This window comes from Mesoplodon bidens (genome assembly GCF_964165515.1).
Source record: "Mesoplodon bidens genome assembly, chromosome: 1".
Classification (NCBI taxonomy): domain Eukaryota; kingdom Metazoa; phylum Chordata; class Mammalia; order Artiodactyla; family Ziphiidae; genus Mesoplodon; species Mesoplodon bidens.
The window spans coordinates 49,548,413-49,692,591 of NC_138176.1; the positions used below are offsets into that span (position 1 = coordinate 49,548,413).

At 42.9% G+C, this 144,179-nt stretch overlaps 1 protein-coding gene across 1 annotated transcript; it reads left to right on the forward strand.

Annotated features, from left to right (window-relative positions):
• Positions 1-18,141: 18,141 nt before the first annotated feature.
• On the forward strand, positions 18,142-84,417 carry PTPN20 (protein tyrosine phosphatase non-receptor type 20; the record flags this gene model as incomplete). The annotated part of the gene is given in 8 exon segments (XM_081248506.1): positions 18,142-18,186; positions 43,639-43,739; positions 43,987-44,041; positions 52,063-52,221; positions 52,223-52,279; positions 60,819-60,881; positions 61,733-61,794; positions 84,150-84,417. Coding segments are annotated over 8 exon segments (810 nt in total).
• Between the last annotated feature and the right edge of the window lie 59,762 nt (positions 84,418-144,179).

A 144,179-nucleotide genomic window follows, 5' to 3' on the forward strand; every position in this document is an offset into this window, starting at 1 on the left:
ATACAGCTTGATAATTGGGTATGTTTGCTAAAAAGAGACAAACTATAGCAAATAGAGCTTTCCATTTTCAGACTAACTCATAGACTAGAGGGGCTGGGGGTTTGTCACAGTGGCAGTTCTTATAAGTTTTCATGAATATCTTTTATTACTGCCTGTCTTATCGGATCTGATGTAATGGCAATCTACAGAATCTATGGATCTCAGATCACCAGGGGAAATTTTCAGTTTCATAGGTTGTAATTTCTCCGTGACCACTTGGGCTGTTTTATGATACAAATAATAAAAATGGCTGACATTGACAGGTCTTCAAAGTGCCAGGCACTGTTATAAGCACATTATATGCATAATCTTGTTTAACTGTCATCTCAACTCAGTGAGGCAGGTACTATTATTGTCTCTATTTTTCAGATGCAGAAATAGGCTCCGAGGGGTTAAGTAACTTGCCCAAGGTACACATGGTCTGATCTCCAGTTTCTGCTGCATACTTCAACTTTTTTTTTTTAAAGACCTTGGCCATCACTCATCTACACTGTAGTGGAGTAGGCAAGATAATGGACTGAAGCAGATTGCCTGGATTGAAAAACTGCCGCATACTAGCTCTGTGACTTTGGACAAATTATTTAACCTCTGTGTGCCTTTGTTTCTTTATCCATGAAATGGGAATAATAATCGTACCTGATGATAGGGTTCTTGTGAGGATCACATGAATTAATATACTTAATAAGCCTAAATTAATGCCTGGTTATGTAAATGCTGCACTACCACCTACCTGGTAGTGCAGCCATGGTGGTATGTGTACTGATTGATTGACTCCCCTAAAATCATTCTCTAAGGTTCCTACTACTGGTCTAGGTTGAGTTTGGTAATACTCCTAACTCGGGGATCATCTTTGTTTCCTCTGATTTTATTATCTCTCTGAGGGAAGCAAACATACCAGTTTGCTTCTAGGTGCAGAAAACAACTTGGATTTCACTCAGATTCATCTGACCAGTGATGTTCATTTAATTTGTCCTGGCATTGCAGTACCACTTAAAGGGAAATAAGGCTTGGGGAGTAATGTGATTCCATTTTGCCCTTCCCAGGTCAGTAGTCTATTAGAGGGATTTGGTTAGAAAGGCCAATGGGCTATATAACCAGTGCTGGGCACAGTGTATGGTAAATGATGTGGGTCAAGGGGCTGCACATGAATGTGTTCTGAAACGATCTGTAAAATTGAGACCTGCTGTGATGTGTTCCTTCAGTTACTAAAAGCAACTGAGCAGCCTTGGCATGGGAGGCCAGTGAAAGTTCTAAAAGATGTTTTCTGGTAGACAGCACGTAGACTAAATGCATGGTATAAAGTAATGGTTCCCAGTGGGTCTGCATCAGGATAATCAGGAGAGTTTTATGAAGCTTTGCAAAATGATTGGCTTCACATCCACAGATTCTGAATCAGTAAGTCATGATGGGGTTCTGGAATCAATCTATTTTTTAAGAGCTCCCTGAATGACTCAGATGTGTACTTAGCATGGGATATCATTAATGCAAATCAGTGCTTTTCAGTCCTGTGTTTTAAAATCACTGTTCAATTAGCTTTTTAAAAAATACTGATGCTCTGGACTCACCCCAGGGTTTCTGAGTCAATTGGCTTGGGCAAAGTCTGGACATTTGGTATTGGTATTTTAAAAAAATCTTCTTAGGTGATTAACCTGCAGCCAGGTTTGAGAATCACTGGTGTAAATAATCAGCTAGATTTCCCTCCATAGTTTAGTTACTCCTAGATTTAACATAGACATAACTTCAGGTATCATCTTATCAGGAGAGTGAAAAAATTAGTATTTCTAAACTTTCCCAATGAAGATGTTCAATTTAATAATCAGACAACAAAGAAAGATATGAATTGATGATTGAATTAGCATTTATCACTGGGCAATGAAGATTTCATCAGGTTTTCCCTGGGGAGGAGAATTAACATTTACTGAGACCTTTGTGTTTAATCTCAATCTTACAACAACTCTGGGAGGTGTGTATTATTCCCATTTTGTAGGTGAGAATTTGGGGGCTAAGGGAGGTTAAGTAACTTACCCAAGACTTACACCCGGATATGTACAGCTCCATAGTCTAGGTTCCATTTCCTCAATGATTCTTAACTTTACACAATTGGATTACCTGGGTAACTTTAATGATCAATTCTTGGATCCCATACTCAGAGATTCTGATTTCATTGATTTGGTATAGCCAGGAATCGGGATTTTGCAAAGCTGTCTATCCAGATAATTCTAATGTGCAGCTGAAATTGATAGTCTCTGCGTTACACCATGTAGCCTTCTGGTGGTCTAATCATTTTCCTTTACACCAGTAGGTTGTCCCTCTGTAGAGCGCTGTGACTGGGTTCCTTGCCTACATACATTCACATATCTTAGTGTCCTTTCTGCTCCTTCCTGCCTCTTAATAAATACGTATTGAGTGCCCAGTTTGTGCCATTTTTCTTGGTGCTGAGATGACACAGTGGTAACAAGACAGACCAAGTCACCAACCTCATGGTACTTATACTGAGGGAGATACACAGTAAACATATGAGCAGATAAATTTTGACTTACATACGTAAGCAAACTTTAAGGTAATGCAAAGTGCTTTTAAGAAAAATAAAACAAAGTAACAAGTAGAGTGATCCTAACAGCAATTATGAGCATTCCAGTTGCTTCACATCGTTGCCAGAACTACTTTGTATTGTTTTGTGTGTGTATGTTTTATTTTAGACATTCTAATAGGTGTGAAGTGGTATTTTATTATTGGTTTTTTTTTGCATTTTTCTGTTGACCAGTGGTGTTGAACATCTTTTCATATGTTTATGTACCATCTGTATTTTTTCTTTGTAAAGTGTCTGTTGAAATTTTTTGCCCGTTAAAAAAAATTGGGTTTATTTCTTCTTTTTGAGTTGTAAAGGTCTTTATATGTTTGGGATATAAGTCCTTTTTCAGATATGTGTTTTCTCCAAGTCATGATTTTTCTTTGTATTATTTTTTAATGATATCTTTTGAGGAGCAGAAGTTTTTAATGTTTATGAGTCCAGTTAGCAAGTTTTCTTTTGTGGTTTATGCTCTTAATGTCCTGAGACATATATTCTCTCACTGTTTGGGAAGCTGGAAGTACAAAATCAAGGTGTCAGCAGGGCCATGCTCTCTCTCTGAGGGTTCTTGGGGAGCACCTTTTTTTCCTCTCCCTCTATTTTGATGGTTGCTGCCAATCCTTGGCAGCACAATTCAGTTGGTTGACACCATTCAAATCAGAGCAGTCTTCCCTCCACCCCCAAAAGTCATGTCCTTACCATATACAAAATCCATTTGCTCCATCTCAACATCCTCAAGAGGCTTGACCTATTACAGCATCAACTCTGAGTCTAAAGTCTCATCAAAATTTCATCAACTCAGAATGTCCCAAATCTTATCTTATAAATCATCCAAATCAGATATTTGTGAGTCTCTGAGTATGGTCTATACTGGGGCAGAATTCATCTCCATTTGCTTATCTTGAAACCTAGAAGACAATGGTGTTTTAGGCATAGGATGGACATTCTCATTCCAGAAGAGAGAAAGTGGAAGGGGAAAAATGGTTCACAGGTCCCAAGTGAGTCCACACAGCAGGGCCAATTTCATTAGGTTTCCAGGCCTGGGCATAATTCTCTGGCTTGATCCATCCTCTGGGCCCATGGAGGCCCTGTGGGCCTCTGAGCTGCCCTCAGTGAAGTCGACCTAACTGACCTTGGCCTGCAGCAGCAGATGAGATGCACCCTCTGGATGGCCTGTTTCCTGATTGTAGAATACAAAAAGTCTGACAGCCTTCCTATATTTCATTCTAGCTCTGTCCTCTTTGTTCCAGGCTAGCAGTGTTTCTGCTGGGAAGGATGGCTGGATCCATGAGTCTTACACCTAATCTCTCTGGTGAAAGGTTGTCCAACTGATTCTTTAGTCCTGTTTCCAGAGCATGATATCTTGGACAGGTTGAGAATTTTACAGATCATCAAGTGTTGGTTCCTTTTTGCTTAATAATTTCTTCCTCAATTTATATCTTTCCTCTTGCATTTTACTATAAGCCACAAGGAGAAACCATGGTCACATCTTTCACACTTGGCTTAGGAATCTCCTCAGCTAAATATCCAAGTCATTATTTACAAGTTTTACCTTCCACCCAATAGCAGAACACAATTTAGCCAAGTTTCTGTCACTTAGTAACAAGGATCACTTTTCTTCCAGTGTCCAATAATATGTTCACCATTTCCTTTTAAAGACTTCACCAAAAGAACCTTTTCAAGTTTGCATTTCTAGCAACAGTCTGTTCTTGACGATACATGTATTCTCTAAGACTGTAGATGCTTTTTCTAAAATTCCCCTCTTTTCTTTCTGACCGCTCACCAGAATTGCCTTTAACATTTGTATTTATACCAACAGTTTTTTTAAGGCAATCTAAGCTTTTTCTATTATGTCCCTCAAAACTCTTCCAGCTTCTACCCATTACCTGATTCCAAAGCCACTTCCACATTTTTTAGATAATTAGTACAACAGCACCACACTTTTTGGTACCAGAATATGTATTAGTTTCCTAGGTTTGCCATAACAAAGTACTACAAACTGGATGACTTTTAAAAAAGAGAAATGTATTCTTTCACATTTCTGGAGGCAAAATTCTGAAATTAAGGTGCCAGCAAGGCCATACTGTCTTTGAAGTCTCTATGGATGGATCTTTCCTTGCCTCTCTCTAACTTTTAGTGGTTGCTAGTAATCTTTGGTGTTCCTTGGCTTATAGACATATGACTCCAATTTTTGCCTCTGTTAACACATGGATTTCTTCCTCTGTGTCTGTGTCCAAATTTCCCTTGTCTTATAAGGACATCAGTCATTGGCTTAGGAACTCATCTTCACTTGATTATACCTGGAAATACCCTATAAATTTACATTCACAGGTACTGGGGGTTAGGACTTTAAAATATTTTTTGGGGGGATGCAGTCACATAGGAGAAAATCTAGGTGGTCTTGGTTTTGGCAATGAATTTTTAGATACAAAACCAAAAGAAAGAAAAAATATAAATTGGACTTTATTAAAATTAAAAACTTCTGTGAAAGATGCTGTTAAGAAAATAAAGACAGGGCTTCCCTGGTGGTGCAGTGGTTGAGAGTCTGCCTGCCGATGCAGGGGACACGCGTTCGTGCCCCGGTCCTGGAGGATCCCACGTGCCGCAGAGCAGCTGGGCCCGTGAGCCATGGCCGCTGAGCCTGCGCGTCCGGAGCCTGTGCTCCACAAAGGGAGAGCCCACAACAGTGAGAGGCCCGCATACCGAAAAAAAAGAAAATAAAGACAAATTGTACACTGGGAGAAAATGTTTGCAAAACACATATCTGATAAAGGACTTGTCATAGAGTTGGAATCGTACAGTATATAGCCTTTCCAGATTGGCTTTTTTCCCTTAGCAGCATTCACTTAAGATTCCTCCATATCTATTTCTGGCTAGATAGCTTATTTCTTTTTAATCACTGAATAATATTCCATTGTATGGATATACCACAGTTTATCCATTCAACTATTGAAGTACATCTTGATTGCTTCCAGTTTTTGTTGATTGTGAATAAGCCAACTATAAACATTTGAATGCATGTTTTTGTGTGGACATAAGTTTCAGATCAATTGGATAAATATCTGGGAATACAATTGCTGGATCATATGGCAATACTAAGTTAAGCTTTGTAAGGATCTGCTGAACAGTCTTCTAGAGTGACTGTACCATTTTGTATTCTCAGCAATGAATCCACATCCTTAACAGCATTTAGTATTGTCACTTTTTGAATTTTAGCCATTCTGATAGTTAGGTTGTAACATCTTATTGTTGTTTTAATATACAATTCTCTAATGACGTATGATGTTGAGCATCTTTTCTTTTGCTTATTTGCCATCTGTACATTTTTTGGGGGGGCAGTGCCGCACGCCATGTGGGATCTTAGTTCCCTGACCAGGGATTGAACTCATGCCCCCTGCAATAGAAGCATGGAGTCCTAACCACTGGACCACCAGGGAATTCTCTGACATCTGTACATATTCTTGGGTGAGGTGTCATTTTAGCTTTTTTGCCTATTTTTAAATTGGGTTGTTTTCTTGTTGAACTTTGAGTTCTTTTCTTCTAAGCCACCCAGTTTGTGGTACTTTGTTACGGTAGCCTTTGGGCACCAATACAGTTATCTTCTAGAAGTTATTTATAGTTTTTTGTTTTACATTTAGGCCGATGATCCATTTTGACTTAATTTTCATGAAAGTATAAGGTCTATGTTTAGATTCTTTTTTTTTTTTTTTGCATTGGGGTGTCCAGTTGTTTTAATACCATTTGTCAAAAAGAATATTCTTTCTCCATTTAATTGCTTTTGCTCCTTTGTCGAAGATCAGTTGACTGAATTTGTGTGGGTCTGTGTCTGGGCTTTCTATTCTGTTTCACTTATCAATTTGTCTGTTCCTTTACCAGTACCATACTATCTTGATTACTGTAGCTTTATAGTAAGTCTTTTTTTTTTTTTTTTTTGTGATATGCAGGTCTCTCACTGTTGTGGCCTCTCCCATTGCGGAGCACAGGCTCTGGATGCGCAGGCTCAGCGGCCATGGCTCACGGGCCTAGCCGCTCCGTGGCATGTGGGATCTTCCCGGACCAGGGCACGAACCCGTGTCCCCTGCATCGGCAGGCGGACTCTTAACCACTGCGCCACCAGGGAAGCCCACTTCTGTGTTCTTGAAATGGTTATGCAGATTGCCTGGTGATGCATACACATTTTTTACAGTATTAACTAATTAGTTAATCCATCAGACACTTCTTGAGTGTGTAAAATATCTTGTCACAGAAAATACAAAAATAAAAAAGTTACAGTTCCTGCTCTCAAATGCTCATGGTCCAACCTGGGGAGATGTGTCCAAGAAATCATTATAAACAGAAATATAGTAGAAGCACAGAATGGGCTTACTTAGCCAAAACATGGGGGGAAGTGGGTAATACAGTAGAAGCTTTCAACTATATTTCCTGAAAAGTTTTCTTTTGCTTTATAAGAAAATGAAGATTCTGTTTTTATTGTATAATTTACTTTTGTAGACTTTATTGACTGCCTAGGCATCAGTACACATTTGTTGGTGGTGAATTCTATAGTCTTACACTATTACTGATTTACTACAGTGGTTGTAACTCAGAAACTGAAATAAATGTTAATCAGCTTAATATTGATATTATTTTGTTTATTTCTTCTATGATATACTATGTAAAATATAAGAAGAGAAATTCATCCAGTTTGGTTCTTGTGTTTCTATAGGGTTATCTGAAACTCACCGCACTATCAGACACCAGAAATGGGCATGTGTTTCTGATCAAAGCTGATTGTTCTGGAAATACTGCTGACTCTTATGGAAGATTTGAAATTGGTGACCGTTGGTATAGATTGATATGGATTTCAGTCTACTCATCTCTGTGCAAGAGAGATCTTACTAATTTGTGTGTATGTTGTGTGTATGTGCATCTATATAAAGAGGATAAGATGTTTGGTTGCCATTCACATGTTTATTTGGTGGAATGCAGTGGATAGCATATTTAAACACTGGTATTTAAATAATAAGAGTATCTCCAGTTATCAAGGAGCATCTTAAAATTATCTGACATTTCTGAAGGAAATTCATTTTAACTGTCTTTAATTAAGATTGTATCATTTAATGGGCAGAAGACCAAAATATGTCTCCAAAGAAGACATACAGATGGCCAATAGGCACATGAAGAGATGCTCAACATCACTAATTATTAGAGAAGTGCAAATCAAACCACATTGAGATATTACCGCAGGCTGGTCAGAATGGCCATCATTTAAAAGTCTGGTATAACAAATGCTGGAGAGGGTGTGGAGAAAAGGGAACCCTCCTACACTGTTGGTGGAAATGTAAATTGGTGCAGCCACTATGGAAAACAGTACAGAGGTTGCTTAAAAAACTAAAAATAGAATTGCCATATGATCCAGCAATCCCACTCCTGGCCATATATCTGGAGAAAACTCTAATTTCAAAAGACACATGCACCCCAATGTTCATTGCAGCATTATTTACAATAGCCAAGACACAGAAGCAACCTAAATGTTCATTGACAGACGAATGGATAAAGAAGATGTGGTATATATAAATAATGGAATACTATTCAGCCATAAAAAGGATGACATAATACCATTTGCAGCAACATGCATGGACCTAGACATTATCACATTACGTGAAGTAAGTCAGACAGGGAAAGAGAAATATCATATGATATCCCTTATATGTGGAATCTAAAATATGATACAAATGAACTTATTTACAAAACAGAAACAGACTCACAGACATAGAAAACAAATTTATGGTTACCAAAGGGGAAAGGGGGTGGGAGAGGGATAAATTAGGAGTTTGGGATTAGCAGATACAAACTACTATATATAAAATAGATAAAGCCGCTGAGCGGCTAGGCCTGTGAGCCATGGCCGCTGAGCCTGCACATCCGGAGCCTGTGCTCCGCAACAGGAGAGGCCACAACAGTGAGAGGCCCACGTACCGCAAAAAAAAAAAAAAAAAAGATAAACAACAAGGTCCTACTGTATAGCACAGGAAACTATATTCAATGTCCTGTAATAAACCGTAATGGAAAAGAATGTGTGTGTGTGTGCACGCACGTGCGCGCGCGTATTTATGTATATATAATTGAACCACTTTGCTGTATACTGGAAACTAACACAACATTGTAAATCAACTATACTTCAATAAAAAATTTATTTTAAAGATTATATCATTTAAAATATTTTCAATCATGTATTTGGGAGGTAGAAGCTTGGACAACATTCTTTTTTTTTTTTTTCATTTATTTATTTATTTATTTATTTATTTATTTATTTATTTTTTTAATTAGTTTCTGCTTTATAACAAAGTGAATCAGTCATACATATACATCTGTTCCCACATCCCTTCCCCCATGCATCTCCCTCCCTCCCACCCTCCCCATCCCACCCCTCCAGGCAGTCACAAAGCACCGAGCTGATCTCCCCGCGCTCTGTGGCTGCTTCCCACCACCTATCTACCCCACGTTTGGTAGTGTATATATGTCCATGCCTCTCCTTCGCTTTGTCACAGCTTACCCTCCCCCCTTCCCACATCCTCAAGTCCACTCTCAAGCAGGTCTGTGTCTTCATTCCCGTTCTACCCCTAGGTCCTTCATGACATTCCTTTTTTTTAAAATTCCGTATATATGTGTTAGCATACGGTATTTGTCTTTCTCTTTCTGACTAACTTCACTCTGTATGACAGACTCTAGGTCTATCCACCTCATTACAAATAGCTCAGTTTCGTTTCTTTTTATGGCTGAGTAATATTCCATTGTATATATGTGCCACATCTTCTTTATCCATTCATCCGATGATGGACACTTAGGTTGTTTCCAGCTCCGGGCTATTGTGAATAGAGCTGCAATGAACATTTTGGTACATGTCTCTTTTTGAATTATGGTTTTCTCAGGGTATATGCCCAGTAGTGGGATTGCTGGGTCATATGGTAGTTCTATTTGTAGTTTTTTAAGGAACCTCCATACTGTTCTCCATAGTGGCTGTACCATTTCACATTCCCACCAGCAGTGCAAGAGTGTTCCCTTTTCTCCACACCCTCTCCAGCATTTATTGTTTCCAGATTTCTTGATGATGGCCATTCTGACTGGTGTGAGATGATATCTCATTGTAGTTTTGATTTGCATTTCTCTAATGGTTAATGATGTTGAGCATTCTTTCATGTGTTTGTTGGCAGTCTGTATATCTTCTTTGGAGAAATGCCTATTTAAGTCTTCTGCCCATTTTTGGATTGGGTTGTCTGTTTTTTTGCTATTGAGCTGCATGAGCTGTTTATAAATTTTGGAGATTAATCCTTTGTCAGTTGCTTCATTTGCAAATATTTTCTCCCATTCTGAGGGTTGTCTTTTGGTCTTCTTTATGGTTTCCTTTGCTGTGCAAAAGCTTTGAAGTTTCATTAGGTCCCATTTGTTTATCTTTGTTTTTATTTCCATTTCTCTAGGAGGTGGGTCCAAAAGGATCTTGCTGTGATTTATGTCATAGAGTGTTCTACCTATGTTTTCCTCTAAGAGTTTGATAGTCTCTGGCCTTACATTTAAGTCTTTAATCCATTTTGAGCTTATTTTTGTGTATGGTGCTAGGGAATGATCTAATCTCAAACTTTTACATGTCCCTGTCCAGTTTTCCCAGCACCACTTATTGAAGAGGCTGTCCTTTCTCCACTGTACATTCCTGCCTCCTTTATCAAAGATAAGTTGGCCATATGTGCGTGGGTTTATCTCTGGGCTTTCTATCCTGATCCACTGATCTATCTTTCTGTTTTTATGCCAGTACCAGACTGTCTTAATTACTGTAGCTTTGTAGTATAGTCTGAAGTCAGGGAGCCTGATTCCTCCAGCTCCGTTTTTCGTTCTCAAGAGAGGCATGGACGTGTATACACTACCAAACGTAAGGTAGATAGATAGTGGGAAGCAGCCGCAGAGCACAGGGAGATCAGCTCGGTGCTTTGTGACCGCCTGGAGGGGTGGGATGGGGAGGGTGGGAGGGAGGGAGATGCATGAGGGAAGGGATGTGGGAACAGATGTATATGTATGACTGATTCACTTTGTTATAAAGCAGAAACTAATTAAAAAAAATAAATAAATAAACTTAAAAAAATAAAATAAAATAAAATAAAATAAAATATTCCTACACCATGAAAAAAAAAAAAAAGATTGCTTTAGCTATTCGGGGCCTTTTGTTTTTCCAAACAAATTTTGAAATTTTTTGTTCTAGTTCTGTGAAAAATGCCATTGGTAGTTTGATAGGGATTGCATTGAATCTGTAGATTGCTTTGGGTAGTAGAGTCATTTTCACAATATTGATTCTTCCAATCCAGGAGCATGGTATATCTCTCCATCTATTTGTATCATCTTTAATTTCTTTCATCAGTGTCTTATAGTTTTCTGCATACAGGTCTTTTGTCTCCTTAGGTAGGTTTATTCCTAGATATTTTATTCTTTTTGTTGCGATGGTAAATGGGAGTGTTTTCTTGATTTCATTTTCAGATTTTTCATCATTAGTGTACAGGAATGCCAGAGATTTCTGTACATTAATTTTATATCCTGCTACTTTACCAAATTCACTGATTAGCTCTAGTAGTTTTTCGGTCGCATCTTTAGGATTCTCTATGTATAGTATCATGTCATCTGCAAACAGTGACAGCTTTACTTCTTCTTTTCCAATTTGGATTCCTTTTATTTCCTTTTCTTCTCTGATTGCTGTGGCTAAAACTTCCAAAACTATGTTGAATAAGAGTGGTGAGAGTGGGCAGCCTTGTCTTGTTCCTGATCTTAGTGGAAATGGTTTCAGTTTTTCACCATTGAGGACAATGTTGGCTGTGGGTTTGTCATATATGGCCTTTATTATGTTGAGGAAAGATCCCTCTATACCTACTTTCTGCAGGGTTTTTATCATAAATGGGTGTTGAATTTTGTCGAAAGCTTTCTCTGCATCTATTGAGATGATCATATGTTTTTTTCTCCTTCAACTTGTTAATATGGTGTATTACATTGATTGATTTGAGTATATTGAAGAATCCTTGCATTCCTGGGATAAACCCCACTTGATCATGGTGTATGATCCTTTTAATGTGCTGTTGGATTCTGTTTGCTAGTATTTTTTTTTTTTTTTTTTTTTTTTTTTTTGCGGTATGTGGGCCTCTCATTGTTGTGGTCTCTCCCGTTGCGAAGCACAGGCTCCGGACGCGCAGGCTCAGCAGCCATGGCTCACGGGCCCAGCCGCTCCGCGGCATGTGGGATCTTCCCGGACTGGGGCACGAACCCGTGTCCCCTGCATCGGCAGGCGGACTCTCAACCACTGCGCCACCAGGGAAGCCCTGTTTGCTAGTATTTTGTTGAGGATTTTTGCATCTATGTTCATCAGTGATATTGGCCTGTAGTTTTCTTTCTTTGTGACATCCTTGCCTGGTTTTGGTATCAAGGTGATGTCGGCCTCGTAGAATGAGTTTGGGAGTGTTTCTCCCTCTGCTATATTTTGGAAGAGTTTGAGAAGGATAGGTGTTAGCTTTTCTCTAAATGTTTGATAGAATTCACCTGTGAAGCCATCTGGTCCTGGGCTTTTGTTTGATGGAAGATTTTTAATCACAGTTTCAATTTCAGTGCTTGTGATTGGTCTATTCATATTTTCTCTTTCTTCCTGAGTCAGTCTTGGCAGGCTGTGCATTTCTAAGAATGTGTCCATTTCTTCCAGGTTGTCCATTTTATTGGAATAGAGTTGCTTATAGTAATCTCTCATAATCTTTTGTATTTCTGCAGTGTCAGTTGTTACTTCTCCTTTTTCATTTCTAATTCTATTGATTTGAGTCTTCTCCCTTTTTTTCTTGATGAGTCTGGCTAATGGTTTGTCAATTTTGTTTATCTTCTCAAAGAACCAGCTTTTAGTTTGGTTGATCTTTGCTATCGTTTCCTTCATTTCTTTTTCATTTATTTCTGATCGGATCTTTATGATTTCTTTCCTTCTGCTAGCTTTGGGGTATTTTTGTTCTTCTTTCTCTAATTGCTTTAGGTGCAGGGTCAGGTTGTTTACTCGAAATGCTTCCTGTTTCTTAAGGTGGGATTGTATTGCTATAAACTTCCCCCTTAGAACTGCTTTTGCTGCGTCCCATAGGTTTTGGGTCGTCGTGTCTCCATTGTCATTTGTTTCTAGGTATTTTTTAATTTCCTCTTTGATTTCTTCAGTGATCACTTCGTTATTGAGTAGTGTATTGTTTAGCCTCCATGTGTTTGTATTTTTTACACATCTTTTCCTGTAATTGATGTCTAGTCTCATAGCATTGTGGTCGGAGAAGATACTTGATACAATTTCAATTTTCTTAAAATTACCGAGGCTTGATTTGTGACCCAAGATATGATCTATCCTGGAGAATGTTCCATGAGCACTTGAGAAAAATGTGTATTCTGTTGTTTTTGGATGGAATGTCCTATAAATATCAACTAAGTCCATCTCGTTTAATGTATCATTTAAAGCTTGTGTTTCCTTATTTATTTTCATTTTGGATGATCTGTCCATTGGTGAAAGTGGGGTGTTAAAGTCCCCTACTATGATTGTGTTACTGTCGATTTCTCCTTTTATGGCTGTTAGTATTTGCCTTATGTATTGAGGTGCTCCTATGTTGGGTGCATAAATATTTACAATTGTTATATCTTCTTCTTGGATCGATCCCTTTATCGTTATGTAGTGTCCTTCCTTGTCTCTTCTAATAGTCTTTATTTTAAAGTCTATTTTGTCTGATATAAGAATTGCTACTCCAGCTTTCTTTTGATTTCCATTTGCATGGAATATCTTTTTCCATCCCCTTACTTTCAGTCTGTATGTGTCTCTAGGTCTGAAGTGGGTCTCTTGTAGACAGCATATATATGGGTCTTGTTTTTGTATCCATTCAGCCACTCTGTGTCTTTTGGTGGGAGCATTTAGTCCATTTACATTTAAGGTAATTATTGATATGTATGTTCCTATTCCCATTTCCTTAATTGCTTTGGGTTCGTTATTGTAGGTATATTCCTTCTGTTGTGTTTCTTGCCTAGAGAAGTTCCTTTAGCATTTGTTGTAAAGCTGGTTTGGTGGTGCTGAACTCTCTCAGCTTTTGCTTGTCTGTAAAGGTTTTAATTTCTCCATCAAATCTGAATGAGATCCTTGCTGGGTAGAGTAATCTAGGTTGCAGGTTTCTCTCCTTCATCACTTTAATTATGTCCTGCCACTCCCTTCTGGCTTGTAGGGTTTCTGCTGAGAGATCAGCTGTTAACCTGATGGGGATTCCCTTGTGTGTTATTTGTTGTTTTTGCCTTGCTGCTTTTAATATGATTTCTTTGTGTTTAATTTTTGACAGTTTGATTAATATGTGTCTTGGTGTATTTCTCCTTGGATTTATTCTGTATGGGACTCTCTGTGCCTCCTGGACTTGATTAACTATTTCCTTTCCCATATTGGGGAAGTTTTCAACTATAATCTCTTCAAATATTTTCTCAGTTCCTTTCTTTTTCTCTTCTTCTTCTGGAACCCCTATAATTCGAATGTTGGTGCGTTTAATGTTGTCCCAGAGGTCTCTGAGACTGTCCTCTGTTCTTTTCATTCTTTTTTCTTTATTTTGCTCTGCATCAGTTATTTCCACTATTTTATCTTCCACCTCACTTATCCGTTCTTCTGCCTCAGTTATTCTGCTATTGATCCCATCTAGAGTATTTTTCATTTCATTTATTGTGTTTTTAATCGATGCTTGATTCATCTTTAGTTCTTCTAGGTCCTTGTTAACTGTTTCTTGCATGTTGTCTATTCTATTTCCAAGATTATGGATCTTGGAAATAGAATCTTGGATCAGCTTTACTATCATTATTCTGAATTCTTTTTCAGGTAGACTGCCTATTACCTCTTCATTTGTTAGGTCTGGTAGGTGTTTATCTTGCTCCTTCACCTGCTGTGTGTTTTTCTGCCTTCTCATTTTGCTTATGTTACTGTGTTTGGGGTCTCCTTTTTGCCGGCTGCAGATTCGTAGTTCCCGTCGTTTTTGGTGTCTGACCCCAGTGGCTAAGGTTGTTTCAGTAGGTTGTGTAGGCTTCCTGGTGGGGGGGACTAATTCCTGTGCTCTGGTGGTTGAGGCTCGATCTTGTCTTTCTGGTGGACAGGTCCACGTCTGGTGGTGTGTTTTGGGGTGCCTATGGCCTTATTATGTTTTTAGGTAGCCTCTCTGCTAATGGGTGGGGTTGTGTTCCTGCCTTGCTAGTTGCTTGGCCTAGGGTGACCCGCACTGTAGCTTGCTGGTCGTTGACTGAAGCTGGGTGCTGGTGTTGGGATGGAGATCTCTGGGAGATTTTCGCTGCTTGATATTATGTGGAGCTGGGAGGTCTCTTGTGGACCCGTGTCCTGAAGTTGGCTCTCCCACTTCAGAGGCACAGCACTGGCTCCTGGCTGCAGCACCAAGAGCCTTTCATCCACCCGGCTCAGAATAACAGGGAGAAAAAGTAGAAAGAAAGAATTAGTAGAAGAAAGAAAGAGAGAGGGAAAGAAAGGAAGAAGGGAAGAAAGGAAGGAAGGAAGGAAGAAAGAAAGGAGGGAGGGAGGGAGGAAGGATGGAAAGAAAGAAGGAAAGAAAGGAGGGATGGAGGGAGGAAGGAAAGGAAGAAAGACAGGAGGGAGGGAGGAAGGAAAGAAAAAGAAAGTGGAAAGAAGAAGGGTGGGAGGGAGGAAAGAGAAAGAAGGAAAGGAGGAGCGGAGGGAGGGAGGGAGGAAGGGAGAGTAGGAAAAAAAGAAAGAGCAGGTAAAGTAAAATAGAATAAAGTATGAAATATAGTAGCGTTATTAAAATTAGAAAGTAATTATTGAAAAAAAAAAAAACCGGACCGATAGAACCCTGGGACATATGGTGGAAGCAAAGCTATACAGAGAGAATCTTACACAGAAGATTACACATACACATTCACAAAAAGAGAGCAGGGGGGAAAAATCAAAAATCTTGCTCTCCAAGTCCACCTCCTCAATTTGGGATAATTCTTTGTAAAAAGAGGAAAAGGGCGAGAAGTCTGAAATCTTGCTCTCTAAGTCCACCTCCTTAATTTGGAATAATTCGTTGTAAAAAGAGGAAAAGGGGGGAAAGTCTTAAATCTTGTCCTCAAAGTCCACTTCCTCAATTTGGGATGATTCGCTGTCCATTCATGCACTCCACAGACGCAGGGCACATCAAATGGACCGTGGAGCTTTAATCCGCTGCCTCCGAGGCTGCACAGAGAGATTTCCCTGTCTCTGCTCTCACAGCTCCCGGGTCTCAGCCTTGGACCTGGCCCCGCCTCTGCGCGTAGGTCGCCGGAGGGCGTCCGTTCTTCGCTCAGACAGGACGGGTTTAAAGGAGCCGCTGATTCGGGGGCTCTGGCTCACTCAGGCAGAGGGGAGGGAGGGGCGCGCAGTGTGGGGCGGGCCTGCGGCGGCAGAGGCCGGCGTGACGTTGCAGCAGCCCGTGGCGCTCCGTGCGCTTTCCCGGGAAAGCCGTCCCCGGGTCTCGGGGACCCCGGCAGTGGCGGGGTGCACAGGCCCCCCGGAAGGCGGGGCGGACAGTGACCCGCGCTCGCACACAGGCCCCGCGGCGGCGGCGGCAGCGGCGGCGGCGGCGGGCCGCGGCGGGCGGCGGCGGCGGCGGCCCACGCCCGTCTCCGAGGTCCGTGCCTTACCCGCGGCTCGTGCCTGTCTCCGGCGCTTCCCCAAGCAGCCCTCTTAATGCCCTCTCCTCGCGCACCAGGAAACAAAAGGGAAAAAAGTCTCTTGCCTCTTCAGCTCCAGACCCTTTCCCCGGACTCCCTCCGGGCTAGCCGTGGTGCACTAACCCCTTCAGGCTCTCTTCCTGCCGCCAGCCCCAGTCCTCTCCCTGCGCTCCGACTGAAAGCCGATACCCGAGCCTCAGCTCCCAGCCCCACCCGCCACGGCGGCCGAGCAGACAAGCCTCTCGGGCTGGTGTGTGCCTGAGGGCACCGGTCCTCTGTGCCAGAATCTCTCCGCTTTGCCCTCCGCACCCCTGTTGCTGTGCTCTTCTCCGCTACTCCGAAGCTTTCCCCCTCCGCCACCTGCAGTCTCCGCCCGCGAAGGGGCTTGTAGTGTGTAGAAACCTTCCCCCCTTCACGGCTCCCTCCCACTGGTGCAGGTCCCGTCCCTATCCTATTGTCTCTGTTTATTCTTTTTTTCTTTTGCCCTACCCAGGTATGTGGGGAGCTTCTTGCCTTTTGGGGGGTCTGAGGTCTTCTGTCAGCGTTCAGTAGGTGTTCTGTAGGAGTTGTTCCACATGTAGATGGTTTTCTGATGTATCTGTGGGGAGGAAGGTGATCTCCGCGTCTTACTCTTCCGCCATCTTCCTCCGGGCCCCCTGGACATCATTCTTGGTGATTTTTATTTAACAATGAGGTCTTTGACTTTTCAGTTTTATTTCCAGAGGAGGCCTATCACTTAAGTCCATTATCTCAGTACCAGTCACAAGGCCACTGCTGTCCTTGTAAAAAGAGATTTTTTTTTCCCCTTTGTCAAAGTAGAATTTTCAAAAATTAAAAATGTGACTCATTAAAATATGAAATGAAACCATGTTAAGGATTTTATTCAATTTATTTATTAATGAAGCAACCAGGAAGGTGGCCAAGGTAGTTCAGAGAACATTTTGAGGATCTAGGCTTTTATATGTATTTTGAACGAAGGTTAGAGTAAGAATGCTAGGTTAGATTTTAAAAGCCTGGTTAATGTCTGACAGGGCGATAAATTATAATCTTTGGTATCATCTTTTCTCTCAGAAATTATTTGTATTCCAACTGGCTGAAAATCTATAGGTTAATGTAATTTTACTAAGTCTAGGACTTTTAATCAACAGTAAACAATGAGTTGTACAAAGTACAATTTCTTTATATAATTAAATAATCCTTGGGAGGGCCTTTTAAACATCATCCTCATATAACATTGAAAGGATATGCCCCCTATGTTTTTGCTTTACCTCCATGTTTTAAATCATCTTTCTTAACATACTATATCAAAGTTTTAAAATATATGTTTCCAAACATTAACTTTTAGATTAAGATTATAGTAATCTTATTTCATTTGCAGGTAAACTAATTGAAAGAGTCACCAGACCAAAAAAACCTCTAGATTTCAACCAATGGGAGCAATGTAACATCATCTTACAGGCCTATTATGGCAAAGATTAGAAGAGAAAAAAAAGTTTATCCTGTGTGAGGACTTTTTATAGATTGAACATGACCTCCTTGGAGATAAGCTTTGAAGTTAATTCTTACCCTCCAATATTGAATCTCCAGCACCTAATTCAGAATAAGTTTGGCATTAAAAGAATTAACTCGCTGAGTTACAGTGACTAAATAAATGAGTAATAATATGTCAAAACTGTGAGAACTCGAGTTGTCTAAAATTCCTTTACATTGTATGTTTGACCAGGTGAACAGCCATTGTGTGCTGGCCCCAGGATACTAATTCGACCTTCTGTCTGACTCTGAGAGCACAAGGCTCAGTACCTGCAGAAACCTTTTACCCATCTCAACCGGGAATGGGGACAACATGTCTTCATCGGAGAACACTACAGCAGAGTCTGGTAGGTTCTTATGCGTTGTGCACTGTGGTGGACATGGGGAGCAGGGGGAGCCAGAGCAGTGCTTCTCAGACGGTAAGTACGCACGAACCACCTGTGCATTTGTTAACCTGCACGTTCTGATTCACTGGGTCTGTGGTGGGGCCCAAGATTCTGCATCTCTAACAAGCCACCATGCTTAGAATGGCAAGAATTAGACTCTTACATGAGTTTTATTTTACTCTGATCAAATAATGCTTATTTCTGATTATAGATATAATATATATTTATTGCAGAAATTCTTATGTACTTTGGAAAGTACATAAAAGCACACAAAAAAGGAGGATTTTGGTATATAATACTAAGGCAGTGTTTCAATTAGATGTTAACTGTCTCCCAGCTGACTCATGGTGTCATTGTCGTGCCTCACTCATTAGTAGCTTGCCGTCAGTTCTCAACATTTTTTTAATGTCTTTTCTCTTCTCTTCCATGTACAGCTCAGCTCTTGGTTCCTCTTCTACCCTGCCTCCCTGTAATCAGTGTTGTTCCCTTGCCCTAGAGGCTTAAGCCAGAGGTCTACATAGGGCATTCCCTGCCAGGCTGCTGCTCTAGCCTTACAGGTCTGATTTCAGAAGTACTTCTGGTCCGGTTTACACTCTGAAAGGCCTGAAGGCAGCTTTCTTTCTCATCATGATATTATCCATAGCACGTATGTTGTTTCCAGTTTTTTTTTCCTTCAGTTATAGATATTATTATTGACATGTTAATATTTATAGATTTTATTTTTTGGTTGAATTCTTTCTTTAGGATAAATTCTCCAGATTGGGATCCTTGAGCTAATGAATCTTAATTTTGTATTACTTTTACTACCTATTGTGATATTATTTTTAGAAAAGGTTAAGCACGTTACCAGCAATATATCAGTTATACTGTAACCTCACCACATTTGGTGTTATCACAGCAAAAAGAAATGTGGTTAACTTGTTAATTTACTTGTTATGAAATGATGCCTTGAGCTTCCTTTAATTTACGTTGCTGTGATTACTGTCCAGGATTATTTATTTCCTTTTGTGTAACCTGATTTAAAAAAAATCTGCTTGATACTTTTTCCATTTTGAGCTAACTGTGCATTAACAGTTCTATCAATTATCTTCTGATCTTCTATTCAAGAATCTGATGAAATTTAAATTTTATGGGAGTCTTTTAAAATATAATTTTGACTCGGCTTCTTTCTGTTACATCCTAAGCACTCCATGCCTTTGTTTTAGCTTCTGTGAAAAGGACAATAACAGCATACAAAAAAATAGTTGAGGCATTAATTTTCTTAAGACACTTGCAAATTAATATGCAAGTGGCCAAACTGGGTGGGCTTCCTTAAAAGAAATTAAAATAAAATTAGCAATTCTCATATTTTGTCATCAGAACTTTGCATGAATATATTTTTCTATATTCAAAAGTACTACATTATATTGTAGTAATTTATAGTTTTATTCTTTATTGCCACCTAGCAAATTTTCTCTTTTCTCAAGGAAAGAGAATGCTTAGCAAAACTGAAAAGTTAAACATATAGATGGATTTAAAGTCCACAATAAGAGAGTGACAGAGCAAGAATCAAGTTACTTTATTATTATTTTTAAAAAAATTTTTATTGGAGCATAGTTGATTTATAATGTTGTGTAGTTTCAGGTGTACATCAAAGTGAATCAATTATGCATATATCCACTCTATTTAGATTCTTTTCCCATATAGGTCATTACAGAGTATTGAGTAGAGTTACCTATGCTATACGGTAGGTCCTTATTAGTTGCCTATTTTATATATAGTAGTGTGTATATGTCAATCCCAACCTTCCAATTTATCCCTCCCCCCGCCCCTTACCCCCTGGTAACCATAAGTTTGTTTTCTACATCTGTAACTCTACTTCTGTTTTGTAGATAAGTTCATTTGTACCTTTTTTTAAGATTCCATATATAAGCGATATCATATGATATTTGTCTTTCTCTGTCTGACTTACTTCACTCTGTATGACAATCTCTAGGTCCATCCATGTTGCTGCAAATGGCATTATTTTGTTCTTTGTATGGCTGAGTAGTATTCTATAGTATATATGTACCACATCTTCTTTGTCCATTCCTCTGTTGCTGGACATTTAGGTTGCTCCCATGTCCTGGCTATTGTAAACAGTGCTTCAGTGAACATTGGGGTGCACGTACCTTTCCAAATTATGGTTTTCTCTGGATATATGCCCAGGAGTGGGATTGCTGGATCATATGGTAGCTCTATTTTTAGTTTTTTAAGGAACCTCCATACTGTTCTCCATAGTGGCTGTACCAGTTTACACTCCCACCAACAGTGTAGAAGAGCTCCCTTTTTTCCACACCCTCTCCAGCATGTGTTGTTTATAGATTTTTTGGTGATGGCCATTCTCACTGGTGTAAGGTGATACTGCATTGTAGCTTTGATTTGCATTTCTCTAATAATTAATGATGTTGAGCATCTTCTCATGTGCTTTTTAGCCATCTGTATGTCTTCTTTGGAGAAATGTCTGTTTAGATCTTGTGCCCATTTTTTTTTTTTTTTTTTTTTTTTTTTTTTTTTTTTTGCGGTAGGCGGGCCTCTCACTGTTGTGGCCTCTCCCCTTGCAGAGCACAGGCTCCGGATGCGCAGGCTCAGCAGCCATGGCTCACGGGCCTAGCCGCTCTGCGGCATGTGGGATCTTCCCAGACCGGGGCACGAACCCGTGTCCCCTGCATCGGCAGGCGGACTCTCAACCACTGCGCCACCAGGGAAGCCCCTTGTGCCCATTTTTTGATTGGGTTGTTTGTTTTTTTGATATTGAGCTGCATGAGCTGTTTGTATATTTTGGAAATTAATCCCTTGTTGGTTGCTTCATTTGCATATATTTTCTCCCATTCTGAGGGCTGTCTTTTTGTTTTGTTTATAATTTCCTTTGCTGTGCAAAAGCTTTGAAGTTTCATTAGGTCCCATTTGTTTATTTTTGTTTTTATTTTCATTACTCTAGGAGGTGGATCGAAAAGGGTCTTGCTGTGATTTATGTCAAAGAGGGTTCTGCCTACCAGGTTCCTTTAAATGGATCAAAATCTTTAGTCACAGACACAGTCCCCAAATCACTCATTATCCCTTATTGAAATTTATAGTTTTTATGGAATTCCAGCTGGAATTTGTGTTCTCTTTTCTTGGTTCCCATATGCCTTTATTTATATCCTTATTGGAGTGTATGTTTTATCGCCTCATTCATTTTTATATTTTCTTATTGAACTGCAAACTCCTTGAGGATGGAGATTGAGTCTTTTTCCTCTTTCCTTAAGCAAGCTCAGTACTTTGTGTACTATAGATGTTTAATACGTGTTTGTTGGTTTGAACATGATCTCAGAGCTGCTCTTAGTGTTGAAAGGAAACAGAGAACAGAGGAGGTACTAACCTGTAGTTTCTGCAATATGCTGTCCTTCAACAAATGACAGGTTAGCAGTTTTGACTTACAGTAAATTTCTATTACCAAACAGATGTTTGTAATAGAAAGAATGAAGTGATCTTCCAGCCCTTAGGAAAGAATGAAGTGATCTTTAAGAACTGACTGAGTTTCACTAAGAGCAAGATAGGTTAAACCAGCCTCTAATTAGAGTTGTCTAGAGCAGCCCTGGATCAAGAGGAAGCTCTCCTTATCCTAATGGAGTAGGCATTCTTCTTCCTGGTCACCCTAAGATTAGAATGACTCAAACCACCAAATCCCCGGAAATGCTTTGCTTGGAACACCTGGTGGCCCTAAAGCCTCCCTTGGAACCCTATTGCAATGTCAAATAGTTGCTTGAGCCTAGCAATGCATGCTGAAATTAGAAATCATCCTTTTATAATTGTGAAAAATTGTGGAATACTCAGGAGATTCATTTACTAGTTGAACTAGTATACTAGTCACTTAGATGTCCCATTGGCAAAGTCTATGTGAAGATCCTTGGCCTTCTTCACGTTTCAGGCACCTTTAAAACTTAACCACAGTGACCTGAAATTTCTGGTTATCTTACTGCATCAGGTCCAAAATCTGAATTATGTGGTACCATGTAGGACCTGAGCTAGCTAGCCCAGGGTTTATGCTACTCTCTGTCAATTCCTGAGTATCCTGGAGGAGAACACAATTCTCATTATAGTAAATATCTATGCCAAAACAGACCACTAGTTTCTTTGTGCTGGTTCATCTTTAGTTTTTCCAGTCAACCCTACTTTTCTTGAGATAATTTTTTTCTAACCTTCCCACTCATGTGTCTGAGAGAGGGCCACATTTGTAACTTGTAATTTTTAAGACCTTATAAGTTCATGTCCATCTATCAATAAGCCAAGTGGGGTATTTAAAGGAGTCACTGGGAAGTACTGTTGATACTGTGCCTTTAATATGGGTAAAATGACAGGTTATGTAGCTCCCAAATGCAGCGTTAATGAACAACAGGTAGTTAAATCAGTCCACACACATTTCATGGTAATTATGTCCTTAACTCTTAGTTCTGTACTGTATCTAGAGCCATCCTGACTCTGGCCATTGGTCAAGGAATTTCAGTTCACAAGAAGGATTTATAGGATACCACATGAGGGGCTGCTAGTAGGCCTCAATTGACATAGCATTGCTCACCGGTAGATAGCATCCCATAGGCAACCTAGACTCACTCAACTCCAGTATAATCTCTATCACCTGACCCTTCAAGAACATTGAAGACTGCATTCTGAACTCTTCCTGAGTCACTGAAGTTATAAAGGTTGCTACCTTTCTACTACCACTACTTCATCTGTTCATGTTCTCTCTGTCTTTCACTGGTCCTTACCATCCCTTTATGACCATACCCAGTCCATGGGGCATTACCATGCTGCCAGGACTTTCAGGATGTGCTCCACAAATAGCCTCCACCAGGGCTTGTTCCAGTGCCGAGCCAAGGAGAAAGGCTGGACACCATAGGGGTTCATAGGAACATGAGGTCAAACAAGCTTTCTTAGGGGCAGGATCTCAGTCCGGCCAAAAAAGGGACACCCCTTGCCTTATCCCAAGGTTAAGGAATCTAGGAATGAGTAGGAAGGGAGGAGGGGGTGTTCTGTGCAGCCTTGTGCTTTTAAACTCTCATAGCTGCCCCTAAGCCACACATGAGCACACATAAAAATGGCTCTCTGATGTCTTTTCATTTTTCATGGGCCCCATTAATTTATGGCCTTCTAGTCTTCTAGCTTTCCACTTCATATTTCATTCCTTGAACTGATGCTTAGCATCCCTTCTCCAGCTTTGACCTGTTACTTTCCTTATTTGATTCTGATTTGGACTCTTATTCTGGCCAAGTGATTATCATGATTTTGAGAAAATACCTTGTTTATTCTAGTCTACTAATCTAGAATCCATGATGGAAGGGCACATCCCTTACTACCATAACAGAAAAGCTTTTTCTGTTGCCTAACATCTTGCATTTGTCCAAACCTGGGAAAAATACTCTTATTGCTAGAGAAACATATAATAAGATTGATTACACAATGACAATTGCTAACAAAATTCATTATTCCATGGACATTTTTCTACTGCATGTTCTGGCCTGGGCACTGTATTCTAGGTTGGAAATAGAGAAGTGTAAGCAGAAATGAAAAAATTCAAGAGAGTAAGATAAAGTTGGATATATCTTTCAGAAAATAAAACAAAAAGATAAAGAGATAGAAAATAGAAAAAAGGTAAAGTTAGAGCATGAATCTAAGAGCCTGCATTTAACTAACAGGAATTCAGAAAAAAAGTGGAGACTGAGGAGCTAATTATTAAAGAAAAGCTCCTAGACTAAGATGAGTTTCCAGGTTGAGAGTAAGTTCCATTACCCAGCAAAATGAAAGGAAAAAGAGCACACCAAGGCACATTATTGTGAAACCTCCAAACATGGAAAAGATCCTAAAAGCTTCCAGTGGTGGAGAATAAAACAAGTTACATATAAAAGAATGTGCTCTAGAGTGAAATTAGCATCAGATTGTCAATTTTTCAAATTATATCACTGGAAGCTAGAATAAAGGGTTTCTCAGACATGAAGTAAGTGTCTTCACGTTTATTTTCCATGTAGAATAAGTAAAAAATCTAAAGGAGTGATATAAGGAACTAAAGATGTTTACCCTGGAGAAGAGAACCTAACAGTAGGAATTACACCAGTGTGCAAAGATGCCAGGAGCTATGGCGGGAGGACCCACTCTGTAGTGCTCCAGAGTGAGGAAGCCAGAACAAGGATTACAGAGTGAGACTCTGCCTTAACATGTAAATGGCCTGTGATATTCATTGATGAAATCATGATCATCTAACACAAACCTATGCAACATTGAATAGAATTATATAAGGGAATCTTCTTGAGGGATTGCTAGACTATTTAATGTAAAATCTAACTAGACAATAATATGCCATTACGACAATAAATACCATTTTATTCTTTAAATTAGTAGACAGGAAGCTGTCTGGCATAGGCAAAAAAAGTGGGTCAGAAATCTAGAAGCTTTTTGTTTTAGTTAAAAAAAAATCTTAACAGAGCCCTGCATTCCTTTAGAGAAGGTAGGTTACTTAAAAAGTATGTACAAGGTCTGGCAAACTTGAGGGCTCTTCATTTATTCAAATCAAAATTTGAAAGCTCAAAATTTGACAAAATTCTCAAAAGCATCATAGACAAGTAGACACAATCTTTTTTTCCTAAAGGTTAAAATCATATATGCTTGAAAAAAATCGCTCTGCACTTAAGTGTCAGTTCATTTAGCTACCTTATATTAGAGGAAAACCCATACAAATAAATATAGGAAGATACCTGTCTTAAATAATTTAATTCAACTCATTAAATAATCAAGGAATAGTGAGAGGATAAAAGCTGGTTGAAAGAGCATTTTTTAGAACAGGGTATGTTTGATCCACTAGGAAGGGAATTTTGAAATAACTTTGCTGAATTAGAAATAAAATTGATTAATGTTCTACAGGGTATTGAAACTATAACCTTTTCTGTCAGACAGACATCTTAACAAAATGATATTATTAAATTATTAACTTACACATATATTACCCGTAACTTTAGTTTTTCTTTTTTTTTTTAACATCTTTATTGGAGTATAACTGCTTTATATTGGTGTGTTAGTTTCTGCTTTATAACAAAGTGAATCAGTTATACATACACATATATCCCCATATCTTTTCCCTCTTGCGTCTCCCTCCCTCCCACCCTCCCTATCCCACCCCTCTAGGTGGTCACAAAGCACCGAGCTGATCTCCCTGTGCTATGCGGCTGCTTCCCACTAGCTATCTATTTTAAGTTTGATAGTGTATATGTGTCCATGCCACTCTCTCACTTTGTCCCAGCTTACCCTTCCCCCTCTCTGTGTCCTCAAGTCCATTCTCTAGTAGGTCTGTGTCTTTATTCCCATCTTGCCCCTAGGTTCTTCCTGACCTTTTTTTTTTTTTTTTAGATTCCATATATATGTGTTAGCCATTGTATATATGTGCCACATCTTCTTTATCCATTCATCTGTCGATGGACACTTAGGTTGCTTCCATGTCCTGGCTATTGTAAATAGAGCAGCAATGAACGTTGTGGTACATGACTCTTTTCGAATTGTGGCTTTCTCAGGGTATATGCCCAGTAGTGGGATTGCTGGGTCGTATGGTAGTTCTATTTTTAGTTTTTTAAGGAACCTCCATACTGTTCTCCATAGTGGCTGTATCAATTTACATTCCCACCAACAGTGCAAGTGAGTTTTCTTTTCTCCACACTCTCTCCAGCATTTATTGTTTGTAGATTTTTTGATGATGGCCATTCTCACTGGTGTGAGATGATATCTCATTGTAGTTTTGATTTGCATTTCTCTAATGATTAATGATGTTGAGCATTCTTTCATATGTTTGTTGGCAATCTGTATATCTTCTTTGGAGAAATGTCTATTTAGGTCTTCTGTCCATTTTTGGATTGGGTTGTTTGTTATTTTGATATTGAGCTGCATGAGCTGCTTGTAAATTTTGGAGATTAATCCTTTGTCAGTTGCTTCATTTGCAAATATTTTCTCCCATTCTGAGGGTTGTCTTTTCATCTTGTTTATGGTGTCCTTTGCTGTGCAAAAGCTTTGAAGTTTCATTAGGTCCCATTTGTTTATGTTTGTTTTTATTTCTATTTCTCTAGGAGGTGGGTCAAAAAGGATCTTGCTGTGATTTATGTCATAGAGTATTCTGCCTATGTTTTCCTCTAAGAGTTTTATAGTGTCTGGCCTTACATTTAGGTCTTTAATCCATTTTGAGTTTATTTTTGTGTATGGTGTTCTAATTTCATTCTTTTACATGTAGCTGTCCAGTTTTCCTAGCACCACTTATTGAAGAGGTTGTCTTTTCTCCATTGTATATTCTTTCCTCCTTTATCAAAGATAAGGTGACCATACATGCCTAGGTTTATCTCTGGGCTTTCTATCCTGTTCCATTCATCTATAGTTCTGTTTTTGTGCCAGTACCATACTGTCTTGATTACTGTAGCTTTATAGTATAGTCTGAAGTCCAGGAGCCTGATTCCTCCAGCTCTGTTTTTCTTTCTCAAGATTGTTTTGGCCATTCTGGGTCTTTTGTGTTCCCATACAAATTGTGAAATTTTTTGTTCTAATTCTGTGAAAAATGCCAGTGGTTGTTTGATAGGGATTGCATTGCATCTTTAGATTGCTTTGGGTAGTATAGTCATTTTCACAATGTTGATTCTTCCAATCCAAGAACATGGTATATCTCTCCATCTATTTGTATCATCTTTAATTTCTTTCATCAATGTCTTATAATTTTCTGCATACAGGTCTTTTGTCTCCTTAGGTAGTAGTTCTTTACTTTAGTTATTATTTATAACTAATTGTGCTGTACCTCCCAAACTGTTTTGACACTGTAGAGCTTCATCAGGTTTGAAAGCCTTTGAAAGGGCAGTGGGATTGAAATTAGGGGAATTTAGGATAGTCTCTGAAAATCCACAACAGGACTCAGTGGTGGATACAGTCAGAGATGAATTGGTTGCAAAGACAGGAGACTTTTTGGGAAGCTCCTTAGAATTCCATTTTATGGATGCATCTTAACTTATCAACTGTCCTATAATTGAAGGACATTTTTCCCCTCAATTTTTATTGCCACAGATGGTACTAAAAGAAATATCCTTGTTCTTTGATCAGTTTTTACACGTGTGAGTATTTCTGTATGAGAAATCTAGATGAGGAATTTCTGGTTAAAATTAATGCACATTTAAAGCAAGTTAATAATATTTCAATTTACATTCCCTTTAATCTATTACCCTTAACCCTCATCAGCAGTGAATTTTATCCATTTTAATAATTTTTCCCAACTAATTAGTCAAAGTGATATCATACTGTTTTAATGTACATTTTCCTGAATGCTAGCAAGGTTGTCATCTTTTTTGTTTATTGGTTATTTCCATTTCATATGAATTTTCTGTTCATATCTTCTTTTTTTTTCTACTAGGTTGTTTGCTGTTTTTTTTTTTTTTTTGCTCTTGAGATTTTTTTTAATTTATTTTTTTTATTGGAGTATAATTGCTTTACATTGTTGTGTTAGTTTCTGCTGTACAACAAAGTGAATCAGCCATATGTATACATATATCCCCACCTTCTTGGACCTCCCTTGCATCCCCCCCACTCTGCCCATCTAGGTCATCACAGAGCACCGAGCTGAGCTTCCTGTGCTATACTGCAGGTTCCCACTAGCTATCTATTTTACACATGGTAGTGTATTAATGCCAAACCTAATCTCCCAAGTCATCCCACCCTCCCTTCCCCCCATATGTCTGCACATCCATTCTCTACATCTATATCTCTATTCCTGCTCTGGAAATAGGTTCATCTGTACTATTTTTCTAGATTCCACATATATGCATTAATATACAATATTTGTTTTTCTCTTTCTAACTTACTTCACTCTGTATGACAGACTCTAGGTTCATCCACATCTCTATAAATGACCCAATTTCATTCCTTTTTATGGATGAGTAATATTCCATTGTATATATGTACCACATCATCTTTATCCATTCATCTGTCAATGGACATCTAGGTTGTTTCCATGACCTGGCTATTGTAGATAGTGCTGCAGTGAACATTGGGGTACATGTGTCTTTTTGAATTATTGTTTTCTCAGGGTATATGCCCAGTAGTGGGATTGCTGTGTCATATGGTAGTTCTATTTTTAGTTTTTAAGGAACCTTTCTACTGTTCTCCACAGTGGCTGTATCAATTTACGTTCCCACCAACAGTGTAAGAGGGTTCCCTTTTCTCCACACCCTCTGCAGCATTTATTGTTTGCAGATTTTTGATGATGGCCTTTCTGACCAGTGTGAGGTGATACCTCATTGTAGTTTTGATTTGCATTTCTCTAATGATTAGTGATGTTGAGCATCTTTTCATGTGCCTCTTGGCCATCTGTATGTCTTCTTTGGAGAAATGTCTATTTAGATCTTCTGCCCATTTTTTGACTGGGTTTTTTCTTTTTTTGATATTGAGCTGCATGAACTGTTTGTATATTTTGGAGATTAATCCCTTGTCGGTTGCTTCATCTCCAAATATTTTCTCCCATTCTGAGGGCTGTCTTTTTGTTTTGTTTATGGTTTCCTTTGCTGTGCAAAAGCTTTTAAGTTTAATTAGGTCCCATTTGTTTATTTTTGTTTTTATTTTCTTTACTCAAGGAGGTGGTCAAAAAATATCTTGCTGGGCTTCCCTGGTGGCGCAGTGGTTGCAAGTCTGCCTGCCGATGCAGGGGACGCGGGTTCGTGCCCCCGGTCTGGGAGGATCCCACATGCCGCGGAGCGGCTGGGCCCGTGGGCCATGGCCACTGAGCCTGCGTGCCCACAGCCTGTGCTCCGCAACAGGAAAGGCCACAGCAGTGAGAGGCCCGTGTACCGCAAAAAACAAAAAAAACAAAAAAAAACAAAAAAGATCTTGCTGTGATTTATGTCAGAGTGTTCTTCCTATGTTTTCCTCTAATAGTTTTTAGAGTGTCTGGTCCTGCATTTAGATCTTTAATCCATTTTGCATTTATTTTTGTGTATGGTGTTAGGTAGTGCTCTAATTTCATTCTTTTACATGTAGCTGTTCAGTTGTCCCAGCACCACTTATTGAAGAGGCTATCTTTTCTCCATTGTATATTCTTGCCTCCTTTGTCATAGATTAGGTGACCATAGGTGTATGGGTTTATCTCTGGGCTTTCTATCCTGGGTTGCATTTTTTTTTTTTTTTTTTTTTAGTTTGTAGGTTTTATTTTTTTATTTTATTATAGCTAATCTTATCTTTAGTATGTAAGTCAAAGATCTTCTCCCAGGCTCTAGATTGTCTTTTTTTTTTTTTGTATTTTTATTGAAATGTTTCTTCTGACTTTGTTTTCAGTTAATTAATATTCTGTTTAGCTGTATGCAATCTGCTGTTAAATTCACCACTGATGTCTTAGTTTCAGTATTAGTCTTTCTATTGTGTTCCTTTCAAACCATAGAAGTCTTTCTTCAGCTTCTTTCCTAGATTTTCATTCGTCTTTTATGCCTTAAACATAGAACATTTAAAGTCTGTATTTGTTAATGCCAGTATCTAGAACTCCTATCTGTCTGTTTCTATTATCTGTTATTTCTCTGGCTTCAGTGTTGAGGATGTATTGGATGGATAGTAAGAGTGAAAACAGCAGGCTTGTTAAGAGGCTGTGGCAGTAATTAAGACACATGGTGACAAATTGGACAATGGTTGTGGCATTAGAAAAGGAGAGTAACATTCAAGAGGTCAAAACAACAAGGCTGCTCTCATAGGTGGGGAAGGGAGGTAGCTCTGCTTCCTAGACAAGGGAGTAATATATGTACATTATTTGGGATTGCCCTATAAAGAAGATTTGTTTCTACTCCCCTACTTATTTATTTATTCAGTCATTTGTTTACATCAGTATGGACTCAGTATATGTATTTTGTACTTTATATTATAATCTAATTGTTATATTATTTACTTTGTTCAAATTGTTCTAGTCCGGGTCCTTGGGAGTTCTTTCAGGTTGACTCTTGGGTCCCTTTGACATAACCCATCCTTTTGTTTTTTGAGCACTTTATTGCATTACAAGATACTCCAGGCTTATCTTACATTTCCTCCTATGCCAGCCCTAGGTGCAGCCATTTCTCCTAAGAGCTTAGTTTTCTCTTATTGGATAATAGCATTTAGAAACCAAGATATGGGCACTGGGCATGTTTGTTGCTGATGTAGTATCATTGTTTCTAAGCTCTGGATATTTTTTTTAATAAACTGGAAAATAATCACATGGTTTAATGGAATAAATATTTCTTGAAAAATGTAAATGAAGAAAATTAATCCTGGAAACTCAAATAGTAGTAACCAACTTACTAAATGCTGACCCTGTGTCAAATGCTGTGCTGAGCACTTCATGTATATCTTGTTTAATCATTGTGACATCCTTGTGACATAGGTACTGTTAGTATTTCTATTCTGTAGATAAGGAAACTGAGGAATAGAGAGCATAGGGAACTTGGCCTAGATCATACCAAGTGGCAGAACTGGGATCAAAGCAGACGCAACAGGAGGGAGGCCATCTACATGCCAAGGAGAGATGGCTTGGAAGAAACCAAACCTGCTGGAACCTTGATTTTGTACTTCCAATCTCCAGGACTGTGAGAAAATAAATTTCTATTGTTTAAGCCACCCAGTCTGTGGTATTTTTTTATGACGGCCCTAACAAACTAATACAGTAGTGTTTACCTCATAAAATGAGGTGAGGAGTGTTTCCTTCTTTTCAATTTTTTTGAAAGTTGGTGTAGAATTGGTATTTTTTTCCATAAATGTTTTGGATTTGACAGTGAAATTCTTTGGGCCTGGTGTTTTCTTTGTGGGAGAGTTTTAAATTATGAATTCAGTTTCTTTACTAGCTATAGGGCTATTCAGATTATGTGTTTCTTTTTGGGTGAGCTATGGTAGATTGTGACTTTCAAATTATTTGTTCATTTCATCTAAGTTGTCAAACTTACTAACTTAAAGTTATTCATAATATTTCTTTAATATCCTTTAAATTTCTATTGAAAGTATTACGAGGTCTTCCCTTTCATTCCTGAGATTGCTAGTTTGTTTCTTCATCTGTCAAGATACTTACCAATTTTATTGATCTTTTCAATGAACCAGATGTTTGTTCCATTTTCTTTTTCTCCTTATTTAATTGATTTCTGTTCTTACCAACATATCCATTTTTCTGCTTCTTTGAATTTAATTTTTTCTTCTTTTTCTAACTCCTTAAGGTGGAAGTTTAGATCATGGATTTTAGGCCTTTCTATTTTTTTTCATAAAGTATCCAGTGCTGTACATTTACAAAAACATTACTTTTTTTTTTTTTTTGCGGTACGTGGGCCTTTCACTGTTGTGGCCTCTCCCGTTGCGGAGCACAGGCTCTGGACACGCAGGCTCAGCAGCCATGGCTCACGGGCCCAGCCGCTCCGCATGTGCGACCTTCCCAGACCGGGGCACGAACCCGTGTCCCCTGCATCGGCAGGCGGACTCTCAACCACTGCGCCACCAGGGAAGCCCCCAAAACATTACTTTTGCTCACAAACCTCTTTAAAATTTCAATGTGCTGTTTTATTCATCTTCATGAAGTTTAAGATATTTTCTAGATTCCCTGTGATTTCTTCTTTGACTCATTGGTTAAATAGAAATTTGTTGTTTAGTCTCCGAATATTTGGAGATTTACCATATATCTTATTATTACTGGTTTCTAATTCCATTGTGATTTGAGGATATTTACATGATATATTTTATAATTTATATGATAAACTCTGTATTATTTAATAGCTTAGAAATTTATTAAAAATTGTTTTATGACCCAGTATGTGATCTTTGAGAATGTTCCATGTGTGCTTGAATGGGTATTCTGTTGTTTTAGGGTGAAGTGTCTATTCTTTAAAATTAGGACAATGTGAATTACAGACTTCTTCCATGTCTTTACTAATATTTTTTTCTATTTGTTATGTCAGTTGCTGAAAGAGAATTTGGTGGATATGTGTCTTTCTCCTTTCAATTCTGTTGGTATTTACTTCATGTAATTTGAAGTTTTGTTATTAGTTATATACATATTTTGAATTGTTATATTTCTAATGAATTAACTTCTTTATCATTATGTTATGTCCCTCTTTATCCCTGGTAACATTCTTTGTTCTGAAGTCTATTTTTATAATAATCTAGCCATTCCAACTTTCTTACTATTGTTAACATGGTATCTCTTTCCCCTTTTTCTTCTTTAAAAGTTTGCTGAATCTCTGTTCAGTCTCCTCCCCGCACTGGCCTCCCATGCTTCATTTTTGGATAGTTTCTATTGCTATCTGTTGGTATACACTTATCTTTTCTTCTCTGCTTATCTGCTATTAATTCCATTTGGTTCATATATTGTTCATTTCATTTCTAGAAGTTCCATTTGGATCTCATTTTTACACTTTACATTTCTCTTCTCATTACATGATGCTTTCTTTACTTCCTTGAACACCTTTATAAAAGTTATAATAGCTTGTTAAAGGTTCTTGTTTACAAATTTCATCATCTGTTATTTCTAAGTGTATTTCTATTAATTGACTTATCTGGTTATGGGCCATATTTTCCTGTTTCTTTACATGCCTGTTAACTGTTGACAAGATGATGGACATTGTGAATTGTACAATTTGGGGTTCTGAATTTTTTTTTTGTATTCCTATAAAAAAGTTAAGTATTTTCTGCCTTGCAGTTATGTTACTTGAAGTTTGGGTAACTTGATCCTTTTTGAGGCTTGCTGTTAAACTTTTTGTAGGTGGTCCAGAGTAACTTTTATTCTGAGGATAAATTAGTTTTACTACTAGGAGGTATCTTTTTTGTGCACTCTCTCCAGTGCCCCATGTTTTACAAGTTCTTATTCTGGCTGTGAGAACATACACTGCTCCTAGCCCTTACTAATCTCTAGGAATTGTCTGGCTTGCTGCTTTCCAGTGACTCTTCCTGGGTGTCAGGGATTGTCCTGTACATAAAAGCAGATCCATATTCTGTAAAGGACATGAGAGGATCTCTTTGCCAATATTCAGACTTCTCTTGTTCTGTACAGCTAGCTCCCTTCTCTCTGATATTCTGTCCTACAAATTCTGCCTGCCCTAATCTTCTGAAGTTTGACCTCTTTCTTCTCAACTCAGTGAAAGAAAGATCAGACTCTCAAGGTTTCTTTCCCTGATCTCTCGCCTGGAAACTCCTTGGGGCCTTAATCTGCGGTAATCATAAGACTCACATCATTTGTTTTCCCTCTTTCAGAGATCAAAGTCTGTTGTACAACATCTGAAAATTGTCATCACATGTATTTTGTCCTATTTTCTGGTTGTGAATAAATTTTGCAACAGTTAATCCCTCATGGGCAGAAGTGAAAGTCAGTGGTAGGTTATTCTAATTTTCATTTCTTTGTTTATTAGGTGATGGTGGACATTTTCTTCATACCTTTATTGGCCTTTAAGTTTTCTTCTTCTATGAGTTGCTTGTTTATAGTTCTTCTAGACATTTTTTTCCCCTTGTAACTGGCCTCCCTAGAATTTGAAGCTCCTTCTTAGGTTTGGAGAGCTCCCTGGCCTTTAAATCTTGGTATGAGGCAATATTGGCAGTGATATCCAAAGTCAAGGACTTTAGGAAGATATGGTGCAGTTTTAGCATTCAGCATCAGGAGTGTTAGATGTGCACCCCACAGCATTCAGAGGACAATATCTTATCACTCAGCTTTTTTGGTGGTTAAAGGAGTTTCCCAGAGGACATGTGGTAAATTTTCATTATTCTTCACTCAGAGATAGTTGGTTGCTTTTCATATTGAATTTTAAGAATTCTCTATATATCCTAGATAAATTCTGTCATCCTTTGTATCACTTTTCCCTGGTAAATGCTTATTTTTTGTTGATAGTGTCTTTTAATTGAATATTCAAACTTATCAATATTTTATTATACCATAAATTGTGCTTTCATAATTCCAGAATCCATCCCAAACCTGAGATAACAAAAATAGCCTCTTTTATTTTGCATATTTTGGTCTTTGATCTTATGCTGTGAGAAAGGGATATGATCTTTTTTTTCTGGTAGGAAAGCCAATTGTCCCAACCCCACTTATTTTAGTACTTTCCTCACTCTGATCTGCATTGCCATCATTATCAAATGGCAGGTGCTCTTATGTGCTTGATTGAGACAGTTTTTGAATCCCAGTTCTCTCTTTTTTTTTTTTTTTTTTTGTGGTACGCGGGCCTCTCACTGCTGTGGCCTTTCCCGTTGCGGAGCACAGGCTCCGGACGCGCAGGCTCAGCAGCCATGGCTCACGGGCCCAGCTGCTTCGCGGCATGTGGGATCTTCCTGGACCAGGGCACAAACCCACGTCCCCTGCATCGGCAGGCGGACTCTCAACCGCTGTGCCACCAGGGAAGCCCCCAGTTCTCTTTTATTGATCTGCTTTTCCATCCCTACACCAATTCACACTGTTTTGATTACTCTAACTTATAATAAGTATTGATATCTTATAGGGCAAATGCCCCCTCTCTGTTCTACTCTTCCAGAGTTGTCTTTCCTGTTCTTAGATTTCTGTTTTCTAGTTTTCTACACACATACATACATACACACAAATACACCCACACATCCTGCTTGAATTTTGAGTAGATTTTCTTTGAATCTATGGATTAATTTAGAAGATACTTACCATTATTATGATAGGAGTTTTTGCCTATATGAATATAGGTTATTTATTCTATTTTTTGTAGCTTTCACCAAAATTTTGCAATTTTCAGTATATATTTTTGGTTCGACTTATTTCTAGTTACCTTATATTTTTATTTCTATTGTGAATGACATATTTTCTTTTGTTGCAGTGTCTGGCTGGTTATTGTTGGCTTATGGAATGTTTCTAATTTATTGATCTTGTGTCATCTCTTCTGTCAGACTTTTTTATTATTTCTAGTGTTTGACCATGGAGTCTCTTTAATTTTCTATGTAGACAATTACAATATTTGCAAATAACAGTTAACTTGCTTTTTTTCCAATCCTTATGGCTTTTATTTTTCTTTCTTCTTTCTTTTCATTGCTTGGGCCCTGTATCTTATACAATGTTAAATAAGTAGTAGGCTTTCCTGTATTTTCTTTAAAACAGTGAGAATGTTTCTAAAGTTTTACCATTAAGGATAATGTTGGCTCAATATTTTGATTAGATAACCTTGTCTATAAGTTAAAGAAGTTTTTTTTCTATTTCTACCTTGAAAGGTTATTGAATTTTTCAGATGATTTTTCTTTATATGTTCAGATGATAATATGATTTGTCTCTTATTCTGTTAACATTTGTTAATATGCCAATTTACATTGATAGATTTTTATGAAACTGAGTATACTTTGAATTCTTGAGATAAATCTTATCTACACATTTTTTCCACTGCACCATTTAGTAATATTTTATTTAGGACTTTTGCATCTGGTCATTTTTGAGTTTGGCTTACAATTTCTCTTACTCGTATTTTACATGTTTGGTTTTCATGTGAGGATTTACTAACCTTTTAATATAAATTAAATACCTTTACTTAAAAAAATTCTCTAAAACAGTTTGCATAAGGAAGAGATTTTTGTTCGGTGGAAGTTTGGTAAAATCTCATCTGGAAGTCTGTTTGGGTCCAGATGCCTTTTTCCTGCTTGGTGTGAGATTTTGATTACTGGCTTAACCTTTTAAATAGTTATTATACTATTCAGGCTTTCTGTATATTCCTGAGTAGATTTTGATAATTTATAATTCTATAAAAGTTTCCATTTTATCAAATTTGTCTAATTGTAATTCCTTATTAGTTCTTAAAATGATAGTTGGATTTGTGGTTGTGCCTTTTTTTCATTTTGATATTATTGAGTAGTGAAAGAGTTTTGTATATTTTTAAGTCTTTGATTTCAAAGAACCAGTCTTTGATTTTGTTGATTATTCTATTGTTTTATCTTATTTTCTATTTGCTGTTTTTCTTTATGATATCTTTCTTTCTATTTTGGGGGGTTTCCTCAGTTATTCTTGGCCTTTGTGATTGAACACGAAACTAATTTTTGTCATTTTTTTTTTTTTTTTTTTTTGCGGTACACGGGCCTCTCACTGTTGTGGCCTCTCCCATTGCGGAGCACAGGCTCTGGATGCGCAGGCTCAATGGCCGTGGCTCACGGGCCTAGCTGCTCTGCAGCATGTGGGATCTTCCCAGACCAGGGCACAAACCTGTGTCCCCTGCATTGGCAGGTGGACTCTCAACCATGGCGCCACCAGGGAAGCCCTTTTTTTTGTCTTTTTAAAAATGTTTTTAAAACTATACATTTCCTCTTTAAACACTGCTTTAGCTACTTCACGTTAGTTTTGATATGTTGTCCTTTCATTGATATTTCTTACTATATACTTAGAAAATTAATTCATATGTTGTAATAGTTCATAATTTCTATTTGATTTCCTTTTTGGCAGATTAAGAAATGCAGTTTTTAGTTTCTTAAGTACTTGTTTACTATATTTTTAGTATACTTTTTATTGTTGATTTTTTAATATGCTATGTCATAAATTTCTAAATCATAATATTTAAGGCTGCTATGATATAAGAAACAGTACACTGAGTGCTCAATTCTAAGATCAGAGAAAAATATCTCCCTTGGTTACCATATGAAACATTCTGTGCAGTGAAATTAACAGAGTAATTAACAAAAATCTTAAAATAAAACCAACAAAGAGTTTCCTAGGGATGATTTCATATTACATTCTTCAATAAAGTCTAAAACAACTTTCTATGTACATTAACATATTACTAATTTATTTATTATTAACAATGCAAGATGTAAAAATGAGACACATAACATACTATTCTTTATCCAAGAAGGAGACTCCGAAATACAGAAGAATTGAATTCTTTAGATCCCAATGCATAGGTTCTGTAGGTGGTACATATTTAGAATTTACTTGAAGGATACTTTCTTTTTTTTTTAAATAAATTTATTTTATTTATTTATTTATTTTTGGCTGCATTGGGGTCTTCGTTGCTGCGCGTGGGCTTTCTCTAGTTGCGGGAGTGGAGGCTACTCTTCGTTGCGGTACGCAGGCTTCTCATTGCGGTGGCTTCTCTTGTTGCGGAGCATGGGCTCTAGGTGCATAGGCTGCAGTAGTTGTGACTTGCGGGCTCTAGAGCACAGGCTCAGTAGTTGTGGTGCATGGGCTTAGTTGCTCCACAGCATGTGGGATCTTCCCGGACTAGGGCTTGAACCCATGTCCCCTGCATTGGCAGGCGGATTCTTAACCACTGCGCCACCAGGGAAGCCCAAGGGTACTTTCTTGAATAATATGGAAGTAGGAACAAACGGACTGCTAAAAAGTCTACTTTCTGAGGATGATCCTAGAAGAAGGATCATGTTTTCTATGTTATTTTTTCAAAGCAGGGAGAACAATGATTAATATAGGAGATAAAGATGAGATGACTAAAACAGGAAAAGTAGGTGAAAATTCCCCTCGTGTAGCTTGACTCTTCTCACTAAGGCTCAAACTGTCCATCTCTGTCGCCCTTTGCATTTGATCAGTTCTTTCCTTTTCTTTGTTCAGGAAAGATCGGAAGGGAGAGGACTCTGATATGAAAAACCTGGATCTATGTTTGCCTACATCGTATCATGACAACTTGCCTTTATCAAGTCATGACAACTTGCCTTCATCAAGTCATGACAGCTTGCCTTCATCAAGTCAGGAAACGGCACCTATATCAGTGAATTGTGAGGTAAAACTAGAAGGAGAGGGATCTCTGCTAATTAACTATGGCTGATACCTAAATCACTGACTAAACTCTCTAAAGAATAGATGTCTAATTTATTCTCCTTACCGCAATGATTTCTCAATTCTGTGTCACTCTGATATTGAAGATGACCAAAACAGGGATTTGGAAGAGTGGGACTTTTGCAACTGAAGAAAATCCCTTTCACTGTTCTTTTGGAAATTTTACTTATTTTAGCATCTATTTTATTTTGTGCTACTAATAGAGACACAAAATAAATTTCACATAAAATTTGAAGCACCTTTAGATATATTGATGATAGAATTTTTAATTGATAGGGACAGCATGGTGCAGTGTCTCCAAACTATGGAATAGTAGATGGCTGTGAAAAAATCTGGGGCAAAATCCTCACCTTAATATATTACTTTCCTTGTGAAGATACTGCCAATACTAGAGCACAAAAAGGGAAATATATTTTCATCTTACGGGTGCCTTGCTTTTTTATTTTTTCTTATCTAATCTATTGGAGCTTTGGGACTTCCATCATGTTACTGTCCTCATACTCACTCTCTGTAGGTTCCAGCAATAATAGAGATCAAAATCAGTACCAAGAATAGGCACTGCCTCCCCTACTTTCCCAGTTTGGCTGCCACCACTACCCAAGGCTGACAGTTGTGCTGCTGCTTTGAAAAACAACATTGTAGTTTGGTTGTTCTCTCATGTAGGAGTCTGTCCATTCCTCCGTGACATGTAAGGTGGCCATATCAAGACCACCATCACATCTCTGGCTGGCAGTCTCTCTTAGTGTAATCCAGGGTTCTCAGCTCCACTGTTGATACTTTTCTCTGATCAGAATGATTTTCTACTTGGAGAGATATTTGGAAGTGAGAAACTTCACAGAACGTCTTGAGTAGATCCTTTATATAACCATACTGACTCCCTTCTAGAACTGAGTATATTTTATGCTTTGGGTGTTTTCCCCTATATTTTATGGCTTGACTTTTCTAGAATGAGTTTTGATATGCTTTAAAGTTTACTTTTAGAAAAGAGTATCTTAGAACATTCCTGGGTATTTTTTAGAATATGTTGTTTAGAATAAAATCGCTAGTTTTATTAGAATTTGCCTTGCTTATATTTAATGAATTAATTTGATGTTATAGTTGCTTGATGCCCTTTCAGTTATGATGCTGTCCCTAGGAATTGTCTAGACTTCATAGACTTGTATGTAGATGGCTAGATTTAGACGATAGATCAATTAATTTTTATTCCAACCCTCATTTTAAAGGTGAAGAAACTAATTCCCAGAGAGCTGAAATGATTTGTCTGTGATCATACAGCTCTTCAGTCACGGCGGAAAAACCAGGATCCAGGCTCCTATCTCTTAGTATTACTGTTTACACTTTGTCCTCATAAATCTTTGCATATGCAGTGCAGAAAAGTTAACTTAGGCTCCTTGGAAAATTTTATCCAGCCTTTTCTTTGACATTACTTTGATTCAGTGAGCACTCTCCAAAAAGACCCGGTATCTTGATAATTTAGAATATTTCTCTTTGTGCCTTCTTGACATCGTTAGCCAAGTCACATTTCATTCAATCAAAGACATGTTAGAGTCCTAAGTGAGCCTTATTTGAATTACAACTATCTAGAACAGTTTGCTTCTTTGATAAATATAATCAGGTTTGTTTGGAAGCATGACTTGAAATATGTCTCAGGTTTAAATTATGCTACGACTTCTCACTTGGGTGATGTCACTTTTTCTTAGTAAATGAATTGTGCACAAATGGCTTTTTAATGTCTTGTTGGAGATGGGAGGGATTGTGTCAGTGTATAAGCATTGCCCCATTTCTTTTCCTCTGTTCCATTTCATTCAGAATCTCCACATTCCTACCATAATTACCTGAAATTAATTTTTAGAGATTTGCTTTACCAATTAGTGTTGATAAACTATTTTTCAGGACTAGGTCAACTCTGTAGAACTCATTTCATTAAATTTATTAGTCATCCATGCAGTTTAATGAGAAGGAACCTTTGGGAACATTTTCCCTGGATATTTTAAAGTAGAAATTAAAATACACAGAACAACACTAACAAAAGAGAGCTGGTATAGCTATAGAGAGATCAGAAAGAAGAGACTTAAAAGCAAACAGCATTAGGCATTAAGAAGTCACTGTATAATACTAAAAGGTTTAGTTCACAAGGAAGATATAAAATTCTAAAATAAGCACCTAATAATAGCTTCAGAATATATAAGTCAGAATTACAAGTAGTTATTGATAAATTCACTATGATAGTGGGCCATTTAAAGATATCTCCTTTATTAATAGATTAGAAAATTAGTTAAGAGTATAAAAATTTTTTTAAAAAGTCAATTAGCAAGCTAGCTATAATAATATATATAGAATTGCATCCAAAAATTAGAGAACACAAATTTTTTTCAAGCATACATGGACCATATATAAAAATTTATCATGTACCAAATCAAAATATATCATAATAAATGTCAAATAATCTTTATAGTACTGATTGTGGTCTCTGATACAAAGAAATTCAGTTAGGAGTCAACCACAAAAAGATGAAGCATGCATTTGGAATTTAAAGTCACATACTTCTAACTCATGAGTCAAAGAAGAAGTCATAATGGAAGTTTAAAATTTTAGAATATAATAAAAACAAAAATACTATCTATAAAAACTTGTGGTTTACTCACTATGCAGTAGTTACCATATATAATTACATAATCTATACCAATACATTTATAATGATACCAGCTATAAAGTATGTAGGAGTAAATCTAAGAAAAGGTGTTAATTGCCTTTATCAAGAACATTATAAAATGTTTTGATGGCTAGCCATATAATATTAATGGATAATAAGACTTAATATAACAAAGATAACTTTTTTTCCTAATTTTAAACCACAAAATTAATTTAACTTAGTTTCAATACAAATTTCAAATTTTGTCTGTTTGTATGTGAGGGAGAGAAAGATTTAATCAGCTGATTCAAAAACGTACTTGGGAAAACAGAAGGCCAAGAATACTAGGACAGGAAGGTAAAGTGTATATGTGGTGGAAGGACAACTGGGATAACTGCAGGTTATCAAGACTTGTTATAAACCTATAGGAGTTGAGGAAATGTGGTACTAATATAGGAAGTGGCAAGTAAGACCAATGAAACTGCATAGAGATTCCAGAAGATGACCCATGTATATATGGGAACTTTTTCTGTGACCAGTGGCATTGTGGATAGAATGATCTATGCAATTAATGGTGCTGGTACAATTGATTATTCCAATAGGAAAAATAAAACTGAATTACTACCTGTGAGTAAAGTTTGATAGAACATTTTCTTCTTTACGATGAGAAAAATGATCTTGTGTTAGCCTTCTAGCACTCTGTTCCTCTGGAAGCCTGAAAAAGGTGGACTATCAGTTGTGTTACCAGGCAGCATTGATTATGGTAAAACTGACTCCTGGGCTAGAGGATTATGACTAGGACTATAACCGTCTTGCTGAAAGTATTGATACAAATGGGATGAATGTGGGAAGCTCCTTGCTGCAGTCTCTAGAGGTTAGGCTCATGGTTGTTACAAGAGGTCCTGCTTCTTGTGTAGCTTGAGGCTTCTAAGCCAGGGTAACTGGTACCCACCCATGTCATCTCACTTCCCTCCACTTGAGGTGACACTAGAATGCCATTAGAACTCCTGATGAGGGCAAGCCTTAGGCTATTCTGCTGACATGTATCTCCCTTCCTGTATCCTTCTGCAAAGCTCACCTAGTGTCAGGTGTGGCCTACTGGATCTTGTGAATGTCTTTTGAATGCAAGATCATTGTTGGTGGTTGAGCAGAATGGGCAAGGTACACTTTACACTGAAATTTATTCTAGGTGAATGAAATCCCCAAATATTAAAAGCAAAGCTTAAAAAAATTTAGAAAAATACATGAGAATTGATATATGTTTTTACCCGCATAAGGAAGGATTTTTTTTTTTTTTCTTTTTTTTTTTTTTGCGGTATGCGGGCCTCTCACTGTTGTGGCCTCTCCCGTTGCGGAGCACAGGCTCCGGATGCGCAGGCCCAGCGGCCATGGCTCACGGGCCCAGCCGCTCCGCGGCATATGGGATCCTCCCAGACCGGGGCACGAACCCGTATCCCCTGCATCGGCAGGCGGACTCTCAACCACTGCGCCACCAGGGAGGCCCAGGAAGGATTTTTTAAATTTATGTTTTATATGTTATTCAAAATGGCAATTAACCAATTCACTAGAATTTAATATATTCTAAAATGGTCAAGTTATTGCTAAAGTATAAATTAACTTTATATTTTAGGCAATGCTTATTTATGTTAGACTAAAAACTTAATAAGTTATATGTTTTGACTTGTCCAGCAAAACGAATATGCTTGATAAGAGTGCTAGGTAGTTGTTTACATCTTTCCATTAATATGCTTGCTTTTAAAATCGATTGTGCTTAGGTCCATATTTCCATATGATGGCTGTGTATATGCCCACAAGCATATATATGCCCACTAGGAAGTATTCCAAGTCTAGGAAATTTCATGGAATTAAGCAAAATATCTACATATGCATATACACTAAGAAGAAGGGAAAGGATTAATAAGTTTCACAAAATAAGGATCATCAAAAGATGCTTCAAAAAAGATGAAAAGACATAACACAGAGTGTGGAAAGACATAACACAGGGTGTGGCTAGAGATGCTGCATGAGAAACAGATGGGAGCTGAGGGTGGGAAATTAGGCAGAGACCAGACCATGGCAGGCCCCCCAGTCTTTGGACCTGTTGTTCCTTTTGCTTAGGATGCTTTTCTGTCTCTTTGCCTAGCCCTTCCTTCTGTCTTTTAGGTACATGGTGGTTAAGTATCACCATACTCTGTTACTGCATTAACATTTATCACAGCTGTAATTTTTCTACGCTTGCTTGTGTATTTTCTCTCTCCCCATCAGAATATATATATGCTCCACAAGGGCAGAACACATGCCTCTTATTCAGTGTTTTATCCATAACACTTAGAACAGTATCTGCATGTACTAGACCCCCAGAAAAGAACTGTCAAATGAATGGATTAATTGAAGCAGAATTGAGGGCTAAAATATTGGTAACTGAATCTTTATTTTAATGTGATTTTTCCCTTTAATTATATTCAATTTTGTTTACCAGTGGGCCAGGTACTGTATAGGATGGTGCAAAGGCAACAAAGTGGACTAAAGTCCATTGGGCAGAACAAAATCTTGTGGCAGAGACATACCTAGAATTACTGGATTAGGTTACAAGCGCTAAAATAAAGATAAATAAAGCGTTAGGAATTTTATTTTCACAATAAACTAAATGTGATAAGCATTCATTATAAGAATCTCTTCTGGGCTGCAGTAATAATCTGTTTATCTGTTTTTTTTTAAGAAAAATGAAGTTTATTTTTATGAACTTTTGGAAAATAACTTGGGTGATTCAGTAGAAATAATTTATATGTGCATAGTACTCTACACTCTGTTTTGACAGATTGGAAAATATTTAATAGGGAGATATACATTTCAAATGATTTTCTAGGAGTAGAAATCACACTATGATTGTGGTTTTAATTCTATTATTGAATACCTTATTGCTCTTCTTGAGAAGCTATAGAAATCATTTTCTTTAAACTATATATTCTTAAAATCATAGTCATAATTTTTTCCTTTCTTATGCCTGTAGGTTTTTGAAAATGAAGTTAACTCAGGGGAAGTAAAATTGTTTCTTCAGGATTTTCAACATAGTGATGATTTTGAGGATCAGTTTAAAAAGAAGACAGAAAGGTATAACTAATATGCTTATTTAGTGAGTTTTTTGCTTATTCATATTCATAGCTAGCCCTCTGAGTGGAGACAGTGAATAATGGCCCTCAAATGTTGGATTAGTTTTAAAAATATAGTTCTTTGTAGTAAGTACAACCTGATTTGTCTAAAAATAGGATGTATTTATGATCTCATAAATACGGTATTAAACACAAGAAAAGATATTCCTAAAGAATTAAATTTCTCTGTCATATCAACAATTACCCAGTTCCAAAGCCTTTGTAAATGTGTTTGGAGCTCTTGGAGGGGGCAGTGTACTTGAGGTAAGGTAAAGCTCAGTACACAACTAAATCTTGAGACATTATATGCTTCCAGAAAGAAAATAATGTACTAGAAATGGAATTATTAGCATGATGAATACTTGGTACTATAAATGAAAAAAATTTTAAAAACTGGGAGAAAAGTAAATTTCCATTAGAAAAACAAAAGAAACAGAAGCTTTCATAAAATGTTCAAATTTAGGTGTTACAGGCAAAAACATCAAATAAGGAAACATTTTTTTGAGCCGTATTTTCTTAGAGATTTATAAGTAATGTTAGCTACAGTCACTGGAAGAACACTGCATAATAATGTGTATAGTATGCAACTTGTATAAACAACTCTCACAAGTGCATTAAATGAACAAATAATATTAATTCAAAAGGCGTTTTGAGATAATATTATATGCTACTAATATATACTAATTAGTAGATACTAATTATATAGTAAGCACTGTATACAAATACAAAGTATTAATAGTTCTTGCTCTCTAGTTTATAGCTTAATTGGGGACACAGACATGTAAAAGACAAATTTAAATACAGTGTAGTAAATATTATTATAGAGTCAGAGTCCAAGGATTGTGGGTGCAGAAGACAGGACTATGCAAGGGGGAGAGTTCCCCACCACCTTCTTTGAAGAAAAGATATTTTGGTTGGATTTAGGATCGGATCTTAAATAAATAGAAATTCAGCAGGTGAAAAGGGAGGGAAGAAAGTTTCAAGCTGTGGGGAGAAGTTTGAACAAAGGTAAGGAGCTGTGAAAATATCTTATTAATGGTGAGAAATGTAATGTGTCAGGAGTTATAAGGTATATGTGAATTGGAATGCCAGGAAGCTTGAGAAGATGAGAGATGGAGCAAAAAATATGATGTGGGCCAGAGTGTGAAGGAACTCAATATATGTGAAACCAAGGAGTACACATTTTATTCAGTCTGTTAGAATGAAAATGAAGCACAGATGGAATCTTTTTTGCATTTTCCTATCTGTCAATCACCTATCTGGAAGGAGGATTGCTGGTAATGAGGTGAAAGATAGCTGGCAGGAAATGGAGAACAAGTTGATGTTTACAGTAACCCAAGAAAAGGTGGGAAGGAGGAAAGAGCAAGAAACTGAAATTACCCACAGAAACAAAAGGAAAAGGCATTTACTTTGTTAAGGCTGAGGCATAAAGGGCATAAAGGAAATTAATAGAGATAAGGATGAAAAAGTAGGCAGGGGCCAGACTACCAACATCCTCAACTTATGAGTCCAGAAAGGAGCCTGAGTTTATCCTGACATTGGTGAACAGGTATAACAATTAAATTTGAATTTTGGGGATAATTTTCTCTAGAAATTGGAGATTAGACCCAGAAATCAAATTAGGAGGCTTTTGCTAAGTGGAGTTGCAAATGAAAGCGCAAAGAGAGCCAAGCAGATAGCATAAGTGAGTAAGCTGAGTAGTGAGAAGTTGGAGAGGAAACAGAAAGGGAGTGCGGGCTCATAATTTGAGAAATCTGTTAGAGTATATAGAGCAGTTATTTAGACAGAGAAAGATTAAAGGGTCTTCTCTTTTTAAGGTGAGAGAGAATCAAGTATTATGATATTGTAGATAGAAAGAATTTGTAGATAGGGAGAAATTAGTTATACATAAGAAAAGATAATTTTAGAAAAATCTCTCAGAGGAGACAGAAGGCATAGAGTAGAGAACATGGAAGGATTAATTCTGAACATGGAGAAAGTAAGGAGTAATGAAGAATGTTGATGCATTTTTAAAGAGAGTAAGTTGAAAGAGTTCTTACTTTCTGGCTTACGTTTTATAGAAGGGACTACATTTTTACTAAAGCAGAGAATTGAGAAGGGGACTACATGAGGGTGGTAATACGGCAATTAGGAATGGTAGAGGAAATGGAATAGAGACGTACCAGTGTTTTCCAAATGGCTCTCTGCTGATACTAGAAAACCCAGGACTCCAGTACTCTTCTTCCACCACAGCCTGGATAAAGGAGGAAAGAAAGTGAATAGGTGGCTTGATCCTAGGTGGCTTGATCCAAGGCGGCTAGTTTGCAAGCCAGGTGAAAGGGAGAGGAGTTGGAGTTTGTGATCAGACATTCGAACTTTGGAATTATCTCTTTGAAAGTGGGCCAGTTCCAGGGGCTGACAATGGAAATGGGTGGCTGAGCTGAAATGGAGGTGAATGTCAATTGAATAATTAATATAGATTATCAGAGATTCTTTCTTAAATATATACATTCTCTGAAACCATGAACAAATATAAATTTCTTTTCTAGTGAGAGTGACCCCAGCTTGTGGACAACCAGTAACTTCTTTCTAAAAAAGAAGTCGAGCAGTGAGGATGAAGAGCTGGCAGGGCCTTCCCATACTGACACCCCTAAACTTCAGGGTATGACCTCATCCCATTTTATTAGCAGATTCTTGAAGAGGCTATATTTCAGAGGTATGCACAAAGAAATTTCTAATATAAATGCAGGTCCTGAGCTAGGAAAAACTTTTTCAAATGGAGAAAACATGGTTTTCTAGGATTTTCCTTTAAAAATGAAGAAAATGCTCCACACTTCACATTCATAAAGGGCACATTTCTACCCTTTCTTTAAATATTTTAGTATAGCAGACATGTCAATTTAATAAAATGATCTGTTTTTATTTCTTAATGATTTGTATAGCCTTGAATATGACCTGCTTCTTCATTTTCTTAATTTTAATTTGTTGCACAGTATATACTTTTAAGTAAAATAATAACTTTTTTTTGGATTATACATTATCACGTGTTGTGGGAAAAAGAAAATACAGGTATATATAATAAAATAAGTCATAATACTGAAGAATATACCAAATTTTTTCTGTGTATATGTATTTACATTTGTATATAATATAAATATAACCATGGAGAAAAATATACATATATAATTATTGTGTATAAGGTTGAAGAATCACATACATACCTCAGAAACCTTGGAGTCAGAGAAGATCTTAGAGGTCACATTTCAATCTCTCATCAAGTGCCAGAATCGTCTTCTCTGATGACTTTTTTTAATTTGAGGCATGTCGAATCTAATTAAGGCAACATCACACTATATAATTATTAAAGTACAGTTCTCACACAAAAATAGTTTACAAGAAAATACTTTTTAAATACTGAAGTATAACTTATATACTGTAAAATTCACCCTTCTAGCATACAGTTCTATAAGGTTAGACAAAGGTCTACCACTACTGTCAAGATACAGTACATTTCCTTCACCCCTCAAATTTCTCTTGTGCTCTTGTGTAGTCAGCTCCTAACTCCACCACCAACACCTGGCTACCTGTAATCTGTTTTCATTCTCTTTACTTTTGTCTTTTTCAAAGTGTCATGTGGATGGAATCATAAATATATTGCATTTTGAGTATTTTGCACTTAGTATAAAGCTATCCACACCATTGCATTTACCAGTATTTAATTTAAAAAAATTTGCTGAGTAGTATTCTATTATATGGCTACACCAGTTTGTTTAGCCATTTACAGTTTGAAGGACATTTGAGTTGTTTCCAGATTTGGCAGTTATGGATAAAAGCATTACAAATAGTCACACACCGGTTTTGTGTAAACCTAAGTTTCCATTTCTTTAAGGTAAATATCTAGGGGTGGGACTTCGGATTCATAAGTATATAAATGACAAACTATTTTCCAAAGAGGCTGTACCAATATGCTTTTTACTTTCTTTTCCTGCTACTCTTTTTCCTCTTCGTGTTTCAGTTTAGGCAATTTTTATTAACCTGTCTTCAAGCTTATTAACTCTTTCCTCAGCTGTGCTGACTCTACTAATGAACCCATTGAAAGCATTTTTTTTTTTTGCGGTACACGGGCCTCTCACTGTTGTGACCTCTCCCGTTGCAGAACACAGGCTCTGGATGCACAGGCTCAGTGGCCATGGCTCACGGGCCCAGCCGCTCCGCGGCATGTGGGACCTTCCCGGACCAGGGCACGAACCCGCGTCCCCTGCATCGGCAGGCGGACTCTCAACCACTGCGCCACCAGGGAAGGGAAGCCGCCAGGGGGGTACTTTTTAAAGTAACTTGTTTTTACTTATCCCTGGTACCAGAAACTAAGACAACACCACTTCTACTTCTGCCTAACCAAACTCTGACTGGAGAGATGAAAAAATTGAAAAGGGGAGTTGGGGCGGTTGAGAGTGAGTGTTGGAAGTTGCCTAATCCTGGGATGTACTTCGGCTGCTTCTGCTGAGAGTGACGGATATGTATGGAGTCCTTAAGATATCCTGATAATCACTGTGCCAGGCACTGTTGCTCCTTACTGAGTAGCAAAGAGTTCAGTGTGCTTACTGGTACCTCCAGTTACTGTGCTCAATGAATGTGGTAATATTGAGATTTGTATGGGGTGCTTTGGGAGCTCAGAAGGGAAGTATTTAGCTCTCCTTGGGCTTGGGGGGAAGATTTGCTAGAGGAGGTGACATCTGGATTGAGAATAACCCAAATGAGAAAGATGGAAAGAGGAAGTAGATGATCAAGGTATAAAATAGCATGGGATATGTATAGAGAGATACAAGTAGTTAAGTGTTTCTTGAATGTAAAAGTTCAATGCCAGGGAGTCATGAGAGGTGAGATGAGGCTATAGAAAATAAGTAGAGAAAGCCAGAACATGAAATGTATTGGAACGTGAACTTCATTATGAAGATAATTGGGAGACTGAACAATTTTAGTAAGAAGCGTCCATGATCAGCTACGGTAGTTAACAATTAGATAGAAAGCAGAGACTTTGGTGTTTTTCAGATAAAATTGGCAGACTTTATGTGACTTATGACTTGTGACTTATAAGGAGCGTTCAAAAATTATGCTGTCAAATGCGATAGCCACATTTGGCTCTTTTATATTTAAATTATTTAAACTTACATAAAATAACAAATTCAGTTTCTCATTTGTAGTATCCACACTTCTAATATTTAATCACATGTTACTAGTGGCTACCATTTGGGCAGCAAAGATATAGAACATCTGCATCATTGTAGAACGTTCTATTGGGAAGTATTGGTCTAGAATAACTCATAGAATAATTCATTTCTTGCTCTAACAGACTCAGAAAATAGAAAAGGAATGATTTATAGGAGAAAGTGATGTTACATTGCTCTAAGTGGATTTGATTAGCGGGTAGGTGATACATGTGTTCTATAGGAGTGAAGGGGATGGGAGTTAAACCGGAAACTTGAAAAGAGTGATGAGATTTGGAGTCATCATCAAAGAAGTTGATTGGAGCACAGGCAATGATCAGGAAAAGGGTTGCTGGAGGTGTGAGGTTGGAGCCCGTAATTTGCAATAACAATAAAATATGCAACTATGTGATTAATTTTTTCCTAACCATGGGATTCCTGACCACAGGTTATGAGACTTACCCAGGGAGGGATGTTGCTTAGCATATGTGGCAGGATTCAAAGGATGAAAGGAGTTGACAGTTTGGAAAGAGAATGATTTGGATGATCAGCCATGAAGTCTAAATTTAGGGAGATGGATGGAATCAGGGGCTATAGGAGGAAATGGAGGACAACAAGGACAGGAGAGCTCCATTGAGTCACATTGTTGGGGTTGAAGTGAAGCACAAATGAGGTGGTAGCATAACAGCTTCTGCTCAGAAAATGATGCTGGAATCTAAGAACTGGAAGATTTTTGATACTGGACATTATAGGTGATGGTGAGCCCAAGGAGGGATCACATTGTGAGGACTAGAAGAAAGAAGTGGTCTCCTCTGCAAGAGAGAAATAAAAATGTGAGGTTAGAGTGTCTGTGTGGCTGTTGAGATCCCAAATTTGCCTGGTCAGGATCTGTGGTAGGGTGATAGCAATGAGAAGGTGAAGCTAAGCGGTGTGAAACTCAAAAGGAAGAGAGGTTTCTGTTCAAAGAGAAGGAATAATGAATTGGAAAGAGCATTGGGCAGCAAGTGGTATGCAACCTAACCTCTAGGCTCTGTGGTACCTGGAGTACAGGAAAATACGTGGCCTTGATTAGAGAGGCCTGCAGAGTGCAGTGCCCATGGGAGGCAAGGCCAGGAAGTGGAAGAAGCATTTAGGGAAGTGGTGATAGTTTCCACGAGTTTACTGTGGGATGGGGGCCTGAGCGCAAAGGGAGATGTTGAAGAGGTAGAGAAGTGGGGAGGGAGGGGAAAAGATAGAATTGAAGAGCATGAGGGTCGGAGCATAGAGTGGTATGACAGAGGAGGCCAAGGATAGTAATAATGGCTGACATTGATGGAGAGCTTGCTGGCTGTGTGCTAGGCCCTGTGCTTGCTCTGTACACCTGAGGATTTGCCTGATCCTTCACTCTCCTAAGACTTGTTGATTCCCTCCTATTAACCAAGTATTGTGCCAGATGCTGGAGATAGAAAACAGAAACAGTCTCAACTCTTAGAGTGCTTACACTCTAGCGGGGAAGGAAAACACCAGTTCCAAATAACATGTGATACATGCTGTGGCAGGAGAAAGGACAGCATGCTTGGAGAATACAGGCCAGGTGGGAGGCCCAGAGGAATGATCTGTCTGCAAGGCTTCAAATGCTCGGTTCCACCTGTGCACCCTTGACAAGGGCATCTAGGATGGTGGCCTTTGGGCTGAGACCCACAAGCCTCAAAACCATGGGGTTGATGTTTGGAGAATCTGCATCATGGCACTGTGTCAGGAAACCAGCGAGGCCCACCTTCTTGCAGGTTCTCAGTGGTCAACAGTGCCTGAAAGATGTAATCCCTAAAATATGTGATGGAGTGAGAGCTATCCTCAATTTGGTGCCTTCACAAGATTTTCAAGTATCGTTTTCCTCATCCAATGTCACGTACCGATGATTCAAAATTGAGGTTTTATATTTGGAACTTAGGAAAATTGTATTTCTATTTGGAACGTAGAAAACAGTAGTACATTAGGGAGAAGCAGAGGAGCAGTGAGAAACCCTTCCTGAGTTTTTTCACGAAGGCGCCCAGTGGAGTAAAACGAGGGCCCCACACTGGGGAAAGGGCGAACCCGCTGGAAAGGATGATCGGTAAACCCAAAGTGCTTTATCTGTCAACCCTGAGTAGAGTTCCATGGCTCCACTTTCAGGGCGTTCAGCAAAAGAGTGGGGACCAGAGTCTACTCACATGGTCATTAACTGCCCTATTCGCATCACCGGAGGAGGTTGCCCCCCACCAAATCCCCGTTAAGCAGCTTGACAGCACTTACTGTTTTAATTAAATTTAGTATCAGGGCTTCCCTGGTGGCGCAGTGGTTGAGAGTCCGCCTGCCGATGCAGGGGACACGGGTTCGTGCCCCGGTCTGGGAAGATCCCACATGCCGCGGAGTGGCTAGGCCCGTGAGCCATGGCTGCTAAGCTTGCATGTCCAGAGCCTGTGCTCCACAATGGGAGAGGCCACAACAGTGAGAGGCCCGCGTACCACAAAAAAAAAAAAAAAAAAAAAAAAATTTAGTCTCATAATATTTAAGCCAAGATAGATTGCTGTTCTATCTTATTCCTAACATGTTAGCTCATCTTTCATCCTAAGTGTTTTGGATTCTTGGTTTGTTTGGACTCTTCTACATTCTCATGGTGCAGAAGAAAGATGGTAGAGTTAGATTTGGGAGGGCTACATTATTGTCCCAGCTCTAAACATATGAGCCTTCTGACCTAGCATACATCTATCAGTCAATCAAATTCTTGCTTTTTCATCTGTAAACTGAGGATATCACAGTGCTTTCCTCCCCAGGGTTGATGTGAGGATTAAATGAGATAATGCATGTGAAGTCCTTAGCACAGTACCTGGCACAGGGTAAGGGCTAAATTCCTGTCACCTGTTAGTATTTTTATTTTTATTATCCTGTTACCATATAGCAATTACTATTACTATTTCTGGCATATTAGAAATTAAAAGAAGATCTCTACTATAAGACGTTGATAAATCTCTCCTCTCTCTCCGCCTTTCTCTCCCTCCCTCCCTCCTTCTCTCTCCCTCTCTCCCACCCTCTCTCTTTCCCTTTCTCCCTCTCTCCCTCCCCACCGCACCCCCACCCCCACAGACAGGAGCTAGTCACTTTGTAAAACACTTGCAGTTCACCAAGTGTCCAGACCATGGCACTCCTGCCTCAGCAGAAGGTTTTATAAAGTATGTTTGTTATGTAAGGAAGAGCCACCTTACAGGACCCATCATTGTTCACTGCAGTGCTGGCGTGGGCCGGGACAGGGGTGTTCCTATGTGTGGATGTTGTGTTCTGTGCCATTGAAAAGAACTTTTCAGTAAGTGTGTGAATTACGCAGATAAACTGATGCTGTTAGTAAACACTATACTTTTAACAGCCTTCTAATAACTGAAGACTAATATTTGGCCTTCAAGAGCAAGCAAGTAAATAGAGAGCCTGTGAGCTTTGGATACCTGCTTCTCACTTAACTGCTGCAGGTTCTTGGAGGTGGTTGTGAGGATTAAAGTACACAATGCAAATGAATGGCTTTGGACAGTGTCTGGAGCGTGGTAGGTGCATTGTAAACATGAGTTCATTTTCCTTTTCTTTCCCTCCACCCACACATACAGTTTTTAGAATCTTGTTAGAGAATGTTGATGATGTGTGCCTATTTTTAATGAACAGAAATACATGCATGTGAGCACATTTGGAAAAAAAAAAAGTAGACTTCAGAGTTAATGAGAGGTCCCTGGCTTTGACTGCCAGTTTTGCCACACATTTTAGATTTTGGTGATTTTCTGCAAATTGCTTATCTTCTCTGAAACCTAGTTTTCTCATATGTAAAATAAGGATAATAATATTGTTGGGTTTGAGTCAACCAATAACAATTCTTTATTTTCCTCCAAAATATGGAACCAGCTAAGGGATAAACACAAGAATTAGATATATGGTGATTCTACTATGATCTTTATTACTGATTAATCAGGGAATGTGACTTTAGATCCGTGCCCCAAAAGGCCTACTTTTACTGAACTGCTTTCCTGTGCTGCAGAAGTGCGGAGGGGAAGACATTTGTTTAGTTAGCAGGCACTGCGGGGTGCGGGGGAAGCGGCTCTCACCATGTCCACAAGGAATATGAAAATCCACACCTCGGTCATAAGACAACAGGGGCTACGAGGCATTTGTCCTGGTAGGCAAATTTTGCAGAGTTATCTTGTTATCAGAACAAATGTTAAATCTCTGCTCTCTTAGGCTTTATGTAGTTATACCCCAACAGTGACAAACTCTCCCTTGTGATAGCAAATTGGCTGCATGGGTTCTACAACTCTCCATTCTAAGGTAGTATTACGTCGGGGGTAGAAAAATGTCCTCTCCCAGAAACTCCCTGGAGGACAGAGGGAGTTTCTTTTTCTCAGAAGCTTGAGCCAATATCTCCTAGCATTTCACTGTTTCCGCTTCAGTTATAGACCTTTCCCTAAACTGATCATTGTGGGCGATGCTGGTCCATTAAGGTCTGTCAGGACTACTCCAGGCCATACGGCTGAGAATGAGAGAGGAATGGTTTTCCAAAGCAAACTGAGAGTTTTGTTCTGTGTTTTTTAACAAAGAATGAATATAAACTGGGTGGTAAAAAAATGACAAATGTCCCCAAAATGCTGAAAATTTAAGTAGTATGAATCTGACGTTACCTCTTCCTATAATTAATGTTGTTTTATCCTTTTAACAGAAAACACATTAGCATAATTTTTATTTTATATATCCTTCATCATAATTAATTTGTTGATATTTGTTCTTATTTTATATTATTTATAGAAACTGTAAAAACTATAAATATTGTATTTTGTGATTCTGAGGAGCACTTTTTTTTCCCCATCATTATACCTTCTTTAAACTCAAAATGTGTTTTATAATAAGTCATCTGTCAGCTTAATTGACAGTGTTTTTCTTAGCGGTATGTAAAATAGTGATGTATTTTACAATTAAGGATGCTTAGATTTGATGGAAAATAGTGGTTCAAAAAAAGGAAATGCATCCATTGTTGCCTTATTGGCTTTTCATAGAGCCTTGAGCTGTCAAATGTTCTTACTTATGCCCCTCTCTACTCTTTTTCAGAAATTTTGTCCACCAGAGCTACTCAAAGTATGGTCTTGGACCAGCAACAATCTGTGTTATTTGCAGCAAGATAAGTTTTCTGAAATTGAGAGCAAGCATTTAGAAACTTTCAAAGCAGTTTGATATATTGCTGTGACATCCAAGAGCATGACAGTGGGTTGGCCTCAGTGAACAGCATGTAGACCAGTTTGTGCGTTGTGGAAATCACACAGGGAGTCTTACGTGCTGCAAGCTGTATACCAGCCGTGTGTGGCTGACATTTTAAGATTAGTTTATCAATTATAACTCTAAAGGATATGAAAATCTGAGAATATGTAATCATTTATTTCTTTTTATTGTTATTTTATAGTCATTTTTATTTTTAAGTAAGCCTGCTTAAAAATCCTTAAAACATTGGGAACAAACTGGCTCTTCTCTTGCCAACACTGATATTGCTCTGTAGTTGAAACATTCTCGATAGAACTTTCTCCTCTAACCATCATCAACATGTAATAACAGTTGTTAATTATCAGTTACCATATTATCACATAATGAAGTGAGTAATCCAAAATTTAACACATTAACCTTTACGAAATCAAAAATTCTTACCACATCACTAAACACACTGTCCAGTTCATCTGGCAGGGGTTCTTTTTTTTTTTTTTTTTTTTTTTAGGTAGCCAGACTTTCTTGATGAAGCAGTGTGTTGGTTTATCTTTTGGGATAAATTCTTTAATCTGTATAACTACCTCAGACTTGTTTTCTTGTCATTGCAGCTCTACTACCAGAACATAATCCTACACAAAACTTAAGCTCCAAATTACATTTGATGACAATGTAGTACTTTGCATTTTTATGCAGTTTAAGACTAGTTAGTTGTGTTTATCAGTAATCAAACTGAGAAAAGGAAGAATTCTTCCTTCTTATCACATCATTTTCAAATCACACATATACTGAATCACTATGTTAGCAATAGCTGTGCAGTCAGTAAGTTGCAATGGTAAATACTTTGCTACTTTTGTTTCGTGAGTTGGTACCACTTCGCATTACTAGCCAGTCCCTGAATTCGTCAAGCTGTGGCTTCATTAGAAAATGGTACTTTAACTATCTTTTTTTTGCCACACCTTCAGCCCAGATTTTCAATAAAGCACCTTCAGTACAGTCTGTCACCATTATCTGGCAATCGTGTAAGGGTTTTTAGTCTTAGCAATTCAAAGTGCTGTTTTGTAAGTCTGCAGAGTATTAATGTTACATGTGAAATGTTGAACATGAGCTTTTTATTTTAGTATTCTTTAAAATAATTCTTTTGTCTTGGAACTTACTGCTTTTGTCTGTAAGTGACAAGTACATTTTAATGGTTTCTTTGCTTTGTTAGCCAGTACATCTTTGCAATTAATACAAGTGTGGTTTTAGCAATTCACAATTAATAAAGGCTATAAAACTCAATGTATGAGGAATCATAATGCTAGGTAAAATTAACATGAACTCTTTTGGTCTTCATTTCTTTGTAGTTACTTACATCATTTAGTTACTATTATCATTATCATGTAGTTACTATTATCATTATCATTTATCATTTGGTTATTATTATTATTATTATTTGGTTAACCACTACACAGCTATATTCAGAAAAGCTGTTCCTTTTCTTGTCAAGACAATCCAGTGCAGCAGCTTTTGCCATCAGTAAATTAAGGTTAAAAATGAATAATACAAATATATTTTCATAATTTGCCTAATCTTAAATTACAAATTAACAGACTTTCAAGAAACAATGGTTTTTAAATTCATTGAAGTTCCATTTTATCAATATTTCCTTTTATGGATCATGCTTTTGGTGTCAAGTTTAAGAACGCCTCACCTAGCCTAAAGAATTTTTAGGTCCTAAAGAATTTTTCCTATGTCCTTTTCTAAAGTTCTGTAGTTTTATATTTTACATTTAAGTCCATAGTCCATTTTGAGTTAATTTTTTTATAAAGGGCAAGGTTTAAGTCAAGGTTCACTTGCTATTCTTCTTCCACTGAATTGTTTTTACACCTTTGTCAGAAATCATTGGGAATATTTGTATGGGGCCTATTTCTAGTTCTGTATTCTGTTTCATTGATCTATGTGTCTATCCTTTCGCCATTACCACACTTTGGATTCCTGTAGCTATATAGGAAGTCTTAATATCAGGGAGAGTGATTCCTTCTCTTGCAAAATTGTTTTAACCATTATAGGTCTGTGCCTTTCCATATAAATTTTAAAATTAGATTGTCTATGTTTACAAAAAAGCTTGAGGGATTTTGATAGGATGAATTGACATTTTTACTATGTTGGATCTTCCAATATGAATGTGGTATGTCTCTCAATTTATTTAGGTCTTCTTTGATTTCTTTCATCAGCATTTTGTCATTTTCAGCATATAGCTTCTGTTTGTGTTTTGTTGGATTTATTTTATTTCATTTTCTTTGAAGCAGTTGTAAATGGTATTGTGTTTTTACTACCATGTTCGTTGTGTGTACACGTATGTACAAATAAGTTGATTTTTGTGTTTTAAAATAATATTTATTTATTTGGTTGTGCTGGGTCTTAGTTACGGCATGTGGGCTCCTTAGTTGCGGCAAGCGGGCTCCTTAGTTATGGCATGTAAACTCTTAGTTGCAGGATGCATGTGGGATCTAGTTCCCTGACCAGGAATCAAACCTGGGCCCCCTGCATTGGGAGCGTGGAGTCTTAACCACTGTGCCACCAGGGAAGTCCCCAAATGCAGTTGATTTTTGCATGTTGATCTTGTATCCTATGATCTTGTTGAACTCACTTATTAGTTCTAAGAGGTTTTTTTGTCCTGTTTTGTTTTGTTTTCAGATTCCTTGCGATTTTCTGCACAGACAATCATTCCATCTGCAAGTAGGGACACACTTACCTCTTCCTTTCCAATTCATTTGCCTCATATTTCTTTTTTCTGGTCTTATTGCGCTACCTGGAACTTCAAGTGTGTTGAAAACAGGTGGTGAGAGCAGACATTCTTGCCATCACTAATATTAGGGGGGAAAGCAAATTAAAATTATTTGTTCTATGAAAGATGCTATGAAGTGGATGAAAAGACAAGCTACAGACTCGGAGAAACTGTTTGCAATCCACATACCCAACAAAGGTCTCACATCTAGAGTATATAAAGAACCCTCAAAACTCAATAGTAAAATAAATAAATAAATATATAGGCAAGTAATTCAGTTAGAAAATGGGTAAAAGACATGACATTTCAACAATGAGGATGTATTGATGATAAGTAAGCACATGAAAAGATGCTCAGCTTCATTAACCTTCAGGGAAATGAAATTAAAACCATGATGTTCAGCTGCATGAGCTGCTTGTAAATTTTGGAGATTAATCCATTAATCCTTTGTCAGTTGCTTCATTTGCAAATATTTTCTCCCACTCTGAGGGTTGTCTTTTCGTCTTGTTTATGGTTTCCTTTGCTGTGCAAAAGCTTTTAAGTTTCATTAGGTCCCATTTGTTTATTTTTGTTTTTATTTCCATTTCTCTAGGAGGTGGGTCCAAAAGGATCTTGCTGTGATTTATGTCATAGAGTGTTCTGCCTATGTTTTCCTCTAAGAGTTTGATAGTGTCTGGCCTTACATTTTAGGTCTTTAATCCATTTTGAGTTTATTTTTGTGTATGGAGTTAGGGGGTGTTCTAATTTCATTCTTTTACATGTAGCTGTCCAGTTTTCCCAACACCACTTACTGAAGAGGCTGTCTTTTCTCCACTGCATATTCTTGCCTCCTTTATCAAAGATAAGGTGACCATATGTGCGTGGGTTTATCTCTGGACTTTCTATCCTGTTCCATTGATCTATATTTCTGTTTTGGTGCCAGTACCATACTGTCTTGATTACTGTAGCTCTGTAGTATAGTCTGAAGTCAGGGAGCCTGATTCCTCCAGCTCCTTTTTCTTTCTCAAGATTGCTTTGGCTATTCGGGGTCTTTTGTGACAAAGGATTAATCACCAAAATTTATAAGCAGCTCATGCAGCTCAATATCAAAAAAACAAACAACCCAATCCAAAAATGGACAGAAGACCTAAATAGACATTTCTCCAAAGAAGATATACAGATTGCCAACAAACACATGAAAGAATGCTCAACATCATTAATCATTAGAGAAATACAAATTAAAACTACAATGAGATATCATCTCACACCAGTCAGAATGGCCATCATCAAAAAATCTACAAACCATAAATGCTGGATAGGGTGTGGAGAAAAGGGAACCCACATGCACTATTGGTGGGAATGTAAATTGATACAGCCACTATGGAGAACAGTATGGAGGTTCCTTAAAAAACTACAAATAGAACTACCATATGACCCAGCACTCCCACTACTGGGCATATATCCTGAGAAAACCATAATTCAAAAAGAGTCATGTACCACAGTGTTCATTGCAGCTCTATTTACAATAGCCAGGACATGGAAGCAACCTAAGTGTCCATCGACAGATGAATGGATAAAGAAGATGTGGCACATATATACAGTGGAATATTACTCAGCCATAAAAAGAAACGAAATTGAGTTATTTGTAGTGAGGTGGTTGGACCTAGAGTCTGTCATACAGAGTGAAGTCAGAAAGAGAAAAATGAATACCGTATGCTAACACATATATATGGAATCTAAAAAAAATAATAATGGTCATGAAGAACCTAGGGGCAAGATGGGAATAAAGACATAGACCTACTAGGGAATGAACTTGAGGACATGGGGAGGGGGAAGGGTAAGCTGGGACAAAGAGAGTGGCATGGACATATATACACTACCAAACGTAAAATAGATAGCTAGTGGGAAGCAACCAATAGCACAGGGAAATCAGTTTGGTGCTTTGTAACCACCTAAAGGGATGGGATAGGGAGGGTGGGAGGGAGGGAGACAAAAGAGGGAAGAGATATGGGGACATATGTATACGTACAACTGATTCACTTTGTTATAAAACAGAAACTAACATACCATTGTAAAGCAATTATACTCCAATAAAGATGTTAAAAAAAACATAATATCAGTAGACATCCATCAGAAAGGTTAATATAGAAAATAATGACAACACCAAATGCTGGTGAAGGTTTGAAAAAACTAGATTACTCATTTGTTGCTTATAGGAATGAATGTAAAATGGTATATCCAGTCTGGAAAATAGTTTTAAATTTTCTTTAAAAAAAACAAAAGCAGAACTAAACTAAACTTACCATATAACCTTAGCAATAACACTCGGGCATGTATTCCATAGAAATGAAAACTTATGTTCACACATAAACCTGTATGTAAATGTTCATAGCAGATCTATTTATAATAGCCAAAAACTGGGAAACAACCTAGATGTTCTTCAACAAGTTTAATGGTTAAAAAAATTGGTACCTGTCCATACTGTGGAATACTATTTAACAATAAAAAGGAATGAACTACTGATACACTCAATTTGGATGAATCTTGAGGCAATTAGGCTAAATGAAAAAAAGGTTAGTCTCGAAAAGTTAGATATTACATGATTCCATTATGTAATCCCCTTGAAATAACGAAACTATAGAGATGGAGAACAGATTACTGGTTGCCAAGGGTTGGGGGTTAGGGGTTGGGGTGGGTGGGTAGTTCTAATGGATAACAGGAGGAAGTCTTGTGGTGGAACTGTTATGCACCTTGATCGTGGTTGCAGTTGCATGAATTTTCACATGTGATAATATTTTATAGAACTATACATACTCACATACATGGCCACTCTCACAAATGATTGCATGTTAAACTGGCAAAATCTGAATAAGCTCTGTAGATTGTACCAATGTCAATTTTTTGGTTTTGATATTATACTCTAGTGTAGAGGATGGTATAATTGGGAGAAACTAGGTGAAGGATACACAGACTCTGTACATTTTTTGCAACTTACTATGTATCTATAATTATTTCAATATAAAAATTTTTAAAGGCTTAATTAACATTTTAAATTATTATAGAAATGACAAATTATATAAATAAAAGAATGCTTACATTTTCTCTGATTTTTATGTACTTTTGGATTATAGTTAACAGTTGACAAACCTTAAATTTCATGTGGTCTTGCTGCACATGACTCGTCCTCAGCTTACACCACATGTGACTTTTCAGGCAAGTTCAGCAACACCTGAGCTGGTCTATATCTTGTTCCACTGATGAGGCTGCTCAATGTTACACCACTGTCAGATTGCCCTAAGAGTTTCTAAACACTTATTACCAGCTTCTGGACTCATCTCATTGTGGTCTAGCAACAGCCCTTTGCAGACCTGCACCAGCTTAGTGACCACACTGGGTAGTGCTGGTCTCCGTGCACAGGTGCAGAATCTGGTGTTGGGCCAACTGTTGCTCAGGGTCTCCATTTGAGTTGAGAGAGCTCTTTATATGAGAAACAGCTGTGTTACTGTTGTGGCCAGAAAAAGTCTTCTATGCTTCAGACTTTTGCAGATTCACAGTGCTGCTTTAAGTTCTCCCTTCTGAGAACAGAAAAGTATACACAGGGGCAAATTTGTTTTTATTTCTTTTGGAGAACATTTCTTATTATAAATGATTGCTTCCTGCTCTTTCCTGGAAACCCATTTAAACAAGTCTTCCTTATCCATTAGACAAGGTTAAACATAGTACATTTTCTTATGACGGAAAATGAGAACTTTCTGGTTAAATCTTGAGATATCTTTTACTGGAAAGAAGTATGGCGTACTCCTTTGGCATCTGTGGGATTTGTGTTTTCCCCCTCTATGGATAATACAAAATTACTGTCATCCTGTTACAGTTCAACATCATGAATATAGTGGGCCAAATGAGAGAACAACTTTATGGAATGATCCAAACAAAGGTAAGTCTCACCGCGTAAATTCTAATAAGAACAATAATGAATATAAAGATTAACATTGTATAGCACATTACAATTTGTAAAGCTCTTTTGCCTACACAGTTTCATTGAATTCTCACCGTTTGAAGTAGACATTAGTTATGCTCTGATATTACAGATGAAATACTTCAAGTTCAGAGCAATGAAGTTTGTTCCATAATGTCATTCAGACAGCAAGTAGAGGAGCCAAGACTGCAGTTGAAGTCCCCTAATGCCCACACATATGCTTAGTCCATAATGCCATTTTAAGTAACATATCTAAAGTTATTTTCCATAAATTTCTGGATGGCAATTTTGGGATATTTATTTGCAACTAAAATATCAAAGTCACTGACATGTCATAAAAAGGAAATCATTTATGTCACAGATTAGTTATATTAATCATTGGGGGGATCAAGAGAATATGGATAATGAAAATAAACAGGTACCCCTAAATCGTTTTTAGGGTTTTTTTAGGCAATGTTCAATGATATGAAGTGTTTCATTTGAACTAGGCTATGTCTAAAAAAATGTTTAAATTTGATTTATCCAGTGAAGATATAAAGAGATTGAGATTGAGTCAGTTTCCCTTCTGTTCAGTTAAGCTTCAGTTAACTAGTTCTAGACCAAGAACTATATTATTATCATTTATCTTCCTGATATTTTTTAAAATGTACTTACATGAAGAAGTTCTTGGTTAAATGTTTGCTCTTTTTAGGCACTTTTCTTTGTGGTTGAAAAGTACAAATGTGTTTTCTGAAAGTGGATATTGGCATTCAATTAACATTCCATTGTTTTTCATATATATATATATATATATATATATATGTATTTAGGAGCAGTATATCCTTTGTTATAAAATTGTGCTTGAAGTTCTTCAGAAGCTTCTGACTTTAAAGTAAGAAAGACTTCTGTTGCTTCACACTTGAAATTACTAAGTGTCTTGGAGCCTCCTCATAAAGAACATGTTCGAGCTGTGCTGAAGGGCTTTGCTTATGCAAATGTGCTGTCTTGGTGTATCATTTGACTTTCCTTCTGACAACTCCCTGAAGGCAGCATCATTTGGTTTGGGGTGGACGGTGTTTACCCACTGATCTTACTTAGGTAATATCAAGTACCCTCCCACATTTTCCAATGAAATGAAAGTTACATAAAACAACTGCAGCCTATTTGGTTGAAGGGGTTACAGAACCCAATAAAGGACTTAAACTGTATTATTTAAGATTTTATTTGGAAAGACAGCTGAAGGGAGCTGAGGATTCTGCGGACCACAAGATCGCAAGATCATATCATGACCTCTTACAGGCATCTTCAAGACAGATACGTATCCATGTTTTTTAGCTAGAGTCTGTACTTGTAGGTGGTGTTTGAAAAACTTAGGTCACTAAAGAGTCCAATTATGATGGATTAACTGTCTCTGCAAATTGGCTTCCATTTTCCTGTATTTCTACACTCCTCTGGGGCCCCAGGGACAAGCTACCTTTCTAGAGCAGCTGGACAAGGACCTATTGGTCTGGGAAGCATTTTCATGGGTGGGCAGAGTTCCTCCTCTCCATCACATGAACACATTGGTGAACGGTCCAAAACTAAAGCAGATGCTTATATAGAAAGTCCAAGAGGAAATTTTTGCCCGTCTTGAGTTCTTTCCTATCCCACCCGAACACTTAACATATTACTCAGTCTGCTTTGTTAAAAGCAAATATTACATTCTACTTGCCTCTTACTCTCTGCCCTTTAGCTAACCAATAAACTTTGATATAAGCTGTATTATGTACTTCTGAGTATCTCTTACAGCAGATATATTTTTCAAACTAATATCTATGATAATTATTTTTTTCTTCAGAGTTCCATTAAATCATTTATTTCCATAACTGCCCCACCTCCACTGTAACATTTAGAAGTTGGCTTTGGGAACCAGATTTTGGAAAACCAAATTCATAGTTGTGAAAACGAAAACTTCCATATTCTGTTTTTGAAAAGATATGGCCATTATTATAGTCATCTTATTATAAGACTTCGCTTCATACAATTACAGTGATATTTTGGTCAAGAGATTTCAGTGACCAGTTATTCCTGATTATAAACCATAAAGCAAGTGATACATGTCTTTGTATGATGTAATTCAGTGGAGATCAGAATAGTCTATGCATTATATTGGGAAAGTTTCTAATATTAATCTGTAAATCTTGAATTTTTTTTTTTTTTTTTTTTGCAGTATGTGGGCCTCTCACTGTTGTGGCCTCTCCCATTGCGGAGCACAGGTTCCAGACGCACAGGCTCAGCGGCCATGGCTCACGGGCCTAGCCACTCCACAGCATGTGGGATCTTCCCGGACCGGGGCACGAACCCGTGTCCCCTGCATCGGCAGATGGACTCTCAACCACTGCGCCACCAGGGAAGCCCTAAATCTTGAATTTTTAAGAGAATTATTTTGTTCCCTTAGCTGAATGAATACTTGAAATGGTTGAATTAAAATTGATAATTCTCATTTTAAAAATAATTATATGCTGGAAATATACTTTATATTAAATGGAATTGATGATTTTGCCTATTTACATTGTATAAATAATAGTCTGTGCTAAACATTAATTTAATTTTGATGATTGGCTTTTAATATTTGTATTACTAATTTTATTTTCTCTCTATTATTATAAAATAATAGATATAATGTACAATAATATTTCTGAGAAGGATTCTATGCTATTATTTAAATTAAAAGATAATACTGGGTATTACCCAAAATATTTTTATTATTTGGGCCTTGAAATGTTCTTGCAAAGAAAAATTCCACAATTCTCAATGGTAAACCTATCTCTTCTTTAATGTGTGCCTCATTTTTATAGCTGGACTAATTTTTAGTTTTTCAGGGAAATTAAGTAAATATGGCAATACTGATTACATTTGTTTTTATTTCATTTTTGGGATGTGAATTCCAAACTGAAAATTTTTGACTAATTGAAATACTAAGTTTTGTACCAACAATAGATCAATTTTTGCCTAGGATGTGAATATGAAACTCCCATTGACACCTTTGTAAGTACATGAATGCTTATTTAGAAGAAATTTTAAAATATACACTTATAAGCATATATGCATATATTAACTTTCAACTTTAAATACATATTTTTTAAATTGTATGTGCTTGATGAACTTATATGTTGGACCCAGACTTTTCAGGCATAAACACTGTAGGTTTTATTCTCATATAAGTCTTAGCAATTTATTTTTCTTTGCACCTTTCACCTCCAATCTGTCTAAAACACTGTTGAATTTTCAATTAAGTTTATAATTGTTACTCAAAGGTCATTTCAGTAATTTATTTATGTTGAAAAATCTCAAAGGAAAACACCTTAAATAACTCTAAAACAAATAAGTTTCATTTCCTACTTACTTTTTCTTAATCCCTGGGAAGAATTAATTTTCTTCCATGTTGTCTTGAGGTTCAAGTAATTGAACCAAAAGATTGGAAAACACTAAGTAAAAACAGGTCAGTGGTGGGGGTGATGGATTGCTCAGTGGAGTACTCAGTTAGTCCACAGCCACAATCAAAAAGCAATAACCGATGACCTCATATTGAAACAATTTGAGTTAGAAGGAATCTTAAAATATATCTAATTTTTTTTTTTTTTTTTTTGCGCAGGCTCAGCAGCCATGGCTCACGGGCCAGCCGCTCCGCGGCATGTGGGATCTTCCCGGACAGGGGCACGAACCCGTGTGCCCTGCATTGGCAGCTGTGCCACCAGGGAAGCCCTCTTTTAACCATCTATCTAACCATCATATCTGAAACGTGAACATTTTTTAGACACTACTAGCAAGCAACATCATATTTGGAGCTGAAAAAATAGAGCCTTCCAATTAACAAAACAGTACCTCCTGTTAGTACTACAGGTGAGTACTGCTCTAGAGTTAACCAGCCAATGCAATAAGGTTACAAAAAGGTATAATTGCTATAAATATTGGAAAGTTGGAACACAGTAATCTTTTGTTTGGATATTTTGCCCACATAGAAATAGTAGACTCAACTAAAGTATAGTATTAGAAGATTCATTATGAAGTATGGATAAAAGATATCTATGCACCAAAGATCTTTCTCTATATCAGGGGTCAGCAAACTATGGCCCACAGGCCAAATCTGACCTATTGCCTGTTTTTGTAAATAGAGTTCTATGGCCATTTCTTTATATATAGTCTGTATATAAAGACAATGCTTTTGTGCTACAATGGGAATGGCAAAGTGGCAGAGATCATATGGCCCATAATGCCTAAAGTATTTATTATCTGGCCCTTCAAAGAGAAAGTTGGCCAACCCCTTTTATATATCTTTAATAGGAAAAATATCTCTGAGCAATAGGGTTATGCACCATATATATTTTATAAAATGTATAAAATACTTAAGATTAAACTTACCAAGAACTTGACCAGTTCATATTCTGAATGAATAGTAAATGAATAGTAAATGCATGAAAAGAACCATGATATTTTTGAAAAGAAAAATTAATTGTGAGGAAGGGAGAGGGTTTGCCTTAGCAATAATCGAAGTATTGTCTAAAGTCACAGTAATTAAAACAATGTGAAACTGGTACAGGGATACATAAATGGCTCAATGGAACAAAATAGTCAAGAAGTAGACTCCACAGACTCATATATATTTGTGAATATTTAATGTATATTGTATGCTAAAGATAGCATTCCAAATCCAGAGCTTCAAAATATATGAGGCAAAAACTGATAGAACTGATAAAACTGGAAAGATAGAAAAATCTGCAATTATAGTTAGAGATTTCACCTCTTAATAGTTAATAGAATAAGTAGAAAGAAAGTCAGTAAGGATATAAAAGATTTGTATAACACTATCAACCTGCTTGACCTAATTGACATTTGTAGAGAGCACTTCACCAAACTACAGCAGAATATACACTCTTTCAAATGCACGTGGAACATTCACCAAGAGAAATTATATTGGGGGTTCAAAAAGTCTCAATATAACTCAAAGGAAAGGAACTATATAAGTATGCTTATGGAATTAAGTAGAAATCAATAATATAAAAATATTTCAAAAATTCCAAAGTATCTAGAAATTTAACAATGTACTTCTAAATAACTTGTGGGTCAAAGAAAAAAAGAGAAATTAGAAGATACTTTGAAATAAATGAAAACACAACAATCATAACTTGTGAGATGCAGTGACAAAGTTTAGGGGGAAAGTCATATTCTTGGTTGGGCTATGCTGAATTTGTTATGTCTGTGGGACCTCCAAGTGTCTCTGCAAGTCTAATGTTAAAAGGATTCCTGAGCTGAAGACCTAGATCTTAGAGAGTGTTTGCCTTGAAGGTGATGTTTGAAGGCATGGGAATGGATGAGCTCCCTAAAGGAAGTGAAATGGAGGCCAAGGGCAGAGCCCTGGGAATGTCAACATTCATTCCCACTTTGACTGCTCTTCATGGCCCAGCCTAAGAGCCATGGTTCTTCTTTCATGAAGCCTCCTAACATTCATCTCTCCCTCCTCTGATTCTTTCCTCAGTGCTTTTCAAAGTCTGTGGTGAAAGACCTGTTTCATTTACAAACAGATGGACCCCAAAACAGCCAAAATAGCCAACAGATATTTACTGGAAAGTGTGGTGGGTTAACAGCAATTGAAACTGGATGAGTATCACTACTGTCCACTTCAAAAGTGAGTAAGTGCAAGCAGCACTTGGTAAGACCTAAAGGGGTTGGAGCAGACTAGTTCTTATCTACTCTAAAAGCAGACCAGCCAAGACTCTTTTCCAGGACAGAGTCCCACACTGAGGAGAAACTGTAGAATCAAAATTGAGCAGAACAGGGATAATAGGGATGAAGAAAAGAGAAAGTCCATATAAAAGTGAGTGAGGGGAACAGAGCTGGAAAACCTTTTTAATGTTTTGAAATATTAAAAAGTTACAAGATGGGCTTCCCTGGTGGTGCAGTGGTTGAGAGTCTGCCTGCTAATGCAGGGGACGCGGGTTCTTGCCCCGGTCCAGGAAGATCCCACATGCCATGGAGCGGCTGGGCCCGTGAGCCATGGCCACTGAGCCTGCGTGTCTGGAGCCTGTGCTCCGCAACGGGAGAGGCCACAACAGTGAGAGGCCCACGTACAGAAAAAAAAAAAAAAAGTTACAAGAGAGAAACTACAGTATGCAAATGACTATATGACCTAACAAGGTAGATATAGTCACTTAAAATGGGGGGAGAATGGGTATACTATAGGCAAAAAATGTTTAAGTGATTTTGGTAATAACTGGTAGAGTAGTATTGGATTATTATTTTTAGCCTATTGTAATACTGGGTAAAGCAAATGAGTAATTATGTGATGTTTGAATTCAGTTATCCTTTGTGTCATTGTGAATGAGGACTCTAGCTGTAGAAGAAAAAAGATACAGGTGTAATACAGAAGTTAAGTAAAAACCCTATAGTTCTCAATTGAAAATAACAATATGAACCCAGGAAGTATTTAGATGCTAGATAGATAGATAGAGAGTCAGATGCTTTGTCAACTTAAATGGCCTAGAAACAGTGACCAACTTAGTAAAAATGAGCATCCCTAGTGCCCAGATTTTGATTTCTAAATCTTGCAAGAATGAGAGTGACATAGACATTTTCAGACACAACAAAACTGAGTTTGCTTCCAGCAGAGTACCCTGAAGGAAATTCTAAAAGTTAAAATGCCAGAAAATTATCCCAGATGAGTTAAAGATGGAATTAAGAGGAGAGAATGGGTTAAATGTTTTGTTGGGTTTAAAATACACATATTGAATTAAAATACATTACAGGGACTTCCCTGGTGGCGCAGTTATTGGGAATCTGCCTGCCAGTGCAGGGGACACTGGTTCGAGCCCTGGTCTGGGAAGATCCCGCATGCCGCAGAGCAATGAAACCTGTGCGCCACAACTCCTGAGCGTGCTCTCTAGAGCCCGTGAGCCACAACTACTGAGCCCACATGCCACAACTACTGAAGCCTGTGCACCTAGAGCCTGTGCTCCGCAACAAAGAAGGCACTGTGATGAGAAGCCCGCGCACCACAACAAAGAGTAGCCCCCTCTCGTTGCAGCTAGAGAAAGCCCGTGTGCAGCAACAAAGACCCAATGCAACCAAAATAAATAAATTAATTAAAAAAATACATTACAACACTAACATATTGGTTGGGAGAGATATAAATAGATTTAAAATGGTCTGAGTTTCTTGGACTATTCAAGAGAAGGGTAAATTTATCAATTAATATTAGATTTTGATAACTTTAAAATGCTTCTTATAATTTCTATTGTAACTACTAAAAGAACAGGAAAAGTGTATAAGTTCCAAATTAAGAGAAGGTAAAATATAGGCAAGACAGGACAGAAAAAGAAACAGAATGTGGTGCAAATAAAAAGCATATAAAGAGTAGACTGGAGGTCCCGGAGGAAGATGGCGGAAGAGTAAGACGCGGAGATCACCTTCCTCCCCACAGATACATCAGAAATTCATCTACACGTGGAACAACTCCTACAGAACACCTACTGAACGCTGACAGAAGACCTCAGACCCCCAAAAAGGCAAGAAACTCCCCACATACCTGGGTAGGGCAAAAGAAAAAAAGAATAAACAGAGACAATAGGATAGGGACGGGACCTGCACCAGTGGGAGGGAGCCGTGAAGGAGGGAAGGTTTCTACACACTACAAGCCCCTTCGCGAGCGGAGACTGCAGGTGGCGGAGGGGGAAAGCTTCGGAGTAGCGGAGGAGAGCACAGCAACAGGGGTGCGGAGGGCAAAGCGGAGAGATTCTGGCACAGAGGACCGGTGCCCTCAGGCACACACCAGCCCGAGAGGCTTGTCTGCTCGGCCGCCGTGGCGGGCGGGGCTGGGAGCTGAGGCTCGGGTATCGGCTTTCAGTCGGAGCGCAGGGAGAGGACTGGGGCTGGCGGCAGGAAGAGAGCCTGAAGGGGTTAGTGCACCACGGCTAGCCCGGAGGGAGTCCGGGGAAAGGGTCTGGAGCTGCTGAAGAGGCAAGAGACTTTTTTCCCTTTTGTTTCCTGGTGCGCGAGGAGAGGGCATTAAGAGGGCTGCTTGGGGAAGCGCCGGAGTCAGGCGCGAGACGCGGGTAAGGCGCGGACCTCGGAGACGGGCGTGGGCCGCCGCCGCCGCCGCCGCCCGCCGCGGCCCGCCGCCGTGGGGCCTGTGTGCGAGCACGGGTCACTGTCCGCCCCGCCTTCCGGGGGGCCTGTGCACCCCGCCACTGCCGGGGTCCCGAGACCCGGGGACGGCTTTCCCGGGAAAGCGCACGGAGCGCCACGGGCTGCTGCAACGTCACGCCGGCCTCTGCCGCCGCAGGCCCGCCCCACACTGCGCGCCCCTCCCTCCCCTCTGCCTGAGTGAGCCAGAGCCCCCGAATCAGCGGCTCCTTTAAACCCGTCCTGTCTGAGCGAAGAACGGACGCCCTCCGGCGACCTACGCGCAGAGGCGGGGCCAGGTCCAAGGCTGAGACCCGGGAGCTGTGAGAGCAGAGACAGGGAAATCTCTCTGTGCAGCCTCGGAGGCAGCGGATTAAAGCTCCACGGTCCATTTGATGTGCCCTGCGTCTGTGGAGTGCATGAATGGACAGCGAATCATCCCAAATTGAGGAAGTGGACTTTGAGGACAAGATTTAAGACTTTCCCCCCTTTTCCTCTTTTTACAACGAATTATTCCAAATTAAGGAGGTGGACTTAGAGAGCAAGATTTCAGACTTCTCGCCCTTTTCCTCTTTTTACAACGAATTATCCCAAATTGAGGAGGTGGACTTGGAGAGCAAGATTTTTGATTTTTCCCCCTGCTCTCTTTTTGTGAATGTGTATGTGTATTCTTCTGTGTAAGATTCTCTCTGTATAGCTTTGCTTCCACCATATGTCCCAGGGTTCTATCGGTCCATTTTTTTTTTCAATAATTACTTTTTAATTTTAATAACGCTACTATATTTCATACTTTATTCTATTTTACTTTACCTGCTCTTTCTTTTTTTCCTACCTTCCCTTCCTCCCTCCCTCCTTCCGCTCCTCCTTTCCTTCTTTCTTTTTCTTTCCTCCCACCCTCCCTCCCACCCTTCTTCTTTCCACTTTCTTTTTCTTTCCTTCCTCCCTCCCTCCCTCCTGTCTTTCTTCCTTTCCTTCCTCCCTCCCTCCCTCCTTTCTTTCCTTCTTTCTTTCCATCCTTCCTCCCTCCCTCCCTCCTTTCTTTCTTTCTTCCTTCCTTCCTACCTTTCTTCCCTTCTTCCTTTCTTTCCCTCTCTCTTTCTTTCTTCTACTAATTCTTTCTTTCTACTTTTTCTCCCTGTTATTCTGAGCCGGGTGGATGAAAGGCTCTTGGTGCTGCAGCCAGGAGCCAGTGCTGTGCCTCTGAAGTGGGAGAGCCAACTTCAGGACACGGGTCCACAAGAGACCTCCCAGCTCCACATAATATCAAGCAGCGAAAATCTCCCAGAGATCTCCATCCCAACACCAGCACCCAGCTTCAGTCAACGACCAGCAAGCTACAGTGCGGGTCACCCTAGGCCAAGCAACTAGCAAGGCAGGAACACAACCCCACCCATTAGCAGAGAGGCTACCTAAAAACATAATAAGGCCATAGGCACCCCAAAACACACCACCAGACGTGGACCTGTCCACCAGAAAGACAAGATCGAGCCTCAACCACCAGAGCACAGGCATTAGTCCCCCCCACCAGGAAGCCTACACAACCTACTGAAACAACCTTAGCCACTGGGGTCAGACACCAAAAACAACGGGAACTACGAATCTGCAGCCTGCAAAAAGGAGACCCCAAACACAGTAACATAAGCAAAATGAGAAGACAGAAAAACACACAGCAGGTGAAGGAGCAAGATAAACACCTACCAGACCTAACAAATGAAGAGGTAATAGGCAGTCTACCTGAAAAAGAATTCAGAATAATGATAGTAAAGCTGATCCAAGATTCTATTTCCAAGATCCATAATCTTGGAAATAGAATAGACAACATGCAAGAAACAGTTAACAAGGACCTAGAAGAACTAAAGATGAATCAAGCATCGATTAAAAACACAATAAATGAAATGAAAAATACTCTAGATGGGATCAATAGCAGAATAACTGAGGCAGAAGAACGGATAAGTGAGGTGGAAGATAAAATAGTGGAAATAACTGATGCAGAGCAAAATAAAGAAAAAAGAATGAAAAGAACAGAGGACAGTCTCAGAGACCTCTGGGACAACATTAAACGCACCAACATTCGAATTATAGGGGTTCCAGAAGAAGAAGAGAAAAAGAAAGGGACTGAGAAAATATTTGAAGAGATTATAGTTGAAAACTTCCCCAATATGGGAAAAGAAATAGTTAATCAAGTCCAGGAGGCACAGAGAGTCCCATACAGAATAAATCCAAGGAGAAATACACCAAGACACATATTAATCAAACTGTCAAAAATTAAACACAAAGAAATCATATTAAAAGCAGCAAGGCAAAAACAACAAATAACACACAAGGGAATCCCCATCAGGTTAACAGCTGATCTCTCAGCAGAAACTCTACAAGCCAGAAGGGAGTGGCAGGACATAATTAAAGTGATGAAGGAGAGGAACCTGCAACCAAGATTACTCTACCCAGCAAGGATCTCATTCAGATTTGATGGAGAAATTAAAACGTTTACAGACAAGCAAAAGCTGAGAGAGTTCAGCACCACCAAACCAGCTTTACAACAAATGCTAAAGGAACTTCTCTAGGCAAGAAACACAACAGAAGGAATATACCTACAATAACGAACCCAAAGCAATTAAGGAAATGGGAATAGGAACATACATATCGATAATTACCTTAAATGTAAATGGACTAAATGCTCCCACCAAAAGACACAGAGTGGCTGAATGGATACAAAAACAAGACCCATCTATATGCTGTCTACAAGAGACCCACTTCAGACCTAGAGACACATACAGACTGAAAGTAAGGGGATGGAAAAAGATATTCCATGCAAATGGAAATCAAAAGAAAGCTGGAGTAGCAATTCTTATATCAGACAAAATAGACTTTAAAATAAAGACTATTAGAAGAGACAAAGAAGGACACTACATAACGATAACGGGATCGATCCAAGAAGAAGATATAACAATTGTAAATATTTATGCACCCAACATAGGAGCACCTCAATACATAAGGCAAATACTAACAGCCATAAAAGGGGAAATCGACAGTAACACAATCATAGTAGGGGACTTTAACATCCCACTTTCACCAATGGACAGATCATCCAAAATGAAAATAAATAAGGAAACACAAGCTTTAAATGATACATTAAACGAGATGGACTTAATTGATATTTATAGGACATTCCATCCAAAAACAACAGAATACACATTTTTCTCAAGTGCTCATGGAACATTCTCCAGGATAAATCATATCTTGGGTCACAAATCAAGCCTTGGTAAATTTAAGAAAATTGAAATTGTATCAAGTATCTTTTCCGACCACAATGCTATGAGACTAGATATCAATTACAGGAAAAGAGCTGTAAAAAATACAAACACATGGAGGCTAAACAATACACTACTTAATAACGAAGTGATCACTGAAGAAATCAAAGAGGAAATTAAAAAATACCTAGAAACAAATGACAATGGAGACACAACGACCCAAAACCTATGGGACGCAGCAAAAGCAGTTCTAAGGGGGAAGTTTATAGCAATACAGTCCCACCTTAAGAAACAGGGAACATTTCGAGTAAACAACCTGACCCTGCACCTAAAGCAATTAGAGAAAGAAGAACAAAAAAACCCCAAAGCTAGCAGAAGGAAAGAAATCATAAAGATCAGATCAGAAATAAATGAAAAAGAAATGAAGGAAACGATAGCAAAGATCAATAAAACTAAAAGCTGGTTCTTTGAGAAGATAAACAAAATTGACAAACCATTAGCCAGACTCATCAAGAAAAGAAGGGAGAAGACTCAAATCAATAGAATTAGAAATGAAAAAGGAGAAGTAACAACTGACACTGCAGAAATACAAAAGATCATGAGAGATTACTATAAGCAACTCTATGCCAATAAAATGGACAACCTGGAGGAAATAGACAAATTCTTAGAAATGCACAACCTGCCAAGACTGACTCAGGAAGAAATAGAAAATATGAATAGACCAATCACAAGCACTGAAATTGAAACTGTGATTAAAAATCTTCCATCAAACAAAAGCCCAGGACCAGATGGCTTCACAGGTGAATTCTATCAAACATTTAGAGGAGAACTAACACCTATCCTTCTCAAACTCTTCCAAAATTTAGCAGAGGGAGGAACACTCCCAAACTCATTCTACGAGGCCACCATCACCTTGATACCAAAACCAGACAAGGATGTCACAAAGAAAGAAAACTACAGGCCAATATCACTGATGAACATAGATGCAAAAATCCTCAACAAAATACTAGCAAACAGAATCCAACAGCACATTAAAAGGATCATACACCATGATCAAGTGGGGTTTATTCCAGGAATGCAAGGATTCTTCAATATACGAAAATCAATCAATGTGATACACCATATTAACAAGTTGAAGGAGAAAAACCATATGATCATCTCAATAGATGCAGAGAAAGCTTTCGACAAAATTCAACATCCATTTATGATAAAAACCCTGCAGAAAGTAGGCATAGAGGGATCTTTCCTCAACATAATAAAGGCCATATATGACAAACCCAAAGCCAACATTGTCCTCAATGGTGAAAAACTGAAACCATTTCCACTAAGATCAGGAACAAGACAAGGCTGCCCACTCTCACCACTCTTATTCAACATAGTTTTGGAAGTTTTAGCCACAGCAATCAGAGAAGAAAAGGAAATAAAAGGAATCCAAATTGGAAAAGAAGAAGTAAAGCTGTCACTGTTTGCAGATGACATGATACTATACATAGAGTATCCTAAAGATGCTACCGAAAAACTACTAGAGCTAATCAATGAATTTGGTAAAGTAGCAGGATACAAAATTAATGTACAGAAATCTCTGGCATTCCCGTACACTAATGATGAAAAATCTGAAAATGAAATCAAGAAAACACTCCCATTTACCATTGCAACAAAAAGAATAACATATCTAGGAATAAACCTACCTAAGGAGACAAAAGACCTGTATGCAGAAAATTATAAGACACTGATGAAAGAAATTAAAGATGATACAAATAGATGGAGAGATGTACCATGTTCTTGGATTGGAAGAATCAATATTGTTAAAATGACTCTACTACCCAAAGCAATCTACAGATTCAATGCAATCCCTATCAAACTACCAATGGCATTTTTCACAGAACTAGAACAAAAAGTTTCAGAATTTGTTTGGAAAAACAAAAGGCCCCGAATAGCCAAAGCAATCTTGAGAACGAAAAACGGAGCTGGAGGAATCAGGCTCCCTGACTTCAGACTATACTACAAAGCTACAGTAATTAAGACAGTCTGGTACTGGCATAAAAACAGAAAGACAGATCAGTGGATCAGGATAGAAAGCCCAGAGATAAACCCACGCACATATGGCCAACTTATCTTTGATAAAGGAGGCAGGAATGTACAGTGGAGAAAGGACAGCCTCTTCAATAAGTGGTGCTGGGAAAACTGGACAGGGACATGTAAAAGTTTGAGATTAGATCATTCCCTAACACCATACACAAAAATAAGCTCAAAATGGATTAAAGACTTAAATGTAAGGCCAGAAACTATCAAACTCTAGAGGAAAACATAGGTAGAACACTCTATGACATAAATCACAGCAAGATCCTTTTGGACCCACCTCCTAGAGAAATGGAAATAAAAACAAAGATAAACAAATGGGACCTAATGAAACTTCAAAGCTTTTGCACAGCAAAGGAAACCATAAACAAGACCAAAAGACAACCCTCAGAATGGGAGAAAATATTTGCAAATGAAGCAACTGACAAAGGATTAATCTCCAAAATTTATAAACAGCTCATGCAGCTCAATAGCAAAAAAACAAACAACCCAATCCAAAAATGGGCAGGAGACTTAAATAGGCATTTCTCCAAAGTAGATATACAGACTGCCAACAAACACATGAAAGAATGCTCAACATCATTAATCATTAGAGAAATGCAAATCAAAACTACAATGAGATATCATCTCACACCAGTTAGAATGGCCATCATCAAGAAATCTAGAAACAATAAATGCTGGAGAGGGTGTGGAGAAAAGGGAACACTCTTGCACTGCTGGTGGGAATGTGAATTGGTACAGCCACTATGGAGAACAGTATGGAGGTTCCTTAAAAAACTAAAAATAGAACTACCATATGACCCAGCAATCCCACTACTAGGCATATACCCTGAGAAAACCATAATTCCAAAAGAGACATGTACCAAAATGTTCATTGCAGCTCTATTCACAATAGCCCGGAGCTGGAAACAACCTAAGTGTCTATCATTGGATGAATGGATAAAGAAGATGTGGCACCTATATACAATGGAATATTACTCAGCCATAAAAAGAAACGAAACTGAGCTATTTGTAATGAGGTGGATAGACCTAGAGTCTGTCATACAGAGTGAAGTTAGTCAGAAAGAGAAAGACAAATACCGTATGCTAACACATATATACGGAATTAAAAAAAAAATGTCATGAAGAACCTAGGGGCAAAATGGGAATAAAGACACAGACCTACTTGAGAATGGACTTGAGGATAAGGGGAGGGGGAAGGGTAAGCTGTGACAAAGCGAATGAGAGGCATGGACATATATACACTACCAAACGTAAGGTAGATAGATAGTGGGAAGCAGCCGCAGAGCACAGGGAGATCAGCTCGGTGCTTTGTGACCGCCTGGAGGGGTGGGATGGGGAGGGTGGGAGGGAGGGAGATGCATGAGGGAAGGGATGTGGGAAAAGATGTATATGTATGACTGATTCACTTTGGTATAAAGCAGAAACTAATAAAAAAAAAAAGAGTAGACTGAAGCCCACAGATATCAGTAATTATAATAAATGATAAGTGGATGAAATGCTCAATGTAAATGATGAAAAATCAAGAAACAAATTTAAAACATAAGGATACAAAAAGGCTAAAAATAAAAGGGTGTAAAAAAGGATGCAAACACTAGGCAAAAGAAAGCTGGCATGGTATATTACTTTTAGACAAAATAGAATTTTAGCAAAAAGCATTACTAGAGAGGTTCTCTGGAAATATATGACCACTCTAAATTTGCATGCACCTAATAACAGGGCCTTAAAATATATAAAATATATATACAGAATAAATGAAGCATATATATAAAATTAAAAACTATAAAGAGAGAGACAATTACAAAATAATAGTGAGGAGTTTAAACCTCTCTTAGTAATGAATAAAACAAGCAGAAAAAATCAGTGAGACTATAGGAAGAAGACAGCCACCTACAGGCCTCAGAAGAAACCACCCCTGCCAACACCTTGATCTTGGACTTTTCCCCTTCAGAATTTTAATAAAATAAATTTCTGTTGTATAAACCAAAAAAAAAAAAAAATCAGTGAGACTATAGAAGAACATGATGTACCCAGTTGACCAAAGAACATATATAAAACATTGCACCCAAGACTGCCGAATATACTTTTTTTCAAGCTGTCATGACACTTATACCAAGAATGACCCTGGGCCAAAAAGTAAATTTCAATTTATTTCAAAATAATTAAAATCATAAGCAGTGTGTTTTCTAAACCAAATGCAATTATGCTAGAAATTAGTAACAGAATGATAACTGGAAAAGGCACATATATCTGAAACTTAAGAAATGTACTTTAAAATAAATAACGGGACAAAGGAAAAATCATAATTGAAATAAGTTTGAACTGATAATGAAATTAGTACATTTAAAAACTTTTGTGAGAGAGCTAAAGCAATATTTAGAGGAGAATCTATAGCCTTAAATACATATATTAGGAAAGAAAGGACAAAATTAGTAAGCTAAATAAGCATTGATCTCAAGAAGTTAAAGGACAGCAAAATTAACCAAAGTAGAAGGAAGTTTAGACTAGAAATGAATGACATAGAAAACAAATATATGATAAGGGGAATCAACATAGCTTGATCAAAACTGGTTATAGTAAGACTGATCCAGAAAAATGAGAGAAGGCACAAATAACAAAAAGCAAGAATGGAAAAAAAGGTATTTCATTATAGAATCTGGAGACTTTAAAAAAAGAAAATGCAGGCTCTAAAAGCAAAGGCAACAAAAGAAAAAATAAATAGGTGGGAGTATATCAAACTAAAAAGTTTCTGTACAGCAGAGGAAACCATCAACAAAATGAAAAAGGCAACCTACTGGATGAGGTAAAATATTTGTAAATCATATATTCGATAATGGGTTAATATCCAAATATATAAAGAACTCATACAACTCAATAGCAAACAACAAATACAAACAAATGATAAACAAAAAAACAAGCAAGCTGATTTAAAAAATGGGCAGATGATTTGAATAGACATTTTTCCAAAGAAGATACAGATGTCCAACAGGTACAAGAAAAGATGCTCAACATCACTAATCATCAGGGAAATGCAAGTCAAAATCACAATGAGATAACACTGACACCTGTTAGAATGGCTATTATCAAAAAGACAAGAAATAACAAGTGTTGGCAAGGATGTGGATAAAAGGGAACCCACATGCACTGTTGGTGGGAACGTAAATTGGTGCAGCCATCACAGAGAACAGTATGGAGTTTCCTTAAAAAATTAAAAATAGAACTACCATATGATCCAGTAATTTCACTTCTGGGTATTTATCCAAAGAAAATGAAAACACTAATTTGAAAAGATATATGTACTCCCATGTTCACTGCAGCATTATTTACAATGGCCAGGATATGAAAACAACCTAAGTGTCCATCGATGGATGAATGGATATAGAAGGTGTGGTATATATGTATACAATGGAATACTATTCAGGAGCAAAAAAGAATGAAATCGTGCCATTTACAACAACATAGATGGACCTTGAGGGCATTATGCTAAGTGAAACAAGTCAGACAGAGAAAGACAAATACTATATGACCTCATATGTGGAATCTAAAAAACAAAACAAAACAAAATAAAAACCAAGCTCATGGATACAGAAAACAGATTTGTGGCTACTAGAGGAAGGAGTTGGGGGTGGATGAGTGAAGGGGGTCAAAAGGTACAAACTTCCAGTTATAAAATAAGTCATGGGGATGTAACATACAGCATGGTGACCATAGTTAATAATACTTTATTGCATATTTGAAAATTGCTAAGAGAGTAGATTTTTAAAAGTCCTCATCACAAGAAAAAAAAAAGTTAACTTGTATGGTAAAGGATGTTAACTAGACTTATTCTGGTGATCATTTCACAAGATATACAAATATCTAACTGCTATGTTGTATACCTGAAACTAATATAATGTTATATGTCAATTATACCTCAATAAAAAGCTGAAAAAAAGAAAGTGAGAGAATATCAATAAGTTATGCCAACATACTTGAAATGGACAGATCCCTAGAAAAACTAACAATCAAAATAGAAAATCATAATAGGTAGGTCTAAAATTTCAAAGAAACGGATTCATAATTAAAACCATTCCACAATAAAAACTTAAAATAGGTGGCTTCACTGACAAGTTCTAAAAAATAATTAGAAATGTCTCCAATCTTATACAGTTCTTTGATAGAAAAGAAAAAGGTTAGCATAGCATTGATACCAAAACCCAAAAAGGAAACTGTGGGAACACATCAGGTCAATTTTGACTCATGAACATGTATGCATATATCCTAAACAAAGTAGTAACAAATTGAACCTAGAAATGAACTTTTAGGAGATAATTTTTAAAGAAAGCATAATTATTACTTTCATAATATTAAATATACACAAGTCAAAATTTGTATTTAATTCATCGATTAATGAGGGAACCCATAAGTTAGTTCTCAGGAAAATTTTAAAATATCACACATAATTAGGTATACAGTAAGCTACAAGGATATATTGTACAGCACAGGGAATATAGCTAATATTTTACAGTAATTATAAATGGAGTATAACCTTTAAAATTGTGAATCACCATATTGTACACATGTAACTTTTAAAATTGTGAATCACCATATTGTACACATGTAACTTAAAAATTAATATTAAAAATACATAATTAAATTAATAACAATTTTTAAAATTACACATAAATGCTGAAATTTACAGATAGATGATAAACTGGCTTTTACCATAATGGGTGAGAAGAAGAATGAATTGTCTGTCCACTGGGCAGATGTAATTTACATGTCTATGGATCAGAATCATTTGCATTGCTATCAGTTATCTGCAATTACAGAGTTGTAAAATAGCTCAAAGATTACGAAAGGTACAGTACCCATAAAAGTCAGAAAATCTAAAATTAAAAAATTCCTACTTTTCCATTGAGAACACCAAGTAATCTTTTCGGTCCATTTCAAAGCTTTTTACAGTTTTTCCTGGCAATATAAAAAGGATAAGATATCATGATCAAATTGCATTTATTCTAGGAATGCCAAATTGGTTTAACAATGTAAAATCAATGAATGTGATTCATCACACTAATGGATTAAAAGAGAAAATCCTACAGACAGCTCAATAGATGCAGAACAATTCTGATGAAATTTGATATCCATTTTTGATTTTGAAAAAGAAAATTCTTAGCAAACTAGGAACAGAAGGGAATTGCTTTAATCTGCTAGCAGACAGCTGCAGCACATTTACAGGTGATGTTCATTTAATAGTAAGACATTGTTCCCTCCTACAAATCAAGTGCTGTCTTGGACTTGTCTTCTGAAAAATGGGTAGGCATGGAACTGGGAAAACAGAGTCCACTACACAGTCAAGCTTGGATAGAAGCCCCAAGGAAACAACTAAATGTCCCTTGATGCAAAAGATCATGCCTTCCTCACTGGTGATGATTCTTAAGTTCTTTCTCAGATATAGAGGGAGTGGATTTGGTTAATTTTACACCATAGAGCACCTTCAGTATTCTCCAACAGTATCCTTTCTGCTCAGGATCACCACTGTGATGTCAGCAATCCAGAACCAATCCTCTCACAAACCCAGCGGAGAAAAGGTACTTCACAGGTCAAATAGAAATGCCTATGTTGGCAGTATTTTATTCTCTAGGAAAGTACATCTGAAGAGCCCAGTACTCTAGTGTTAAGGTGCTTGTTTACAGGGAATTCTGCCTGTATGAAGCTGAAAGCAAAGCAGAGTATTAAAGCTCTTTGCAACAAGGGACCAAATCAAAGAGACACAACATTCCAGAGTCTGAGCGTTACTGGCTCTACAAAACAAAAGGGTGCCTGGGTCCCTTAGTGACTGTCCAAGCTGGACTGCCACTGAGCACCAGGGCATGTTGGGGCCTGCCCAGGCTGCCTGGGCTGACATGCTTATGGGAGCAGCTTATTTTTATGAGACTTCTAATGACCTCTCAGGGGAGTTAATGTCTGTGCCCGCTGGCACTGACAGCTGCCTCCAGAGCTAAGTGATGGCATTTGGGCACAATGGCCACCCCCTAGCTTCTCAGGTCAAGTTCTGTGGAAGAGTCATCCAGCAGGTAAAGAGACTGCCAAGCTCCTGCAGGAACCATGAGTAAGGGATTTGTAAGGGAGGCCTGGGGTTGCTCACGTTTCCTCTGGCTGTTGACCTTCTGGGAACATATGTCAGGTTGAGGGAGGGTTGATGGAACAATAAGCTGTAAAAGCAAGTCATATAAAGCAGTGCAGTAAGAACAGATAATCTGGGAATACACTTTTGTTGGGGTTCATCAGTGGTTTTAGTGAGAAGAAAAGAGGCCTCCGCTCATCACGGTAATGACAAGGCCAGGGCTGGATCTGCACCTGTGCCCAAGAGGGTGTCCTTCCCCGAGGGAGAGTGTGAGGAGGGCAGGAACCTGAGGGGTAATTCTGGGACACAGACTGGGAGATCCTGCATAGATCTGTGGGCAGAGGGGCACCCTGGGCTGAGGAGGCTGGTTTGCCTCCTGGTTTGGTTTGCCTCCTGGTCTAGTTTGAGACTTCTGCTCCTGGAGAATCACAAACATACACTTCTAGTGCCCTCACCCTTTAGTCTCACTCATGCGCTCCCTGGTTGCCCACACCCAAATGCGTGGACAATCACGCAGGTGTGATCTCCTGGCACTTCTCTGCTTTCCCTACCACACACCTTTCTTCTGAGCAGGGCAGGAGGGGACAGTGTCATATTCCACTTACAGCCCTCTCCTTGAAATAGGTGCAGATTTGTGAAGCATTATACACTTACTTTTCACTCTCACCCCTAGACTCTTAGAGTGACTGTTTGTAACACTAATACTACAGCAAACACAACATTATATAATTATTAATTGATGACTTTCCTATGAGCTCTCATGGCTTGCCTGTGCTTTACTCTGCTTTGAGTCACCATTACCTAGCATGATGCCTAAACAGAGTAAGTCCTCAGTAAAAGCTAGATGAATGGAGAATGAATGAACAGAGAAATTGTGATTACTTACTCATCATGTAATGTCAATATTTTGGAGTGTTGTTCATATCATAGGGATTGGTTTATGACATGAGCATACTATCCTGAAATGCTTAGTCATATTCCGCAGAAACCAGTCCCGTGAGAGTCGGTAAGAGAAGGGTTCTTGGGAAATACTGCATTCCACGTGCTTCTGTTGGAGTTCCATAGTGCACATTAGTATACTAGCATCAGACAGACCAGGAGGAGGACTTGCATATAGAAAATGCCATCCCTCTCTCAGCCTCTGGTATGAAATTATGACTCTAGGAAGAAAGATGAGTGAATTAAATATTGGAATGTAATAGCAAACTTGCTTTTGTCTCTTTAGTGGATATATAGGAATTCCACTACACTGATTAGAGTTCATCCTCCAATAGTTCTTCCTAGATGAGCTCATGAGTTCTGTATTCTCTCATGTCTGGTGTATTTGAAAATGTCTTTATCATGCATGACATTTGGCTCTGTATAAAATTCATGTGTTATTCTTTTCTCACTTGGAGGGTTTTGTAGACACTGTAGACATTTTGTAGACATTCACTTACCTTCTCATAGCATTGAATGTTGTTATGGAGGAACTTGTGTTGAAAACATAATTCTCATACAAATAGACAGGGAGCACAACTCATTGTTTCATTTACCTCATTAATGGCCGAACCAGCAGGAAGACCAAAGTTCTGGGTGGGATTATTTCCCTAAGCACCACCAACTCACTTTTAAACTGCTTTTATCCTCCTATTACCTTTTTCTTCTCCTTCTCCTCCTCCTCCTCCTCCTCCTTCTTCTTCTTCTTCTGTTGGCCTCTCCTTTAGTTCTTATTTTGTGGAATCATAATTCTCATCTAGTGAGTATTCTTCAGCTGCTGGTTGCCTGTTTCCTCTCCTCTGGTGTCTGAATGGTATCCATGGTCGTTCCTTGCCACTCTGACAGGAAGCCCTTCTCTCTACAGTGAACACTGAAGGGTGGTGTTGGTGTTGTCAGGGCTGGCAGCTTGGACTTCACTCTGCTGTCTCTAAGCATGTCCTCACCAATGCTGTCCTCTGTGGCCCTGCTCCTCAATTTCAAATAGTTTATATTTTTGAATGAGTGAATGAATGTCAATACCTTCTTTTCAGGGTGCATTTTCCTAGTGTTTTGGTGAACTGGGTCACCACAAATACTCATTTGCTGTTAGAGAAACTGAGTGAACTAGTAATTTAGTATTGTCACAGAGGCCCTTAGGAGTTCTCCTTTATCGTGGAGTGAAAAGAGATGCTTTGCATTCTCATGATGCATTGCCGACAACTAGAGTTGTTAGGTAGATAGCATTTGACATTCTCTTACAGACCATCTCCCAAGAGAGGCAAGCTGGTAACAATGTACAGTCACCATCTTGACTGCTGTTGCTGTTTGTATAAGGCATTTTGGGAAATCTCTGTTAAGCGAATCCTTCTGAACTTGGAAATTCTTTTTTGCTTAGCTTTTTCTGTTGATAACAGGTGAACCAGAGGTGGCTGGCTAAAAATTTAAAAAGTCATGGTTTAGGTCAACCCTGGGTTCTGCACTCCATGTGTGTAGTTGCTCAGATATGTCAAAGTGCCTCGCCCTGTGTGTCCCAGAGCTGATGGTGGAAGGTGAACATCCGATTCAGAGCCTGCTCATGCTGGAACCTGAGCAGACATGACTCACTCACTGAGAACGATCAGAGGGAGAACAAGGAGAGAAAGTGACAGTCCTTGAGTCAACATAGGGGCTCACCATGCCCCTTCATTATACTGTTGCCAGGTGTAGGACACTGTCCATATTGGCCTGGCTTTTGCATACTTGGCCTTACATGGGCCCAGTACACAGTGTCCTCTTGTGTGGTTGTGGTCTGTGTGTGTGTCCCTCCTGTAATGGGAAGTAGGATCATGGCCATTCCTTAAGTAGAAGTGGTTGTTCATCTTTCCACAGACAGTAGTGAGACTCTGAGGCCCATTCCTTGTAATGACTTTCCCTGGGCCAGAGACACTTTGATCCACCCAGAGGACAAGCCATCCTTGTGTTCCAGGCTGTTGAGAAGGAAGGGTGGGTACCAGGCTCGGCGGGACCTGGTTACCGGGAATAGCTTTCATTTGTCTCTTTCTCAGTCGTATGCCAACTTCTTTCTTACCCAGGGTCCCTTCAGACAGGGCAGGTCAGCACCGGGCCAGGCTTAGAACAGGCACAGCTCCTCTCAGAACTGTTATTCTCTAATTTTCCATGTGATTTTCCTCTTACAAACCAATCCATCCCACCTGAGAAAAGAGAAAAAAAAACAACAGACCACAATATTAAAAGTTTACTGTTGGAATGATAATTTCACTACTCACCTCTGGATTAACCTTGGTCTAACGTATTTCCAACTTGACTGCATTCATTCTGTATTGTCAGTGCTTAATGTATTTTCTGGCACCCAGTAACATTAATTAAATAAGTGGCTATATAAATGACATAAGAACAGACAGCAGGGCGAGTTAATCCTAACTCTAAGTATTAGTTGAATGCCTGTTCTTTGTGTGACCCATCGGGGAGAGCAGTGCCAGCCACCTTGGGACATGAGGGCTGTGCCTCCCTGCTGAGCAAGAGCTCAGCACAGCGGATACTCTCATCCATTACCCCATCTGAAGCTCACAGGAACCGCCGAGGGAGAGGGTTAGTGGTCCTTGTGAGAGGAGGACTCTAAGTCACATGTACCTACAGCCAGAGCTGGCTGCTACGGTTCTCCATCCCTCCACGCTCCCTCCGCTCTCTGGTGGGGCTCAGGGTTCCCCTGCTTTTCTGCTTGGATTTGGAGCTGACAGTGAGCCTCCTGCTGGACAGAAACACAGCCACCCTGGCACTTCCTGTGTGTGCCGATTCTCCACCTGCCAGCAGCACTGGCCCCCAGAGCCCACGGAGCCCAGAGCACCTACTGGTGTTGGCTCAAGGTGGCTTCTATGGGGCCGGATTCCTCAAGTTCTCACCCCTTCAGGCTGCTCATCCCTGTCCCTGGTCAAGACTGGCCTGGAGTTACAGGCAGCTTCTGCAGTGAGGGGAATCTGCGGTGAGTTTTGAGAGGGTGGGATGTGCTGTATCAAAGAGGGAAGGTGGGAGGCCATCGATCAGGGCTTGCCTGGATCCTTTATCACCACCTCTAAATGGTTTCCTGCCACTAAAGCCTGTCCCATCTTGTCAGCCCCCTCACCACCACATGGTACCCACACACCCACGCCAGCAGTCATTGTGTGTGCCCGTCTTGGGGAGCCTGCACCTCTAATGAGGTCACTCTGCTCAAAGTTTGGCGTGGCACCACACCACGTAACCAGTAAGTTCAAAACTCCTGGGTAGGCCAACTGTGCACGGCCTTCTGCCTCCGGGGAAGGAAACCAGTGGAGAGCAGCCCTCACATCTAGGTCTGGAAAGGGTAAGCTGGCAAACAAAGTCTGCTTTGAGGTCAGCCTCCAGAACAAACAGGCCCTGCTTACCTTGGGCCCAGGCACCAAGGCGGGGGTAAGGCTGCAGGGGCCGCAGGCCAGAAACAGCTGCCCACGGGGTCTCCAGCTTACGAGGCAGTTGCTCAAGCCAAAGAATCTCCGTGACCCAAGGCCATGCTTGGACTCTCAGGGCGACAGGAACAGCAGGCCAATAGCTTCCAAGGCTTGGAGACAGATCCAGCACGAGGGCAGCCCTGAGCCCACAGGGGCACTTCAACCTAGAGGGTCTCCATGGAGGTCGTACCTGCTGCCTGGTGCGTGGTGCGGTGCCCTGGCCGGATCTCCCCTCTCGGCCCTCTCGTGGAGCTGAGCGCGTTGCTGGCACTCAGCAGATCATAAATCACCATCCTGCAAGGCTTTCAGCTGGGATAACTCCACAGCTGGAGGAACTTTCTTTTTTTCCTCCAACCTTAACACATCATAAAACACAGATGTTTAGGGAATGAGAACAACCAGGAGGTATTTTTGCCTCAGAGGCTCTGGTGCTAAGAAAGCTTGGAAGGTGAGGTTTGGAGTCTGATACATCAGCCTCACCAGCAAGCACAAGAACAGCCATTTCCCAGGGTCCCCAGGCACCTTCTGAACAGCAGGCTGGCTGCTTGACCAGGGCCAGCCAGGTCTAGGGCAGAAAGAGGTCCTGGCACTCTCTCCAGGGCCATCTTGGGTTTGTGACAGGTGGGCTTGCTGTAATCGAGTGTAAGTTTGTCCCGGAATTCAGTCCGGAGTCTCCTCATCCCATTCAGAATCTGTCGGCACGTGACCCTGGGCTCAGCCGGCCAAAGACAAGGCCAAGTCCAGAGGAGGGCTCAGGGGGCCCTGCCTAAAGTTTGGTCAAGGAGGGAGTCTTTGCCAAGCCACAACTTCTGTTTCTTATCAGATCAAGATTCTCCAATATGGGTAACTGAAGACTTTACTTTCATTCGTTCATTCACTGACTTACTCTCTTTTCCCTTCTTTTCTTTCATGTAGTAAGTATCATTGAGCATTTCCGAAGTGTCAGGGGCAACCTAAGAATCAGAAGCAAATAGGTGCCTGTCCTCATGGTGTTTTCAAACCCTTCTGGAAGATTACAGTGTCTATAATTTAAACATCTTGCCATGATGACTATTTGAGAAGATGAAAGGTATGAAAGGAAGTGGGTGCCAGGAGAACATATGGCAGAGGAAGTGGACCTGTTTTCAAGGTTCAGGACCAGTGCCATGGGGGGAGTGATGTTTGAGCTGAGATCTGCAGGGCGAGTGAGAGTTACTTTGCTGAGTGTGCCACCGGGCGTGCCAAACAGCAGAGACAGAGCCACCTGCAATGGGCCCTTGCAGGGGGAGCAGGCTGTGTCCGGGAAACTGAAAGAAGACCAGTGCTGATGGTCAAGCGAGGGTGGAGGGTGAGAGCTGAGGGTGGGCAGGGGCTGGGCTCAGGGGCTTAGCTGCGGACTGTATATCAGACAAGGGTTCCCCTGGAAAGTAGAGGCAGGGTCACCTGCTTGGAGCGAAAGGGAGTGTGCGCAATGGGAGAGTTTAGGAGAAGAGAGGTTAGCAATAGTCATTTTGGAGGGCAGGAGAGTAAGCTGACAAGAAAGACATGGTAGGTGTGCAATATAGGACATTTGAGATACTGAAATGTGGGTCCATAGTGGAGTCCACTTTGTTTCTCTTTCCTTTATATACATCTCCATATATATGTGCATCTCAAACTTCATATATATATGGTTCTATGTACAGATGTACATATATAGTTATACATATTAGGTTTTATATATATATTAGGATTATGATCTTCATATATATATAATTTTTTAGTTGATGCAAGTAGTGTGAGAAAAAGTGCAGAGGAGAGAAACGTTGTGTTGCATTCAGGAAACTGCAAGCTGATCAGCTTGACTGGAGCCAAAGGTGAGGGGGAAGGGCTGGCTTAGCTTATGTCCCTGGGGGTGACTAAAGAGAAGGAACCAATGGGACATACTAGCTTCTCTGGACGAATGTCACCTTAATTGGAGTCTGGGGATGATTGCATGCTAGTGAAATAGGTGCTGGTCCTGCTGATGTGAGCTGGTGTGACTTGCAGGGTGCAGGAGGACCCACCTGCTTATGCACGGCCCCACAGCCTCTTGAGAGGATTGCTCTTAGACTAAAGTGTTCTTCGTAACCATCAATTTCATGAGTCTGAGAAAAAAAGGCCAAGTAAATTACAAAAAAACAAACAAAAACAAAAACAACCTCCAGACTCCCTTTTCCTCTCCTTGGGAGGACTGTCTTTATTAAAGGCTCCTGGGTATCTAAAGCTGTGAGAAGCACTGTAGTTCAGCAAAACTGTAACTGTTCAACCCAGAGTCATACTTGTTTGTTCTGCATAATGCCTATTAGCATCCCAGGAAGCTTGTGTTCCCATATTATGGGAAACACTAGCTAAAATGTCATGTTTCCCAGAGCCTTCTGTTCTCATTTAAATATGTTGCCAGGGAGTAACACATTGGTACATTAACACACATTTATTACTCTGGAGGGGTGCAACAGAATTCAGTCTAAGAGCATCCATGTTCAGCAGAGAGGTTGCCCCTACCCTCTGCTCCCATGGCTGAACCAGAAAAGAAGACGGGAGAGATGTACAAGGCTGAGGGCAGCTGAGGAAATGCTGGAGGATAGGGGCACTGTAAACTCTGCAGGGCCCCAGCCTGGTAGAGGGTGACTAAGGTGTTTCCAGCAAACAGCACTGTAATGGGGCCTTGAGCTGGTCTTTAATAGGTGGAACTGGGGAAGAAAGGGCTCCAGGTGAAGGAAAGGATGGGAGTAAATGCAGTAGCAGGCAGAGTTCAGGTGTAAAGGGGAGCCTGAAGTTAAGGATACAGGTTTGGAATCAAGGTTTTAGGTGTGTCAAGTCAGCATAAGTGGTGGCGACCTGCAAAGCAGTGGTTCTCACGTTTCCTGTTCTCACAAACATGAGAAGTATGGCATGTGCATCAGTAGCTCTGGCTCACTGATATATTCTTACCCGGCGAGGTAAGCAGAGGGTGGGAGTAGTGCATCTTCCTCTTCCTGTCAGTCTTGGAAAAGTCTCTGACTCTCATAGACCCTTGTATTGATCATGTCCTTTGTTTTCTGTATTCTGATGCTTTGACACCTTGGGGCCTTGTTGCCTCCCAGGGTCAGCCAATTCCTGAAGATAGTAAACAACTCATCTGAAAGTATGCTTTTCAACTGCAACCAGTCCAGGGCCCACACCCCAACTACCTCCTTTATTGGCTGTCACACTTTGGGCCACTATCAACCTGCCCTAATCACCCAGGGCCACATACCAGAAACGTGCCCAGAGCTACTAAAATTATTCAGACTAGCCAATCCTAAGCAAACTCACCCTGCCTTGCCTAATCATTCCCATGAAAACCACAATAAATGCTTTTGCCCACGTGTTCCCCTCTTTCTCTGCCTCCTGATTGACTCTGGTGCTTCCCCTTGTGGCCCTACATGGCCGGCTGTGCCTCCTGTTTCTAGGGATCTGTGGATATAACAACTTTTTCTTTCATGACAATCATTTCCATGACTGCATGTCTTATTATACCTGATTAAAACAAATCCTAGGAACACTTACAACAGCCCTATGGGTAGGCTGATCAGGACTGTCCTGCTTGACGCCTGTTGCTCTACATAATTATTAATGATATGGCTTTCATTCTCTAAAGTGTCCCAGTTTGGATGATAAGTTTTAAAGTGCCATACCTTCCTGTTGAGAAACACAGGTGAAATATAACAAGAGAGGAGGGTCAAGGGCAGAATCCTAGAGATTTGTGGTAAGGAAACTGAGGACTGATACGAAGTGGGAGGAGAGCTTGCACATATCACATCAGAGAAACAGACTTGGGAAGTCACAAGAGTAACAGGTTGTGCAGAAGGCAAAGGGAATGAGAACCATGAAGGAGCCACTGCACGTGGTCTTCCGTGGGTGTGGAGGGCAGGGGCACAATGCCTGCGGGCCAGGGGTGGATAGAGGACAAGGTGGGAAGTAGTGACTGCACAGTTCACTACTCAGGTTTACAATCATGAAGAGAAGCAGGGAAGGAGATGGGCAGGAATCTGAAAGGCAACAAGCCTGAGGATATGGTTTGTTTTAAATTGATAAACTCAGTTTTCATGAGTTTTGTGGATGAAGAGAAGTCACAAGACAGAAAACACATGGGGAAAGAATAGTCTCTTCAACAAATGGTGTTGGGAAAACTGGATGTCCACACACAAAAGAATGAAATTGGACCCCTATTTTACATCATAAATAAAAATCAACTCAAAATGGATTAAAGACTTAGATGTAAGACCTGAAACTATAAAACTCCTCAAAGAAAACATGGGGCGGGGGCGGGGAACTTCTTGACACTGGTCTTGGCAATGACTTCTTGGATTTGATACCAAAAGCACAGGAAACAAAACCAAAAATAGACAAGTGAGACTATATCAAACTAAAAAGGAAAGGAAACAGCAAACAACAGAGTAAAAAGGCATCCTATAGAATGAGAGAAAATTTGCAAACCATCCATCTAATAAGGGGAAAATATTCCAAATATATATATCTCCTTCAACTCAATAGCAAAAAAACCCCAAAAAACAATCCAATTAGAAAATGGGCAAAGGACTTGTATAGACATCTCTCCAAATAATACATACAGATGGCCACCAGGTATATGAAAAGGTGCTCAACATCCCTAATCATCAAGGAAATGAAGATCAAAACCATAGTGGGATATTACCTCATGCCAGTTAGGATGGCAGTTATCAAAAACAAAGGATAAGTGTTGGCAAGAATGTGGAGAAATTAGAACCCTTATACACTGTTGGTAGGAATGTAGAATGATACAGCCACTAGGGAGAACAGTATGGAGGTTCCTCAAAAAAATAAAAATACAACTACTATATGATCCGGCAATCTCACTTCTGGGTGTATATCCAAAAAAATTGAAATCAAGATCTCTAAGAGGTATCTGTATCCCCAAGTTCATTACAGCATTATTCACAATAGTCATGATATGGAAACAAACCAAATTTTCATCAATAGATAAAAGGACAAAGAAATTATATATATCATATATACATGTATGTATACATATGATGTGTATATGTATACATACATGTATATATATGTGTGTATATGTGTGTGTGTGTGTATATATATATATATATATATATATATATATATATATATATATAAAATTGAATCCTTAAAAGGGGAAATTCTGCCATTTGTGACAACATGGATGAACCTAGAGGAAATTATGCCCAGTGAAATAAGCCAGTCACAGGACAAATACCGCATGATCCCACTTATATGAGACATCTAAAATAGTCAACCTCCTAGAAGCAGAGAATAGAATGGTTGTTGCCAGGAGCTGGGGTGTAGCGGGGAACAAGGAATTGTTTTTCAATGGGTATAGAATCTATTATGCAAGATGAATAAGTTCTAGAGATTTTGTTATACAACATAGTACCTGTAGTTAACAATACAGTATTGTACTCTTTAAAATTTGTTAAGAGGATTGATCACATGTTATGTTCTTACTGAAAAAAGAAGAACGCAAGGAAATTTTCTTGAAAGTGATGTATATTTTTAGTGCCTTGGTGCCATGGTTGTGGTGATGGTATCACAGGTGTATGCATATGTCCAAATTCATCAAGATGTATAAATTAAATATGTGCATGCTATTGTATCAATTATATCTCAATAAATCTAAAAAATAAAAAGAATTTATGAGACAGAAACATGGAAAGAGGTCAAGAAGGAATCAGGAAGGCGTGGGATCCAGAGTCCAGGGGGAAACGTTTGTCTTGAAAGAGGAAGGCTATTTCTCAACAAAGACCCCCTGGGGGAAGATAGAGACGTTCTGAGGCAAAGGGGAGAGAAGGTGAGAGTGTCATTATCAGATGAAATTCTCAATAAATTATGAAGCGCATTCATCCCCTACGAGTTCAGGAAGTAGGGGTGGGTGCGTGGACTTGGGGAGAGGAGAAAGATTGGGAACAGCTGCTGGGGGAATATGCTGGAAGCCAGCAAGGGATGAAGAACTGGGTTGTGCAGCAGCCTCAAGGGGCTTGTCCAGGAGCCGAGGCCCACAATTCCACAGCCTCTGCATCCAGGCTGCACGGCGGGGAGGGGAGAAGGGAAGCCAGGTGCTGCCTTCTCCAGTGCTGGAGCAGGAACGGAAAAATGCCAGGAGGGCCAGGGATTTGGAGTTATATGTGAGCTTAAAGTTCAAAGTGATTTCAGGAGGAACTTGCAGGATGAGAAAATGGGTGATCTTTAGGGGGATAAATAGCAGGTGAAGAAGGGCTGGGGAGAGATGGCTGTAGGGGGAGACTGGGGTCCGTGAGGGTAATATCAGAGGGACTGGAGATGGAGTGATTCTTGAGGGATATCTGAGATTCTGTGCTCACCTTAGTTTCGTCTATCCCAAGGGTCCCTCTCAGGCCGATTTCATTCTATGAAAATGCAGGTAGCCCTCAATTTGCATCGGTCTGATATGCATGAATGTCAGTTACCCTGCTTTCAAGATTTTTCCTTTCCTTTAGTTTTCAGATGTGTTCGTTTTGAAATCGAACAGGACCCTTTGTGACTCTCTTGGGTATAAGGACCCCCCCAACTGTGTCCCCCATCTCTTGAAGTAAAAGCCTTTGCTTCAGGCCTCCCCTGAGTCTCAAACGGCTCAAGAGTTAATGATTAGGAAAATGTAAACATGTAGTACAAAGAATATCTGTTGGGGCAGGAAACTGGTAATAATTTAAACAATACATCAGCCATTTAGCATGGAATCTATAAAGTATGTCAGAAACTATAATACACTTTTGATTGTGAAAATTAAAGGTAATATTTTATATCTAAAGATAAGAGGTAAAACTGACTTCAGACAAAAATAAGAAATGAAGGACACGGGCTCCATGGCTGGGTGGTTAAGTTTGGCAAGGTCCTTGTCATACCTGGGAGGGGGGATAGAGATGATGAATAATAATGTACATTATTCTCAGCTCAGAGGAAAAGGTAAAGTTAGGGATGTAGGTTGGAAAGGTCAGGGTAACAACTGTAAGAACAGAAAAGTATAATCACTTCAAAACCATAAAAGAAGCAAAAATTGCCTGTGCAGGAAAAATGTAAATAAAAAGAGAAGCAATGGAAAGGTATGGAAAAGAGAAACTATAAAACAAAATAGCTGAAGTAAGTCCAAGTTATATCAGTAATCACAAAAAAGTAAGCAGATTAACTTGCTTATTAAAAGGTAGATATCATCAGATTAAAAAAATTTAAATCCATCAATATGCTGCTACAAGTGACAGAACTGAAACAAAATCATGCAGAAAAATCAAGGGATAGAAAAAATATATATATCAGGCACATGCAAACCTAAATAATGAGGGTAAAGCAATATTAATAACAGATAAAATAGAATTTAAGGCAAGTAGCATTTTGGGGGTAATGTGGGACAATTCACTGTCCTCAAAGGAACAATCTGCAATTATGAGCTGTATGTTCTTAAATAATGTAGCCCTGGAATATCAAAAACAATATAGTCTCAACATGCATAAAGCAAAACCCAACAGAATGATAAGAAATTGCAAAGCTGTAACCAAAATGGGAGATTTTAATTTACTTCTGTATAAACAGGTAAGACAATTAGTAAGGAAATGGAGAATCCAAACAACACCCTGCTTGATCTGATAAGTAAATATACCACCTGGCAATCATCAGGGCAGTTTTCTCAATCATCCACTGTATATCCAGGCTGGTGCTTCTTTCTGATGGGGACGTCTTCCTTGGTAATAGAAGACAAAAATCATTGTCCTTCAAAACCCAAGAAGTAATCGCAGTGACATGAAGTAACTAGAAACCCCTTTAAGTGGCATGCTAAGTGCCATGTTCTGTGTTAGTGCTCTGAGCCTCAGGATTCCCATCTGGAAAATGGGCATGGGAATTGCTGTATGGTCTGCTTCCTGGGAGTACAGCCTGGCACGGGGAGGGGGAGGAGGTGAAGGGGCATTGAGCCCATTAAGTGCCATCCATACCCCAGCGTCCCCATGCTGTGAGGTGTCCTTGTGGATCCAGACCAGAATTCTGCTGGGTTCAGAGAAGGTAAGAGACAAATCATGGCTTAGTTAGACAGGGAGCAGATTAAATCAGCTATATGAAGCGTTTGAAACTGGTCCTTCGGAAGGAAATCTGGTCTGAATAGGGAGCTATTATTGTCCTGGAAATGAGGGAATTGGAAGTGTCCAGGTCATCAGAGCCCAGCTAATTAAGGCTAGGCTTAGTCACCCTAACAAGAATTCTGGGAGTCTGATAGTCTGATAGCCAGCGGACTTGTTGCTACCATCCCCTGGACCCTGAGTCCTGAAGGCTCTGCCAGGCCACAGAGGCTTGGCAGGGGGATGCTAAGGACCTCCATCCTGGGCCCACGCTTGGACCCACCAATGGGTGGAACCGCTTACTTCTGAGAGCTGGTTCAGGGGCCCTGGCCCAGGCTGTAGATCCTCACCCCAGCCTATGCTTGAAGGCCTACGTGTCACCCCATTTGCAATGAAGAAAGAAAGGATACTTCCAGGGAAGGAAGAGTCCAGAAGCAAAAGGAATGGGGTCAAATTCATTATCTATTGCTGTGTAACAGACTACAAATTTAGCGACTTAACACCCAATTATCATGTCGCAGTTCTGTAGGTCAGAGGTCTAGGTGGGCTCCACTGGGCCATCTGCCTAGGGTCCCATGGGACTGAAATCACTGGGCCAGGATCTTATCTGGAGGCTCTGGGGGAAATCTGCTTCCCATCTCCCTCAGGTTGCTGGCAGGATTCAGGTCCTTGTGGATTGGGGACTGAGGTCCCCACTTTCTTGCTGGCTGAGATCTGGAGGCCGCTCTTAGCTCCCAGTGACCACTCTCAGGTCCGGACCCCCTGCCCCTCCACCTCAGCAAGGGAGCCCCTCCTTCATGCTCAAGCACCCACATCAATCCCCTCCGACTACCTTGTCTTCCACCAACCGGAGAAAACTCCTCAGTTTAGAGGTCCCGGGTGATTAGGTTAGGTTTGATGAGGCCCCTCCAAAAGTCTCCCTATCTTAAGGTCACCTGATGAGTATCCTGAATGCCATTTGCAAAGTCCCTTTGCCATATAAGTAACTTCATCAAGGAAGTGATATCTCACCATATCCACAAGACTTACCCACAGTCAAGGAAAGAGGTTGTACAAGGGCGAGGGGCTTCAGTCTCATCTTGGCCTTCTAACCCTACCACAGGGCTGGGAGGTGAAATGCAGTCAGGCTAGGCCTGAAAGGAATCTCTTGGCCCCTGGTGAGATGGGGGGTTTGATTTGGGGGTATTCCTGCCACACTGGGAATCTAGGAGAGCATGGACCTTGCTGTCAGTTGAGCTGTGCTCATCACTTCTTGCTGTATCAGTTACTTAAAGTCATCCGAAACCTACTGGCTTGAAGACCAACGTTTATTTATCTCAGGACACGGCAGTGTGGGCTGGAAGAGGACTCAGCAGAGAGGCGTCAGCTGGGGCAGCTCGACTAGGGGCCGAAGGTCTGCTTTGAAGAAGTCTCACTTCGTGGCTGATGAGGGGGTGCTGGCCGGCGGCAGGGGCTTGGCTGGAGCTGAGGGCCGGGGTCTCGGTTCCTCTCCATGCAGCCCCTCCACACAGGCTTCCTCACAGAAAGGTGACTGAGTTCCAAGAGCAAAGTCCCAAGAGACCGGAAGTGGAGGCTGCCAGCTCCTTGCAGCCCACCACAGGAACTGGCACAGTGTTGCTTCTGCCGTGTTCTCTTGGCCAAGCAGTCCCAGGCCCAGATTCAAAGAGAGAGGGCAGAAACCACCCCCCTCTCAGTGCCAGGAATGTCAAAGAATTCGGGGAACAAAGAGTGTTTAAGAACCGCCACCCGTGCTGTGTGACCTTGCCAAAGACTCTGAACCTCATCTAGAAAGTAGGACAAACTCTTCCCTTGCTGGGCGAGGATAAAGCAGGTAGAAGCCCAGTCTGGGAGCCCGGGTTCCAGAGGTGAGTTCTCTGCACTTTGCAGGGTCGGGGACCAGTGTGCCTGACCCAAGGGGCAGCAGAAGAGGGGCTCAGCCGGCCTCACCGGAGGGAGACCCAACCTCGAACGCGACTCCCAGGGCCTGCCCTGGAGAGACACCCCTGGAATCCTCGCAGTGAGACAGCATGCCAGTGGGGGGCCCTGGGGCGGCAGCAGGGGAGGGAGCGGGGGGGCTGCCTCCCACTCTTTAGCCAGGAGGATAGACAGAGGGACTTGGGGTGCTTGGGTGCAGCTGGGGCAGCAGGCGCTGGGCAGGTGCGCCTCCCCACAGCTGTGGGTGGTGGCCGGGTACCTCCCTGGGCTCACTGCTGCAAAGGCAGAGTCAGCTTGCTGTTAGGGCTGTTAGCGTCTGGTCCAGTGAACACCCAGCAGACCGTCCTGGTCCTGGAGAGGGTCTTGCTCCCTCCAGTAAGGACAGAGGTCAAGGGCATCTGTGGCTGGAGGTGATCACCCCACCCCCTGCGCAATGGAGGGAGGCCCAAGCTGACGCCATCACATCTGCTCTACGCATGGCTGGGCTGCCGGCTCCTGATTCTCTAGAGGCAACAAGCTGTGCTCCAGTCATGGGCTGGGAAGGGGTGGGCTCTCTGTCAGCCTCCCGCCTCCAAACAGAGCCTGACTTAGGGTTTTGCATCACACCATGCTGTTTGGGAGAGCAATACACCCACCAAGCCAGCCTTCAGCGTGGAAAGGAGAAAGGAAACTTCCGTTGTCTCTCTTTTGCGCAAGGCACTGTGCTAGGCATGTCCTAGGATCCAATCTCTATTTTATAGCAGGGAACCTGGGACTCAAGAAAAGCAAAGGAAAGGCCCAGGGTGTTAGTTCTATCTGTGGCTGCATGGCAAATTACTCCAAATTTGGTGGCTTAAACAACATTTATCACCTCACAGTTTCTGTGGGACAAGAATCCATGTGTGGCTTAGCTGGTCCCCTGGCTCGGGTCTCTCACAGGCTCCATTCAGGTGTCAGCTGGGGCTGTGGTCTCATCTCAAGCCTCGACTGGGGAGGGCCTGCTTCCAATCTTGCCCAGTGATGTTGGTGCCATTCACTCACTTGCTATTTGTTGACTGAAGCCTCTCTCATTAGGTTTCTTGTCACGTGGGCTTCTCCATAGGGCAGCTCAGGGCATGGTAGCTGGCTTCCTTCAGAACAGGTGAGTGAGAGGGCAGCTGGGACGGAACTCAGAGTCTTTTCCGTGACCTAATTTTGGAAGTGACATCACATCACGTTTGCCATATTCTATTCATTAGAAGCAAGTCACTAGGGGCAGCCTACATTCAAGGTTGGGGGTGATTACACAAGCCCGGGAGGTGGGCTCACACCCAGGATAGCAGGGGGCAGAACTGGGATTTGACCGCCCCCCGTCTCTGACTGTGGCATCTGTGCCACAAACCTCACCCACCACACACATACCCCAATACTGCATGTACAGATATATACACACATTCACAGACACATTAAACATACACACACGCCAAACCACATACACACGGATGTACACACACACACTCATACACACACACTCCATTGCTGGGAGGAGGCTGAGGACAGGGTAGGTATGACACTGACTATTGAGAGTTGAGGTTCTGGTGTCACTTAGAAAATCATCTTAGAACCAAAAATAGAATTCTGGGCCAAGCCGATTCTGATTGAAATAAAATCCTAGTTCAAGAAGGAAGTTGCAGGGTCCATAGCAACCACTTTAGAAAATGGAACGGTTGGTGGAGCTCAGAGGAGCGGAGGCTTCAGCTGCACAGCCTGGAGTTTGGAGCCCCTTCCTGGCTGGGTGGGCCTGGATACATCGCCCTTTCTGTGTGACGGTGACACCTACCTCACGGCTTGAAGCCTGGCAGTACTAGGCCCTTAGCAAATGTGACCCCACCCTGTTTCCTTTTCAGACAATTTTGCTGTCTTCACACAGTCGTCACAGAATCAGTTTTTGGAAAGAGAAAGGAAGCATTGTTTTATGGCTGCCGATGGCCAGCTCCAAAGCGAGACCCCACGGGGAGGAGGCTGGGAAATATTTGTGTGTGGGCGCAGGTGTGGGTAGGGGCTGTGGTAAGTGTTCCTGATGGTGTGTGTGTGTCCGTCTGCGTGTCTGTGTGAGAGAGGTGCAGCAGGAGAGAGGAGAAGACGCCCACCCCGTAAATCTGCCTCCTGATTCATGGTCCCAACGACATCCACTAGGTGGCGCTGCCTGCCTGTGCAGCTGCACGTCAGTGCCAGAAAGCGGTGGGTCCTGGGAGGCAGGCTCCCCCGACTCCCGCTCACCCAATCTCTGTCCCCTGCTCCGTTCCAGTCAGAAGTCTGTGGCCAACAGATGAGCCTCAGCTGGAAATTGCTGCCATCAGCCCCGAATCCTGTTTGAGGTTGGGCTTAATATTCCACTTCCCAGGGCTGCATTTGTTAGTTTCAGGGAGGAAGGGAAGCCTTCATTTGCCCCATGCAGAAAGCACTTTACATACATTACTGCTTTGGATCTTCGCAACCACCTGTCAAGTGAGGAAACGGAGGTTCAGAGAGGTTCAGCAACGGCCCAGGGTCACACAGCCTGGAGGCCAAGGAAACCAGAACTACCTCCAGAACTACCTGTCTTCATGTGCCCCCACCTGGGCCCTGCCCCGGGTTTGGTGGAGGAGGCTGTGCTGGGCATAGGGCAGGGGACTTGTGGGTACATCAGGGATCATGGACCCAGAGAAGACGGGGCTTCTGTAATTGGGGCTTTGCTCCTTTCCTGTCTGCTGGGGTGAGAGTGACTGTAGGGCTTGTGACGCAGAGCAGTATGAGCCACCAAGGAGGGCATTAATGACCTCTTTCTTTAAGGAGAAAAAGTCATGGGCAGGCCTGGGGCTGCCCAGCTTGATTCCACAGCTGCCAGGTTCCCTCACATCGGCTGTCCCCACATGCACCTGACGCACAATTCTAGGGCCCTGGGCCGAAGCAGGAGCTTTCCCAATGGGGCACATCTGGGCAGACTGGGGTGCAGAGGCAATGGAGCTGGGAAGGAAGCCCTTGGGGAGTTGGAGTGGGGCTGTGGGAGGGGGAGGGGCAGGCTGGTCGCCCTGTACTTGTGAAGACTTTGCAGTCCCCCAATCAGGGAATCCAAGTCTTTCCTACATTGCCTGAGATGAGCAAAGGTGGCCGGATGGAGATGGATGACCAGGGTCCAGGGAAGGAGAGGGAACACCTGATTCGCATGCACCTCTGAGCCAGGTGTGCTGGGCAGGTTGCCCGGCTAACTCCTATGAGAAACCTGATGATGGAGCCGTCTCAGGCTCCCTCCATCCCAAGAAGGGACAGTGCAAGCAGGACGGTGAGGGTGCCACCTAGGCTCGTGGGACCCACGTGTGATTGCACCCTGCCCTGGGGGAAGGTGAGAGCTGGGCTCAGGCCTCCGTGGGAGGGTCTCCTTTCCCCCGGCCCTGGCTGCCCGTGCTCAGTGTCCGGTTTCCTCATCCTCAGCCTGTCCGCCAGGAAGCTGCCACCGCCACCCTCCCTCCCACCCTTCTGCGTCCCCGAGGCCAGTCACACAGCCCCACACTGGATGCCTGGAGTGCCCTCCGCCCACCCACCCCCACCAGCCATTGGTCCAGCTCTGCCTGGTTTTCTGTCTGAAACGTGCAGTGACTCCCCTCGGCTCCCCACCACTCTGCCTGAACTGGGGGGAGTCTCCCCAGTCAGCCTTCTGCCTCCAGGGTCACCTGCCTCAGGCTTCACCCACTCAAGTCCACTCAAGAAATGTTTAGTGAGAACATTTCCTGGAGTTGTGCTCTGCGTTCCCACAGGGAACGTTTCCCACACAGCAGCAAAGCGACCTTTCTCCATCAGTGCCACCCCTGCTCCCAGGGCTCCCAGTCGCTTAGAATCTAGATTGGGGGCTCTTAGCACGACTCTGCAGGCCCTGAAGGCCCAAGCCCTTTGGTCCCTGCCTGCTTCTGCAGCCTGCGCCCCAGCCCAGCATCCCAGCAGCCTGGGTGGCCTGTGTCTGAGTCTCCGCGGGGCTCCCGCTTCTGCTCAGGACACGCCTTGGCAGTGGGAGAAGGGGTCGGAACCTGCAGGCTGTGGGTAGGACCTGGGAGGTCACACCGCAAGGGAAGGAAGGCCCCTATATTTGTCTTTGGGGTCTCAGGTGTAACAAAACATCTATTTGGCCTTTGCCCCCAGTTCCTGGCACAGAGCTCCTAAAACCCTTGGAATTTCCTGAGTGGTAAGAGTGTCTCTTGTCATTCATAAAGAGCCCCTTGACCATACCTGATGTTATGTCTCACAGACACACGTGTATCGTGGCGGGCCCTCAGGGAGTTTCAAGGCAGGGGGTGGCCACCAGAAAGAGCAAGCACGAGATTGGAGGTGGCAACATTCAGCCCCACCGGTTCCTGACTCCCGGCCCCCTGTGGGGCGGGAGGGACTGGAGATTGCACCCAGTCATGTGACCAGTGATGGTTTACTCAATCCTGCCTAGGTGATGAAACCCCAAGAAAAGATCTTGAAGCAAGGCATCTGGGTTGGTGAATACGTGGGTGTGCTGGGAGGGAGCCCCGGAAGCTCTGTGCTCCCATCCCACCCCTCACCTTATCCTACTCTCTTTAATCTGGTTGTTCATTTGTGTTCTTTATGATAAACCGTAGTAGTGAGTATAGGCTTTTCCCAAGTTCTGTGTGTTGGTCTAGAAAATTATCAAACCTGGGGGTGGTTCGTGGGGACCCTGACTGTGTAGTTGGCTGAGCGGAAGTGTGGGTAGCCTGGGGACACCTGCCAACTGGGGGCCAGTGTCTGCGATGGAGGCAGTGCTGTGGCGCTACGCCCTTGCCCTGCGCAGGCTGCTCTGACCCCTGGGGGTTAGCATCAGGAACGCGTTGAATTGTAGGGCACCCTGTCGTGTGGAGGGCTGGTGCTGGCGCGGCAGGCCTGCAGCCTTCTCCTCCACCCTCACCTCCTACATTCGTCCCCTTCATGACAATGTTGCAGGCACACTGGTGTGTGCTGCAGGTGCCGTCCTGAGGCACAGTGAACTCCTGAGCCCTGCGGAAGAAGCGAGAAGCACGAGGGCAGCACATCTCTGGGGCAGAGTCACCTGGAGTTACCAGGAGGAGGCACAGTGGCCTGACAGTCCCTTGGGGAGGGCTTCCCTTACCCAAGGCTCAGCGCTAAATCTCAGGCCAGGGAAAGGACTCTCACAGTGATTGCCATGTAGCACCCCGGGGGCCTGCAGCTGTGGATACAGCAGCCATCCCCTGCACACACTCTGTGAAGTCCCAGGGGAGCTAGCAGCACCTGGAATTAAGATGAACCGAGGAAATGATGTAATGGATGCTGTTCCACTTAGTTCTACTGTTTCAAGGATCAGAGTGGACCAGCCTGGGGCTCAGGAGGCAAAATGGGTGAAGCAGGGGGACCTTGGTGGCCGGCATGGCTGTGCTGGGCACTGGAGTCTTCTTTATACTGATCATGACTCTGGAACGCATAGAGTGTCCACAATTATTACTTGTCCAGGTATAGGCCAGCTCACTGCAAAACCTTCTCTAGTGTTTCCTGGGTCTCTCGCATCCTGTTTTCCATTCTCCAAACCCCCTCCATGAGAAGGGACATGCTATGAGCATTTGAGAGCTCAGAGGCTTGCTGGCTTTTGTCTGCTGAGCTTGGCAGTGGCTTGGGAACAGGACATGTTAGCAGGAATCAGCGTTATTGGAAAATCACAAAAACATGTTTTGATGACATTGTAAGCTCTCCACTCTATAAAGAATTCCAAATGATGTGACCGGGAATGCTGTCATGGATCCCAGGCCCAAACCCTCCAATTCCCTCCTCTGTGCCTGGGAAAGATACTGACTCCTCCAGGCACACAGCGAGGCCCTGATCATGGGGAGAAACTCAGATGGGTCCTCCAGACTGTGGAGAGGGCGTGATGTACTTTTGTCTCTTTTAACTTATTCAGAAATTCCACCCGAGATTACTCATACACGTGAATAATGAGTCCTCATGACGGGCTGCAAAACTTCAGTTGGTCAGCATGTATGCAACTCATTTATTCAGCTGACATTTACCGAGTCCTTTCTGAGTACTCATTGAAGCCCTGTACCAGCGCTTCTCTAAATGTGGCCACCAGACCAGCAACATCACCTCTATGAAGATTTGAAGTTGGAAATGCAAATTCTCAGGTCCCACCCAGATTCCCTCATCAGAAACCCTGGATAGGGGGTCTCCAGTACTGTGCTTTAACAGACCCTTACAGCTGATTCTGATGCAGGCTTAAGTTTGACAGCCACTGCCCTACAGCATGCTCAGCGCTGGGGATGGAGAACAAAGGGGATCACAGGGAAATAAAAAGAGAATTGAAAGTGCAGGAAAGAAAAGAAAGGTAACAAGGTAGCAAAGCAGGCATAAGCCAGGTGAGCAAGTTTGTCTTCCTTGCAATGTATATGTTGGACATTTAGAAAGAGCTTCTTGAGAACCGTGTTAAGGGTGGATTGGAAGGAATCCAGGTTAGAATTAGACCAGTTAGGAGGCTGGTACAGTAATAGTCCAGACAAAAGATGGTGAGAGTCTGAATTAGGGAAAGCACGGTGGGAAGGCCAGGGGGTGGCTGGATTTGAGAAAAACTAGGTAAATGTGTACTCACTGGTGGGGTAGACATCTCAAATGAGTCCCAGGTTTCTGGCGTGGGGACTGGGTGGTGGTGATGTCATTTTTTGGAGCACGGAACAGGAGTGAGTCTGGAAGAATCAGTAATGAGTTCAGTTTGGGACATGGTGAGTTTGAGCTGCCCTTGGAACCTTCAGATTGAAATGCAGGTCTGGCGCCAGAGGAGATGGGGCTGGAGATGTAGAGGGAGGTGGGAAAGACTCCCTGGGGAGGCTCAGGGATAGGCAGAGTGAGAACCCAGGCTGGGCCTTAATGTAAGCACAGCCTCTGAGACCATTGCACGTCACTGAATTGACCCTGGCTTGAGTTCAACCATGGGAAACGATCTGGGACATCATGCGTGGAGGCTGGGGAGCAAGGCTCTGCTGCTCTGGTTGGGTGGAGCCAAGGAGAAGGCAAGGCTCAGTATGAGTCAGGGCAGCGGGGCTGCCGGAAGCCCACTGCCACTGCTCCCTGTATCCACAGAGGTAGAACCGCTAGAACGAGGGCACCGGGTCTCCTCCGGGCTGCTCAGACCCCACAGAGGCAGTGCCTCTAGAAGAGCTTGAGAGGGAAAGAGAAGGGCCTGGAACCCGTCCGGTGGTAGTGTTTGGGCGGATCATTCTGCCTGCAGAGCGGGGGTGAAGGGAGGGAACAGGTGCATTTGTTTCCTGGTTGGCACTTCATCTGGGGGGCTCTATAGCTCCCAGAGAGAGAGAGAACCAGAGGAGGGGGCTGCTAAGGCTTAGAAGGGGCTTTCTGACTTCAGAGCTGCAACTCCTCCCAGAAGCCCCTCCCCTAGGGATGTCTTGGGAAGCTGGACTTCATCTGGGGGATAATGCAGAAGGGGCCCTTCCCATGGGAGCTGAGTCCGATGGACCTTGAAAATCCCCACAGCACTGAGATGGGGGTGATTCTGTGACTCATTCTCCAGGCAACTGTACTGGGTATTAGTCGGTGAGGCGGACAGGTCATGGCCTTGGTCATGGAGGTCATGGACAGGCCACTTGGCTGAGAGGACACCTTGAGACATCTTTCCCTGGACGGAGGGTGGTGAGGGTTTCAGACTTGCTTCTATTTTCCTTTCATTCATCTGCCTTTTTGTTATGGTTCTGGTTCTTGGGAGGGTGGGTCTTTTTATTAAAAAGAAATCAGAAGCTGGGAGGTAAGCCTCCTGTGACTATTTTGAGGATGAAGAGGGTGGGCACAGGCAATGCCAAAGCCATTCATACAACTTTGAGGTGAACGTGCTAAGTGACAGCATGTGATACAAGGATGGTCCAGGGCAAGTCAGGAGCCTGGAGCCCTGGTAGGGCAGGTGCTAGGCAGACACGTAGATACGAATGTGTCACAGTTCCCGTATTTGGCACCTACAGTCTGGTGGTGATGAGAGACAGATGGACATGGGAAGCAGCAGGCGGAAAGTGTGGTATTAGGGTTGGTTCGGTGGATGGGTGGGGTGGGCACAGAAAGTAGGTGCAGGGTTCAGGACAACTCTCTGGATGTTGTCTGATAATTGATGAGTAAATAAAGGAGGGAAGAACCTTCCAAGCCACGAAGCAGGTGGTGTTGAGACATGGAGGTGGCGGAGCCCTCGTGCAGGTTCGAGGAGTTTCCAGTGGTTCATCAAGACTGGAGTAGCAAAGGGGAGGCCAGGAGGGGTGGGAGATAGGCTGGGGCTAAGCAAGGGCCAAGCCAAAGGGACTTGCATGGTGCTCTGAGGGGCTTCGCTCTACTTGGTTGGAGACAAGAGCCCTTAAATGACTTTACACAGGGAAGTGGTGCCATATGCATTTTGGCAAGACTGCTTCAGTAGCAGTGGTCTGGATGATGTGTGATAAAGGTACAATTAGGCCAGTGGAAATGGGTTGGGAGTGGAGAGGATGGCCAGCGAGATAGGAGGTAAAGCCAGTGGGACTCTGGAGCTGAATGGCAAAAGCATCTCCTCATGTGAATAAACTGGCCTGGAAGATTAGAGAACCCCACTCCCTCAGTGGCAGAGGTGAGCCCTGGGGCTCCATCCCCGGGAATGACTCTGAGGCAGGTGTTAGTCAATGAGTGAGTTGCCCAAGGTCACAGTGTTGAAAGTAGAGCTGTGACTCCAACCTGGATGTCACTGGTCCCATGAATCATGATGTTTTCCACTCATTCCATAATCCTCCCCATGTTCTAGCTCTAAAACACAGCTTTACACACACACACACACACACACACACTACATTTAATATGTTCAACAATGAGCTCTGTTTGAATCAGGAGACCCATCAGTGATGGACTTGGTTGAGGGGACAGCTCGTGACCACAGAGTCACCCAGTACACCTGCCTCCCTGTGGTCACAGGAAGCCAGCCCCACTGGCCCAGGGAGCACCTCCTGGCATGGAAAGGTGAGGGGTAGGCTCATGTGCTCAAGACTTCGGGGAGGCTGCAGGTGGGCTTCCAGGCAGAAGGACATGGCTGAGTTTGTCTGGGTAAGTGATTGTGCACCCATCTCCATTTCCTCGGCCATAAAGTGGAAGGAGAACCCGAGAATACCAATCTCGCAGAGTCGGCGTGGGAAGGATCGGGCCGCATGACTGGCATGGTACCTGACACAGCAGATGCTCCCAAAGTGGCTGGGTTCATCAGCATCGGCATCAGTGACCGCCACTTTCTCTCATCATCGCTGTCGTCAGCATCATTGCCATCATTAACCTCCCCGCCTCCTTGCCTTCGCAGCCTGGCCAGGCTGTCTGTGCCTGCTCTCCGTGTAAACCAGGGACAGTGATTGGGAGGAGCAGTAATGAACACAAATCACTCCCCCCGACACTGAAGAGGATGTCGTTAGCATCTCAGCCTCCCAGCGGTAACTGTCCTCATTACCTCCCGAGCAGCTGCTGTCAGAGCGTGGGAGCGGAGGCTTGATGAAGACAGATGATGCCTGCTTGCCTGGCCTTCGCCTGGGGTAATGCTGTGCGAAAGCGGGAGAAGCATTTAACCAGAGTTCTGCTCTTTGCCAGAGGTGAGTAATTGCAGGCAGGTGCTAAGTGCAATTTAAATAAAATGTTGAGTCAATAAGGACAGTCGACAAGGATGTTACAAGCCCCCTGTCCAAGTTTTCAACAGAATTCTGAAGGCAACTTGGAGGCCTGAGGAAGTGTGATAATTTCTTAAGTTTCTCTGCAAAGACAAGTAAAAGGAATTCTTTTTTCTAAAGCTTATTTATTTTTGGGCTTCCCTGGTGGCGCAGTGGTTAAGAATCCTCCTGCCGGTGCAGGGGACACGGGTTCGAGCCCTGGTCCGGGAAGATCCCACATGCTGCGGAGCAACTAAGCCTGTGCACCACAACTACTGAAGTCTGTGTGCCTAGAGCCTGTGCTCCGCAACGAGAGAAGCCACCACAGTGAGAAACCCGCGCACCACAACAAAGAGTAGCCCCTGCTCGCTGCAACTAGAGAAAGCCCGCGGTGCAGCAATGAAGACCCAACGCAGCCAAAAATAATAAATAAATAAACAGAAATAAAGCTTATTTATTTTCACTTTTGTGATTTAAAAATGAGATGATTAGAAGATCAGCAAATATGTCTGTCTCATCCTCACGATGGCCCATGTCACATAAATATGTGAAGTACTTAGCACGGGGCTGTAATGTTCACCTTTTGAGGGAGTACCCCAAGTGAACATAGTCAAAAGCCAAGGGATGTAGATCCCTGGGATTGAACAGGAAAATCAGGACCCGTAGGCCCCCAAACTTAGAAGCCAGAACCTCCCCCCAGTGTCTGGCCCATCATCCAGCCATGTCTGGACAGGAGCAAGAGGAAGGAGGTAAGGCCCAGATCTGTCCTGTCCACACATCCTTAGGCTCAGAGAGTTAAGCCTCAGGAATTAAAAAAAATATCTGAGGCCTCAAGACTCCTGTAGGACTGGCAGGTGTATAGGAGCCCCACAGGGGTGCAGGCGAGCGGCACTGCCCTATGCAGCCACCCTTCTGCCCAGGTCAGTCTCAACTCCACACCTGCACAACCTCACCCAGTGGGCAGCCCCTGTTCATCCTGCTCTGGGACAGTGACAAGCCAGCACAGGCTCGCTTTCTTGGTTCCTAGACTTGGTCTCAGGCCCTCCAGGGATTTGGGCCTCCCACCGATCTCCTCCTGTGGCTGGTACCCCTGGGTGGGGCTGCTCATCTTCAAGCTGACTGGCACCTTCCAAGCCCATCCCTCCCCTCATCATTCCACATATGATTGAAAATTCTACTTTCACTTCTGAAACCCACTTGGTAGCCCAGGAATTTGACTGTGCTTCCCAAGAAGCCAGGACTTAGGTCAAGAGGCTGCCCTGGGCCTGAGAAGTCACTAGGGAGGCCCTGGCTGGGAGCTGAGTGAGGGTGGGCATAGGACAGTTCCAGCCACATCTGGGTGGTGGCCAATTTCTGAGGTTCTAGAACACGTGGTGTCACTCCTTGAGAGGAAGTGTGGGCTAGTGGAAAGGCACTGTCTGTTCAGTCCAGAGGAGCTAGGAATGAATCCCAGATCTGCTGTTACTATTAGTGTCGCTCTGGACAAGCCATCTAATCTCTCCAAGCTCCATTTCTTCACAGACCTGAGTCAACTTCAGTAGAAATTGAATTTATTGGAAGAGAGCAGGCCTGGTGCACAGATTTGGAGAACAGGCAGGAATCAAGGCAGGCGTAGCCACCAAGGCCAAGGTCAGCTGGGAGGGGGTGGGTCCAGGCCACTGCTGCTGCCACGCTGGCACCACTGCCCTGTGCTACCACCCCGGCCCTTGGACCTTGGTGGAGGTCACTCCTGGATGGAGGAGTATAGGGGACATGGCCTGGTGGGCACAGGGAGAAGAAAGATGGAAGAGCCATGCCTACCCTGCTCAGTTTCTATAGCAGTGGCTGCGCTCTGTGTCCCCCAAGACTCATGCAAAGGCCAGCTCTCCAAGCATGAAAGGACATTCAGAGGCTTGGCAGCCAACAGAGAGAATGAGAAACAGCTTAGTGCCAATTCATGTGCTTTCCTGGGAACCCTAGGGATTAAAGATAAGGTCTGTTGAGTTCCGGATGCCCATAAGGCCCTTTCTCCACCAACTTCCTCATGCTGAGTCTCACCGCCCATGGAGAGTCCTCTGATTTTCCCAGAGAAGGCCCTGAGGGGCATTTGGCCTAGCCTTACCCACTTGGTTCAGGGTCTGAATGCCTAATACCTGGATCAGAGGGAAGAGGAAGACGCTGATTGATTGACTGACTTTTACGTCACAAACCCAAGGGGAAGAGGAGGGGCTTAGTTGCCTGGGTGATTAATTTGGGCATCTTTGGAGATAATTGGGAGAAGGTCACTTATCTTTTGTTTTTAAACAGGATTTCCAGAGAGAAAAGCTGGAGTCAGTTACTAGACATCCTGCTGGTTTGGGAGCCATAGTTTTAGCCACCCAAACAACAGGACAAAGGCAACTATTCACCCTCAGCTTATTCTACCAAAGATGCAAAAGAAATGCCAAGTGCCAAGAGTGTGGTGGGTTTGAGGTCTGCCTCCCCTCCTTACCAGCTATGGGTTCCACTTGACTTTGCCAGGCTTCGGCGGCTTCTCTCCAAATGGAAATCAGGGTGTAGTGCCCAGGGGCACTATGAAGGTACAATAAAACTATTGTTGCAAACCTCCTGGAACAAAAGTTGGCAAATTTTCTCTGTAAAGGGCCAGATAGTAAATATTTTAGGCTTTGTGACCATACGGTCTTTGTTGCAAATACTCAACTCGGCTGCTGCAGCCTAAAAGCATACATAAGTATACTGTATAGCACAAGGAACTCTGCTCAGTATTATGTAACAACCTAAATGGGAAAAGAATCTGAAAAAGAATGGATACATGTGTATGTAAAAAACATGTTCAACAAAAGTGGGGCTTGAGAACAGGCAGGAGGAAGAGAAAGGGTCTCAGAAGTTTTCCTCAAGAATTATTGGATTACACCATAGCGCATCTACCCCAACACACCACACCGGTCATGGGCAGACCTGCCTTGAACACCGCATCTCCTGCAGGGGTCTAGAAAGAGGCTGGAGAGTGTCCTGGGCCACTAGACGGGGGCTGGCCACATGGGTGCATTGAATGGGGATAGTCTTGGGCAGTGACTAACTATCACTACAAACTGGATGGCAGATGCCACCACTGGGAGTCTTGACCAGAGGACAGTGGGTGGGGCAGGGGCTCTGAGCTGGACCCTTGCAGTACTACCTGTCCTGGCAGTGACCATGCTTACTCAGATGGGGTTATGCCCATGTGGACCTTTTCCTGGTCCATGAGAAGTTTTGGAGATAGTCCCGGAACATATGAATGCTTTCTGTGCAGGAACTCATGCCAGCTCTCTCATCTAGGCTGAAATTGCCAGGCCTTGACCTTAGTGGTTTCATATTTACAGCCTTTGCTTTGGAGTCAGCAGGAAGAGTCTCCTGTCCATCTGTCTGTGGCTGGGATCTGGGGCGAGGCTGAGGGCAAGGGCTGGGAACTAGGATGAGGCTAGAGAAAGGGCCCCAGTCGCAAGAAGGACTGAGTGAGTAGGGGAGGTAGAGGGAGATGGGGTCGATACCTGGGGGTGTTATTCACCCCTCGTGCAAGGGCTCAGCCATTGACTCGGCCCCAGGCTCTCACCTTGCACCTGCCTTCTTGGGGACAGGAGCAGAGAAGGATCATATTGATGGAGCTGTTCACAGTCTAGTGGGCTGAGAGCCTGGGAAACAGAGAACAATAGGAGAAGCTGTTCAGGGTTACATTTTGTTTTTTCCCTGTATGTTTGGCTATTTTTCATTATTCAGAATTGTCCTTGAATCTTAATCTGTTTTTTTTTTAATGACAGAGATATAGACGCTCAGAATTGTCTCAAACATCCTACCGGGTCATAAATGTGTTGTGATCAACATAAGAATATCCCCCCAGGGCTCCTCCCACCCTCCTGCACTGAAAGCAGAGGGCCCTTGAAGATGGACCACTGCTGGGGGTGTTCACAGCATGTGGCCAGTCTCTGGCAGGGAGACAGTTTGTGACCCAGGCGCTGGGCCCAGTAGGAGCGCCCCTCTTCTGTACTTGGTTAAGGAAGACCTGTCATCTTTCCTGAGGCACAGCAGACTGCATCACCCTTTTATCTCTCTCTCACGGGCCTTGGCACAGTGGGCTTTCTCAGCCTGCAGCCCCAGCTGTGCTTTTCGACATCCCATTAGCAGAGGGACCGAGGATGGAAGAAGTCTGGTCCCCTCCCTGAAGCTTGACCCCAGAGTCTTTAATTAGTGTGTGACACCAGTGGTCCATAATTTCCGCCCAAGCCCTGCTTTGATTTCCACAGCACAAACATGGCTCAGGGACCACTGATAAGGGGCAGGGCGAACAGAGCAGAGGGCCCAGCATTTCTCGCGTCCACAGCCAAGGCATTGAATGGCTGATGTTGCTAATCCCTTAATGAGGGCCTGGCGGCTCCCGATGGCAGGGGCCAGAGAAGCGGCGGATAGAGGAGCACAGCTTGGGCTGCACAGAAGCCCCAGGAATGCCTTACATTAACAAACCTAGCTCCCGGGGCAGCTGCTCCTGCCTTTTCTTGATGCTTATGGAAACTTGTGCTAATTATAGATAGCAACGTGGCTCTGGAAAGGAAGCTCTTTCTGAAACCTCATGGCCTCCAGTGATAATATTTTAGAGCTGTGACATTAACATAAACAGTCCATGGTAGGTGGGCAGGATAAGAATGAGCCGCTCCAGCACAGCTTCCACACCCATGCCTGCCAGACAGATGCCCAGGGGGAGGATGGTCCAACTGCGCATCAAGGTGGTTCTTAAGTGCATTTTTTTTTAAGTGCTTTTTTTTTTTTTTTTTGTGGTACGCGGGCCTCTCACTGTTGTGGCCTCTCCCGTTGCAGAGCACAGGCTCCGGACGTGCAGGCTCAGCGGCCATGGCTCACGGGCCCAGCCACTCCACGGCACATGGGATTTTCCCTGACCGGGGCACGAACCCGTGTCCCCTGCATAGGCAGGCGGACTCTCAACCACTGCACCACCAGGGGAGCCCTAAGTGCGTTTTTGAAACCAGACAATCTTAGGTTCAAATCCCACTTCTGCTCCTATCCGCTGTGGGTGGGACCTTCGGCATATTTCTTACAGACCCGAGAGAAGGCTTCCTAATCTGTCACATGGGAGCAGTGACATGTGCCTTGCAAGGCTATCTTGAGAACTGATGAAATGTAAACCTCTAGCTGCAGCAAGGTTGTATTTCTAGCAGGGCAAGGAGTACTGCTTTCACGGACCCCAGGAGCTGCAGCTACAGCAGGAAGGAGGCCCAACAATGAGCAACACACACGAGTCAAATACACGCTGTCGGTGAGAAGTGCCAGGAAGAAATGATGGAGCAGGGAGGGGGAGGGTGTGTGTGTTGTCGGAGAGGGTCAAGGAAAGCCTCCGATTTGAAGGAGGAGAGGGACATGAGTGTTCTAGAAATGGGAACAGGGGGCACACATTCCATCAGTCTGCCCCTAATGTGATCTGGTCTGTAAAACTGATCTATGTAATGTTCTGTCATTTTAGCCCCCTCTTGGAGACCTCCATGTGGGAGGAATGACCACCATCCTTGAAGGTCATCCAGTGAGGCTCAACTGAGTAGCCACTTCCTCGGGGGACTCTCCCAACCCTAGGGGTCCAGGGCTCCCTCAAGGATGGCATGGCCATGCCTTGTCACTCTCTCCAGACATGGAACCCTTGGGGGCAGCCCAGGTGGTCATCCTCTCTTTGTACTCCAGTGCATTAAGGAGACCCTTAGTGCAGTTCTTGTGTGATTTTCCCCGAAAGATGCCCTACATGGTAGCACTTTCCATGAGGAAGCCTTCAAAGGATGCTTGCTGAGTCCGTGAAAGAATGGTTCACCTAAACAGGCATAAATCCCTCAGGCCATGGAAGCAGGCTCACCTCAGGACAACGGCTCCACCTGGCCCTTTCCTCAGGACAGGGAGCCAGTCCAGGCTGCTCTCAGGCTCAACTGCTGTGTGAGTGCCCAGCGGGGACCCACCCTCTACCCTTGGCCCAGGTTGGAATTCCCAGGAGTGCAGGACCGCAGGGCCTGTGGAGAAGCACCCTCCTGGCTGAGTGGAGATCTGCCCTTCAGCCTTGTTATGGCCATGTGCACATTCAGGGCACCATTAACCCCGCCGTATATCCTGCAAGATGCTGCCACTGGACTTCAGAGAACCTGAGTGGCTTTTTCTTTTTTTAATCCCAGACCCCATGGCAGTTGGCAGTTTGCACCATCTCTGCTCAGCCCTGGGATTTAGGGACAGGTGCCTTGGAGCATGTCCCCCAGAGCCCATCACCAGCATCCGTGGAAAAGAAGGAAAATAATTTGTTCCCCCTTCCAAAAAATGTGTGTAGAGAAAATAGGCCTAGTCTTAGATCTGAGCCAACTCTCTTCAAATTGATCTGTCTCAAAAGAAGTGAGAAAGTGCAGGGGTTTTCCCCCTGGGTAAGAGGGAAGCATGACAAGAGCCTGGAAACTTGGCAGGGATGCCCTGGATCGCAGCTCTGGCATCAGGCCACTTGGCCAAGGACGGGGGAGAAGCTTTCCAGTTGTCCTGATGAAATTCCCTCCTCGACTTAGACAAGGCAGGCGCATGTGTATGCACAGCACAGATGGGGCTCTAGCCTTGCACGGGAGGCTGCACTCCTCCACTTGACCTCAAGTCAGTGGACACTTCCCAGCATTTAATGAGCCCCACTGTGTGCCGGGCACTCACAGGTGGCACTTCCTACAGGTGGCACTTCCTTCATGGTAGGAAGGTGACCCTGGAGGAGCACAGTTTTCTAGTTCCTCCTAAGGCCTCCTGATTCTGCCTGGTCAATCCCGTGTCAAGGATTGTATCCAAGTGTGCACGCTCACCTGGGAAGTGACAACCATCACTCCAATGGCCTCTGGGGTCTTTCCCGCATCAGAACCCAAAGTCCTCATGTGGAAGTTTGAGTTCCCTGGTGCCCGACATGTGGCTATGAGGAACCATCCAAACGACTGGGGGCATTTTCACTGCTAGACCCAGATGTTTGGCATCAGGGAGGTGCCCTGCATAGGTCACTCCACCTGTTTAAAGAAAATTGAGCTCTCATGGAAAATACTTTTCACACTCCTGAGGAAACTGAAGTAGATATGCTGGGCTCTGTAGCCAGTGCCTGGAGTTTCCTGTGCTTTGTATGGGAAGGCTGAACCTGGGGTGGGCTGGTACCTGGAGCCTCCAGCAGGCTGCTTCCCATGCACTGGCCGCCCGCAAACCTCACCATGATCTGGCTGTGGGGCTCCATGACCGTGAGGCCCACGCTCACAGCCTGCCTGGCAGCGAGCAGGCCCAGAGAGCGGGGAGACAGGGCAGCCAGAGGTTCCGGGTGGTGATGGATGATGGCCGTGGACCCCTGGGGGTCCTGCTGCTGAGGGCAGAACTTCTGGTCCATGTGTGCCTCACACCCCACCTCTGGGGAACCCGGGACATCCCTCGCAGCTGTAGCTGCCCCTGGGCATCCTCTCTGATGAGCTTCCTCCAGCTGAGCTCAGAGAGGAGAGAGCCGTCAGGGCCTTGGAACCCCGCTTCGGAGGTCCAAACTGAAGCTGCTGATCGAGATCCAGGAAGGGGCATCCAAAGAACAGGCCCAGGCAGAGCCACAGGGGCTGCGGGGCACCCCACCTCATCTGAGCTGAGTACAAGGGCACAGGCAGTTCTAATGTCCCGTGTCAGCTTCTGTCTGTCCTTCATGAGACCGAGCTAGAGTGACATGCATGTGGAAAACGTTTCTACCGCTGCACCGGGGCTGGGTGAGGGGGCAGGCGGTGCTTTTCGGCACCACACTTTAGAAGGGCCTCTTAGCCTCTGGAGCATATCCACACAGGGGCCTCATGGGAGCACTGGGGGTCCCTGGAAGAAGCATGAGGAATGACCCTGAGATGAGGAGGTCCAGGAGACTGGAAGATGAGTTGATAACATGGACCCCAGGTAAGGCCAAGCCCTGTCACCGTGAGTGGCATAGGACTTGCACACCCCGTTCACAATGCCCCTACCATTGACCAGTACGTCTCCGCTAAGAAGCAGGCCGGCCTTGCCCTTCAGAGGACTTAGGCTCTGGGTTAGGCCTTCCAGCCTCCCTCAGGAAGCCACAGAGCCCGGGAATTGCAAAGACAGCAGGAATCCCATCGCAGTGTTCCCCTGGCAGCCATCTCCGCTGTCTTCCGGGTCTTGCTTGATCCCTTTGGTTGTGCCTGTCCCTGGATTTCAGCTCTACCTCCTGGGAGACGGCGGCCACTAGACTTGGCTCAGCATGGCCCAGGGCTCTTTCTAGAACCTACTCAATCCTTCGTCTCATGCTTGCCCTCTTTTTTCCCTTATTCCCACTGATGCTTTTCTATTTTGATTAGAGTGGTTTGTCATCCCTGCAGCTTCCTCCCAGGGCCTTTCTGCCCCCTCCCCAGGGCCTCTCTGACCCTTTATTGGATAACCCTCTACTTATCAGGATGAGGGAGCGTGAGGGCAGGTCCTCCTGATGCTAAGATTCCATGAGGGCTGAGAACAGTCACAGGCCAGATCCTCCTTAGCACGTGCTCCACTGCCAAGTGGGATGAGAGTTCCACCTCTCTGTGCATGGTCTCCCTACCTCGATAGGGTATGGGAACTGGGACCCCAGAGGGCTGCAGAAGGATGGAATCCAGTCCGAAGTGCTGCCGAGGGTCAGGTGCCAGGCTCAGCGTCTGCTGCTCCAGGCCCCAGGTCCTGCACATCTCGCTCCTTCTCCAGAACATTCCTCTGTCTAGAGCACTGACCTCCCCCCCCACCCAGGAAATGGGTCCTGAGAGGCCCCAAGTGGCTCTGGGAAGTCCACCTCAGCATGTACTAGGCGGAAAAGGCCAAAGGGCCAAGTGCAAGGCACAGTCCTGGGGTGAGTTGGAGGTCAAGGCCAGGTCTCCAAAGCCCATGGACTGAGTCCAGTGGATGAGCTGGGTTGCAAGAAGGAAAAGGAATCAAAGGTCAGAGGAAACAGGGACAGAGTCATAGCAGGGTGGTCCCAAGAGTGAGCGGACCTGGAAGCTGGCCTCATCTTCACTGGCTGTGTGGGCAGGTGGGGTGGGTTCAGGAGGTCTTGGAACCAGCCAGGCACGATGTGTACTTGTGAATAGCCACCCATGTGTGCAGGCCTGAAAGGATGGACCCTCTTGGAGGGGACTTCAGCAGGTGGCCCTGAGCTCTTGGCAGCTGGATCCTGAGCCTCCAAGGAGCATGGCAGCCAGGCCTCCCTGTGACCATGGGCTCAAGGAGTGTGAGGACCCACTGGGATGGCCAGGCTACAGCATGAGTAGGAAACAGCCGTGGGAGCTACCAGAGACAACAGGGCAGAGGGTCTCTCCGAAAGGGCCTGGGGACAAAAAGCCTGGGTTGTTAGTGCTTCCTGTGTCTTCTCTCCCTAGAACAACGCAGAGGGCATCTGCGTGGCAAAGTCCCCCTCCCACTCTCTACCAAGCCCCTGCTGAGGCACCTTGGTCCTGCCAAGGGGCTGGGTGTGAAGAGGTGAGACCCTGGGGCTCAAAGCAGCACCTGTCAGAGGAACAGCGAGGGCTGGAAGTCCCGGGTGGTCAGGTGGGGTGGGGAGAGTGGAGCAGAGAGGTGGGACTCAGGGCGGGGACACAGAGTGCCAGCATCTTGTCCTGCAGGCTAAGGGGAGGTGGGCAACGTCGGGCTGAGAACACAGCCAGAACAGAGGCCCCCCGAGGGGAAGGGGAGAGAGCAGCCCATTCCATCTGGGGGTGGGGTCTGTAAGTCCTGAAGAAGCTCAAATTTGGGCAAACGGATTCCTGGGAGGATATCTTTTTTTTTTTTTTTTAACATCTTTATTGGAGTATAATTGCTTTACAATGATGTGTTAGTTTCTGCTTTATAACAAAGTGAATCAGATATACATATACATATGTTCCCATATCTCTTCCCTCTTGTGTCTCCCTCCCTCCCACCCCTCTAGGTGGTCACAAACCACCGAGCTGATCTCCCTGTGCTATGCGGCTGCTTCCCACTAGCTATCTATTTTACGTTTGGTAGTGTATATATGTCCATGCCACTCTCTCACTTTGTCACAACTTACCCTTCTCCCTCCCCATATCCTCAAGTCCATTCTCTAGTAGGTCTGTGTCTTTATTCCTGTCTTACCCCTAGGTTCTTCATGGCCTTTTTTTTTCTTAGATTCCATATATATGTGTTAGCATATGGTATTTGTTTTTCTCTTTCTAACTTCACTCTTTATGACAGACTCTAGGTCCATCCACCTCACTACAAATAACTCAATTTCATTTCTTTTTATGGCTGAGTAATATTCCATTGTATACATGTGCTGCATCTTCTTTATCCATTCATCTGTTGATGGACACTTAGGTTGCTTCCATGTCCTAGCTATTGTAAATAGAGCTGTGCTGAACATTTTGGTACGTGAATCTTTTGAATTATGGTTTTCTCGGGGTATATGCCCAGTAGTGAGATTGCTAGGTCGCATGGTAGTTCTATTTTTAGTTTTTTTTTTTTTTGTGGTACGCAGGCCTCTCACTGTTGTGGGCTCTCCCGTTGCGGAGCACAGGCTCTGGACGCACAGGCTCAGCAGCCATGGCTCACGGGCCCAGCCGCTCCGTGGCACGTGGGATCTTCCCCGACCAGGGCACGAACCTGCGTCCCCTGCATCAGCAGGTGGACTCTCAACCACTGTGCCACCAGGGAAGCCCCTAATTTTTTTTTTTTTTTTTTTTGCGGTATGTGGGCCTCTCACTGTTGTGGCCTCCCCCGTTGCGGAGCACAGGCTCCGGACGCACAGGCCCAGCGGCCATGGCTCATGGGCCCAGCCGCTCCACGGCATGTGGGATCTTCCCAGACCGGGGCACGAACCCGTTTCCCCTGCATCAGCAGGCGGACTCTCAACCACTGCGCCACCAGGGAAGCCCAAGCCCCCTATTTTTAGTTTTTTAAGGAACCCCCATACTGTTCTCCATAGTGGCTGTATCAATTTACATTCCCACCAACAGTGCAAGAGGGTTCCCTTTTCCCTGGGAGGATACCTTAGAAGGGGCTCACTAGTACCAGGTGCCGCTCTGGGACATGTACAGGAGCTTTCTCTCTGAATCTCCACGTGGGCTCTCCAAGCTTGTCTCAGTGAGGAGGCTATGAGGAGACAAGGCAGGAAAAGGTCCTCTCGCTTGCCCGGGGTCACATGATGGCTTGGAAGGGGCCCAGTGACGTGGACTTCACTTGGTGGGTCTCCAAGCCCCACGCAGGTCAAGGTATCTCTAGGTGGTAGAAAGAGGTGGTCTGAGGGCCAGAAGGATCCTCAGAGAAAGGGCCACCTCCATTCAGGAGCCTGGCCGGCCTGCTAGGCCCTCCCAGCTTCGTCCCCTCTCCTGGGCCCTCCCCTGCTCTGGTAGACACAGCGCCAAGGCCAGGCAAGCCAGAGGCGGGCCTTGGTTGGGCGGTGGAGGACTTGGTGCAGCGCCCCAGCTGGAAGGCGATGTGGGAAACTCCTGCTTGAGGGGGGCTGCTCAGACGGGCCCCTAGGCCTCTGGGTTCAAGGTCCCGTTTTCCCACTGCCTCAGCAGACGGAGAAGGGGCTCCAGCGGCCGAGGTCTGAGCAATGGTCCTGCTGGCTGCACAGCTCTGGCGGCAGGCCGCCACCCTCTGAACACAACGACTTGGAAAGGCTCCTCCTGGGAAACTGGGCGGTACGGCCTGTGACCCTCATGCTCCGCCGTGCTCCGCCTTTCTCCTCGGAGCCCTGACCTCAGGGCCGAGGGTGCGCATGAGAGAGGGTGTCAGGGAAGTGGGTGCTTCTGGGAGTGGGGGTCTCGTGCAGAGAGGCGAGTGCTGGTGGGTCCACGTGGCACAGAGTGAGGAAAAGAAAGCGTGTGCGTCTGTGCACAGGCATAGGGGCGAGCGCTGTGTGGAGGCGTATAAAGCAGGGGGTGGCTGGGCTGGTGAGGGGGCAGGTGAGGGTGTAGCTGGCAGGTGAGGGGGTCTGTAAGGCCTGGGGTAGGCAATGGCGCTGTGGTTTGCATAGGGGCTGGATGAGTGAGGAATGGGGAGCCCATGTGTGGGCTGGTTTCACGAACCAAGGCCTTAACTGCCGCAGGGGAGGCCCTGGAGGCTTGGCCCTGCAGGATGGGTGGGTGCGGGAACTCACAGAGGCAGGGCGCCTGGCTGGGCCCTGGGCCCGTCTCCCTGTGAGGGCATCATGGCCTGGGGAGAGGGGTCGAGGGCCAGTTCCGTGGGGTGGGGGCCATTGGAGGCAGGAAAGGAGGACTCCATAGCAAAGTGAAGGCAGGGAGTGAAGGCTGCGGGGCACCCCGGATGAGGAGACGCTGGGGCAGTGTCTGCATACAGTAGGTGCTTATGAATTTGTTTGCTATGTGACTGGTTCCTGGTGCCAGTGGGCTGAGGGGTCCTCAAGAGGGGCGTCAGTGTGTGTGTGTGTGTGTGTGTGTGTGTGTGAAAGAGAGAGAGAGCGGGAGAAATGGTGCGTGCATGCACACCCTGTATCCCCTGGTACCCGCTCTGTCCCTCCCTGCAGCAAAGGATGCCTGTGAGTGAAGCTGCATCTTCAGCATGACCAGCAGGGGATGCTGTGCCACCGAGGGACGCCCCATCCCACCCCCACCCCCCCCCATCCTGGAAACACTTTCAACAGCTGGAATACATATTTTTACATTTTTGAGTGGGTGCCCATATCTGGCATCGCTTCCATGGTAATCTAGCTCCGGTCCTAGATGGCAAACTGTCTGCACTTCATCACCTCGTATGCTAATAATATCACAGGATGTCACACCGGGGGCAGCCTGGGGCTCCTGGTGCCCCCAGCCCCTCTCAGCCCTGAGAAAGGGACATACAGTTCCTGATGAGAAGGCATCTGGAGCAGGTGTGAAATAAAGCCTGAGAAAGGGAAGGTGCCCAGTCCACATGGGAGGAGCAAAGGGGAGCATGGAGGCCAGGGGGCTTCAACCAGGGGCTTCTCCAGAGCCCAGGGCAGGAAACCCAGCACAGGTCTCTGTCCTCGCAGGCTTGGTGGCCCCAGGGCCTCCTGGCAGGGTGTGGTTTTCTTGGGAGCGGCAAAGAGTGGCCTGGGGTGACATCAGAGGCAAGAACAGGGGTCCTGGGAACAGCTACTGACACCCTCAGGTCAAACCTGGAGGGACCCACCTTGCCTCTGCTCACTTATGTCACCCACTGTGTTGTGAACTCATGCAGCACACAGAATGCGCTATCAAGGCAAGGGTGGGTCACGGGATGGCCCAGAGGAGGAGTTCAGCCCAGCTGGGGGGTTGGGGGCTGCCAGGGGCTTCAGTGGAAGGTTTGTCTGACTGTGTTCCGAAGAATGAGTAGGAGTCAGTTGGGCCAAGTGGGCAGCATTCCACGCTCGAGGCCCGTGTTGCACAAGCAGGAAGTGGGAGCTGGGTGGTGGGGTGGTAAGTTGAAGAAGGCTGCAGGTCTGTGTTAAGAGTGGCGGCTGACCAGCCCCCGTGGGGTGCTCAGACAGCTGAACCTACACATCTTGGACCCCAGGGCCAAGGGCAGACTCTGGGGGAGGGAGTGAGTCCTAGGACAAGGCGGGTGAAGGGGGTGGAAGTCAATCACTGAAACCAACAGGGGCGGCCCCAAATCCTACCTTGGTATCTTTAGATTCAACATTAAGACAAACTAAACTTTCAAATCTGGGCTTTTCCAGGGACAAATAGCCAACTTCTCTGGAGCTGGGATTCCATCTGTAAAATGGAAATGAGGGAGATGGGGTGATGATAATCCCCACAGGGCAGTCGTGAGGGTTAGATGAGGTGTTTGTAAGCCCTTATCAGTGCCTCACACACTGTAGGGGTCAATAAATGTTAACCATTATTATTATTATTCCAGGGTTTCTGCAGGTGAGGAAGCTGGGAGGGAATTTAAGTATGTTTTCTAATTTTGTGTCTTTTTATCCTGTTTTATGGATGAAGAAGCAGGGCAGCCAAGCTTCGTCGCTCGCCCAGGACGCACAGCCATAGCTCAGCAAAACTGGTAACTGGTCCAGACACGTCTGCTTCTCACCGCCCGAGGGGCAGCCCAGGGGTGGGGCCAGCCGCGCGCAGGCAGGACCCTTCTTGGGGACCGTGGGATCAGCCCCTGGAAGGCACTCTGACCTGGTTGCCTGAGTGGAGACAGTAGCTGTGTTGAAACATCATCTTTGGTAGCAGCAAAGAAGGGGAAAGAAAACTAAGCCAGCATGTCATCGGTGGCCTGGCCCTCTGGGGACTCCCTGTGGCTTGGGCCATCTTACTGCCTTGGCTTTGTTTGTGTTGCGCTGGGTGACAAGGAGAAGGGCAGCCCAGGAGTCTGCAGGCCAAGGGCAGGGTGACCAGCCTGGAGGCTGCAGGCTTCAGTGGGCTCTGCATGGGGATCATCTGAGTACCTCGATGGCTCTTGAGGGACAGGGCATGTGGCCCGCGGCTGGAGGCAAAGGAGGAATGTGGGATCTGTGAGGACCCACCCCTGCCAGTCAGTCATCAGGGTGGTTGGGAGGTTAGGGGGTGGGTGTTAGGGGACACCAAACAAAGGTCATAAAGGTGGTGTGCAGGTCAGATTTATCCTGTCAGTGTATTTGATTTGGCTTACAGAGTGCTTCTCAAAAATTTTTATGTATGTCCTAACATTTTCCGATAAAAATCCAAGTTTGAAGTTTCTCTTGAAAAAAATGGAGGATCTGGGCACCTTGTGTGAGAGGAGAGAGGTTGCATATGCAGTTGGTGAAAATGTTACCACAGACCCCACCACTCTCTATAGTGCCCCCTTCACTGCTTATATGTCCCCTGCCTTGGTGGGCCACTCTGTTAGCAGCCTCCACCATGGATGGGGACACCCTCCATGAGTCCTTGGCCCCTCCCCAGGACCCTCAATCTGGCTATGATCCTGGTTGCCCTAGAGAGGAATATGGGGGTGGTGACAGGCACTCAAGGTCACTGGTGTTAGCAGTCCACAGCAGAGTAGGGAGTGAATGGGGGAGCAGTGAGAGAGGGCTCCCCCACCCCAGAACTAGCAATTTTGGTTTGGGCTGGAAACTTGGTGGGAGCAGCCACCCGGAGACCCTGTGTGTGGCTTGGCCTCTGGTTCTCTCATGCTGGGAGGGAGAAGGCTGGAGCTGATTGGCCCCAGTCACACTGTCACAGAGGAAAACTCCACCCACTCTGGGGGAGATGAAGGGAAAGGGCAAAAAGAGGTTCCTAAGATTTCCAGAAGCTTCCAGATATACCACAAGCTTCCAGGACAGACAACAGACATTGAAGCAACTGTCCTTAACCCCAAGCTGAGGGGGAGGCAGAGATGTGGGGAGAAGGCTCCACAGCTCCCAGGGTCAGGCACACCCTCTGGGGAGCACAGGGGTAGCTCCCTGGTGTGGGGACAAGGGGCAAGCACTGAGTCGGGCTCGGCTCAACAGTGGGGCAGGACCCACCCAGCAGGCCCCCAGGTGACCTTGGGCACAGAGCAACTGCTGCCAGGTGAAGATGAGCCTGGAGGTGATGGGGTGGGGGTGATGGGAGGTCAGGGGGAGAGAGACCGAGAGAGAAGGAGAGATGGAGAGAGACAGACACAGAGATGCACAGAGACAGCGAGAGACAGATTGAGAACAAGAAAGAGCAGGAATCTGGATGAGCCTCTTGGGACCTGTGGGTTCCACCTGACTTGGGACAAGCTGGGTGCCCACACGCCTCCCTTGAAGACCTGACCGCAGGTCCTCACCTCTCGCCTTCCAAGGCCTGGCTCATGGCCCATGCCGGGGAGCATCCGGTGCTAATGATGCTGGCACATACCAGGTGCTCAAGAACTCTCCTTATAATGGCTGCTGCTCTGTCGCCTGCCAGTGGATCCCTGCTCACCAGGGAAAGCACACCAGGAAGGCCTCAGCCCGCCTGGGGACATCTGGGAAAGGACCACCGGGGCTGGGTGGGCTTCTGCCGATGGCCAGTAAGATCAGGCAAGGCCAGCGCCATCCTCAGCAGCAGGGCCTGGCAGGAAGGCTCAGCAACCCCTCTGAGCCCAGCCTCGGGCCCCAGGCCCTGCCCACCAAGAGGGGTCTGTCGTCGAGGACCCACGGACTGGGGCTTTGAGACGCATCGACGACAAAATCAAAAACATATTTTTCTGTGTTGGAAGACAGAGCCGTGATAAATTTGGAAAGTAATAAACATTAGAGCTTTGCAGACCATTTCCCAGCATCTCACAGCACACTGGCTTCATGCAGCCGGAGTGGCGTACCCCCAAGTGCATGTGGCCTGGACCAGGGGCTGCTCTGATCAGTAAAGTTGGGGCCGTGCTCTGGAAGGCCGAGTGCACTTCATTAGAGGCTGGTGATGGGGAGCTTCCAAGTGGATGGTTTGGAAGCCCACGAGCAGGCAATGTGGGGGGAAAATGCCCCGTCGGGAGTTGTGGCCAAAGCAGATCATGGTTATTCACAGTGTGGTTTCCAGCTGCTTCCAAATCTGCCTGCGCCAGCTGGGAGTCTGAGTGAGTTATGCCTCCCTGTGTGGATCTCAGTTTCCCCAGCTTCTTCAAGACATCGGCCAATCTGCTGTGACTCTGACATTCTTCCGAGCAGGCTCGAAGGTGGCACCCGGGGCTTCCTGGAGATAGAACCTCTGCATCAGATGGATCCTCTACGTCATAAACTGGCCTGAGTAACACATAGGATCAAAGATCGTAGAGGGCCTGGAAGGGGTCTGCTCCACCTCATTTCTGTGCCTGCCGGTGGCCTTTGCTGGCTGGATAGACACGTAGAAACTCCTTTTGTGTGAAAGCCAGGATAAGGGAGATCAGAGTGTGTGGGTGCAGAGCCTTTGGCAGGATGGGGTCTGTGGGCCACGCTGTGTTCAGGCACCCGGTTCAGGGGGCTTTCCTCCCAGGCTGGTGGCCTCTGAAGTGTCGTGAGCCCACCCTGCGTTTGTGATTTCCTGGCCTTCCTCTGTACCTGGCACAGGTCTGTGCCTCTAGTTTGACCTCTCTTGGCCCTCCTTTTTCTCTCTGGAACCCTCCCTTCCTGGAATTGGACCCCAGGACTCCCCTGACCCATAGAAACTCCCTCCGGCACTGAGTCCCATGAAGAGTCTCCTCCTGGGTGGCCCCTGAACAGAGGCCTCCGCAATGGGACCCTTGCTGTGCAGGCCGATGGCGCTAGCTCTGTCCCCTGCTCTGACCATCATATAAGCTCACCCTCTTCCTGAGCAGAGTTGATGGCCCAGCTCACAGGCTCGTTTCATACATACACAGGCACCTTGCACGGATCAGGCACACAGAGACACACTATTTTGGCCCCCTTTCCCCTTGTTCATTTCTGTTTAAAAAATTATGCCTGCACAGCATGTGTAATTTGTATATTTCCATAATCCCAGCCTGATTTCTAAAGAGACTCAAGCAGACCAGAGAAGGTAGTTTGAGTTCAGGATGAGTAACAGTGAATCGTCCAACCTAAAATGGAGCCGTGACAATCCCACTGGATAAGGGGGAGTCTGTGTCCTTGCCGTGTAGTTCTCATGATGCACCATCACTGTAGCAGTGCTCAAAGGGGTAGAACCAGGGTCCTCGGAGATCGCTCAGGCCCTCACTTTACAGAGAGGAGAGTGAGGTCCATCATAGGGGCTCTTGTCTTTTCTCTTCTTCCTGGTCTCTCCAAGGTCCAAAGGACTCCTCAGCTGGAGGATATTTTCAGGTTATGTCCTCTTACACATCCCCATCCAGGCATGTACATGGCTCTTGTGACAGTGAGAACCAAGAGAACTGCCTGTACACACAATAGCCCACCCACTGAGAGGAAAGCCTACATTAGAATGAGGAATCTTGCAAAGAGTGGCTCCAAGCTTACCTGTGTTGCTGAATCATAGTGTCCAGGCAAAGGCTCCAGGGATCCTGGAGAAATGAGGTGGGAGGTGCCCATTTTTTTGATGGCTAAAGCAATTTATTTTAAAGAAATACTGATGAGTACAAAGACATTCCTGTGGGAGCAGGTGTGTCGGCCAGCTAGTGTAGGTGTCTGATTTCCTTCAACAACTGGTTCATTTTAAAAATGCACATTCTTGGGCTTCCCTGGTGGTGCAGTGGTTGAGAGTCCGCCTGCCGATGCAGGGGACACGGGTTCGTGCCCCGGTCCGGGAAGATCCCACATGCCGCGGAGCGGCTGGGCCCGTGAGCCATGGCCGCTGAGCCTGCGCGTCCAGAGCCTGTGCTCCGCAACGGGAGAGGCCACAACAGTGAGAGGCCCGCGTATCGCCAAAAAAAAAAAAAAAGCACATTCTTCTGATTGTCAAAGTCATCTATGCTGATTATACAAACACACACACACGCGCTGGTACACACCAATAAATACATAAAAAAGAAAATAACAATCACAAATGGCACCACTGAGAAGCATTTTAGCAACATTCTGGTACATTTCTTCAGTTCTAGACACCTAGCTGTACACAAGAGAGGGACTGTTTTAAACACTGTCGCTGTCATATTGTCATTGTGCCATGTAATGCTGTGGGAGCTTCATTTGGCTTACATATTTGCTTGTATTTCTAATCATTTCTATTCATAGATTCCTGGAAGGGGAATCACTGGGCTGAAGGGTGTGAACATGTTGAGTATTTCTTGCCAACTAGTCTTCCAGAAAGTGAGTCACTTTATTTGCTCTCCAGGAGCATGACGGTGCCCACCACCAGTCTTTAAAAAAGGATCAGGGCTGCAAATGACTCAGAAGTGAATCTGGTGCCTAGCTATCTAGTGACTAGATGCCAGTCTAATCACCACGTGAAGCAGGAGCTGCCTGGCAGGGGGCCCTCTGCTGAAGCTTCAGGGGCAGAGAGCTGGCTCCCTGCAGGAAAGCCTCCACTCCTGCAGGTTCTTAGGTTGGCTCTGTGTGCCCTTGGCCGCCAGGCACCTTCCCACCAAGGACTGTCTGAGGCAGTGGAGAGTCTGTGTGGTGGGCAGGCCCCCTCCCCCTCCCATCCCTCCGTCACCCATGTCAGTCATGGTAGACCTAGGTTCTAGTATTCCTTACTCAATTTGAGGAACTCCTTTAAGAAAAAAAACACAAAAGTATGAATACAAAATTAGGTCTAAAAGTGAATATTTCCAGTGTGACCAGAATCACAACAAATCATACATTTTAAAAAGCTGATAAATAATATAAATATCATAAAACCCTTCAAAAACATAATTTTGACTCACTTCTAGCCATACTTCTATAATACTTTCCTTACGTTTTTGGCTGAGTAGTCTTTGTTCTCTTCATATGACAGTGATTTTCTACAGTCATAATAAAAAGATAATTTAGTCTTTCTTCAGAGTATGGCTGATCAAAAATAGTAAAAGTTTTGAGGTAGTTTAGAAAAATTGCTTTCAATTTCATAACTCATTGGTAATGACATGTAAATTATAGTATTATTATCAAATTTGGGGAACATTTGTATCATGTTTCTGTGTGTATGTGAGCTATAAGATTTTAGGGCATTCCAAGGTTTCTCATGGTTACTATTCTTAAATATTCTCTGAATGATGATATTCACATCTTTGTCACTTTGTATTTTCTTTGTTGTCAGTTTTAGTGAATTCAGCAAGAAATTGAAATATCTTCCCAATATCTTCCTGGGATTCACTCCTTTTAATTACTTAGATTACTACACCCATCCAAGAGCCTATGTATTATTTTTTTAGAGATTTATCTCTTCCTCTTCATGGTAAAATCTGAACATTAAAAATTTTAATTTGATTAACAATAATTTTTATTGATTCCATTGCACATCTTTATACCTTGTCTTATACTCCACTAATTTTTATCTGATTTTTTTCTCAGTTTCTTTTTTTAAAAATTGAAGTCCAGTTGCTGTACAATATTATATAAGTTACAGGTATACAATATAGTGATTCACAATTTTAAAAGTTATGCTCCATTTATAGTTATAAAATATTGCTATATTCCCTTTATTGTACAATATATCCTTGTAGCTTATTTTATATCTAATAGTTTGTACCTCTTACTCCCCTACCCCTACATTGCCCCTCCCCCCCTCCCTTGGTAACTACAATTTTGTCTTCTATATCTGTGAGTATGCTTCTTTTCTCAGTTTCTTAATTAAAAATTTAAGTACAAAAAATTACGTGTATGTTCAAATTGGAAAACTATAACTTTTCATTTGATTTATTGCAACATTTTAAAACATCTTTCTAAATTAAAATTTGAACAATATATTCCCAATTGAACCTCTCCTTAGCTGGATACCAAAACGCCTGGGGCCCCACCAATGCCACCTAACGGGGGTTGGGGGGTATATGTGACAAATGGGAAGCCTCAGTGCAGAGAAGGCAATCTTACTTTTTATATTGTTAGGGTCCATCCTGGGGCTTTGGAAGGGGTTCCTGTAAATTGGGGGCCAGTCCTATAAGTGTCATTAGCTTGAAGGTAAATTCACCTGCGGCATCAGTCTTGGACTGCCGTCCCCACCTCCTTCTGCCCTGTGGAGTCTCTATTCAAAGGACTTTTGGCTTTTCTAACCTAAAGCCTTAGCCTGAGATGGTGACTGTGGCTTAGCAGGTCAGATGAGATGGACCTGGCCATGTTCATTGTTCACTTCATCAGGGCAGCTTAGGAGACATTCCTGTAACTCTTGACAAACCTGCTCTCTCATGTTGAGAAGTGTCTACAAATCTGTGTTTGTGCATGGGTTCAAGAACTAGGAAGAAGGCCTGGATATAACTTATGGATCTATCTATCTTACAAACTCCTTAAAATAGTTTCAGGTTTACTTTTGTCTTTAAAAATCAATATAATTCAAGAAAAAGAGGTGACAAGCCTCTGACTGGGAGACATATCTAACAAAGGACTTATGTAAACTATACAAAGAACTCTTAAAACTTAACAGTAAGAAAATGCAAGCCACTGACTGGGAGAAAATATTTGCAAGAGACATATCTGATAAAGGACTTATGTAGAATATAGAAAGAACTCTTAAAAGTTAACAATAAGGGGCTTCCCTGGTGGTGCAGTGGTTGAGAGTCCGCCTGCTGATGCAGGGGATGCGGGTTCATGCCCTGGTCCGGGAGGATCCCACATGCCGCAGAGCGACTGGGCCCGTGAGCCTGAGCGTCCGGAGCCTGTGCTCCGCAACAGGAGAGGCCACAACAGTGAGAGGCCCGCGTACCACCAAAAAAAAAAAAAAAAAAAAAAAAAAAATGAGCAACTCAATTAAAAATGGGCAAAAAGATTATACATACTGTATGATTCTAACCTAATGATAACCTGGAAAAGGGAAAGCTATGGGGACAGTAAAAAGATCAGTAATTGCCAGGGGCTTCTCAGGAGGGAGGGATGAACAGGAGAATCGCAGATAAGTTTTAGGGCAGAGAAGATACTATGACATTGCAATGGTGGATACATGTCATTACAGGCAGACCTCAGAGGTACTGCGTGTTCAGCTCCAGACCAGTGCAATAAGGTAAATATTGCAAAAAGCAAGTCACACAAATTTTTGGTCTCCCAGTGCATATAAAATTTATGTTTACACTATACTGTAGTCCATTAAGTGTGCAATAGCATTATGTCTAAAAATCAATGTACATACCTTAATTAAAAAATGCTGTAAGGACTTCCTTGGTGGTGCAGTGGTTAAGAATCCGCCTACCATTGCAGGGGACATGGGTTCGAGCCCTGCTCCGGGAAGATCCCACATGTCGTAGAGCAACAAAGCCTATGCGTCACAACTACTGAGCCTGTGCTCCAGAACCCGTGAGCCACAACTACTGAAGCCCATGCACCTAGAGCCTGTGCTCCGCACCAAGAGAAGCCACCATGATGAGAAGCCCACGTGCCACAACGGAGAAGCCCCCGGTCGCCACAACTAGGGAAAGCTGCGAGCAGCAAGAAAGACCCAAAGCAGCCAAAAATAAATAAATAAATAAATTTATTTATTTAAAAAAATGCTCACCATCATCTGAGGCTTCAGTGAGTCATAGGAGTGACATCAAAGATCACCAACTGCAGATCACCATAACAAATATAATAATAATGAAAAAGTTTGAGATATTTCAAGAATTACCAAAATGTGACAGACATGCAGTGAGCAAATGCTGTTGGAATAATGGCACCAATAGACTTGCTCGTTGCAGGTTGCCACAAACCTTCAATTTGAAGAAAATGCAGTATCTGTGAAGCACAGTAAGGAGAAGTGCAATAAAAATCAGTATGCCTGTGTACGTTTGTCCAAACGCATAGAATATAGAGCACCAAGAGTGAACCCTAATGTAAACTATGGACTTCAGGTGATAAAGATGTGTAAGTGTAGGGTCGTTGATTATAATGAAGGTACCACTCTGGTGGTGGGGTGTTGATAACTGGAAGGTTGTGCGCGTGAGCGCAAAGACATATGGGAAATCTCTGTATTACTCCAGGCTCAGTTTTGCTGCAAACTTACTTCTCTAAAAAATAAAAGCTATTAAAAGCAATATAGTCAGTGGTTTTCTAACTTATTTAATAGCCATTTCCAACTAATTAATTCAATCCATATTTACTAATAGATCTCTGAGGCCCAAGGGACAAAGTCAAGAAAAAGGCTGGAGAGATTCCTAGGGTCACAGCAACATAATGCTGCAGGAAGACAGTCATCTAGAAGGGCAAATAAATTAAAAGATCATAATTGCAATGAATGTTTATTCAGTCGTCCGCATTTCACAGAAATAATGAGCAGGGGGGACTCAAGGTAGTCTAGAGGGTGAGGGGGTCTTTCCCAAGGAAGTGACATCTGACCTGAAGGGTGGCTGGAGTCACTCAGGTCAAGAGAATGGCAGCAAGAGGGCAGGGAGAAGGACGTGTGTGGACGCCCCGAGCGGGAAGGAGCTGGGGCTCTGAGGTGCAGAGAGAAGGAGCCTGTGGCTGCAGCTTAAGTTGCAAGAGGGTGACTGTCCAAGGGCTCCGTAGAGGGGGAAGGGCCAGCCCTGCAGTGCCTGGGGGCCCTCGCTAGGGCTCTGCTTTCTCTCCAGATGGATCAGAAATATTTGAAGGGCTTTAGTGAAGGCGTGGAAATGATCGGGTTTGTGTTTCAAAAATATTATCCTGGCTAATGCACAGAATGGATCAGGTGAGAGCAAGAGTGAAAATGGGAGACTAGTTCAGAGGCATCGCAGTGAGCCAGGCAGGAAAGCGTGTTGACCAGTGTGGTGGGAGAGACATGGACCGAGACAGGAGAGCTTCTTAGGCCAGGAGCCAGGGGACAGTGTCAGAGAGAAAAAGTGTTGTATCCTAAGATACAGGACACTGGAGGGGAAGAGACCTGGGAACAAGGATGAGGTGCTCACTGCGGACTTGCTGAGTGAGATGTGCCTGGGCCGCATGCAGCTGGAGCCCCACACTCGGTCTGGGCTGGAGACATATCTCTGAGCAGATAGACGGTTAATTGGAGCCATGCGGTGGATAAAATCATCTAAGGGGAACGTGTGGGCTGAGATGAGCAGGGAACAGGGCCCCCATGGCCGCCTCCATCCTCTGTCAGGAGATCATCAGATCATCAGCAACAAAAGCTAGAGCCCAGATTTGGTCCATGCTCTCCAGGTGACAAAGGCCTCGCACCCAACAACGTCCCTATGATTCCTCACCAGACCCTTAGAGGCGAGCATGTTTGTACTCACCGGGAGGCTTTGCAGTGCAGGGGAGGCAGAGTGGGACTAGGAATCACAGAGGCTGAGGCTCTGATTTACAGGGTGTTAATCCCGACCACCGAGAGCAATGGGAATCCAATGACACACTGCATTTACAAAGCACCAGGCACCGCACCTGACACATGGCTCTTGAGGTTTTAAGGGACTCATAAATAACACCCCGTTACTCTCCTCCTCTGCTCACCTCCAACTGGGAAATGAGACGCTGGAGCCAGATCAACTGAGAAATGGACGAGCGACAGAATCCTTGTGGTCTTGCTGATGGACAGCAGGCCTTAGCTCTGTGGTCCACACGGGGTACTCAGCTTCCTGCATCTGCCACCATCCTCCTGGTCACACCGTCACATCACGGGACAGCCCACCTGAGAGATCTTGTGGGCCGGCAGAGCAGAACAGTCAAACTCACCCGGAGCAGAGGGAGGGCCGGGAGGGTCTGAGTCTTCTGGGAGCTGCCTTTAAAAATATATATATTTATTTATTTATTTATTTATTTTTGGCTGTGTTGGGTCTTCCCTGCTGTGCACGGGCTTTTTCTAGTTGTGGTGAGCAGGGGCTACTCTTTGTTGCGATGCACAGGCTTCTCATTGCAGTGGCTTCTCTTGTGGTGGAGCACGGGCTCTAGGCACATGGGCTTCAGTAGTTGTGGCACGAGGGCTCAGTAGTTGTGGCTCACAGGCTCTAGAGCACAGACTCAGTAGTTGTGGTACACGGGCCCAGTTGCTCCATGGCATGTGGGATCTTCCCGGACCAGGGCTCGAACCCATGTCCCCTGCATTGACAGGCGGATTCCTAACCACTGCACCACCAAGGACGTCCCTGGGGGCTGCCTTTTGATGGCTCCACCCCACCCAAAGTAGAGCTTTGGACAGTGCTGTCACCCACCACCAGCTGGGGTGGGGGAGGACGGCAGGGACTGTCACTCTGGTGAGGTCTCCCCACATGGCCTTGTAAAGCCCTCTATCACACCACCACCAATAGGTGATTGTAAATATTCAGGCTCTTACTCTCTACTTTACTGTTTTCAGGGTCACAAGGAGGTGCTTCTTTCTGTCCTGTTGGTTATGTCTGTCAGACATGATCTCTGATGTCTGGGTCACAGGTATCAGAATCTGGGGACCAGCTCCCTTCCATGTGGTCTTTGGGTCCCATGGACGTGGCCACAGTGTGGATGGCATATGATGATCCAGGCATCCCCAGCTGTCTGTGCTCAGGGGACCAGAGAGGTAAACACTGGCCCCAGTGGGGAGCTTGCCCACTTTGGTCTGTTCACGGCTCAGCACAGCTCAGACTTCCAGACATCTAGCACCCGACATACCCATCCTGTGTGTCTCCAAAATCTCCTCTCCCCTCCCCACCTCTCCTTTCGGTCCTCTTGCCCTTGCCAGTCCTTCCCAGAGACACCCATCCCCACTGTCAGGGCCGGTTAGGACAGCTGGCTCTGGGATTGGATATCTGGAACAGAGAGAGACAAACCGAAAAGACCTGTGTGTGTGTGTGAGCGGGGGGGAAGGCAGGGTGGGCTTCCAGTTGGAATTCCCTGTCCTGGTCCAAGCACAGGTGAGGCGTTCTTACCTGCCTTTGATGCCAGGCTAGGCATCAGTCATTCATAGTAATGAGAAGAACTTGTGTGGCAGGTGCACGTCTTGTTTTATTTGTTTGTGGTGCTTCTGCCAGACTCGAAGAAGTTCAGTCTGGGAAATATCGGAGGCTTCCCCTGCATCCCAAGCTCATGAAGGTCCCAGCGTCCCTACAAAGAGCAGGACATTTGGACAAGCCCTCCAGGACATTTGGACAAGCCCTCCAGCCCACTGGTTAGGGCGGGGATGCTGAGGCTGCAGCCTGTATGGTCTCTTCAAGCCCAGTGGCCCCATGTGCCCTGGACCACAAGGTCACAGCAACCTGGGCCTGAGCAGAACATCCTGTTCCTGAGTGGGGTCTCCCATATAGGGAGCCACTCCCCTCAGAGGTCCTGTCACTCCCCTGTAGGGTTGACGTCAAGCTGGGCAGGGTCTCCTCTCCTCTAGGGACCCCTGGACTTCCGGCTGCCCCGAGTCTGGGCTTTGGCAGCGAACACCTTTCCTCCTACCATCACACTGTCAGGTTTTTGAAGATCACAATCCAGGAATAGGGTTGGTCTCTGGGCAGCTTCTGCTTCCTGTCCTGTTGCAACCCTCCTAAGAAGGAGGGAGTGCAAAGGCCGACTTCAAGCCTAGACAGGAGAGGGGACAGAGAGAGAACTGACAAATGCCACATCTCATCAATTATCCTGCCAACCCTGTGACTGTGTCCCACGCTTGATCTCACTGCTTCCCTGTCTGTGATCTCCAGACAGATCTTCCTGACAGCACAGGGGGGCTGGGTTCTTTGGGGGACGCTGAGCCTCAGGGTAAACTTTGCACATCAATTACGGGCAAAGGTAACGAATTGAAAACATGGTGTTTTTTGAAATCCCCACTGTGTACGGAGAGCCCTGCAATGAGCTGTCTGCTTTGAGCGGTTGTGTTGTACTGATCGCAGGATTCGCAAGAGGAGGTAGGGATTGGGCTTGGGATTCTTCACCCTGTGCCACAAAGTTTGCCTTCCCAGGTTCATGCACTGCAATGGAGCTTCAGTCCAGCCCTCTGGGTACCCCCACGGTCTCCCCAGTGCTGAGATAGAGATGTCTCTTCTTCCTGGGGCTCCACTCCCCCTTCTCCTCCATGGCCTGTATCTCTTCTGCTCCCCACCAAGAGGGTCTCACCCCAGCCTCCTACTGGAGGTCAGTCCTTCGGTTTCCCCAGCTCCCTGATGGGAGGCACCACACCTGATCCTAGGGTGGGGCTGACAGGACAAGGGGCCTTCGCAGCGCTTGCCCTGAGCAACGGAAAGATGCTCAGACATTTCACCCTCCCTGATGAAGACTCCTCAGGGCACCCCCTGGACCTTATTACAGTAACAGAGTGTCCCCCTCTGTATTCATAACTTGGTGTGTGCCTGACCCAGGAGGAGAAAGGAGGAAAGAAAAAAACCTTCACATATTATAAAAACAAACAGGGATGTATCATGAGGGAGAAGGAAACTTGTGCATGAAGTTTAAGGATAAGAAGCAAGACTTTAAAGAATTCTGGATTGCAGCTCCTTTTTGGGCTGTGCCCCAAATGCCCCAAAAGACTTATTCATTCATCGGAGATCTGTTGGATAAAAAGTTTGAAATGTGCTGACTTCACCCATTTAATCATTTCCTTGTTGTTTCTTTGGTAGATATTTTTTTTTAATTTTATGTTTATCAAAGTCGTACATATACATAGTTTTAAAAGTTAAAGGGTTCTGCAAGGCTTATAATGAAAACCAGCATTTCCCTTCCCCCTTCCTGATCCTCACTCCCCAGAGGCCATCACTTTGAATTCTTCTCGCTGATTCTTCTGCTGCTTTCCTCCTTACTTTAAAATAACATGCTTCGACTGCCATTTCTTGATTTTCCAGTTTAAATGTTATTTGATGAATTCCTACTATGGAAGAGGAGGACTTAGCACTCTGAAACCACCCTCCCCCCATGCATAGGCACACTCTCTTCTCCTCAACCCCCGTCATGGTAGTTATAGTGTAATTTTTGGCCAAATCAATATTCGGTATTTACGTAGTTATGACTATGTTCATATTATTCACGGCTAAACCATGTACAGCACATTTCCTATCTTGTACAGCTTTTTGTTTTGCTTGGAATAAAGGGTTGCCAAGTTTTCCCTTTGTTTAGTGTTTGATTACCAGTCTTTTGTAGACTTTGGGCCGAAGGAGGCTATCCCTGCTCTTTGTGTAGATTCGCGTGCTCTCCAGTGTGGACTGGCTGCTGCCTGTGCTGCTATCCCCCAACCCCCGTGGCCTTGGGGTCCTGTGCACCCCTTTGACTTCCCCAAGTTGGGTCCCTGTTGCCTGAATCCAATGTCCTCTCCTGGTTTCCTCCCTTGTTCTGGTGAAGCGCCTCCTCCAAGAGCTTCCTAACAAATGTTCTGTGTTAGCACAGTGTTTTCAGAGCTTGTACAGGCAAAACTTAGCCAGTCCACCCTCGCTTTTGATTGGCAGCCTGGGTGGAGATGCTTGACCCTCAGACTTTGAAGCCGTCGCCCACTGCCTTCCAGCTCGCAGAGCTGCTGTGGAGAAGTCAGATGCTGTTCTCATCAGGCCAGTTTCCTCTCTGAAATCTTTCAGAATTTTCTTTTCATCCTTGGGCTGCCCGGGTATGGGTCTCATTTCACATGGGGGTTTTCAAACTGGAGGCTTATAGTTGTTACTCACAATCTGGTAAATGTTCTTTTATTATTTTTCTACCCCTCCTCCTCATCCCCCCAATCTATTTTCTCTGTTCTCATTTCTAACCCTTTTTGTTTTTTCAGTTATGGACCTCCTGAGCTGATTCTCTAGAGTTTGTAGTTTTTCTCTCTGATGTTCCATCTCTTTGTTTGTGTTCTGTCTTTTGGAAGATGTCTCTTAACCTTTCTGTTGAGCTTCTTGTATGCTATTGTTTTGCATATCTGCATTGTTAATTTCCAAAACTACTTTTAAAATTCTGAATAATTCTTTTAAAGCTTTGTTATTATTTTGTAAGCAACCCACTCACTCATTTCATGGATACATGCATTATCTTATTTCCTGGAGATAGCACTTGTAATTTATATACATAGATAATAATTTTTTTCTCCCCTGCTCCCTGAGATATCTCTGTTTCTTCGAAGTTCTTTTTTTACTCTTTGATGGTTTTGCCTCTGACTTGATATAAGCAGTAAGGCTCTAACACACACATTGGAAGCTCTGTGTGTCTGGGTGGGGCTTTGGTGGAGGAAGACTGATCTGGGCCATTTTACTGGAGGGGGTATCCGAACTGCCAGTGTCTGTATAGATTCTATTGGGCTGGCCTGTATCCCTAGAGAAGAATCATCCAAAATACTGCTTGGCTTCTAGTTCTCAGGGAGAAAGAGGTGTAGGGTGTGGGTTTCAGCATTCAGCATGTTGACTTTCTCTTCATCTCCGTGGTCAGCCTGGTGCCCTCACCTGCAGCTGTCCCCTTGGTTCCTGAGTCCAGAGCCCCCTGCTTCTCTCTCACTAGAGAGTAGAGCCCTGTCTTCTGCCAGGATGATGGGGAGGTAGTTTCTTTTTTTTTTTTTTTTTTGCATTACGTGGGCTTCTCACTGCTGTGGCCTCTCCCGTTGAGGAGCACAGGTTCCGGACGCGCAGGCCCAGCAGCCATGGCTCACGGGCCCAGCCGCTCCGCGGCACGTGGGATCCTCCCAGACTGGGCACGAACCCGTGTCCCCTGCATCAGCAGGCGGACTCTCAACCACTGCGCCACCAGGGAAGCCCGGGAGGTAGTTTCTTACCTGTACAAATTGGGGCAAGGGACCACGGGCCAAAACATTCTCATACTAATTTTTAACTATCCCTCTGTTTTCAGCTCCACCCACACCGCCACTTGCAGACATACCTGTCACTTGTAATCTCAACTCCTTTCTGGCAGACTCTGCTTTGCTTCCAGGCTTCCCCCACCACCTGGGTAGGTTTCAGGCTTCTCAGATCTGCTCCAGCATGACCACTCATGCAGCTGCTTTCCAGGTTCCAAGATTTCATCCCTGTTACTTCCTCTCCATTTTCTTTGTCTGTAGAAGGTTTTGCCTTATTTTCCCTTCTTACTGTCATTTAGTGAATTTTCAGGAGACACTAGATTAACACGCCGGGGAGCCCATGGGCCTTTCTTTGCTTGCTCTGTTCTGGAAACTCCTCCCATCCCGTCGTGGACTGCCCCTGCCAGCTCAGGACAAGCTGCCCTGTCTCTCTCTGCCTCTCACATGGGTGGGAGGTGAATGATTAGAAAATCCGTTCAGGAGGCCTTGAATCCAGCCTTTAGACCCTGGGGACTAGTTGGCATCTACCGTATTGTGCTTGATCTTTGGAGTCTGTGCACAAACCGAGGCTGAAAGAGCCCCACTGGAGCATCCCACATTCATTGCCTTCATCTTAATGGTCTCTTCCAATCCTTTACCCACTTTTTCATTGGATTGTTTTCTTTTTGTGATTTGTAAGCACTATTTTTGGCTATGAATCCTTTGCTTGTTAGAAAATTCCAAATGCTACTTGTTTTTTTAACTTTATGGTGTGTTTTGAGCTATGGAAATTTTTAATTTTTGTAAGGTTGATCACTTGTTTCCTTTATGGCTTCTGGGTGTTGAATCTTCCTTCCTGGGGAAGGAACCCCCATCCTAAAGTTGTAAAAAACCCTCTTTTCCCCCCCCTAAAACTTTTGTTGTTTCTTTCCTTTAGCTTTTTTTAAATATTTACTTTTCATGACAAAAAAAATGCACCCTAATGCAGCAAAATAGTCAACACAGAGATATGTCACAGGGAGTTAACAATCTCTTCTCTTTTTACTTCCAGGCCAGCTTCCTCAGGTCACCAGTCTTAACAGTCTATCACACCCTTCTTTATGGTCATTCAAATGTGTGTTCAGATTTATGGGATTTAGTTTTGCTTTGTTTTATCAAAATGGGAAGATGGTAATTAAACATGTCTGAAACTAATTTTTTTACACTTTATTATAGATTTTGTTGTTCCACTTTAAAAATGGTTTTAATTAAAATTTCTATGGAGGTAACTATAGATTCACGTGTACTTGTAAACAATACTGTGTATCTTTTACCCAAGTTCTTCCAATGGTAACATCTTGCAAAACTGTAGTCCAATGTCACAACCAGGAGAGTGAAATTAAGATGATCCAGGGATATTTTTTATTTGTTTGTTTTGTTCTACCATCTCTTTTTATTTTTACTTTTTCCACATCTTTATTGGAGTATAAATGCTTTACAATGTTGTGTTAGTTTCTGCTGTACAACAAAGTGAGTCAGCTATACGTATACATATATCCCCCATCCCCTTCAGCTTGAGCCTCTCTACCACCCTCCCTATCCCACCCCTCTAGGTCGTCACAAAGCATCGAGCTGATCTCCCTGTGCTATGCAGCTGCTTCCCACTAACCATCCATTTTACTTTTGGTAGGGTATATATGTCAATGCTACTCTCTCACTTCATCCCAGCTTCCCCTTCCCCCTCCCTGTGTCCTCAAGTCTGTTCTCTCTGTCTGCGTCTTTATTGCTGTCCTTCCCCTAGGTTCATCAGTATTGCTTTTTTTTTTTTTTTTTTTTTGCGGTACGCGGGCCTCTCACTGTTGTGGCCTCTCCCGATGCGGAGCACAGGCTCCGGACACACAGGCTCAGCGGCCATGGCTCACGGGCCCAGCCGCTCCGCAGCATGCAGGATCTTCCCAGACCGGGGCACGAACCCATGTCCCCTGCATCGGCAGGCGGACTCTCAACCACTGCGCCACCAGGGAAGCCCCAGTATTGCTTTTAAAAATTCCATATATATGTGTTAGCATACGGTATTTGTTTTTCTCTTTTTGACTTACTTCACTCTGTATGACAGATTCTAGGTCCATCCACCTCACTACAAATAACTCAATTTCATTCCTTTTTATGGGTGAGTAATATTCCCTAATATACATGTGCCACATTTTCTTTATCCAATCATCTGTTGATGGACACTTAGGCTGCTTCCATGTCCTGGCTATTGTAAATAAGGCTGCAATGAACATTGTGGTACATGTCTCTTTTTGAACTATGGTTTTCTCATGGTATATGTCCAGTAGTGGGATTGCTGGGTCATATGGTAGTTCTATTTTTAGTTTTTTAAGGAACCTCCACACTGTTCTCCATAGTAGCTGTATCAATTTACATTCCCACCAACAGTGCAGGAGGGTTCCCTTTTCTCCACACCCTCTCCAGTATTTATTGTTTGTAGATTTTTTAGTGATGACCATTCTGACTGGTGTGAGGTGATACCTCATTGTAGTTTTGATTTGCATTTCTCTAATGATTAGTGATGTTGAGCATCCTTTCATATGTTTGTTGGCCATCTGTATGGCCATCTGTATCTGTATGTCTTCTTTGGAGAAATGTCTATTTAGGTCCTCTGCCCATTTTTGGACTGGGTTGTTTGTTATTTTGATATTGAGCTGCCTGAGCTGCTTGTATATTTTGGAGATTAATCCTTTGTCAGTTGCTTCATTTGCAAATATTTTTTTCCCATTCTGAGGGTTGTCTTTTCCTCTTGTTTATGGTTTCTTTTGCTGTGCAAAAGTTTTTAACTTTCATTAGGTCCTATTTGTTTATTTTTGTTTTTATTTCCCTTACTCTAGGAGGTGGGTCAAAAAGGATCTTGCTGTGATTTATGTCACAGAGTGTTCTGCCTATGTTTTCCTCTAAGAGTTTTATAGTGTCTGCCCTTACATTTAGGTCTTTAATCCATTTTGAGTTTAGTTTTTGTGTAAGGTGTTAGGGTGTGTCCTAATTCATTCTTTTACATGTAGCTATCCATTTTTCCCAGCACCACCTATTGAAGAGGCTGTCATTTCTCCATTGTATATTCTTGCCTCCTTTGAAGATGATCCAGGGATCTTATCCCTAGTTTCATTTGTACTCCTTTGTGTGTGTGTGTGTGTGTGTGTGTGTATACGATTTTATCATGGGGGTAGGTTCATGTATCCACCACCACAATCAAGATACAGAACAGTCCATCACCATCAGGATCTTTCTTGTCTCCCTTTCATAACCACACCCACTTCCCTCCTACACGCTCCCAACACACAACCCCTCACCCCCCTTCCTCCCATCCCTAACCTGTGGCAACACTAATCTGTTCCCTATTCCTATAATTTTGTTATTTCAAAATGTTATATTAATGGAAGCTACAGTGTAATATCTTTTTGGATTGGCTTTATTCACTCAGCATAATTCTCTGGATCTTTATCCGGGTTACTGGGTCTCTCAGTAGCTCCTTCCTCTTTATTGCTGAGTAGGTGCATATTATGGATGGACCACAGTTTGTTTAACATTCACCTGTAAGAGGATATCTAGTCTGATTTTAGTTTTGGACTACTATGAATAAAGCTACGATGAACTTTGAGTACAAGCTTCTGTGTGAACACAAGTTTCACTTCTCTGGAAAAATGCCCAGGAATGAAGATTTCTGGGTCGTATGGTAATTGAATGTTTAGTTTTATAAAAAATTGCCAAACCATTTTCCAGACTGTGAAACTATTTGTTTAAATATTGTTTGAGACCCCTTGGGGTTCATAAACACAGATCTAGCTTTTTTGTTTTTCATAGCTCCATAACGTGCTATAGTGTGGATATCATGCAACTGATTTCACCATTCAGGCTGTCTCAGTGTTTTACCACTGCCAGTGATGCTGAGATAGACATCCTCTTGCAGAGAGTCTTACATACTGGTGACTTGACTTCTATAGGCTAGATTTTCAGAATTGATAACTTTAGTAGATATTGCATATTACTTTCCAAAAAATTATAGGAATTCATACTCTCACAAGCAATGTATGAAACTAGTCATTTCCCTACCTCCTTGCTAGCAATGTAAATTGTCAGTCTTAGTTTTATTCTAATATTCTATTTTTTAAGGTTATTTAAATTCCTATGGAACTTACTTTGGAGTACATTGTAGAATAGGGGTCTAACTTTATTCCTCCCATGCCAAGTTCTTCTAGTTAGCTATTACTGCATGGCAAGCTATCCCAAAACTTAGTGACCAAAACCAATAATTTATTATTATTACATCTTGTGATTATGGGATTAGGAATTGGGTCAGGGCATAGCAGCAATGACTCCTTCTTGATCCATGATGTCTGGGAACTCAGCTAGGGTGACTCACACAGCTGGGGGCAGAAACAGTTGAGGGCTGACCCAGCATCTTCCTCCATCTCTCTTTTCCCCTGGCGTGTCCATGTGGTGAGCATGGACTTCCCCACAGCATGTCTGTCTTAGGGTATCAAACTTCTCACATGGAAGCTCGGGGCTCCAAGAGAGAGAGGGAGCAGCATCAGCTGTCCCTTAAAGGCTAGGACTGGAGCTGACATAGTGTCACTCCCACCACCCTCTATTGGTTAAAGCAGTTAACCTCCAGCCCAGATTCACGGGAGGAAGCTTAGACTCCACCTCTAAATGGGAAGAGTATCAAGGACTTTATAACCATCTTTGATCTGTTACACAGGTGTTGATGCCTAATTCTGCTAGTGTTATTTATTTAATTATTCTTTATTCATTGAATTGAAATACTACTTTTTTCCCCCTGGACTCTCTATTCTATTTCACTGATTCATTTGTTTTTTCTTCAACTAAAGCCATTATGTTCTGATTCTTATGGCATTACAGTGTATTTTGATAGCTAGTAAGGTTTGTACCCCATTATTGGCTCCCCTGTCCCAGAATTTGCTACCAATTCTGGCTTATTTACACATTCAGGTGATATTTTTCCTGCCTTGGGATTTGGGAATGCCTATTTTTCCCTTTGAGGGATGGCTGGTGCTGTCCAGTCTGTTTGGGTTACCTGGGTGGGGGTTCCCTGGACCCAGATCTTGGCATCAACTCCAAAGTGTGAACCAAGGCTGGGGAAGAAAAGAAGGTTGTTCATCCCAGTGAGAGGAACTACAGGGTCTCCTGCCTCGGGAGCTGTAAACAAGCAGCACTCACACAAGCGTAGTAAGTGCTCTGAGCTCCCAGGAGGCTGCCCTCCCTTCATTGTGGTCTATACGCACGCTGAAGCCTTTTTTGGAAATGCTGAGGGAAGGGATAATTTGGGGCAAATGCTTCAGTCCTGCAGGAAGACTCTGAGCCCTGTCATCTGAGTCAGAACACCCACTGCAAGAAACATGCCAGGCCCAGTTACAGGCACCTCCAGGCACGGTGAAGAGAGACCCAGATTGGGGCTTCCCTGGTGGCGCAGTGGTTGAGAGTCTGCCTGCCGATGCAGGGGACACGGGTTCGTGCCCCGGTCCAGGAGGGTTCGTGCCCCGGTCCAGGAGGATCCCACATGCCGCGGAGCAGCTGGGCCCGTGGGCCACGGCCGCTGAGCCTGAGCGTCTGGAGCTTGTGCTCCGCAATGGGAGAGGCCACAACAGTGAGAGGCCTGCGTACCACAAAAAAGAAAAAAAAAGGGAGAGACCCAGATCAAAGTAACATTCCATGCCTGGGACATGTGTTGTAGTGTCCATTTCCTAGATGTAGAAATGAAAGGGAAGTTTTAGGGAAGAGGTTGTTATACCTTTGCATGGAAAGCTGCAAACTCAAACTGTGAACCAGTGCTTCTTTCTTTCAAATGACTGAGTAATCAGTGTTGCTTTGGTTTTGATTTTCCATGTAAAAGAAAAGGGCAGAAACATTGTTTCTTCTGAGAGCTACCATCCACAGCTAGGAAGCCTGGGGGAGATTAGAGGGAAGATTGATGTGTGACATTTATACATGGGGTTTGGGAAGGATTGTTGCTTTTTATAAATCCATTTCTGTTGCCCGTGGTCTCAGTAGATATGGATTGGTCACTGGTGATTGTTTAACCATAAGATAACCTCAGGCAAATTCCCATCTGCTTCTAATGAGGAGCCTCTCAACAGGCCATAATAAAATCTGCATGTGTAAAATTTCCTAGACAATGGAAGGACTCACTTTACCCATTTCCAGGAGATTTGGGGGACATGTTATGACTGCTAAGATGGAAAGTAAGTTTCAGCTGCCATCTATCTGGATCTATAGAGTGATAGTCACAACAGGCCTGTGCCAACTTCTAAGGGGACAAATAGATGTAAAGGTCTGCTATGCGTTAAAACAGGCTGCCGTTCCAGGGCATGGGATGAGGAGGTCCTGTGTGGTTGCACACTCTGGGCACTGAACAAGGGTAAAGGTGTCCCTGCTTTCAGCTTTTATGAATTGAAGAAAACAATATTTATCAAGTGATAGAGCAGAGAGGCAAGTTAAAGGAAATGGCTCCATTTGATACGATGGGGACATTTCAGACTTGATACAGTACAGTATGTCAGAGCAACCATGAAACAGCCTCTAATAGGGTGACAAGGAACACAAACCTTTATCCCAGGTGGCTGTAGGCTGTAGCATCTTCATGTAGCACACTTGCTTGGGTGTGGCCATATTAGCTGGGAAGGGCCAGCTTCTGTGCTGACTGGGCAGTGCCTGTGCTGAGCCCATTACTATAGGATGAAGGGGAAATGGACATGGGAAGATCCTGTCCTATTAGATCTATCAGACCACCCTTCCCCACTTACTTCTGTAGCCTCCATTGTTTAGTCTCTTGTTTGCCACCAGCCTCTAGCCAAACTCTTAAATTCCCAGTTCCTCCCTGCATCCTGCTCCGTCTTTATTTAGGACACACACACACACACACACACACACACACACACACACACACACTTCCCTCTGCCTACAGTGATTTTCTCTGATATTTAACCTGGTGAACTCTTCCCTTTGTGTTTTCCAACATCTACGACCTGTGCAACGTTCAAAACCCCAACAGGACACAAACACACGCACTGCTTGGTCTGTCTCCCTTCTGCCCTCGTGCCCGCACTCCCCCAGATCTCAGCAGAACGGCGCTGCCTCAGGAGCTTACCTACTTCCCGTAACCCAGCTACACTCTCCTGGGAGGTTAATCTTAGTTCTTAGGAAAACTTTTAAGTATCTATTTGTGGTTATTTGTTTAGTGTCTTTCTTCCCCATGGAGTTGTAGGCCTCAGAAAAAGAGAAACACTATATATTTTGTTCACTACTTTTCTCAGCGTCCAACCCAGAGCTTGATGCTTGGACGTTCCAACAAAGTTGGTTGTCTATGCTCATCTTGCTGCTTCAAGAATAAAGACTGATGCATTAGTTTTCTCAGGATGCTGAAACAGATCATCATAACTGGGGGCTTAAAACAATAGAAACTTATTCTCTCCCAGTTCTGGAGGCCAGAAGTCTGCCATCAAGGTGTTGGCAGGAACCTGTTCCCTCTCAAGGCTTTAGAGGAGGATCCTGCCTTGCCTTTCTCTTAGTTTCTGAGGTTACTGGCAACCTTTGCTGTTGCTTGGCTTGCAGGTGCATCACTCCAGTCTTTGCTTCCATTGTCACCTGACATTCTTCCCATGTGTCTATTTGCATATCTTCCTCTTCTTATAAAGACACAGTCATATTGGATTAAGGGCTCACTCTACACCAGTATAACCTCATCCTAACTTAACTAACTATACCTGCAATGGGCATATCTCCAAATTAGGTCACGTTCAGAAATTCCAGGAAGGACGCGAATTTGAGGGCATACAATCCAACCTTGCACAACTAAGGTATCTCCCCTTCTGCCTTCAGCTATTGCTGGGATGATGCTCCTGGTGTGCCCTCTGCACTGATGGATCTGTCTACACTCCCACAGGCTCCATGAGAACAGCGGGTGCTTCTGGTTGGTGCCTTCTGATCTGTGATAGAAAGTTGTGGAGGAACAAGGAAAGGCTGAGGACTCCTGAGAGAGGAGACTCTATCTTGCACTGACAATCCAGAGGGAAGGATTCAAACCCAGGTTTCTGGGAAGTCAGCAAATACCTGTTTCTTCTGCACACTCTGCAAGCTGCTGTAACATCTGCAGGATGGGAGGGCATGGCTCCTGAGTATTGAGAATGACCTTGAATTCTTCCCTGGTAATGAGAGAGCACCTTTATCATGGGGCCTTGGCACTGCTCCTCTGGGTTCTTCCTAAATCATGAGGTTTGAATTACAACTTGCCTAGGGAGTGGGATGCAAATTCACCCCAGTGTTGTTAGCTAAAGGGCCTGAGTATGTGACCTTGGGCATGGACATATTTGAAGTCCAGAACACATGGGTTGGAGGAGTGGAAAGTGGGCCTCAGACAGGCTCCCCTCACACCTTGGGGTCAGACATGTCCACGGGCAACTGACAAGCCCTGGCCTCTAAAAAGACTCACACCACATTACATTCTGCCATTGCCAATGTAGGAGGTGGGTGGGCTTGGTTTGGTTTCCAGGAAGGAAAGAGAATAAATACAAAAGCAATTGTATTAGAGAAGACTGGGTGGGGTGGAGAGACAATGGGGAAGTCAGAGCATTTTATCCAGTTGGCTCTCAAGTACATAAAATCTGTAGCAGGATTGCTGGAGGGATAAAAGTAATGACCTTGTCAAGGAAAACCATGGACATCTTTATTGAGCTATAATTTACATTCCACACAATTCACGCATTTCAAGTGTACAATTTGATGATTTTGATATATTCACAACTTGTGGAATTTCAACAGTCAATTTTAGAACATTTTCATCACCCCAAAAAGAAACCCTGCATCTCTTAGCTCCAATTCCCCCACTCCCCAAGCTATAGCAAACCACTAAGCTACTTTCTGTCTCTATAGATTTGCCTGTTCTACACATTTCATATAAATGAAAACATACAACATGTAGACTTTTGTGACTGGCTTCTTTCACTTAGCATCATGTTTTTAAGGTTCATCCATGTTGTAGCACATATCAGTACTGCATTCCTTTTATGGCTGGATAGTAGTCCATTGTATGAATATACTAAATTTTGTTTATCCAATCATCTTTTGATGGACATTTGGGTTTCACACCTTTTGGCTATCATGAATAATGCTTTTATACATTCATATGCAAATTTTTGTGCGGACATATGTTTTCATTTCTCTTGAGTATATACTTAGGAGTGAAATTGTTAGGTTATATGGTAACTCTATTTTTAACATTTTGAGGAACTGCCAGACTGTTTTTCATAACAGCTGCACATTTTGCATTCCTATCAGCAATGTATGAGGGTTCTAATTTTGACAATATTTGTTATTATCTGACTTTTTGGTTGCAGCCATCCTAGTAGGTATGAAGTGGTATCTTATTACTTTATTTTTTTTTTTTCGGTATGAGGGCCTCTCACTGTTGTGGCCTCTCCCGTTGCGGAGCACAAGCTCCAGACGCGCAGGCTCAGCAGGCATGGCTCATGGGCCCAGCCGCTCCACGGCATGTGGGATCTTCCCGGACCGGGGCACGAACCCACATCCCCTGCATTGGCAGGCGGACTCTCAACCACTGTGCCACCAGGGAAGCCCCTTATTATGGTTTTGATGTACACTTCTCTGATGGCTAATGTTATCTTTTCATATGCTTGTTGGCCATTTGTATGTCTTTTTGGAGAAATGACTAGTCAGAGCCTTTGCCCATTTTTTAACTGGGTTATTTGTCTTTTTATTATGCAGTTGCAATAGTTTTTTATATATTCTAGATACAAGTCCCTTATAAAATATTTGCAGAAAGTTTCTGCCACTCTATGTGTTGATATTTCAGTTTAATAATGGTGTCCTTTGAAGCACAAAAGTTTTTAATTTTGATGAATTCTAATTTATCAATTTTTTTCTTTTGTTGCTCATGCTTTTGGTGTCATATCTAAGACTCCTTTGCCAAATGCCAGGTTGTGAAGATTCATGCCTATGTTTTCTTCTAAGACTTTAGTAGTTTTAGCTTACCTTAGGTCTTTGATGCATTTTGATTTAAAAACCACAGACATGTTTTACAATAATGAGATATTTGGAAAGACTGTGCAGGACAGCTTACCAATGACCAAACTGTGGTCTTCAACAAATTTATCTACTTAACATATTCTTTTCTGTGTGCTCATTTATTTACACACACATATAATAATAGCAATACAACAATAATAGTTATTGTGGCCACATGTTAAGTAGTGACTAATGCGGGGCAGAACAATATCGAAACGTTGCATGTACCTAACAGTGGATTTTGCACTTTCTTGAAGCAACCTCCCCTTAAAGATCAAAGAGAGCTGCCAGATTTTTGACGAACAGCATAAAAAAAAATGAAAGAGAATATATGAGCCACATTTTCTCTCTAACTTCTCTCTAACTGGAATCCCAGCATAAAGAGGGCTTGGATCAGCTTCCGTCAACAGATTTGAGACGTTGTCTCTTGCAGAAGCATCCGATTTACTCAGCTGGGGAGGGCCGGTAGAGAGGCTGGTGCCTGGCAGCCAGGACATATAAGGCTCAAGTCACTCCCATC